Genomic DNA, 144,179 nt, shown 5'->3' with positions numbered 1-144,179 from the left:
GAACATTGTCATGCGATTGATGTGCATGTGTCATATTTGATTTAGTTTTTTCTGACATGTTTTTTTGTGCTCAATTTAGGTAACTATCAAAGGGGTTGTATTGCTAAATGTTAGCTTGTCAAGGGAAGTGGTTCCTTCCTTTGCAAGAATCCTCCTGCATACCTCACTTGGGAAGAAGCATATGGTTCGTCCTCTACTAAGAATGGAAATCACTCAAGTGGTGAATCGGCGTGCTTGGTATGATGCTACCAAATTGACTACAGAAGTTTTGAATCTCTATAAGGTATGTTTTTTTTTTCTGAACTTAGTTATATGTACACGGTTTAATTAGGAACTGCTCTGTCCTTTGCCAGTGTCAATATGTGAACGGTAGATGATAGACTGTATCATGTATGTAATGAATTCAGCAGAAAATGTTAATTTGGAAGTCATGGTGAATGATAGCTAACTTCCTAACCTAGAGATAGGGACCGAAATCCAAATAATGAGTTATCACAAATTCATAGTGCCTAACAAAGGTCCATGACTTTATGCTTTTCTTAGATAGTTAGGCATGGTTAATAAATGCATTAAGTTTTACGCATGTGTCTAGTACCTTTAACTTTTTTCCTTGAGTGTGCATGATTTCAGTTTTCAAATCATTTTTCTTGTTCAAACCATGCACTTTTTGTCTTACATAATTTGTTGAATGGCATATTTATTGACCCGTGTCATATGTGGCTGTTTTTTATGTGTTAAGGCTCCACTATCTGTTGAAGGATGGGATGAAGCTGTTCATGAGATCGGCAAATTGTCATCTGAAACCATCCTTTCAACAAAAAATGCAGAATCATTGCTACAAGCTGTGGAAGACATTCCCGTGTTAGTTATTGCAGGAGCTGAAGATTCCCTCGTCTCCTTAAAATCTTGTCAAGCTATGGCCTCAAAACTTGAAAATTCTGTAAGTATACTTCTTTTCACCGTATACATTCATACATTCTACACTAAACTTGTAATTCTGTAAGTATGCAAATGGATGAGGAAATCGGGATTATAATGGGACTTGTACTATTTCTAAATACAGAACCAAAATCCTCTCCAGCTCCACTCTATCTGTCTCCCCATTCCCCTCATTCCCCCCATATGTTCTCCTTCATTTCACATGCTTGTCATATGATTTTGCCTCATAAAGTTTCTAACGCTTAACCATTTTTCACATCAAATTTTTTCTGCTTGAGAGGATCCTTTCTCATATAAATACTTCCCCAATCACATTTATGTAGTTTTCTACTCCATTTGAATTTCCAAAACATTTCACTTGCGCTTGTTATATGATTTTGCTACATAAAGTTTCTAATGTTTCTCTTAACCATTTCACATGCAGAGACTAGTTGCAATATCTGGATGTGGTCATTTACCTCATGAAGAATGTCCAAACGCTTTGCTTGCAGCTATATCACCCTTCATTAGTAGACTCCTGTCAGCATCCGACTCTCAGAGCCAATAAGTTTATTTCTTTTAATGATTTTACATAGGATTTCGCAAGGGGTTTTTCTCTTTTTCTTTTAAACTTCGGGAGAAAGAGACTAAATGGTCATTTTTCTCTGGTAGTGTTTTTGAGGTGTTAGTTTTAGGAGTTTTGATCTGCGTATTTTCTCCGTCTTTTTTTGCTTTCCCTAGTTGTCAATATTATGCATGGGGAGACGGCTTGCATTTGTAAATTCATCATTAGATTTAGAAGGGCTTGGTTTGTTTCTTGATGCTTCTGTTCCTTTTCATGGTTGATTGAAGGGGCAAAACCCCACCAGAAGAACAACTACACATGCTGGGCAAAAGAGTCAGCATCCCCACTCGATAACAACAATGCTAGAAACCAAGTTAGAGCAAAATTTAGCCAAAAATCTCTTCGACCTTGCATAGTTTATTACTTAACATAAAATTTAACTTTACAAAAATAGTTTTTAAGGTGAATGAGATGATTGAGAGACGCTCCCAATTATAAACACTTTTATGCATACAACACTTTATTTATGCTCAGTAAAATTTTGAATCCTAATAAATTGTTTAATAATAAGTGTGTCTTTGAATCCTAATAAATTGTTTAATAATAAGTGTGTTTGGGGAAGTTTCTTTTACTATTGAACTGTGACTAATTTTTTTTTAGAGAACATCTTTGTAAAGACATATCATTTAATTTTAAGATGATATATGAATGTGTTCTCTTAATTATAAGACTCATTTAATGTAGATTTTAACCCTTTATTTATGCTCAAGAAAATTTTGAATAGTAACATTGGGCAGATAATATATGATCTAACAAATTTTAGATAGGACATTTATAAACATCTTTATGACTCATATAATGTAGGTTTTCAAGATTTTATTTATGCTCAATAAAATTTTGAATCCTAACAATAATAGGTGGTTTAATGCATTTAAGATAGGTCACTTATAAACACTTTTATGCATAAGATTAATTTAACTCGGTAAAATATTGAATCGTACTCCCTCTGTCTCATGAAAAATATTTTATTTATACTTTTTTTTTTCTCACTATAGTTATTAATTTATAATATTAATATATTATTTATTATTCTTTTTACACTATTATATCCTTTTTTATTAATATTCACTTTTTAAAACTATTTTATTAATTATAATTAATAGGGATATTCTAATATATAATATTAATTTTATCATAAAAATTAACACATCTAATCAAATATAATACTTTTATGCACAAGACTAACTTAATGTAAGTTTTCAACACTATTTATGCTCAATAAAATTTTGAATCCTAATAGGTTGTTTAATAATAGGTGATTTAATGAATTTTAGATAGATCACTTATGAACACTTGTATGCATAAGACTCATTTAATATAGGTTTTCAATACTATTTATACTCAGTAAAATATTGAATCGTAATAAATTGTTTAATAATAGGTGAATTAACGAATTTTAGATAGGTCACTTATAAACACTTTTATGTCATTTAATGTACGTTTTCAACACTTTATTTATGCTCAATAAAATTCTGAATCCTAACAAGTTTAATAATAAATGGATCAACGAATTTTAGATAGATGATTTATAAAGACTTTTATATGCATAACACAAATTTTGAATCCTAACAAATTACTTAATAATAAGTGGGTCAACAAATTTTAGATAGGTCATCTATTAACAGTTTTATGCATAAAATTCATTTAATGTAGGTTTTCAACACTTTATTTATACTTTAACTAGAGCATTCCATTTTAGCAATGAAGATTGTGCTATCAATGAAACATTGATTGCGCGACGCCAAGAACCAAAACTATCACTGGCGAGGGAGGCTAGAGGGCTACGAATTGATTCGTCTTCTATAGATGTAAAAATCATTATGAATGATTAAAGAAACAAAGCTTTTCAGCGCGAAAAAGTGGTGGTTGCTTTTAGGATCCATAACATACACAAGTGTATTAACAATTATAAACTTATAAATTTCCCCCAATCCCTCACTTTAATAGGTGGTGTTCAATACACGCATCCATCTAATGTCCATTAACATATACAAACCTTAAAATATCATGTTGCGTCGTCACAGGATTAAAATCCAAATGTATCAATTATATAGTAAATCTCTTTATTAAAAAGGCACCTCATGCAAGTAAAAAATATGTTGGGATTTTAATCTTCATACAAACCTCTAGGAACAATATTTTCTACATGAATTGTTTGTGTGTGGTAACTAATGAGGTGACTCCAGATTTTAATATTATGAAAAATCCTTGGAATAAATATTATTGCTCTTTCCGGTATTAGTCTGTGTTCATTTTTCAACTCTATTTTCATCAGTTGCGTTTTTTTTTTTTACTATTTTGTGATAATTGTTTTCATTAGGTATGATGCACCCCAATATTTTCCCCCAACAAGTTGTGTCTCCGAATGTTCAAGGTGATGTTGTGAAGGCGTTAGATATTGGTAACCAATTTAAAAATGAGCAATAGATTCGTATGGAGGCCTCCAAACAGGGATTCAGTGTGGTTATCAGAAGGTCTGATAATGGTTCGGATAGAAGATGTGCTTTTGTGAGCGGGAAATATAGAACTCCACTTCAGAATTTTAAAAGAGACGACACTAGTTCAAGAAAATGTAAATGCCCCTTTAAGGTCCGTGGTTACATGTTGGCAAGCAAAAACAGGAGATTTAATGTCATATGTGGTTTTCGTAACAATGATTTGTGTGAAAAGTTAGTCGGTCATCCAATTGTGTGTCGGCTCATGTCAGAAGAGAAGAAATGTGTTGCTGACATGAGTTTGAAGATGAAAAAATGGTGAAGACAGGTGTGGTTGTGGAAAAAAAGAATGGATGCATGGAGTCGTATAATAAATTCTTCCACAAAAGAATTATATGCCGTTTTCGTTATGCATTTCAAGAAAGTGTATGAAAAATATCATGATTTGTTGAAATATGTTGAAAGCACAATTCTTGACTAGGTGAATGAGAAGATTATTTGTGTTTGGACTGATAAGGTTAGACACCTTAGAAATACAACAAATAATCGAATGAGAAATGATACAAGAGAAATTTTTGAAAGCCGATAACAACATGAAACTCCACATCAAAGAATAATTGAGGAAGATTTCTTATCCGGAAACCACCAACTTGAAACCACCCTTTCAATCGATAAAAATAAAAGGTGTTCCGAAGAAGCTCAAGCCTACATCGAGTGACAACTCAATGGTGCAGTCTCCTTCATATTTTGAACATGTTGAGAAAGTTTTTCTGGAATCACCAACTCCAAAATCTCTAAAAAGTGTTTCCAAAGGAGCTCGTATTAGCAAACCACCTCCTATGCCACCCCCACCAAAGATTACATCCATTGATGAGATGCCAATTTTTATGCACAAATACATTGAGAAAATCGTCAATGTTGATGGGGATGGTAATTATGGATATCGAGCTATTTCGGCTTTACTCGGTAAAGAAGAAGATAATCATACACTTGTCCGTCATCAACTTATCCAAGAGTTGATGAGTCATAAAAAATCATACACACGACTCACGGAAAGAAAGAGCACTTCGATGAAGTTTATGAGTCTCTTGTTCCAACCTTAGTGGATCGACATCAGAGGAAAAATGGACGCGCTTCCCTGAAATGGGTCACCTCATCATCTTGTCTTCGATGAAGTTTATTTCATAACAATGGGGTGAATCCAAATTTCAAAATTCAGACATACCTATGAAACAAATATCCGTGTTGGTTATTTCATAACAATGAGGGTGAATCTGGACAAACCTTTGGAAAATATTTTAAACCTCTTGACAGTAACTAGGAAGAAATTTTCATATAATTTAAAAACCATACATTATTCACACAATAATCACCACATTAAGGTTTCATAAGTATTTTATCAAACACTAGGCTCACGTCCTAAGGGTATTTACACAATCATTCATCATTCCCAACTTAATTCACAACAAGTGTCTTATAAATTTTTTGGACTCTTGTCCTAAAATATTACACAATATTACAAAATTATTCGTTATTTACAGAATTATTAATATATATATATATATATATATATATATATATATATATATATATTATATATATATATATATATATATATATATATATATATATATATATATATTATATATATATATATATATATATATATATATATATATATATATATATATAAGCATCATGAAATATTTACCATGAGATAGGTTTATGCATTAGCTTTCTAACGCATCTGATCGCGTTTCAATCCGAGTTACAAAAACAAGGAAACAACTATGGTTGGCCATAGCAAGGTAAAACACATGTCCATACACAAAAATAGACAATAGTTACAGCTGGACGTAACAAGTGCTACAAGCCAAAGCTAAAACCCATAATTATGCGTTTTTGTTCTTTTTTTCAATCTAGACGCTTCCCCAACATGTTTACACAACCCATCTCATGATAAATAGTGGTGACGTTTTTAGCATATTGCATATGAAAGTACACCATAAAACTTATAACTGATTTACAAAGTGTGATTTTTTCCCAATCTCAAGGACTAATGATTCCAACTGCTCATCAGTTGTTGCATCTATTCAGTACTATGTCAAAATTTGTTCCTATAGCTTATACCATGGGTAATGTTTTCCCAAGCTCTAGGCTTCTCTGAAGCCTATGTGTTGGATAATCTTATGTCGGAGATAGGAATCTATAGTTGTTGAGAAATAAATTTGAGTTTTCTCTAAATTAATCTTTTGGCCCAAGGCTTGAAAGAATTGATCCAAACAATGCTTGATGCAATAAGCTGACTCAATTGTGGCTTATGCAAACAAAAGAATGCCATCTAAAAAGAGGAGGTGAAAAACCTGAGGTATTTATCACCCTGCATGAATAAGCTTCCAATATCCTACAACAACGTGTCACCAATAATATGCGACAAGCGATACATACAAAAACAAAAAATAAAGAGAGAGGAGATCACCTTGGCAAATACTGAGAGAGAGAGAGAGAGAGAGAGAGAGAGAGAGAGAGAGAGAAAGAGAGAGAGAGTCTATCAAGCTTGTCCCTATTCCACAAAAGTTTGAAGGAAGAAGAAGAAATACAATGATAAATTAAATTAATTAATTATGTGATAAACTTACAATCCTAAATACGTTGAGTGTCAAACTTCCAATTCAATTTCTCATAGGCTTTCTCCAAATCAATCTTTATAAACACCTTTTGTATTTTCATTCTCTTCACCGCATGGACCCTTTTCTCGATTATAACAATCTTATGACGAATATTCTTCCCTTGGATAAAGCTAGACAAGTGCGGCGAAATGATATTATTTAGCAGAGGCTTCACATGATTCACCATAATTTTTGTAGTGTTATATTTGCAAAAGGAACCGGATAAGGCGATGCCTTTCGTTCGCCCCAGAAGAGGCGAAGGGGGAGCGTCGCCCTAAAAATAGGTATCTCCCTACCCCGTGATTGAATCTAATTCATAAACATTCTCTACAACATAAAGAGCATTGCGTCCATCACATTCTTAACACCTGATTGCCATAACCGTACGCTTGCTGCCAAGCATCACCGGTCACCTATATGACCTCTCACCTCACGTGAGAGGGTCTCTTAAGCTACCTCAAAACACCACCGTACATGACTTCTCACCTTCGTAGACAATACCTAAGCTCCTAACATCTTATACACCTACTAAAACCTCCGAGTCTCCATGCTTTTGCAGGGAGAATATGTATACCTGTACTTTTTGACAAGTATAATTTAATAAAAGATCTATATATTATATTGAAAAAGGTAATAGAACAAAAATAAGTAAGAAACTTTGGTTGGTAGATTTTTTGAATGAGAACAAAAAAAGTATTGTTTGCAGAGCCAATCAAAGAGGGGTCACTCCAAACCCTAATAACAAAATGATGTAAGAACGACGACACAATATTCCTACAATGCTTGTAAAAAAGAGTCAGGAAACCATATTCTCCCCGAGCTTTGTGAGGACGCATATCAAAAATAACTTTCTTGATCTCTAGTCTGGATGGAATAATGCATAAACTTACCTAATGATTCTCCAAATAAGTAGGATAAGAGAAAAAGGAAACTATGGGTTCCCTTATCTCTTGGTCCTTCATAAAAAGCTCAAAAAAAATGCCTCTTCACCATCTCTTTCATCTTCCTCGAGTCAAATTCCTAATCTTTATTATCTCATATAATATCCACGATTTTATTCCACCTTCTACGCATAATGGTCTTCAAATGGTAATACTTAATGTTCCTAACTCCATCAGTAATCCACTTACCTCTCAACTTTTGAAACCAAAGACACTCTTCTTGGTAAAGAGTTTGAGCTAATTGGTCTTGAAGATCACCTTCCAACACTTTAAGATATCTACCATAGCCATACTAAGCACTATTTTGTATGTCATTCAACCTATCTATGATCTCTTTCTTACGCTTGATGATATTTCCAAATATGTTATTGTGTTTAGTGTTTAATAAGAGTAGTCATACCATCTAACAAAGACACTACCCTTAGATCCATTTTTCACGTATCCAAGGCCCAAAGTTCTCATTCATAAGCTAAGTTGCCTCAAATATAAAGGGAAAATTGGGAGGTCTAGAAGGTTTCCCCTGTAATATAACAATGATATGATGATGGCCCGACTAGATACAAGGCAAGGCTCTAACAAAACCTTCTAGAAAATTGAGTCTTCACTCAACATTGCAAAGGGCCTGATCAAGCATTTTAAAAATACGATATCTTCCCTCCCACCGAGGTCCTTTCCAAGTGAACTTAGAACTCACATGCGACTGACATTAATCTAATTGTCAAACTCTTCATCCAGAATTTGAGGAACAAAGCTCTTCTTGAAGAAGCCTTTTAGAGACCCAACTGAAACAACCATACATATGGTAAAAGAGATCAAGATTGGTAGTCGTGTGTAGAATAATGTTAGGTTTCCAAAGCCAAATTTTAAACATGTTCAATGGCATCACCCACAAGGAAATTGGATTACGCTCAATTGTGATGGTGTTTACAAAAAATCTACTTCCACTACCGAATCTCGTCCTTTGATTATGGTCTTACTTTATACAATAGTGAACTCCTCATTCTTCTGAATCTCACGTCGAATGTGTTGAAAGTATTTTTGTTGATAAAATTTTGAGGCCTCATTCCCTAAATGTGTTAGACTGTAATGCTAGTCTTTTACCATTTTTTATTCCATCTTTTGCAAAAAAAAAAACAATTAAGGCAAAGGTCTATTGAATTTGGTGTCAATTTGCAATTACTTCTTCATTTCTTTTCTTTTATATCTTTTAAACTGAAATTACTTATTACTTCCTTTTATTTGGATATCTAAATAACCTTTGAGGGATATCTCAATTTGCAATGACTTATTCATTCCTTTTCTCATCCAACTAATCAAAGGCTTCCTTAATTAGTGTCTCCATTTGAGGGATGCTTTGGCTATTTGTAGTATGGTTGAATGCAATTACCAAAGACAACATATCATAGAGGGAGAAGTTTTCACATGAGACAAAGAAATGTCTTTGATCCATTCAATTTGGCCTTGTGAAGTTAGCAAAGTGGAAAGAACAATAAATCATTGGTTTCTCAATTGTTGGGCTAGTTTTACTAGTGAAACTAGATGACACGAGCTTGCACTTTTGTGTTGAAACTCTATCCTACTATTTTTATCTAATATTTATTCAAAGGTTCATTATATTTGACCCAATTAGTCATGAATAGCATACAATCATCTCAAAGAAGTAGAACTTCATAAAAAAAAATACTGATATTACTACATTGGTTATGAATTTGTTTGAATTTGTATACTAATTCACCCATAGACTCATTTGTTGAACTTAAAAATTAAATTTGGATGACATTTGAGGAGCTTCTTAACCCTATCCAAGAGGGACAATAGGTCAATTGTTCCATCCTGAACTCTTTCATGTCTGGTAGAAAAGCATAACAATATATTTTACTTCAATTAATGCCCTTAGAAATCCATATCACCTCGTCCGCGTCCTTGAGAAAATGATTGAAAATATTCTATTTAGTTTAATTAATTACAAACCAAAACAAAATTAAAAAAAAAGAATAGGCACATACCATTGGTTCAGAACGAGGGAATAAACTCATATCTAAAAGCAATTCAAGACAAATATGAGACCATTGATTATACATTATGAGACCATTTATTAGGACACGAGAGACATGTTTTAATAAGGTTTAAATATTCTTTTGATTCTTATAAGTTAGCAGATTTTTTTAGAGATTAAAACCAACATAAAAAGTGAGATATAGAGATCCAGACAACAACAAAAAATTACAGGGATCAAAATAAAAAACTCACTAACTGCCACAGATCAATAGACTATTTTAGCCTTCTTATAATCGTAAAGCCAAAAATATTTACTAACCAAAACCAATGTTCTCTGGTGGAAATTTGACATGATAGCCTACACACAAAAAATTGGTTACACCTACCGAGACAAAATCCAAAGGTTAGTCTAACAGGTGGATGTATCGATCCTAAATAAGATCTCAAATTGATATCTTGATAAACTAATTTACCATAATAATAAATATAGTCAATGGTGATTTCGCCGTGGGAATAACCGCTTCTTTCTTGCTTGATAGAGGGGCTTCAACTCAACAGCCTGACAAAAAGTGCTCTCCGAACCGTGTTGGATAGTCACCCATCACATGGCTCTCGAACCCAACCTGTGATGAATGCCAGGAGAAAAAGTCAAAGTTCTGAATGCCATTGACCTAGTACCTAGTGCTAGTTTCTGAAACCTGCTTATTTATCAAATGCTACCTGCCTTTTAATTTAAGTCTCTTGCGCTAACATCGTTCAGTTCCCGGGTCCCTATCATCTAGGGATTCTATTTTCATACGTAGTCTTTTAACACTTGATTCAATAGTGTCAAACTCCTTCTCCTTTGATGCTTCATTTAGAGCTCCTACTTCTATGATATTGATTTATTAAGTGGCTGCAGATAAAAGATAACACGAAAAAGAAGTATTTTTTCACTAACTATTTAAAACTCTCCCCTTATTCTTTTGACTTAAAAGTACATAATTTATTTTTTACTTTCATCTTCACATTATATTTTTGTAAATGATCTTATATTTAGATAGAAAATTTGATTCAAGAGTTGAAATACAACATCATAAAATTTTTAAAGTGCAAAAATATCTATAAAAAAATCACTTATGCCTTAAGAAAGTGCTTAGAGAATTACGAAAAATGTTCTTAAATGTCGACAAATTTGGAATATACACTTCATCGGTATTGCATTTAATTTAATGGGGTGAGAAGAACACCAACTAACCTAAATATGATGTAAAGATGTAGGCTTGTATTTAAGATTCAGGTGTTCCCAATGAGATTTGAGCGGTTTTACGTTAAAAATCATCCGAATTACAAAAGAAAAAACGTGTGATTTGATTTGATTCAGTAGACTTTTAAAAATAAAATTGAACCAAATCAAACTAAATCAACGCGGTTTGGATTGACTCGGTTGGTTCAATGTTTTACAAGATTTTAGTGAGGTATACATACATATATAGAGAACAACATAACTTTATAAGTACTCATTCATAAATTACCAAATAACAACAAAACTCATCATATTTGAACAACAACTTCACTTTTAATATACAAAAATCAAATTAGATAATTGTGGAATAAAAAACATAAAATATTAGTATAAAATAATATAAAAAAATTATAGTGAAACGAAAAAAAAAGGAGATGAGATATTAGAAAAAATGAAAAAAGAAAGAACAAAAGTGATGCGAGACTAGAGAAAAAAGTGCGATAAAAATATAATTTGAAGAAAGAACAATAGCATAAAAAGGAGAGGATAAAAAAGAAAGAAGAGAAGAGAGATTAAAGTAGAAGAGAAGATATGTACATGACAAAGAAAATGAGAAGAAGACACGATAAACCCTAAGTGTGGATAAGAGAAAATGATTTGTAATCATAAAGTGTGTATTTGATTTGAGGTAGATGGAGGGAGATGCTTTTGTTCAATTTTTAGAATAGAAGAGGAGAGAGGAGCAAAATATTTTAAAATCACACTTTTTGCATACTCCAAATCAGAGAATTGGATGGGATGAAAGATAAAATGACTTTTGTTATTTAATAAATTATTATATTTATCAAAATATTTCTCAATTTTATTTTGGCTTAATGTGAGATTTTTTTAACTTTCATTAATATATTATAATTATTATTCACCTTTAAATTATTATTTTTTATATTTATATTTAATATAAATTATAATCACTACAAATTTTTGTTTTCTTTCATAATTTTTATTTTTAAGTTTATTTATATTTTTTTAAATAATTTTATTATAATTTTTTTATATCAAATTTTAAACCTTTTATATATCACCGGACCATTGAAAGGCTGCAAGTGAGTATTGAGGTTTTTTTACCGAGATAACCCAGTTTTTCGAAAAAATTCCCAAAATACCCAAGTTTTCAGCAAAATTTCCAATCTACCCCACTTTTAGGAGGAGGCGCCAATTGAATTGGCGACTCCTCTTTAAAATTGCAAGGAGGCGCCAATTGGATTGGCTAGGGCAGGTGCCCTAGCCAATCCAATTGGCGCCTATGTGTAATTTTTAAGAGGAGTCGCCAATTCAATTGACGACACCCTTAAAAAAGCCTCAAATGGCAAAACCTCCTACATGAAATTTGTATATCTTTTCAAGAAAATGAATTTGGACATAAATTTTGCATCATTTGGATTTTTTTTTAGAAAGTTATGGGCAGTTGAAGTTGAACTACTGAGTTTTTCAATTGTTATCTGACCTATAATGTTTTGTATTATCCCATGTGTTTCTTTTAGAATTATGAAATTTTGTCCAACATAACAATTGAAGTAGACATATCAAACTTTGCAATGCACTTGGTCCCACCTCAAAATAATTAAAAATGAGTGAGTTAGGCCCCTGCGAACTTGACCCAAAATTAGGGTTTCTGTCAAAATGACCTATAATGTTTTGAAATGAATGATGAGCTTCCAAGTAACAAATGGATTTTTGATGAACATGAAAGTTGTTCATATGGCGACTCTTCTTAAAACTTGAATGGAGGCGCCAACTCAATTGGCGACTCCCTCATAAAATGCCTTTTTTGTCTTATAAATAGATGCGTTGTGTGACCAATTGTTCCACAACTCATATAATCATTTGGCTATCATGTTTGGTGTTCGTCACCGATACGGTAAGGTGATTTATGCGAGAGACAAACCTCAATTGCTGATGCTGGTTTGGAACATCACCACGTTAGATCAACTGAAGAGGGAGCTGGTTCGATGGTTAGATGGGAAAATACCAGAAGGGGAAAAAATCAGAAGTATTGAGAGACTTGACAGTATCTTTGGTTGGGTGCGAATGAAGACTGATAAGGATGCTAGGGAAATGATGTTCGGTCGAGACGACATTAATTTGATTGTTGTAATCAGTTAGAATTATTTATGTTTTCAGATGTTTTGTACTGATGTTTGTTATGAAACTCGTTGTAACAAGAACTTAATTATATATAATGATTGATTGTTACAGAAATACAATATTACAAAAAGCTTAAGATCTAGATGATGCTCCTTGATTGGGACAGTTGTTTTTGTTGTGTCCTGGTTGACGACAGATACTACATAATCTTATCATTTTATCTGTGGAATCCATCTCTGTTCTGATACGTGTCTTGTTTGGTATTCCTTTCTTCTTTCTACGCATCTCTTCATTGTGCCAAATAATATCTCCCTCATATGGAGGCCAGTAATCCTCCATTGGTATTACTGAAAAGCTTTGACTATATACATTCATGATGGTGTTGGCCTTGTACACATCAGATAAATGGGTGTAAGCGTCTTGACGAGTATAAGCGCATGCTGCAATGACATGGGAGCAAGGTATGTGGAAGGCCTGAAATTTTCCACAATCGCACCAACTTTTGTGTAGTCTAACATCGTAGGCTAAATTTGGTCTCCCCTCGTTGTTGCCCATTGTTTCCTGGACGCTAAAATTTTGTCTATGACGGTCAAAGACTGTTACAGCATGTGTCGTAGCTTTGATGCTCTCCTCTTTCATGACCTTCATGCAACACTCACTGAATACTTGCCCGGACATTAACACTGCACTCCATCTTTCACCTCTGGTTGCGAACATAGAAGCCAACCTATAATAGGTTGATCTTACCAAGGCGGTTATCGGCAGATTTCGAATTCCTTTGAAAACCCCGTTCATGCATTCCACAATGTTTGTTGTCATGTGGCCCCATCGACAACCACCGTCAAATGCTCTTGTCCACTGCTCTACTGGTATGTTATTTATCCATCTCCCCGTGTCTTCATTAGACAGTCTAATTTCATCACGATAATATTGAAATGACGGTTGAGTTAAAGCATACCCATCATTCACAACCTTCTTGCGAAGATTCTTATCTTTTATAGCACGCATGAAGTTTTGTGCAATGTGTCTGATACAGTAGACATGTGTAGAAGGAGGATCATGCCATCCGTTGTCATGGTTGTTGTAGGCACTCTCAATGGCAGCATGTCTATCAGAAATCAAACATAGATTGGCTTGTGGAGCGACATGCGTTCTGAGATGTCGAAGAAAGAAACCCCATCCACCAGCCGTTTCACCTTCAACAAGAGCAAAGGCAATGGGAAAGACATTGTTGTTACCGTCTTGTGCAACCGCCATGAGAAAAGTACCCTTGTATTTTCCGTATAACCAAGTGCCAACAATTTGCAAGAGAGGTTTGCAGAAAGCGAAACCTTTGATGCACGGGTCAAATGCCCAAAAGAGACGGTGAAATATTCTATTACCTGTAGCACAGGTTCCATCTGGCATCATTGTTGGCACTGTCTCCATAATTGCCACAGTTCCTGGGACATAAGTTTTTAGTGCCCATAAAAACCGTGGCAATTCCTTGAATGAATCCTCCCAGTTGCCGAAAACCTGTTCAACAGCCTTTGTCCTTGCAATCCATGCTTTCTTGTAAGATGGAGTATAATTATATGTTGTTCGGATATGGGATATAATTATACTCACCTTCACTGATGGGTCTTTATTTACCAATGGCAGAATGTCTTGACATATCAAAGTTGTGCTCAGTTTACGGTGATATCTTGTTCAACGTTCGTTGCAACGCAACTGTGCGGTGGGTCTATTGAAGCGATCTCCCAAGAGTCATTTTTCTTCTTATAAGACGCAGCCAAACGAAACTTACAAAGCATGTTACGACATTCGATAACATACCTTCTAGAATCAGTGCGTTTCACTGTAAAGTCAGCAAAGTTGTTCATGTGGAATTTTTTAATTGCCAAGACACATTCTTCTTTGGTACGAAACATGTCTCCCACCTTTAATTCGCCTACTGGTCTCGGATACGGATTATAGAAGACACTGTCGGATGTTTCATCGTCGTGAAGATCCATATTTGTCATATGTGGAGGAGGATTGTAGGCATGACTAGGAGGTATTGGTGGTGGTTGAGCATCATCTTCATCGTCGTTGTTCAGCATGTGATCAACCTGTATCTCGGTCTCCTCTTCTTCTTCATCAACAACGTCGACTTCTACTTCTGCTTCTGGGTTGAGTTCATCTGACCATTGTGCATCATCTGCATCATCTTCACCAGCTTCATCCTGATCCGTTAGTTGAGACTGTTGAGACGGTATACATGGTTGTAGAGTAATGTACAACTCGATACAATCCATGCCTGAATGTTCATGAGTAACAAACATGTTTTCAACATCTTCATCGTCTCGTACCTTAAGGGGGAAAAACTTGCATTGACCATTCTCAAAAAATATTGGATTTTGATATGTGATCTTTGACACAATACCTGATCCTATAAAGGATTGTATTCTTTTTTTCAAATGCAAAAAGGTTGCATTTCTCTTGATCGTGATTCTAATGTTATCAGTGTTTCGAAAACAAAAACCATGAAGCTCAGACTCAAAATTTTCACCGTTGCAGTGAAGGTTGACACTGTATAATGATGAAGATGACATTGTGGAGATGAAAACTATTTTGCAAGTGCAGATGAATGTGAGTGAAGTGTCTTGGATGTTGATAGTAAGACACTTAAATAGATGGTATAAGTGTCTCACATGCTAGCTAGTTCTGAGATGATGTGTCGGACATTGAAGTTACTCTGAGATAATGTGTCAAGCATGCAATCTAGTTCTGAGATGATGTGTCTGTCATGAAAGCTACTCTGAGATGGTGTGTCAAGAATGCTAGCTAGTTCTGAGATGATGTGCCAGTCATGCAAGACAGTGTGAGTTGATGTGTCAACCATACAAGCTATCAAGAAGTGACTCTTCAGCATGCAGGAGACAGGACAGCCACGTGTCTGACATGTAAGCTAGTTCTGAGATGATGTGTCAGTCATGCAAGACAGTCTGAGATGATGTGTCAACCATGCAAGCTATCAAGAAGTTAGTCATCAGCATGCAGGAGACAAGACAGACACGTGTCAGACTTGTAAGATAGTCAGAGATGATGTGTCAATCATGCAAGCCATCCACAAGTGACTTGTTCAGCATGCAGGAGACAAGACTGCCACGTGTCAGACATGCAGATGGTGTCACCAAATGGTTTGGCGCCTCCACTTAATGCTTGTACATGGTCGCCAATTCAAGTGGCGACCCCAGGCAATCAGACCTCGAAACCAAGCATTCAGAACTAGCCTTGCATGCATGTACCTATGATGTCGCCAATTTGAATGGCGACCCCTCTTTAGGATTGTACATGGTCGCCAAATGAGGTGGAGACACCATGCAAACACAAATTTTTATGCTCTCTTCCATTAGCCTATAAATACATCCACTCCTTCAACAATTCTTCCACACCAACATTCTCACTACTTCCTCTACAATACTTCTTTTACAATTTCATCTTCAACAACATCTTCCAATTTCATCTACACCAATTCCCCAACAATATGTCTTTACTCACAATGGGCGAAGCACACAGAGGAACAGTTGCAAACATCGCGACATATGTAAGTTTTTTCTTTTGTTAACTTTTTATCTTTCATCTTCAACAACCCCATTTTATTTTGAAATACCAACTTAGTCAAGTGTTATATTATTTCTATTATAGGATGTATCAAGGTTTCGAACTCGAGTCCACGAATTTGTCCCAATGGACCCGATGATTCAACCTTATGTTGAACTCGCCGGTTTTGGTCATATTAGCAAGATTATGTCTTGGTCTATAGATAACAAGTTCATTCTAGCCTTATGCGAAAGATGGAGGCCAGAGACACACACATTTTGGTTTCCAGCCGGTGAATGTACCGTGATGTTGGAAGACGTATACATGCTTTTAGGACTACGAATTGAAGGCAAAGCTGTTAATGGTAAGACCAACTATGCAAATTCAATTTGCATGGAGCTTTTAGAAACTGATTTGTTAGATGATAATGCTAGAGGTCAAGGTATACTACTCTCACGCCTAAAGTCATATTATAATAGTTTATATTTAGATGAGCATTCTACCGAAGATGCTCGAATAATAAAAACTAGGTGTTAAATTATGCTGTTATTAGGATCCTTTTTATTTCCCGAATGTAGTGGTTCTAGCATGCATATTATGTACTTACCTCTACTTAGACATGTAGATAGAATAGGTAGTTACAGTTGGGGATCCGCTTGTCTAGCCTATCTCTATAGTTTTTTGTGCAAAAATTCCCACAAAGACACATCTACATTTTCTGGATGTGCTGTGTTGCTACAAGCATGGGGTTGGTCAAGACTACCGTCTCTAGCACCGGTCAATAACAACCCTTTCACTTTTCCATATGCAAAAAAGTAAGTTGTTTAAATTGCTATATCTTTACTTACTTCCTTAAAGTTTATTACCTCAAACTAATTTTGTTTAACTTTTTGGTGTAGATGGTCGGCACGTGGTATGAGTTATAGCAGATGTCCGAGACACTGTATTACTCAGTATCGCAACCTGTTGGATCACCTTCGACCGACAGACGTAAGCAAAATAACTTCATTATTTCGTCATATTATGTTAACTTTTTCTACATTCATTATAATCCTATATTCTTTAACATTTCAGTTCATTTGGCGTCCATACCTTAATCTGGATCATGAGCATGAGGTCAACGCAGAAGACGCAACCGTATGGACAGCATGCACACCGATAATACGGTTCACAACTGTGGAGATGCACAACACCGATCGTGTGAAGCTGCAGTTCGGTATGGTCCAGAATATCCCAGATCCCCTAGCTAGTCTAGGAGAATGGCATATGCGTAAAGTGAACAACCAATGGAACTTCAACCCTTGGCAAACCTTCGCAAGATCAGAGTGTCGCAAGTGGAAGCACCGTCATGACCATGTCTTAACTGACGCAGTCATGCCAAATGAGGTAAAACCAAGTCGTACTTATATGGCTTGGTACAGATCGGTTAGTTTTCAATTCATCGCCGATGATATGTACCTCTACGATCCACGCCAGACAAGTTACACACAAGAAGGATCAACATCTAACCCCCAACAACATTCTCAACCCAGTTTCTCACAACCACCTATCCGTCAAACTTTCCGTTCCACAAACACACAAACATTCAATCAAAATATGTCATTCACCCAACCCCAATACCAAGAACATACCCCATACCACCACCAACAAATGGACCATCAACCTCAGACCGAACATCGCTTCGCCCCCACACCATCACCCTACCAAAGTCGCCTTAGCCAAAACATTAACCGCCCCTCCTCCTACCGTAGCCAAGAAGCCCAAACATCACAAAACCAAAACATCCCACAACCCTATGTCTTCCAAACACCCCAACAATCTTTCCAACCTTTCCTAGACGCATCATTCACACCCATGTCTCCCTTCAACCGTCCCGGTCACCCATCCATGAGTCAACCACACCCCAACTTCTCTGGCATGGGTCATGAGCTCAGCTACGCCGGTACACCATAATTGAATACTGAAGACTATGCTGAGTTGGCTGAATACCTCAACGGATCTTCTCCTGTAGGAGGTAATGACGCTTCTGGAACCTCAGATGAACAAACACCGGTGCAGAATCGTCAACGTGGGTTAGGGCCAAGGGTTAGGGTAGCTAGGGGATGTGGGACCGGAGGTCGGTTAGGTGATCCCGGTCATCACCATTAGGATTCTTTGTGTAAACTCCAAATTTTATTAATATCAAGTCGTATTATATCAAATTTATCTTTGTGTAAACTCCAAACATTAAGTTTCTTTGTCTAAACTCCATTTTGGCAAAATTCACATACACATGTTTTGACTGAAACCCTAATTTTGGGTCAACTACCCAAGAACCTAACTCACTCATTTTTTATGATTTTGAGGTGGGACAAAGTGCATTGCAAAGTTTGAGATGTCTACTTAAATTGTTATGTTGGACAAAATTTCATAATTCAAAAATAAACACATATGATAATACAAAACATTATAGGCCGCATAACAATTGAAATGTCAAAGAGTCCAAGTTCAGGTGCCCATACCTTTCTCAACAAAAATGTAAATGATGCAAAATTTTAGTCCAAATTCATTGTCTTGAAAAGATCTACAACTTTTATGTTTAAGGTTTTGTAATTTGAGGCTTTTATCATTCAAACAAAAGGGCTTGAAGTTGGTCCCTTTTGGCAAAATTCACATACACATGTTTTAACAGAAACCCTAATTTTGGGTCAAGTTCGCAAGGACCTAACTCACTCATTTTTAATTATTTTGAGGTAGGACCAAGTGCATTGCAAAATTTGAGATGTCTACTTCAAATGTTATGTTGGACAAAATTTCATAATTCTAAAAGAAACACATGGGATAATGCAAAACATTATAGGTCAGATAACAGTTGAAAAACTCAGTAGTCCAACTTCAACTGCCCATAACTTTCTCAAAAAAATCCAAATGATGCAAAATTTATGTCCAAATTCATTGTCTTGAAAAGATCTACAACTTTCATGTTGGAGGTTTTGCCATTTGAAGCTTTTTTAAGGGTGTCGCCAAATGAATTGGCGACTCCTCTTAAAAATTACACATAGGCGCCAATTGGATTGGCTAAGGCATCTGCCCTAGCCAATCCAATTGGCGCCTCCCTTTAAGTTTTAAGAGGAGTCGCCAATCCAATTGGCGACACCTCCTAAAAGTGGGGTACTTTGGAATTTTTTTTGAAACGTGGGGTATTTTGAGAATTTTTTCAAAAAACTGGGTTATCTCGGTAAAAAAACCGAGTATTGAAGGAGTTGATAAGAGTAAAGTCTTGTACGCAGGAGTTAGAAGTGAGTTTTCATAAAAATTGTTACATACAATTTTTTGAAAAAAATTATAATTTTGACTATGTTTTAATTTTCAATAATGCACGTATACGTTATAGAATTTTAAAATTAATTTTTTAATCGAGAAAAAAAATTTAAAAAACAGTTTTAAAAAAAATAATTTGAAATGCATTTTTTTTAATTAAAACAAACAGCCATATTTTTAATGTTATAACTCATTTTAATATTTTTTGAAGGACCTGTTAAACCAAATAAGTAACTTATTCAATTTTAACTTTAATAGTACAACTTTAACGAATTATATAAGATTCCACAATTTTATTTTACATATCAATATATATCTTATTTTTATTTAATTTATTGTAATTTTAAATATTAATTTAAATCTTTTTAATTAATATTAATATGAAAATTTTAATAGTAATTTCAAAATATATCTCATTATATAATTATAATTATGAAAGTAATATTAAATCTACAACTAAGAGTAAAGATTTAAAATTATATTAAAAAAAATTAAATGTAAAAAAATATATTGTCACTGTTTATTTATTATATTTTAAAACAACTTATACAAATATTTTCTAAAGATTTTAATTAATATTAACACACAAACATTTATTGTTTAAAAAAAATAACTTTAATATAAATTAGTAGAAGTCCGCATGGATTAAGAATATTTGTAGGATTATATTTATGTTAAAAAATATAAATTAAAAATTAAAAAATTAAATGATATCCAATGTGTAAAACAGTTTTAATTAAAAAAAGTTAATCACTTTATCTTTTAAAGTACAATCAATCACAAGCAAACTTTATACGTATTTTTATAACTTTATCTTCCGTATTTATTTTATGCATTTCTTAATTTATTTTTCAAATATTTAAAAAGTTCAACAAGACAAGTGGACAACGAAAGATATATATTTTGTAAAGGCGAAACATAAAAACAAAATTATTTTATTATTAACACACAATGATGTATTCTTAATTATTAACTCTAAAATTAAATCATTTCAAACCGAATTAATATTAATAACATATACCTAATAACGTAATAAATAAGCTAATAATAAATATGAATGAATGACTTAGTTTGACCTAATGGCATGCTACACCATACAATAAAATCCAATTAGACGATTTTTGTAAATGATCTTCCTCCAATTTAAAGCTAAGAGGCTCACAAACAATCTTCATAGTACGAACTTTTTGAAAATTGAACACATCCTTAAACATGATAGTAGCAGACAACCCAACCTCAAAGTTCACAATTCCATTAGAGGAGGAGCTACTGCCAATGTCGGTAGCCACATCGTTCTTGACATCCATGTTCTGTTGAACTATGATACTATTTGTGAAACCGCTGCTTTGAGAAAAAGGTTTCAAAGGAATGGTGGAGACAAGACTTTGATACTGCTGGTTGTTGTAATTAATGTTAAAAGAAATGTCATCGTAAGAAATACTATGATAACCGTCGTGGTTTGTGACAAAGAGGGTAATGTTCCATTGCGCAGTGATTCTTGAACTTTTTATTTTGAGTGAGTTGATAGAAGCTGAGTTGATTCCAAACTCTGGCATGGTTGTGCGAAAACGGAAGATGAGAAGTAGCAATATAAAAAAGCCAGCAAGAAGGACCATTCCAGTAAAAGCTATAAGTGATTGTATCCAAAATGGCCTCTGAGGGATTGAGGAGGATGCAGATTCTATGATAATAGACAATAAAAATATTAACAGAAAAAATATATACATTTGATAGTAAAAAAGGGTAAACATACAAAAGTATGCATGGTATAGATTAGAAAATACCTGTATCCATATTGGTAATGATCAGAAAGCAAGAAAGCAGCAACTAAAAGAAAGTTAAAAGTGGCATGAGTTAGAATAATATGAAATAAAACTTTACTATATCACAAGAATTTTTACAAACTACACACATAAAACTTAAAGACATATGGGGAAAATTTACCGGTTTAACTTCTACTTCTCTTATTTTATTTGTTGTTTTTTCTATTCATGTAAAGTATTTATAGAGTTTTAAGATGCAACACATATGGAAGGAAAAAAAGAAAAAGATGTAAAATTGATTATGAAATCAATCAATAATTAAATTGATTACCATTATATCAATCTCTTTCTATTTAATTTATTTATGTTATTATAGTTTTAATTAGATTTAGGATTGATTGTGAAATCAATCGACTATTAAATTTAACTACCATTGCATTAATCAATTTCTTTTTATTCTATTTATCTTATTTAGTTTTATTTAGATTTAGGATTGATTATGAAATCAATCAACAATTAAATTGATTACTTAAAATATCAATCTCCTTCATTTTATTTTATTTTATTTTAATCTTATTAGAGTTTTAATTGAATTTAAGATTTTTTTTCTCAATGAAAATATGTAGACATGGTAAGAAAACTCTTTTTGTAAGTATTTGTTTGAAGTCACTCCACGTTTTACGGGAAAAATCCTCTTTTATTAATTTTTAATGTTTGTTAGAGTTTAGCACAAATTATACGAGTTTTTGAAAATATTGACTATTTTAATTTAAATATTTGAAAGATATGTTAGAAAATTTTCACAATTATTTATTTTCTAATTTTTAATATTTGTTAGAGTTTAAAATATGAGTTTGGAAAAATTGACTATTTTAATTTAAAAATTTAATTTCGAAGCGGAAATGGGATAGAGCGTAAATACTCGAATTTGTTTGAGACAAATTTTAAATTTAATTATATATCTTTGTTTTTTGTTTGGGACAATGAATAATTATCTAATTGGAATTCAAGTATGAGAATAGTGAAAACAAAGCTCGTCCTCGTCATGTGCCTTTGACACGCTTAATTAATAATTCGGATTTGGTGAGCCGTGTGATTTTACTATCACTTTTTTTTTATGTTTAGTATATATTTGTTAGAATTTATCACATGATTTTTTAAAAATAATTTTGGGGCTTGTAATTCTTAGAAAACTATTTTATTTTTATTTTTATTTTTGTGTTTATTTTCTTTATGATTGGGATGGAATTAGATAAAAAAATTGATAAAATAAAAATGTTCCAACAATTTAATATTTAGCGTATTTTATTTAGATATAAAAATAGATTTAAAAAATCAAATAGACAAATTAAAGTATCACTGATGAGATATTAAAAAACGTTTTTGATATATATATATATATATATATATATATATATATATATATATATATATATATATATATATATATATATATATATATATATATATATATATATATATATATATATATATATATATATATATATAATTTTACTTATATATTTCTAATCATTCATATAACTATATAAATACATCAAAGATATATTTGATTGATTAAATATTAGTAAAAGATAGTTATATTTGATTTTCAATTACACTTAATTGTACATTTATTTTTGCACTTGATTATAGTTATTTTGTCATGTATATACCACAATCAAATGATTTTAGTATGATCCCTTTTATAAGATATTTTAAAATAAAACAAATTATATTTTCCAAAATAGTTTTTATTATAAAAAAAAATATTAGGAATTATTTTAAACTTTTTAAAAAAATTAAAAGGCTAATTTTGACATATAGTAGCATAGATTTACATTATTTAAGAATAAATCATAATCAATATCAATTAAGTTTTCAAAAATAAAATAAAATCCATGTTTTCAAAAGAATATATTTATTAAAAAAATTATTTAAACTATTTTTTTATCCAAAATTATTTTTAAATAAAAGTAAATTATATTATACATATCATTTTAACCTAATGTTAGTAAGAAACGTCCTCCTATTAAAGTGTTATGGTACTTTCCAATAATTTTAAGGTTAAAGAGACTTTTTGCTAATATGAATGACGCAAAGAATATTAGATGACATGCAGATGAAAGAAATGTGATGGAAACATTCGCCATGTAGCTGATTCTTTGTAATGGAAGAAAATTGATTCATTGTTTCTAGATTTTGGCCTTGAGCCAAGAAACCTTAGGCTTGGGCTTTCCACATATGGAATGAACCCCAATTTGAGTACTAACCATTCTTTGTGGCTTGTTCTTCTCACGATTTACAATCTATCTCATTGGTTATGCATGAAGCGCAAGTATATGATGTTAAGTATGATGATTTATGGACCAAGACAACCAGGAAATGACATAGATGTTTATCTAAGTCCATTAATTGAGGATTTAAAACTTTTGTGGGATAAAGGTGTTGATGTTGATGATGCATATTCTGGTAAAAAGTTTAAGATGTGTGCAATGTTATTTTGCACAATTAATGACTTTCCTGTATATGGTAATTTGGCTGGATATAGTATCAAAGGACATAAAGGGTATCCTATGTGGAATCTAATACTTGTTTTCATCAGCTTGAGTTTGGAAAAAAGATCGTTTACCTTGGGCATCAGAAATTTCTAAAACCCACTCATCCTTATCGTAGATTGCAGAAGGATTTTAACGAAGAGCAGGAGCTTGAAAGCGCTCCTATACCTTTAACTGGCGATGAAGTTTATCAATGACAAGAACACCTTACTGTTGTCTTTGAAAAGAATAAAGATGGTCTCGTTGAGAGAAATATTTGGAAAAATAGACTGGTGTTCTTTGATCTTCCATATTGGTCTAGACTCGATGAAAGACATTGTTTTGATGTGATGTATGTGGAGAAAAATATGTGTCATAGTTTGATAGGAACACTTCTAAAAATTCTAGGCATGAATAAACATAATAAGAACTCTCGTTTAGATATGATGGATAGGGTATACGACAACAAATGGCTCCAGAAGATAGAGGAAAAATATCTTATATGCCTCCGGCATGTCACACTCTATCTAAAAAGGAAAAGAAAAGTTTTTGTAAGTGCTTGCATGATATCAAAGTTCCCCAATGTTACTCTTAAAACATAAAGAAACTTGTATCAATGAAAGATCTCAAGTTAATTGGCTTAAAATCTCATGATTGTCATGTCTTGATGCAACAACTTCTACCAGTGCCTACTTCATATGAAGAAGTTGATAGAGATGATGTACATATTATTCGTAACAATCATCAAGAAGAAATATGGTAAAATTAACAAGTAATAATTTCATATTCTTCATTCATAATTTATTGTATGTTATAATTTCTAATGATGTTATTTTCTAACAACTATTATTATTTGAAATTATAGGTGTTTAAAGTCAAGACACCAAGAGATAAGACACCAAGACAACAAGATAGTACTATTTTATGTAATGATGTGTATATTTTAGGTTGTTTTGTGCCATTTTGATTTTGATGTAATATATAATTTTTGGTTCCTAATGAAATTGTGTCATTGATATAATATAATTTTTAGTCTAATTCAATTCAAAAATGGATGTATTGATGTTTCTAGTCTGATACGATTCAGAAATATTCAGGTTAAAAATTTGAGAATACTATAAAATTGAAAAATATATATTAAAAAATAAACAATATCACAATGGTTTTTAATTTAAGTGTTATTATAAGTAGAATGCTATCTAGAATAATAAAGTGCAAGAATGGTATTGTTGGGATTCGAACCCAGGACATATAAATTATTTCACAATGGTTATTTTCTTTACCCATTGTTATAAGTAGTGTGCTACCTAACTTATAACCACAATCACTCTCCTATTATGGAAATTTGCATACATACAATCACATGCTACCTAACAACGGGCGTGAAACCGTCATTATATGTGTTTCACATCCGTCATTATATGTGTTTTCCGTAGTAGGGGGCAAACTCTCTGAATGAAGAAGAAATAGTAGAAGAGACTACTAATGATTTGAATGAGACTTTGGTGATTGAGAAAGAGCAGTCTGATGATAGAAAGGAGCAATTTGATCTTAATCATGTTATTATGGAAAATAGTGGTGAGAGATCCCTATGATGGTTTGCATTTTGATAAGAATAATAATATGTTAATGATTAAGATAATTCTCCTGAGCCACATCAAGTATAATATACTTTAGTAAAGAAAAAATATAAGGGAAGGCATAAACTTACTCATCCAAGAATAGAAAACATTGATACTAGGCTGACTATTAAAAATCTTTGTGGTTAAAAAACTTGATTTGATTTTGACTGTTGAACCAATGATTGCTTCTGCGCATTTCCTTGCCATGTTTCTTAAACAAATCAAACATAAATATTTTCATTATAATTTAGACAGAATCATGATTCAAACCTATAGATTTCTTGTGAAATAGATATGGATCCTTTTTGTGCAATAACAAAATCATATTGGTTGACTTTGCTTCTCTAACAAACTTCTTCTTTATTAAGATAAACACGACATAACTTTGATTCTCCATCAACCTTCTTCATTATCGAGAGTGGTAAGACCTTGATATTGTTAGCCTTGATTTGATCTTTGTCGTGGATTATCACTCCATTTGAAACTCTGGTAGTTTCTCAATGTAGGAGTGTGTGTGCTCGATAAATGGCTATTTCTTTGCAAATTTTTTATGACAATTGCTTCTTCTTCTTGGAATATTTATGATTTGCATTGGTTATTTTAATGACCGTAATCGCACATTAGAGCTTGTTGTACCTGTTTTACTTGATGATATCCCTTTTTGAGATATGTTAGTTATTTGACCATTGCGTCAAATTGATATTTCATTCGATTATGGATTTATAACAATGCATTTTAAGTATAAAATGACCCATTTTCATTTGTTTATAACTTTCCCATAGTCGTAGAGAGATTCAGTCTCTCATTTTTCTAATTCAGTGATGTCTGCCATCTTGTCTATATATTTGTTGGTTGAATATAATATTCTAGAAATATTGTTTTAATATCCTCTCAAATATTTATCATTCCACTTGGCAATGTCTTTATCCATTATTTTTCTCTATCCATAAGCGTTAATGCAAATAATAAAAGTATCTTTTGAATTTAAGTTATTTCAGTTAGGTTGCAAAACATACATGTCTCTTTGAAACTTTCTAGATAGTCGAAGGGATCTATCTGTCATACCCCAAAATTTGCCCATTAATATTTCAAGACATTTTTCAAGGCATTCCGAATCATTTTTATGACACTGATCTCAAAGGAACGAAGGCCCAGCTCACGAATGGCCCAATCCAGAAAATGGCCCAAATTGGCCTGTTCGCTACACGCTCGCCTAGCGAACGTTACGTTCGCTACACGCTCGCCTAGCGAACGTTCGCTACACGCTCGCCTAGCGAAGCAAACGTTCGCTACCAGCTCGCCTAGCGAGGCTGACAGACAACAAAAAATTTCGGGCTTCGTTCTGAGCCCATTAGGTCATGAAAAAGGGCATTATAAATACCAGCACTTCAGTAATGAAAAGGAGGACAAAAAAGGAGGAAAGGAGAAGCAAACCCTAGCGCTCACAGACGGAAAACCCTAAAGGAAACCCTGAAGGAAAAGCCGGCGGCAGCAAGGTCACTTCCGCTCAATTCGATCCGATCGGCCAACTCAAGGTTACAATTCGATTGCAAACAGGTTTGCATTACTATTATCGCTTTATTTTCTTAATTTGCATGTGATACCGCTTTATGTTCTTAACTTGCATGTGATATTATAATTAAATTCATAAACATATTTGAGGTTTTGCATGTGAATTTAAGTGTGCCTGAATATTGTGAATGCTGAACCATGTAATTATGTGTTGAATGCCATAAGCCATGCCGCAGGTTGAAGTCATACTGTTCTGAAATTCAAAACCCGCAGCCGCTCGCTAGCACATCGCTAAGCGAGCATGTAGCGAAGTGTTCGCTAGGCCTTCGCTAGGCGAGGCAGAGGCGAACGGGACAGCCATTGATATTTGTTATGTTCTATGCATAACCTGATCTATTCTATGTTAATTATGCACTGTTTTGCCTGACATTCATGCTGCTGTATTTTCTTTTGCGGTGTAATCTTCGATTACACCCCGATTTGGTATTCTAACCCGTTTGCTGAATTTTGCCAAGGTTCACAGGTCCCAGGAAAAGATTGCCGTTAGGTCTTCCACTTTATTTGTGGGATACCCTTGTGGAGACCCACCCTAAATGGCTTAATTAATTTTGATGTGTTAATTTTAATGTATTAATTTTTATGTATTGAGTTTGATGTGGAGATTCACCTTAAATCACCTAATTGACTTTAAAATATGGCCTTTAAATATGTGATCTTGGACCTCTCTTTGCTGCCCTACGATATTACGGTATTACGGTCATGTCCCGCGAATGTAGGGATACACTTAGCAAAGACCCTTCGATTAAATCATCATAAAATAAATCATGGTCCCTCGGATGTTGCCTTCGAAGATATGATTTTGTCCCTCGATGACCCTTCGGTGTAGCCTACGGTTAAATGATGATTGTCCCTTCGAATGCTAAGGTATCCTTACAACTGTTGCCTTCAATGACCTATCGATGACCCTACGATGACCCTTAAATATCCAAAGGGTAAAATTACTTACTTCTCAATAGTAAGGACAGTTTTACCCTCACAAGGATAGGAAATGCCCATAACGACCTTAGGAAGGTATAACTCTCAATTACTGGATCATAACCTAAAATACTTTTTACACCTCACACATTTCCAAACTATTTTTTTAAACAACTTTCAAAACTAAACGAGATAACCACTTTGTATACATTCATACAAGAATCATTACAAAGTTAAATTCTCTTTTCAAAACCTTTTCTAAACCGCTTTCAAAATCAAACGAGATAAATACTTTGTATACATTCATACGAGAATCATTACAAAGTTAAACTCTTTTTCAAACATTTTTAAGCAATTCACCAACACTTTTTCAGACAAAGATATAAGTGATCCAGCAATTAAGAGCCCATGGATAACCATGGATACAAAGGGTGCTAACACCTTCCCTTTGTATAATGTACCTCCCGAACCCAAAATCTATTGAGGTCTTTCCTGTTCTTTTCCACCTTTCCTTATTGGATAAAAGAAAAGTCGGTGGCGACTCTTGCTATCCGCGACATTGCGATAAAAAGCAAAATACCCCAAGTCAGTTCACCGTATGACAGAACTGGCGACTCTGCTGGGGACTTACAAAGAGAGGTTACCTTAAAAACAAGATCACTTATTTAAAATTGTCTGATTTACTTTTAAGGGATTGCTTGGGTATTCTTGAGTGAAAGATCCTACACCCGGATCTAGTGTACCTTAGGTAAGTAGCAATAGATCATCACGACTATCCGGCGTATACTGGAATGGTTAAAATGATGGCTACGGTTAATGTGACACTTTGGTTGTCCTGATGTTCCTCATGTTACTTGAGGAAAAATTTGGCTTCCGCGTGGTGTCGTCAAAGCATTAACCAGACCTTTAGAACCCTAATTGACTCATCCTAGCCATTAGAAAGTAGTGAGATAACTAGCTTCGGTTCCGACTGGGGTTGGTTGATACTCGATACTACACTCTTTGAGATTGGACTTTAGGGAAGCTTTGGTCAACCACTTGGTGTTGCACTGAAGTGGACTTAAGGAAAGGTCAATGATTTGAGATCCTTCTAGAACCCGGTTACTATTCTAGGACAGGTTGAACCAACCAAACTTCAGTGGGGAGGGTACTTACCTATGGAACTCATGCAAGCCTTAAAACCTAGGAATGATGGTTGTATGACTTGTTTGTGCTTGTTGTTTACTTAACATTATAACATCATGACACCATGACATCATAACATCATGCATTGTACTAACCACTTCGAGGACTTAGGGATTTAACTTTGCTCTGTTTTGTAAAAAAAAAAAAAAAAAAAAAAAAAAAAAAAAAAAGTTTCCTTTTTTTGTTGGTTCACGTAAAGTTAAATTCCAAAAGTCCTTGAAAACATTTCATACATTGCATAGCATAACATAACATTGCATAACAGGTACTCTAAAGGGATCAATGTTCTCACGGTTTTCCTCCAAGCAGAAAAATGGACCTCGAACAAATTGTCAAAGATCTCCATGCTCAGAATGCTCAACTCCAGAAGATGATCTTGAACTTATCCAAGGGGCAGGAAGAACTGAAGGCTCTCTTGCTCGAGAAGAAAAAGGACAAGAAACCTGTGAGTTACATCAACCCGGGAAAAAGGCTTAAAGGACAGGCCACAGGAGTCAAAATCAGAATTCTGAAGGATCAAGAAGAGGAAACAGAGACAGATTCAGAAGATGAGAATGTTCTCTTCAACCCTGAGGACGACAATGAAGATTATGAGAATGAACAGTGCTCTCCAAGAGATGGCAAGTACAAGTTGCTAGAAGAACGTATGCTAGCTATGGAAGGCCAGAAGGCGCCCGATTTGGATTTCGAAAGCTTGGGACTGGTCTCCGATGTGGTCATTCCTCGCAAATTCAAGATCCCCACTTTCACTATATACGATGGGGCATCTTGTCCTCAGATGCATCTGAGAGCTTATGTGAGAAAGATTCAGCCGTATACCACTGATAGGAAACTATGGATTCATTTCTTCCAAGAGAGTCTGTCTGGCACACAGTTGGAATGGTATTATCAGCTCGAGAGCTCTGACATCCGCACCTGGATTGATTTAGCGACAGCTTTCTACAAGCACTGCCAGTATAACTCTGAACTAGCGCCTACCCGGCTACAGGTGCAGAATATGACTATGGGATCTAAAGAAAGCTTCAAAGAATATGCTCAAAAATGGAGAGACTTGGCTGGCAGAGTCAAACCCCCTATGACTGATCGAGAATTAGTGGACATGTTCATGAGCACACTGACTGGCCCATTCTACAGCCATCTATTGAGAAGTTCCTCATTGGGTTTCACTGAAATTATATTAACAGGTGAACATGTTGAAAGCGGCATTCGAAGTGGAAAAATACAGGCGGCTACCTCTGATCCTCCGGAGACTCCTGATGTCATCACTGCTCCTCTGCCAAATCATGACGAGACTGTCAATGCTGTGGAAGATACTGATAACGATTATGACTCGGATAGCTGGATTTTCCCAACAATTGGTGACGGACTCAATAATTGGAAGGCTGAAGACACTATCCCGATTTCCTTTAGTCAGGAGTAATTGTTATTGCTATTTTAGTGTTTTAAAGCATTGTGTCTATACCTGGGGCACAGTAAGCTAATTTTTCAAAGGGTTTTGTCATTTTCATAAGCATATTCATATTCAATAAATCAATGGACCTTTTTTGCATTCAAATATTGCGCTCTTTATCTTTCCTGTAATCTTTCAAACAAGCTATGTTTTCTTGCACACACTCACGTAACAATTTGCCGATCCATATCCACTCTGGATCCTGTTGGTAATGACTCTGCTACTGTTCATTATGACTTTGAAAATCCGATCTACCAAGCCAAGGATGGAAGGGAGGAAGGTTGTGAAGTCCCTGGAGAACTTGCCCGACTACTGCAAGAAGAAAAGACCATACAGCCGCATGAGGAATCAATCGAAATTGTAAATCTGGGTACTGAAATAGACAAGAAAGAAGTCAGAGGTTTCTTGGGACACTCGAATTACATTGCCCGATTCATTCCACACTTGACTGCTACCTGCAAACCCATCTTCAAATTACTAAAAAGGAAAAATCAAGAGATGGTATGGAATGATGAATAACAAAATCAGGAAATATCTCCAAGAACCTCCAGTTCCGATGCCACCTGTTGAAGGAAGACCTTTAATCACGTATTTGACCGTGTTAGAAAATTCAATAGGGGGTGCTGGGGCAACATGACGAGTCTGGTCGAAAAGAGCATGTCATACACTGCCTTAGCAAAAGGTACCGACTGTGAAACAAGATACTCACAGCTCGAGAAAGCTTGTTGCGCTTTGGCTTGGGCTGCTCGCCGACTAAGACAGTATATGTTGAATCATACCACTTTATTGACTTCTAAGATGGATTCTATCAAATATCTATTTGAGAAACCTGCTGTCTCCTGAGAGAGTTATCACTGATAATGGTACTAAACTGAACTCTGCATACAGTTCAAAATAAAACACCCTAACTCTTCTCCGTACCGGCCAAAGACGAACGACGTCGTGGAGGCTGCTAACAATATCCAGAATATAACAGTAACATACAAAGACTGGCATGAGATGTTACCTTTTGCTCTTCATGGTTACCGCACTTCGACAGGGGCAACCCCTTTCTCTTTAGTCTATGGAATGGAAGCCGTTTTACCAGTGGAAGTTCAGATTCCCTCTCTAAGAATTGTGAAAGATGCGGGCTTAGATGAGGATGAATGGATTCAAACTCGACTCGATCAGATCAATCTGATTGATGAGAAGAGGCTCGCGGCTGTTTGTCATAGGTAGATATATCAGAAGCGCATGACCCAAGCATTTAACAAAAAGGTCAAGAGACAGGTGTACCAACTTGGCGACTTGGTGATCAAGCGTATCATTCTACCACAAGGTGATCCCAGGGGCAAATGGACTCCCACATACGAAGGGCCATTTGTAGTAAGAAGGTATTCTCTAGTGGAGCCATGATGCTTGCTACAATGGATGGCGAAGAGTTCCCGCATCCCGTGAACGCAGACATAGTCAAGAAAATACTACGCATAAAAGAGACCCGCTAGGTCGACGTACCTAGGCAAAAGTAAGGGCATCCCGGCGAACCAAAAGGGTTCGGGCAAAAATTAGGGATAAACATATAAAGACGTACACCCGGCAAGTCGAAAACCTGAAAAGGCGGCTTGAGCAAAAAAGGGTATCCCGGTGGACTGAAAACCTGAAAAGGCGGTCCAGGCAAAAATTAGGGATTAAAGTGTATGACTATGCCTCATTCTCTGTCTGCTTCAACCAAGTTCAAGGGACTGAACAAGCCAATCACTTCTATCCGACAGCAGGATATGAGATGCTTGAAGACATAATGACAGTAGTGGAGTTAAAATCAACAGGATTTTTCCTCATAGCTTCTCTTTGTTTGCCTGACAATTTCCTCTTACTAGGATTTTTGTCTCCTTGTACTCAAATTGCCTATTTATAGGCCCTCTTGCAAAATCAATACAATTTTATTTCCAAAAAGATGCTTTTGTTTTACTTTCTCTGTTTTGTTTGCGTAAACGTCCATTGACTTAACTTGAACTGATATATGCATTTGAATATGATCAATGTTTACCAAAAATACATGCCTAGAATAGTAATAGCAATTACTACAGGATTTCAGGATCGAGGAGAAGGTCTAACCAGGCTTTCCAATGAATCTGTTGCCAATTCTATTCCCCGGCTAAGCCAGTTATTCCCCAGAAGAAATGGGCATCACTAGACGAATTGGTCATCTCTTCTATCCCCAGCCAGGCTCTGTCGAATGTTTCTACCATCAGACAGAAATCAAATCCCCCAGCTGAGACAGGGTCATCAATACAAGTATCTCCGACCCGAAGACTGAGATTTGTTTCCCCAGTAGAGTCCCCTGGAAGAACGTTTCAGACACATAGTGCATTCATTACATCACTTCACATCACATACCTACATACAATGTTCATTCCGCATCATATACATTACATCATTTCATAACATATACATGCATACAATGTTCGCATTCATTCCAGACGCATAATTCGCTCATTACATCATTTCACAGCATACGCATGCATACAACATTTGCATCTCATGCATCATGACATGGCATGAAGCTAACTTTATTTTTCAGGTCAATTATCCTCCTGACATAGTCAAAACAAAGGTCCATTCAGACGGACATCCTTATCAATTACATTCAGGATTCAACTACATCTTTCAGATACACTCCATGACAACATTCATTCTGACATCCTCCTAACGATGGCATCTATAAGCCCATCCCAGACATTTATTGCAAATTCAGCATATACAAATACTATCAGATGCTACCTAGTGTACGGTACATTTCTGAAGTGTAGTCTAGTGTACGACTACCCCCTTTTATCATCAGATTTAGCCTAATGGACGGCTCATTCTGCTCAGAGATGGGTTTAATGTACGACCAAGTTAAACCTTCATCTTCTCAGATGCTACCTAGTGTACGGTACATTTCTGAAGTGTAGTCTAGTGTACGACTACCCCCTTTTACCATCAGATTCAGCCTAATGAACGGCTCATTCTGCTCTGATACGGTCTAATGTACGACCCAGTTAGACATTCGTCTCCTCAGATGCTACCTAGTGTACGGTACATTTCTGAAGTGTAGTCTAGTGTACGACTACCCCCCTTTTGTCATCAGATTTAGCCTAATGGACGGCTCATTCTGCTCAGAGATGGGTTTAATGTACGACCAAGTTAAACCTTCATCTTCTCAGATGCTACCTAGTGTACGGTACATTTCTGAAGTGTAGTCTAGTGTACGACTACCCCCTTTTACCATCAGATTCAGCCTAATGAACGGCTCATTCTGCTCTGATACGGTCTAATGTACGACCCAGTTAGACATTCGTCTCCTCAGATGCTACCTAGTGTACGGTACATTTCTGAAGTGTAGTCTAGTGTACGACTACCCCCTTTTATCATCAGATTTAGCCTAATGGACGGCTCATTCTGCTCAGATATGGTTTAATGTACAACCAAGTTAAACCTTCATCTTCTCAGATACTACCTAGTGTACGGTACATTTCTGAAGTGTAGTCTAGTGTACGACTACCCCCTTTTATCATCAGATTCAGCCTAATGGACGGCTCATCCTGCAACTCCAATACAGTCTATCATAAGACCCATTTGGATCTTTAACTCAAAGACAGTCTAATGTACGACCAAGTTAGACCTTCAAATCTTCAAATACCACTCAGATACAGTCTAATGTACGATCAAGTTAGACCAGATTCTGCTCAGTGACAGTCTAATGTACGACCAAGTTAGACCGTCAAATCCTCAGATGCTACCTTCGGACAGGTACATTTCTGAATGGTAGTCCAGTATACGGCTACTCCCTTGCTCAGATGCTACCTTCGGACAGGTACATTTCTGAATGGTAGTCCAGTATACGGCTACTCCCTTGCTCAGATGCTACCTTCGGACAGGTACATTTCTGAATGGTAGTCTAGTATACGACTACTCCCTTTCTCAGATGCTACCTTCGGACAGGTACATTTCTGAATGGTAGTCCAGTATACGGCTACTCCCTTACTCAGATGCTACCTTCGGACAGGTACATTTCTGAATGGTAGTCTAATATACGGCTACTCCCCTACTCAGATGCTACCTAGTGTACGGTACATTTCTGAATGGTAGTCCAGTATACGGCTACTCCCTTTCTCAGATGCTACCTTCGGACAGGTACATTTCTGAATGGTAGTCCAGTATACGGCTACTCCCTTACTCAGATGCTACCTTCGGACAGGTACATTTCTGAATGGTAGTCTAGTATACGGCTACTCCCCTACTCAGATGCTACCTTCGGACAGGTACATTTCTGAATGGTAGTCTAGTATACGACTACTCCCTTTTCAGCAGATTCAGCCCAACGGACGGCTCACTCTGCTCGGATATGGTTTAATGTACGACCAAGTTAGACCTTCATCCCCTCAGATGCTACCTTCGGACAGGTACATTTCTGAATAGTAGTCTAGTATACGACTACTCCCTTTTCAGCAGATTCAGCCTAACGTACGGCTCATTCTGCAACTCAGATACGATCTAGCGTACGATCCATTCTGATCTTTCATCCCCAACAAAGTCATCCGCCTAATGAATAACTCACTCTGGTATTCAGACACGGTCTAATATACGATCCATTCTGATCCCTTATCCCCAGCAGTATATAGCATACTCTGACTCCCCAGCGAAGTCAACAACATGATGGATGACTCACTATACGGTCTAGCATGACATTCATGTCTTCAGACATCGTCTAACGTACGACGCAATCGGAAGCTCGTCATCGAACTACCTGGATGGCATCTTTAAGCCCCTCCCCATCGAGACTAATGGACAAGCGCAAATTTTCGGGGCATTCTAGTGTTCAATAATCTTTCACCTCCAGACCGCGAACGACACATACCATTCTACTCTCTCGGTTCAAGAATATTGAACAGGGGCAGCTGTCATACCCCAAAATTTGCCCATTAATATTTCAAGACATTTTTCAAGGCATTCCGAATCATTTTTATGACACTGATCTCAAAGGAACGAAGGCCCAGCTCACGAATGGCCCAATCCAGAAAATGGCCCAAATTGGCCTGTTCGCTACACGCTCGCCTAGCGAACGTTACGTTCGCTACACGCTCGCCTAGCGAACGTTCGCTACACGCTCGCCTAGCGAAGCAAACGTTCGCTACCAGCTCGCCTAGCGAGGCTGACAGACAACAAAAAATTTCGGGCTTCGTTCTGAGCCCATTAGGTCATGAAAAAGGGCATTATAAATACCAGCACTTCAGTAATGAAAAGGAGGACAAAAAAGGAGGAAAGGAGAAGCAAACCCTAGCGCTCACAGACGGAAAACCCTAAAGGAAACCCTGAAGGAAAAGCCGGCGGCAGCAAGGTCACTTCCGCTCAATTCGATCCGATCGGCCAACTCAAGGTTACAATTCGATTGCAAACAGGTTTGCATTACTATTATCGCTTTATTTTCTTAATTTGCATGTGATACCGCTTTATGTTCTTAACTTGCATGTGATATTATAATTAAATTCATAAACATATTTGAGGTTTTGCATGTGAATTTAAGTGTGCCTGAATATTGTGAATGCTGAACCATGTAATTATGTGTTGAATGCCATAAGCCATGCCGCAGGTTGAAGTCATACTGTTCTGAAATTCAAAACCCGCAGCCGCTCGCTAGCACATCGCTAAGCGAGCATGTAGCGAAGTGTTCGCTAGGCCTTCGCTAGGCGAGGCAGAGGCGAACGAGACAGCCATTGATATTTGTTATGTTCTATGCATAACCTGATCTATTCTATGTTAATTATGCACTGTTTTGCCTGACATTCATGCTGCTGTATTTTCTTTTGCGGTGTAATCTTCGATTACACCCCGATTTGGTATTCTAACCCGTTTGCTGAATTTTGCCAAGGTTCACAGGTCCCAGGAAAAGATTGCCGTTAGGTCTTCCACTTTATTTGTGGGATACCCTTGTGGAGACCCACCCTAAATGGCTTAATTAATTTTGATGTGTTAATTTTAATGTATTAATTTTAATGTATTAATTTTTATGTATTGAGTTTGATGTGGAGATTCACCTTAAATCACCTAATTGACTTTAAAATATGACCTTTAAATATGTGATCTTGGACCTCTCTTTGCTGCCCTACGATATTACGGTATTACGGTCATGTCCCGCGAATGTAGGGATACACTTAGCAAAGACCCTTCGATTAAATCATCATAAAATAAATCATGGTCCCTCGGATGTTGCCTTCGAAGATATGATTTTGTCCCTCGATGACCCTTCGGTGTAGCCTACGGTTAAATGATGATTGTCCCTTCGAATGCTAAGGTATCCTTACAACTGTTGCCTTCAATGACCTATCGATGACCCTATGATGACCCTTAAATATCCAAAGGGTAAAATTACTTACTTCTCAATAGTAAGGACAGTTTTACCCTCACAAGGATAGGAAATGCCCATAACGACCTTAGGAAGGTATAACTCTCAATTACTGGATCATAACCTAAAATACTTTTTACACCTCACACATTTCCAAACTGTTTTTTTAAAACAACTTTCAAAACTAAACGAGATAACCACTTTGTATACATTCATACAAGAATCATTACAAAGTTAAATTCTCTTTTCAAAACCTTTTCTAAACCGCTTTCAAAATCAAACGAGATAAATACTTTGTATACATTCATACGAGAATCATTACAAAGTTAAACTCTTTTTCAAACATTTTTAAGCAATTCACCAACACTTTTTCAGACAAAGATATAAGTGATCCAGCAATTAAGAGCCCATGGATAACCATGGATACAAAGGGTGCTAACACCTTCCCTTTGTATAATGTACCTCCCGAACCCAAAATCTATTGAGGTCTTTCCTGTTCTTTTCCACCTTTCCTTATTGGATAAAAGAAAAGTCGGTGGCGACTCTTGCTATCCGCGACATTGCGATAAAAAGCAAAATACCCCAAGTCAGTTCACCGTATGACACTATCAAATCACGTTTTGAATTAAGTATTCCTCAAAACTATAAGCACAACAACTATACGAAAAAAATAGGGGTTCACCAATTGGAACCCGTAAGATGTCTCTTCTTCAAATGTTTGTCACCCAAAAGCTCCGAAAGGTCATCTAGATGGGTCGACCCTCGATGAGCCTGACGGAGAGTCACTAGAACTAGAATTATAATTTGAATTATATATTTTCATCTCTTCCTTTTTTTTAGCTGCACATTTAGCTCTTCGAATTTCGCTTGTGCTCCTATCTATTTTTTGATCAAATTGAAAATTCTCCAAACCAATACTTCACATAAACTAAACAAACCGACACCTTCAGTAGTATCAAGAATAATAAAAATTAAAAGTAAAACTAAAATAAAAATAGCATAAATTAGATAAGTCTGTACAATCTCCAGATTTTGCCATATTGAAAGGATCAACAATCTAAGACAACAATATGAGGGAACTATTAAACTAGATAAATAAACTAAGGCTTAAGAAATATTATGATGTAAACGCTCAAGTCCCCCCATCGAATATTTTTTCCTTTTCATATGATTAATCACTATTTGAACATATAACAATTTTCTTATATCACAATTATTTTACAAAACATGATTACCCAACAATTTTATTTCCATATAACCCACTTTGTTTGACTATGATCCCCCAATAATCATGGGATAAATTTGCAACTGACAAAGGTTTTATTACACGTAAAATACATTCGTCACGACCAATTATGCCTATGTTTAGAATTCATAAACAGACTCATAATGCTATTTATTTTCAATATACAAATCTACGGTTATATCTCATTGCTATCTAAATTGATTTTCCAATTTGTAGAAGGGAAAAAGTATTAAACACAAAATAATATTGAATAGTTATATGAATAGAATCATTGCAGAGAGAAAATCTAAACGAGTCACACAATTAACATTATTGAGAGAAAATTCATAAGGGGGCCTAATATGAGGGAGCTAACCACTAATCCTTAAGGGATTCATGAAAGTTACAATAGAAAGAGAAAGGTTATCACTTATGATGTTGTGCATTTTCTCTTCTCCATTTCTTCAGAATAATCCTTCCTTTTCATGAAAATTTGAAACTCTAATGACTAAACATATTTTACATTATATAGAAAAGTTTTGGAATCGCATAATCGTGTCATTCTTGTCCATAGGGGCGTCACAATTTTGTGACTTATCATACATGGTAGTATGTGATCGTAAATAATGCTAATTTTTTTACTCATCATACAATTAGCCAAATATAGTGTTGTTCTTGTCTTTTGAGTGTCGCTTTTACATTATAGCGGTCAAATATAATGTCGCTCTACTTTAGGCACGACATTATGTCTTGAAATGTTAATTTTTAATTTTTTATGCTCAAATAGTAAATTTATGATATATGGGTATATGATGGTTTGTTGCTTAGTTTTCAATTTATTCTCATTTTATTTTGATTTCTCACGTGTTAACCCTCTTCTGATTTTATCATCGTAATTTTCCCAATAAAACACCATAGAAGTTGTCAGGTTAGGACGATTTTGGCATGGATAGGTGTTTTTCACGATAATTCATAATCTAAAAATAGGATGTGAGAAAATGTCATCAATAGTTCTTTTGAAATTAGATTGTTAGTAAAAACAATTTGAAAATTCTTGAAGTGGTTTATCTTCAATTGAAGTATACTATTTATGATCGACTATGATATATCTTCGAATTACAATTGTTTACACAATCAATGAAAATGGATGTATTATTTTTAATTAAGGTGGACATTGTTGGTGTTGGTTAAAATAATTCATATTGAATAAGTCTTATATTGCTTAGTATTGCAAAGGAAGAGGAGAAATAAGAATACTCTAGTTCTACGTTATAAGACGTACTAGTCAAAAACACTTTAAGTTTGTATATGATTTTTTTATCTTATACTCTTGTGTTAAAGTATTATAAAATATATTTAAATATTTTTTGGAAAGTGTAGGTGTATTATGGTCGTCGGGTGTTTGATTGTAGTCAATGTGTTGTGATAATTTTTACATTGTGTTATTCTTTATTTGTCATTTAACAATGATTGTGACTTTTTCCTCATGTTTTAAAGTTTACCCATTATGTTCTTGTGTGCTAATTGTTTTTTACTTTCTCTTTACCTTAATTTGGCTTAGTAAAAGATTCTGAGTAAATCTTGGTATTGGATTTTATTATAAGATGTAGAAGGTTAAAGATTGTTGGGTTCAAGTGTAAGTAATTATGTTTCACATAAACTATAAATGAGATAAATGTTACGTATAACAAATGACGCATATAAAAAATATCTCATGGTTTTGTTAATGCTATAAACGCCATGGAAGTATTAGCTCAATGAAAAGAAAAGAATTATTACATTGAATACAGTCAGGACAAAATTGTATACAAAGTAGTGAATACTTCAAAATTCAGCTACTACAATTAAGGGCCTAGACCAACAAAATAACAAAATAGGCCCAATAAAAAAGGAGTAGGCCCAATATATTTGACACCCCCTCTCAAGTTAGACTATATATGATCGCGACTTTATGAGTCTATCGGGGTACTAACTGCAAGTGTACAGTCTAATCGCGTAGTTTTAAAAGATATCGATCCCACAGGGACTTAATGAATCGATCTACCGTTTTTCTAGGGTTACTGTGTAAAGCTAAGGCGTTTGATACTTTAATGATTAGGGGGAAAAGTACAACTAAATTTTGATCTAGCTAAAACATCAAATAATATGGATATCAGTAGGTAGCTCGTCGTAATTAGGGAATCAAATCTTCGTTGGTCTTTTTCTTAATTTTAAAATAAGTCTTTTCATTAGACACTATTAATTAAAAGTCTTTTCCTCAAACTCTCGCTCTGTTGAATTAGACTATGACATTATATTTTAACGTACGCTCTCACTATTTCGTTCAATCTAAAATCACTTTTGAAAATAATAGAATCTATGAAAACTCCTTTTGAGAAAATACTAACCGTTTAAACACCCTCGTCTCAAACTCTCGCTCTGTTGACTTAGATTATATGATTAAACTTAAATGCTTAACTCTCGTCCTCACATTTAACTTTTAAAAATGATTTTTGAAAATGATTAGAATTTAATTAACCTTAAAAATTGTTTTCGCCCTGATTTAAAGTTAATGTTCAATTTACACTGTCCAGTTAAAAGCTCAAACCGTCGTTCTATTGATTTTAACTTCTTTATGTCTTTTACTCTCGTACAAAAACCTTGGTATTAACTTTGTAAATTGAGACCAGAAAAAGAGTGACTATATTCTGAAATAAATTTAAACCAACTCAATTTTGATTCCTTTATTCCGCTTACTTTACATACCGATATCTAAATTAATTAGTCAGACATGATAAACATGCATAAACAATAATCATGCATAAATACGGCCATATCAAACAAACAATATATATAAACAGCGGAACAAAGCATATGTAAATTAAAATTATAAATCAATTAATTAATGAACCTGGAAAAATATTAGAAATATGTGGTTCTATCTCCTACGCTTCGGTGCTCAAACACTCCACCACAAGTCGGTTGGATTTGTTCTTCACAATTCTCGATCAGATAGGAAAGTAAAAACAAGGAAATAAAATACTATGATCTAACGTAAGGTTAGATCCAGTAAAAATTACACAATAATTTCCGGTGTAGAAACTATCGTGAGAAAATAAATTGTATGCTTCGGAAATTAAACTAGAAAAGAAAAGAAGAAATAAATTGCTTGAAAAATTAGAATGCTGGAAAAATTGTACGGAGAAGAGAGCTTCCATTGGCTTTTATGAGGTTTATTTATATCCACCTCCCAAAAATAACCGTTTCCTAGAATGGGTCTTCAGTGTGGTTCAAAACGTCTACGAGTGCATGAGAGAATTTAGGGGCAACCGTCCACTCCGTTACGCACGTAAAGCCTAAAATATAGGATGGAATGTGTGACGTCCGTCACACTATGTGTTACGGTCGTAACACTAGGTTTTAGGACGTGGCGATCGGCACGTGCTTGTTGCGGTCGTGACAACAATCTTTTTTTTTGTTCCAAGCGTGGGTTGGGCTTTGGTGCTTCAGCTTGCTGCTTTTCCTAGAAAATCTTCTTTTTGCACCCCTTTTCTTTCTTTTTCACACGTGATTTAAATAATGATACCTGAAATAAATAATAAGAAAATACCGAGTAATATCGAATAATATGAAATAAATTGAATCAAATAACGATATAATTTAATTAAATCAAGTCTAAAAATGTGATATAGTTTCATGTTATCAATATACAATATGAATTCGCAACTTAGATATAATAGAGATTAGTGCAGGCTGGTGAAGGGGCTTGGTAAACATGTATGCCAATTGGTTGCTATTAGAAATAGGGAGAAGATGAATGAGCTTGGAGTTGATTTTCTCGCGAATCACATGGAAATAAAGCTCAATGTGTTTAGTCCTTTCATGGGAAGTGGGATTGTGTTCCAAATAGATGGATGATTTATTATCATAATAAATCGAAGCAGGTTTGGAGAAGTTGATGTTTAGATCTTTGAATAAGTTGTGTAGCCATTGTAGTTCACAAGTAAGAGAAGCTAAAGACATGTACTCTGCCTCAATAGATGATCAAGAAACAATCCGTTGCTTCTTTAATTTCCAACAAATCAATAAAGAACCAAGAAGAACACAACAACTTGTAATAGATATCCCTTTATCAGGGAATCTAGCCCAGTAAGAATCAGCAAAAGTGTGAAGTTTAAGGGCATTATCAGCATGAAAAAATATGCCAGTAGCATGAGAAGAATTTAGGTATATTAGAGACGAATGTCAGCCTGATAGTGAGGTTACAAAGGGTCAGAAATAAACTGGATGAGATGTTGAACAACATAGGATATTTCAGGTCTGGTGCTAGTCAAGTAAGAAAACCTACCAATTAAACTACAATAGGTTTTAGGATCAGGGATAAGTGTACCTTCTGAGATAGAAAGTTTAGTGGAAGGGTCAAAGGGAGTGCATGTTGGTTTAAAGGAAAAATGTCATGTGTGTTCAAGGAGCTCAAGAGTCTAGTGTCTTTAATTTCCTGCATTGGTTCTGGTAGCCTCAAAACCTAATAAATATCTTAGGTGTCCCAGGTATTTGATTTTAAATTTGGTATCTAAAGCTTGTTTGATAAGGTTGATATCAGTGATGGAGTTTCCAACTAAAACAACATCATCCACATAAACCAGTCAAACATTAAAGCTAGTGGTAGTGTGTTTAGTGTATAGTGAGTGATCAAAAATTCAGAAAATTCAAAACCAAGAGAAAGAAGAAAGGAAGATAGTTTGGAATACCATTGTCGACTTTCTTGTTTTACACCACATATGGACTTGTGCAACTTACAAACTTGGGAAGAAGATGAGGTGGAGTGACTTAGGGGAAGTGTCATATATACTTCTTCAATGAGGTCACCATGGAGAAATACATTGTTGACATCTAACTTAGTTGGATACCAGCCTTTTATTGCAGTTAGAGAAAGAAGTACTCTGATGGTGGTAATTTTTGCCACAGGGGAGAAGGTATCAAAATAATCAAGTTGTGTATAGCCTTTAGCAACTTAACGTGATTTTTACCTGTCAATACAACCATTGGAATTATATTTGATTTTATATACCCATATACACCCAATAGGGACTTTACCAGGAGGAAGGCCAACAAGAGATCAAATGTTGTTATTAACAAGAGCCTGTAACTCATCATTCATGGCTTGTTTCCAACAGTCAAGTTTATTGGCTTGGAGGAAAATTTTAGGCTCGTGGTTAGAGGAAATGGGGCAGCATAAATATTTATATGAGGTGGAGCAGTTGTTATAGGATTGGATAGAAGAAAGAGGGTAAGTAATGATGGGAGAGGAAGAAGGATGTGAAAATGTTGAAGTTTGCATATAATGATAGTCAACCAGGTAAGAGGGAGGGTGTGACGGTCTTGTGGATTTTTTGTTGGGTAAGAACTGGATAGATGTAGAGGGTTCAGGAACATGGTTGAAATTAGATGAGGCATGCACATTATGTGGGGAAATGTTGAAGTCAGAAGAGGAAGGTACAGGATGGGCACTAGGTGCAACAGAAGTAACTTTTGGGATGAATTGGTCATTAGTACTAATGATAATATGTGGGTTATTAGATGGGGTAGGGGCAAGTACAATGTTATCAAAAGGAGGGATAATAGAAGAGGGGTTAGATGGGAGTGATGTAGACATTGTAGGTTTATTAGATTACTTAAAGGGAAAATATGACTCCTAGAAAATGGCATTTCTAGATATGAAACAACTATGAGTAGACAAGCCATAAAGTATAAAACCTTTGGTGACATCTTGATATCCTATGAACACATATTTTCTTGCCCTATAGTCAAATTTAGTTATATGGGCTTGCATAACATAAACAACCAAAAACTTATAAATGCATATAGGAAGGAGGGGTGTGAAAGAGGAGTTCATATAGGCTTTTGGATTTGAGGAGAAGTGCATGAAGTCTATTAATGACGTGGATGGCATGTTGCACACAAAAGTTCCACATGGATAAGGGTATATTGGAATGAAAATGAAGGGCTCTAGCTACATTAAGAATATGTTGGTGTTTTCTCTCCACCACACCATTTTGTTGGGGGGTTTTACAACATGATTTGTGATGTAGAATGCCCTTGGTAATAAGGAAGGGTGTCAGGGTGAGGAACTCAGTCCCATTGTCAGACCTTAAAGACTTAAGGTTGGTTTTGAATTGATTCTCAATGTAGGCTATAAAATTGATGATGCTAGTTTTGGTTTGGTCTTTTGTCTTAAGGAAAATAACCTAAGGGTATCGAGTAAAATCATCAACTAAGGTTAAAAAATATGTATGCCCTAGTAAATAAATAGTAGAGTAAGGGCCCCATAAGTCAGCATGAAGTAATTCAAAAGGCGCAATAGTATGAATTTGATTAGAAGGAAAAGATAATTTTTTGTTTGTTTTGCATTATGACAAGAATCACAAGGTGCCAAAGTTAGATTACAAGAAATAAAAAGGAAAAATTATAGCAATAACCTTTAAACCTACATTAGATACATGGCCTAACCTTGAGTGCCAAATTTCATGAGAATTGATCTTAGCAGAATTACAAAGTCTTGGATAGCTAGGTGGTTCTAAGATGTATAGGCCTCTTTGAAGGTTAGCTATACCAACCATCCTCTTGGAAGGATTCTGCATGATATGGCAAGCATTGGCTAAAAAAACAAGTAACAATTAAGTTCAGTAGTAAGTTTGGCTACATAGATTAGATTAACACTAAAGGTTGGTATGTATAAGACATTGTGTAGGGTAATATGTGAAGGAAGACTAACACTACCAGATATGAAAGCATCAATTTGGGATCCATATGGTAAGGTAACAGAAATAGGATTAATGTTATGATAAGTTAAAAATGACGTGAGAGTGGAAGTGATGTGTTCAGTAGCACCGGTGTCAAGAATCCAAAGGATGAGGGACTTACCATTTTGAGAAGAGGAATGTGTGTTCATGATCAATGGTGCATTGGTAATAGAATTGGTCATAGGAGTATGTTGGGTTCTTGACTATTGAAGCAAGTCCATGATGTTGTTGTACTGCTCTTGTATGAATCCAAAACTTGAGCTTCCTGAAGGTGTGAGAGATTGATTGAAGACATTGTTGCCCGAAGAATTGAGCTTTGGCTTGTTCTTGAACCTAGGTGGATATCCATGTTTGACAAAGCAAGTCTCAGTTGTGTGGTTAGTGTGGCCACAATGAGTACATACTCGATTAGGTTTTGCATATATAATTTTGCCCTTGAAATTAGGGTTCCAACTTTTGTTACCGCCATTAGATGAGTTTGAATTCACCTACAAAGCAGAGGCGGGGATAGTTGTATCAAGGGCAGAAATATCCTCAGAAGAAGGAGAAATCATCTCGCATTCTTGTTGAATAACCAAAGAGAAGGCGTGATCAATGTGCGGCAAGAGTTGCATCATCATGATTTGCGATTTAGAGGAAGATAATTCTTCATTGAGACCTTTGAGGAAACCAATTACATAATCTTGATTGCGGTAGTGCTTGACAGATGTGGTGGCGCTGCAAGAACATGGAATTGCACAAGAATAAGAGGGAACAAGGCGATATGTTTCCGATTCATCCAAAAACACTTTGAGCTGAGTGAAATAATCAGAAACGATGAGAGTACCTTGTCATAATTGATAAAGGTCTTCTTGGATATCAAATATACGAAAAACATCACTTTGAGAAAAACGTGTATGTAGATTCGCCCAACCCCCCGCAGCGGTGTTGATTTAGAGATCGATCGAAAAAGCCATGCAAGGACCATGGTGTTGCATCTTGTCCATGGCGCATGAAGGGGGTCAATTGGTAGAGGTTTGGTAAGGGTTCAATCAATGAAGTGATGTTTGTTCTTCAAAATTAGGGCAAAATCCATAGATCTTGACCATGTATGATAATTCTTGGCATCAAGAGGAGGAGAAACGAGAATAATTGCAGGATTTTCGTTGGGATGAAGATAGTAGAGGTTAGCTGAATTAGTGGCGAAATCAGAGTAGCTCACAATAGCCATGGTAGAAAAAAAGAAATAAGAAAGGGAAAAAGATAGAACAATGACTACCGGAGGAGATTTGCTCCTCATACCATATTAATGCTATAAACATAGTGGAAGCATTATTTCAATAAAGAAGAAAAAAATTATTACATTGAATACAAACAGTACAAAACTATATACAAAATAGTTAATACTTCAAATTTTAGCTACTATACTTAGAAAATTTTACCTCATATCCCTACATTTGTTCATATACCCCTACATTTTATAAAAAATACTAATTTTATCCTTATATATTTTAACTAATTTATATTTTAATTTTAAATATTTTTAAAATTTTATTTTGCGTACTAGAAGATTTTGGAAAAGAGTTCCGATAGTTGTTTTTCAAGTATTTTTTAACAATTTTTTGTGTATCGGAAGACTTTCCAAAAGAGTTATGGTAGTCAATTTTTGTGTAACGAAAGACTTTGGAAAAGAGTTCCGGTACTTATTTTTTAAGTATTTTTTAAATTTTTTTTGTGTGTACCAGAAGACTTTGCAAAAGAGTTTCGGTTGGCAATTCTTGTGTACCAAAAGACTTTGCAAAAGAATTCCGGTAGTCACTTTTCGAGTATTTTTCTAACTTTTTTGTGTGTACCGGAAGACTTTGCAAATGAGTTCCGATAGTCAATTATTATGTACCGGAAGACTTTGCAAAAGAGTTCCGATAGTCATTTTTCGAGTATTTTTTAACTTTTTTTTTGTGTACCGGAAGATTTTGTAAAAAAGTTCTGGTAGTCAATTTTTATGTAGCGGAAGACTTTGCAAAAGAGTTTCGGTAGTCATTTTCGAGTATATTTTAAACTTTTTTGTGTGTACCGGAAGACTTTGCGAAAGAGTTTCGATAATCATTTTTCAATTTTTTTCTGATTTTTTTAATTTTTAATTTTTAATAAATTATTTATATAAGAATATTTTGGTCAAAATAAATTTATTATAAGGATGCCGGAATAGATGATGAGGTATGGAATATTCCTTAAATCAACAAAATAGAATACATACCCATTAGACCTAATATATTTGATAGATTTTGAATGAAATGTGACATAATTCTCTCTTATAGTCTTAGAAATAGAATATTGACAAATTATTACTCTCAAAATTTTATGATACTCCTTAACAAATACAGTATCAACGACCATTTATCAATGGTCATGAAAGCTTTTATAAAAGTGCAATTTCATCTATTTATTAATGATAGCATTGGAAGTTGATTTTTGACGAAGTTAATGTTAGCATTGAAGATTCTATTTTATGGCATGAACGATAATATTGGAAGTTGGTTTTAAGGAATTATACTTCTTTATTTATTTTTAACATACATTATGCATTTATTTCTCTTTTTATGTTTGTATAGTTCGTGATTAATTTTAAATTACTTTTTGTATAGATGTGAGTTTGATGTTAGTTTTTTATACAAAAAGATAAATTGATAGTATTAATAATTAATATATTTTATAAAATAATAATAAGCATATTAAAAATTGAGTTTAATTGAAATTTCAAAGAACAAACAAATATTTTAAAGAAGTTTTATAATTAGAGAATAAGGTAGTTATATAGGAAAGAGAGGAAGATTGGTCAAATACCTCTTATACTTCGATTTTCCTAAAAACATTTATTATTCAAACTTTGGTGGCAAAACTAAGTAGATGTTTCCTAATTTTTTTATTGATCTGCATTCACACTTTACACTATTTTACTATATAGATATTTGTGATGTCTTAGAAAGTAATATTACGTAATGACTTAATAGTAAAATATCATTATAAAGTAATCCCTTACAATTTTTAGTAAAATATCACTTCACTTTTTTTACATGATTCATTACCTAATAACTCTATTTTAAAATCCAAAAATATTATATATATATATATATATATATATATATATATATATATATATATATATATATATATATATATATATATATATAAAGGAAATAAAAACATAAAAACTAGTCATATTTGCATGGACCATCTATATATTTATGCCTTTCATAATTCATATACTGTGAGACAGATGCAATATATTAAATAGAAAGAGAGTGACCATCCATATATTTATGGCTTTCACAAACCTTAAAATAAGACAATTGTTTTTTTCAATGAAAATGACATATGTTGTGAGACTTATGAAATATATTTAAATAGATAGAGTCACCTCCAACTGCTCAAGATTCTTGACTAGAACAACTATTCAGCCTTTGCGTGGATTAATTAAGACTTAAGGTATTGTAATATTTGAAAATAAGTACTAATGTTTTAGATTTTTTTTACTCTCTTCGTATTGTGAAGTTGATCAATTTTGATGTTATAGTTTCAATTCAGGTGCTTAAATGGAGCGGTTAAAGTGTAGTTGTGAATGATATAAGAGGAAGATCACAATCTTATAAAGATGATTGGATTTGTTCTTTCCATTCAGGTATTGGGTAAGTTTCTATCAATCTTAACTGCAATTGCTTTAATATTGTTGTCAATGTTAGAAATTTTAGAAAGATTAAAGGGATCCAGGCTTGAATCGTGAATGCAACACTTTCCTTATAGTATTTCAAGCACTCTCGATTGTCTTAGAGTTCTGATGTAGGAATATCCAGGATAATTCAGTCTTATCGAGTTTGTGCAAGACCGGCGAAAACCCGAATGCAGCGAAGAGCGTCTGGAATTATTTAGAGGATTTTCGGATTTTGTGTGTTTTTTATTCTGAATCTGGATTTATACTTTTATAGGCCATGTTGATATTGTTTCACAAGGTAGCGACCCTTGGTGAAGCAATGTCTTTTTTCCAATAATCATAATGGTTGGTATGCAACATGTTTCACCAACAGTTGCATGGTTTCGCCTTTGCAACATCTCATGAAGAGTTACAATCTCCGAATTCAAAATTTAAAATTTAAAATTCAAAATTCAAAATTCAAAATTCATGAAGAGTTATCTCATGCATTTATTAACATTAACTCACTTCCACCATTTGTCATTTTGGAACACACTTGTATTTAATAAATTACAACAATCCCCCACTTGTTCTAATAATGACAAATCCAATTCCAGAATATAGAAAGCAAAAAGTGTTAATACAGTTAGGTATCTTTCGATTTGAACTTAACCTTAGTAAAGACAACGCAAAGCCTAATCGGAACGTTAGGTAGTTATGCTTTGAACCATTATCCCATGTAATCAGACTGGCGTTGCTATACACACACTTTTAGAGGTTCTTCGCCTACATATCTCGCCTAGCACTATTTAGGGTCATGTGTTTTTCCTATTTTCATGAACTTTTCATGAGAGAAACTCCAACTCTCACCTTAAGACGACACCATCTTGAAGTTCATATAGGTGAAGTTCAATTCGTATCTATTTCTTGAGATACGTATCCTCCTTGATATAGAACTTCATTAAGAGTTTCTTTGAAAACTCAACCCTCAATTTGTAATCGTCAACATTATCGCGGAATGTTGCATATCCTTCCGAATCAACGACTTGTTGTTACCCATTGAATCTTAGGTTAAGATGTGTTAACTTCAGATTGGGTTGCTATCATTGTCGGAACCCTTATTCAAGGAGTTTTAATCCCATACCTTTCGAGGTAGTCTTTACTAAATCTCTGCCCAGTGGTTTAGTAAATGGATCAGCCAAATTATAACTTGTTTGTATATATGTTAGTGAAATGATCCCATCCTTTATCATTTTTCTCACGAGAGAGTGTCTAAGACCTATGTGTCTAGACTTTCCATTGTACACTTCACTAAACGCTCTAGCCAGGGTGGCTTGACTATCACAATGTATCAATACTTTTGAAACATTGTCTTTAGCTAACGGAACCTCCAATAAGAGGTCCCTCAACCATTCTGCTTCTTGTCCAGCAGACGCAAGAGCCACAAACTCTGATTCCATGGTTGAGAGAGTAATGCATGTTTGTTTCTTGCTTTTCCAAGAAATCGCACCTCCAGCTAATGTGAATATCCACCCAGTTGTAGATTTATAATCTCCAACACTTGATATCCAACTTGCGTCGGTATATCCTTCTAGTACGGCAGGAAACTTACCATAATGAAGGCCAAGATTTTTGGTCTTTAACAAATATCCGAAAATCCTAGTTATGGCCTTCCAATGTTCATCATTTGGATTGCTAGTAAATCTACTCATCTTACTAACTGCAAAAGCCATGTCAGGTATGGTGCATTGCATTAAGTACATTAGACATCCAATTGCACTTGCATATTCCAGTTGTGCCACGGTTCTCCCATTGTTCTTTTGAAGTTTGACACTAGGATCGAATGGAGTGTTCACTTCCTTAAAGTTTAGGTGTTTGAACTTTTCCAACATTTTCTTAATATAATGTGTTTGATTAAGTTCATAACCCCCACTATTTCATTTTACTTTGATCCCTAAAAGTGTGTCAACTAGTCCAAGATCATTCATCTTGAATATGAAAGTTTGAAACCTCTTTGTTTCTAAAATTCCATTCATCTTGTTGCTAATGATCAATCATATAATCAATATGAATACGAGTGAATATCACAATATTCTCACACAACTTTGTGTACAAACACTTGTAACAAGAATTAAATGAATAATGTTTTTAGATAATCATGCATGATGATGTAAGAAGGTTTTTAGATGAAGTGAGAAATGGAATTATGAGCAATTTAAATTAGTATAATATAAATTTCAACGAGTACCTTAGTTATGTTCACTTGTCTCAAATCTTCACTTGAATTTCTATGTTCAACCTTCTTAATCAACTTCATCATTGATGTGCATGAACCTTTTGAACCTTTTCTCCTTTGATAATCTTTGTCTTCATCAAAATTGAACTAGATATAAGATTTATTCCTCACAATCTCCCCCTTTTTGATGATGACAATCTCCTCCTAAGTTGTGTGTCTCCCCTTTTATTCATAACCTTATGGTTGATTCATGTAAATCTCGTCATCGAGATCTCCATATTGAAATTTCATTTTGACATCCATTTGATGAACTATAAAGTCATGCAAAGAAGCTAATGCAAACAATGCTCTAATTTTATTGTGCTTGCTATTAGTGCATATGTATCAAATGATAAACACATTTTTTGTTTAAAACACCATTGGTCATTAATCTAGACTTATAGGTGTTTAGTGTACCATCACACTATGATACTTCCTTCTAAATAAGATGAGTCCCTTGAAGTTGTTGATTTCTTCCTTATAAGTCATATGATCATCTTCTACTTGAAGAATAATAAGAATCTTAAGAACAAAATTCTTACTATTTCCTTCCATTAGATAAAAGAAATAAATTGATTATCAATTTTGTTTTATCCTAGATCCTTAGCCTTTCAGACTCTCTTTCTTATTCTAATTCAGGATTATGTTTCAGCAATCCATGAAGAAATTCTGGTTTGTGTTTCAACAATATGTGGAGAACCCTCCTCACAAGGGTCTTCATTGTAGGAATATCAAATTCCTTATTCTTTGTGATAAGGTTCTCAAAAATTTCATATCTTAGAATTCAATAGTCACATTAGACTTCAAATTCAAAAATTTATATAAGTCATGATTCATCTTTGAATGATCTTTAGATACCTTATTGAATCATAAATTATCCTTTATACAAATTAATTTTAAAATAAACAAAGGAACATCCCGTATTTTAAAAAAAATAATTTCATACCAACTTGAATTGTTATGCAACATACGTATAATATACATACAATAAGTAGTATTTATATGTCACCAAAATAAGGCACCGTATGGCAATCAATATGCCGGAAGAAGACAACATAGAACCCGTTATATGTTTATATTGTAAAACTTTTTAAAACTGTATATATAATTCAATTTCCTTCAAAGGGCATAACATGTTTCTCTTTTTCTTAAAGTAAAACAACATATTGTCATGCACTTCTATCATGGAACAAATTTACATATCATGAATGCACTGAAGGAGAATTGCGGTTCAAAACGCAGCGGAAATTAAAATTTTCTCCTTTAGAGATCCTTACGAATGGTCATGATCAGTGATAGAATATTTACCTCTTGTGACGATTGAAACCTTTGGTGCAGATCTCTTGTGACGATCAAAACCTTTGATGCAGATCCACGGAGCGATCACGAACGTTGAACGATGACAACGTCTCTACTCAATCCACACGAACGGATTCCTTCAATCTCAGTGCTAGCTGGTACGAATGAAGGCTTTGAGAGAGAGAGAGAGAGAGAGAGAGAAAACAAAAATAATGCAACCGCAATGAATGCTTCTGCACAAGGGTTCTATTTATAGAACCACTTGTGTGGGCTTCAAGCTAAAAGGCCCACTTAAGTGTATTTTGGCTCATATCTTATAATATGCCCAAAATCACTTAAGCCCATGGTACCTTACCATATTTCGTATTCTACTCAAGTACACCGTACCTTACGATGTTCTATAATTCACTTAAGGGCACCGTACCTTACGGTATTCCTTAGTTACTCTATCTCTCATCAATCCGTCCTTTATGTGTGACCCTGTAGGTTTTCGCGGCATTGGCAATTATATTAAATCATGTATTTAACATAATAAACAGTGAGCGGTATCTAGAAACACATCACTGCTACCCAAGACACGAAAATGTCAAGTGATCTGACAATTCCTTCTGTGATAATACTTATGTGTATAATTACCCTTTTGCCCTTATGTCTATATTGAACACAAGGCATAGACCGTGTCATCCTTGTCTAGTTCAATATTGGGCCCATAGACATTTATCCTGTTATGCAGGATGGGCAAATTCCATCTAGGTCACTCATGTCCCTCAGCATGCTTCGTGGAGTACCCATCAACTGTCTTTATGGTTATCCAGTTACGGACAACGTTTGATCAGCAATAAAGCACTCGACTCTACATCTAGGGTCCATAGTGGTTTCAGGTCGAAGAGTGGTATACACCATTATCACCATGAGAATAACTTATGACACTTTGCATAACTTTCTATATAGTATTCTCATCGCGGGTCAATCCGGTATAAATATTACTCTTAATATTCATACCTATGTTTAAGACCTGATAACTCCTTATCCATGATCCATGAGATGTGATCATCAGTCTATATACATAATAGTCTTAATGCTTTAATGTCATCCCACTTCACAATAAAGCTCGACTACGGATACTTTAAGAATAGTGTCCTTATGTTTAATGTGATCTCATGATTAAGTCATACTTGATACATTAAACAGACTAGCTATTCTAGGGGCTTTATTAAACAAACGTAATAAAGAAAAAACCTTTTATTATTAATAAATAATTCGATACAAGTACCAAAAGTATTGGCCTCTAGGGCTTACACCAACATGCACAATATGTATATTTACATATCATGAATTCCATATCCCATACTGGAATGAAAACTTTTCTATTCTGTACAATGCCAATGTGGAAATGTACATATTTCTTCCTATTACGTCCAAGACCCTTCAATTTCTATTCATATAGAAAATAGGTTACAAAATCAAGTATAATATAATTGCGTAATCATGATTTATTCATGTATTGTCATATGCATATCATTCAACCATCAATATCTAATAATTTGTCCAACAAATGGAAAATCATGTTACGGATATTGCCTTTTCTATTAAAATCATGAAAACCATTAAATTAAGTAATACTATAGTTATTAAATTTCTTTCTAATTCAAAATCATATATTATCAAAAAATCACAATACCAATAATCTGACTCTGATCCTAATTGATAGAAAACTTTTATATTTAGATCTTGATATCATGATTTTCACGGTGCTCTAATTAATATGAAGAATAATAAAATCATACCAGATTTCGTAATACCGATTCTTCTTGTGTTCTTTCTTGAGTTTTTCTTTTTGATGCTTGAAACTAAAGTCTTGATAACCATTATTTGAAACTACTATAAGACTGTTAGAAATTTCGGAAAGATTAAAGGGATCCAAGCTTGAATCATGAACGCAACACTTTCCTTATAGTATTTCAAGCACTCTCGATTGTCTTAGAGTTCTGATGCAGGAATACCCAGGATAATTCAGCCTTATCGAGATTGCACAAGACCGGCGAAAACCCGAATGCGGCGAAGAGCGTCTGGAATTATTTAGAGGATTTTCGGATTTTGTGTGTTTTTTATTCTGAATCCGGATTTATGCTTTTATAGGCCATGTTGATATTGTTTCACAAGGTAGCGACCCTTGGTGAAGCAATGTCTTTTTTCCAATAATCATAATGGTTGGCCTGCAGCATGTTTCACCAACAATTATATGGTTTCGCCTTTGCAACATCTCATGAAGAGTTACAATCTCCCAATTCAAAATTCAAAATTCAAAATTCATGAAGAGTTATCTCATGCATTTATTAGCATTAACTCGCTTCCACCATTTGTCATTTTGGAACACACTTGTATTTAATAAATTACAACATTGATGTTTATGTTACTCAAGAAAAATATGACAAAAAAATACTTTTTAGAATGAAGCTATTTGTCAGTAGTTGATATAAGATAATTTTAGAAAATTGTTTAGAAAAAAAAGATATGACATGATTTTTTGTATTATCTACAAAGTACCAATTGCCTATTTATAGGATCAAGTCACCAACTTTTCAATAGTAGTGAGTGTTTCTACATTATTTTAGTTCTTTCTAGATGTTTTATGATAGATTAATATCATGATAGTTTTAAATTCTTTTATCATTTTCATACACATTATAATTATAGACTATTCTACCATTTTCATACATATTATAGTTCTAGGCTCTTCTACCATTTTCGTACACATTATATTTAAGAATATTCTAAAATTATAACAATTTCAACACTCCTAATTGCAAATTTCTGTTACTCCAAGTGTAGCTAATAGTTCTTCAAATCTTGGTGGAGGAGCTTTATTGCGGACTATGGTGTGCCTTTGTTGGTGGTAGTATGGACAGTTGTGTCATTCTCAGGGCCAAGAGAAATACCTTCTAAAATTCCAAGAAGACTAGTTGCTCCTCTTGGTTGGGAATCTACATCTTTACACCATTGGACAGTTATCAAAGTAATTTGAGCGTGTTCAAATAAAGCCTAGTTTGGTTTTTCTTGCAAAATGTTAATCAGCTAATAATAATAGATTTTAACATATGACACAGGACATGGGGAAGGTTTCTCCAACATATATCTTTGTTGCTTTGATTCCTGCATTGATGGTAGCAGGACTTTACTTCTTTGATCATAATGTTGCTTCTGGGCTGGCACAACAGAAGGAATTCAATCTCAAGAAACCTTCTGCATATCATTACGACATTTTCTTACTCGGATTCATGGTATCTATCTATATACATATGTTCCTTTCTCGCTATAGCTCAATTCTGAAACTCATCACTAATATAATCATTTCAGACTTTGCTTTGTGGACTACTTGGCTTACCACCTTCAAGGGTATGATGATTAAAAGAAAGATGGTTGAAAGTGCGAACTTAAAGTAATAAAATAGCAAACTTAAGTGCTTGTCATTGTAATTTCACGGGTTTATATAGATAGATAGATAGAGATAGATAGATAGATAGATAGATAGATAGAGAGAGAGAGAGAGAGAGTATTCTTAATAGAAAATAGGGTTAAATATACTAGGGGTCCTCATAAATATGCCAACATTCAATTTTATTCTCTATAAAAAATTTCTTCAAACAATAATCCTCACAAACTTTTTTGTCCCTAAAGTTGGTCTCTCCCGTTAGTTTCCACTAATAGAGGCTTATGTGGCATGCCAACTGTGTATTTTTTAATTGACACGTCATATTTTTATTAAATTAAATATTTTTGTTTTATATTAAAGTGAAATGCAGAAACCCTAATGTGGTCACTACTTGGTTTTCTCCACTTCGGGTTTTTCAGATCCCTTTCTTCTTCTTCTTCGTTGATCGCATTCATCTTCTTCGCTTAGAGTTGTCTTCTTCTTCATTAACCTTATTATGTCATCTTCATCAAGGCGAAGCAAATCAGTATCGTATCATTCGACAAGTGTGTGCAACCGTCCAATGAGAAGGTGTGAGTGTAATGGTCGTATGATATCATACATGTGGAAGAACGGACGGGATAAAGGGAGAATGTTCTAGAGATGTCCATTTTGGAAAAATTAGAAAACTTGCAATTTATTCATTCGGGATGATGATATTTCATAAGGAAATGATGATTATGAATGTGTAGATGAAGAATGGAGTAAAGATGAGAGCAAGGTGAGGGAGATGCAAGATGTTGAAACTTTGAAGGAGCTGTATGAATCTTCAATGAAGAAGAACAAGAGGTTGCAAATCAATATTAAGTCATAGGCATTTTGGAAAAAGCTGAAGTTAATTTGTGTTGTGTTTTCATTTTTGGTCAACATGTACTTGTTAATGAGGTGTAAATGTTGAAATGATATATTATCGTTCTTCTAAGTTTGTAATGTTTAATTGATTTTGTAATGTTCACTTGGGATGAACTATAATTTGGTGTAATTGATTTTGTAATGTTCACTTGGCATGACCTATAATTTGGTGTAAATGAATTTGTATGTTTCACTTTGTAATTTGAAATGACCTATAATTTAGGTCAGTTATGCATTGTACTATAATTTTGACATAACGTGACCTATAAATTTGACTTGGTATGACCTATAATTTTGACACAATTTGACCTATAATTTTGACATAATGTGATCTATAATTTTGACACAGTGTGATTTAGAATTTTGATATAGAAATGCAAAAGATTTCACCAAAGTGTTACATTACATATTCATTACATATCAAAATAGTTGTTGATCCATATCAAAGTAGTAATTGATTCATTCATTACATTACAAAACAAAAACATAAACAAAACATAAAATCTAAGCATCAACTGAAACTTCACTGGGTTAGCCCCTTACAAATTTTTGCCCAAATTTTTGATATCCTACCACCACCAACAAATTCTTCTGTGGTATCCTCTTCAGTTACCACCAAAGGATCATCAGGTTTTTTACCATGCCCAGATACATCCTTTGTTTTCAGGGTCCTCATCTTTTAACTCTGTCTTTTTTCACCTGCCACATCTACATTCTTGTACATGTCATTGGTTTTAATACTCACTGGTTCACTGCAAGTTGACTTTGGTGAAGATAATCATGGGGCTTTGAAAGGTTTTTTGTGTGCAGACTTTTGGTTGTTTTCCAAAGAAAACCTTGACACCACTTAGCTTTGATTCAGTTGGCTTGATAGGTGATTTGTCAAAACCCAATGGCTGAATGTCCAAAACATCATCATCCCCCAGTAATGCAGCCAAAGTCTCAACATCCCAAGCACACAACTTATCCAAACTTGGAGATTTTGTAGGTGGTTCCTTGATAGTTGATTGATTGACAACTGGCTTATTGACAGTTGGCTCATTGGCAGATGGCTCATTGACAGTTGGCTCATTGACATTAGGTCCCTCATTGACTTTTGTCTTCTTTGGGTGAGTTTTTTTAAACTTTGTTCCAGTCTTACTTGTACCATTGTTGATAGACCCCTTAGGCCTCCCCTGCATGAAAGGTTAACATTGTTATACAATCTTAATATTAACTACACACAAACACAAACACAATACTAAGGTAGTACATTACCCTTTTTTTGTGCCAAATGGACTTGGCTAGTCTGACTCACCTGGGTAGCCAACTCCTGACTGGCCTGTGCAGTATTTCCAGATGGAACAAGCACAATTTGCTTATTTTTATTGCAAGTTATTTTGTTGTGGCCTAGTTCAAAACAATTTTGCGCCTATGGCTTGTATTTGTTCTTTGCCATTTTGTTTGATTCACCTCACCAGGCTTTCTCCTTCGTAGTTTCTTAGGCCTCTTTGGGCCACATTTGAACAAAGAGGGAAACATAATAGGATTAGATGTTGTAGGCCATTTGTTTTGGCCATTTAATGGGGTGATCACTTCACTATAGCATTTTTCATATGTACTTCTGTGATAGCATTTATGCACATATTTGATGGGGTCTTATATTTTCCCATGCATTGCAACCACACCATGTCTACAGTTGGATACATCTTTATGTTCGGAGGAACACCAATATCATGTTGTTTGAAGAACGAACGAGTAGTAAAACTCTCGTCTTATAAGGCCAAGTACATTGTCTCTTCATTATGTGTGTGTCGGGACATGTAGCTAATGAATCTATTGAAGGAGATGAACACCAATGAGGGTGATAATATAGTTACACTCCTTGTTGATAACGTTTCCACGATTAATCTTGCTAAGAATCCAATTGGACATGAGGAGCAGGCACATTGAGATGAAGTTTCACTACTTTAGGGAACTTGTTAGTAAAGGAAGGTTGAGATTAGGATATTGTCAAGTTGAACACTAAGTGGCTGATTTGTTGACCAAGGGAGTCACAATTGAAGTGTTCAAAAGGTTGAAGATGAACATGAGCATGGAAGACTTGGAGTACTTGAATTAAGTCAGTGTGTTAAGTGAAAATTGATAATTCAAATGCTGCAACCGGTAACCACGGAGATGTAATCGGTTACTGCTGGGCAAAATTCACTTATGGGTTGAAAAATAGAAAGTTCATTATGGGCATAACCGGTTACCATAACTGGTTGCTTCAACCGATTACCACTGTATTGAATTTAATTTTGTAAAAGTTGTAATCGATTACAAGTTTAGTGTAATCAATTACATGTATGAGATTTTCTATTTTTTATTATTTTTGTTTGATTACTTGTATCTCAATCCACTTGTAAACATATAAATACCTTGGAGATATTGTTGTCAATGTTAGTGAAAATTTCCACGCTCAATTACTCTCTCTAATTACAATTCTCTCTCTCTTACTCTCTCCTTCTCCACACTAAACTTTTTCATTATTCACCAATATTGTGATTTCAATTTCTAATATTTCTTTGAAGATCTACTCTTTTTAAATATTCATGACTTAAATTTCTGAGATGTTCTAATTTGTTTGGATACAATTCGACTATTTTTGTCATATTTAATTTTGATGAAATTATTTAAAAAATACTTAAAATATAATAAATTAAAATTCTATTTATTGTCAAAATATTTTTAATTTTAATTTTAAAAATATGTGTTCATTTTAATTATTACATAAAATGGGGTGAAACTTTTCAAATAAACAATTGTGGTGAAAAAAATATTAAATGATAGAATATTTTTTGGAAATAATAATAGAATAATACTTTTTCTTTTTTGGTGGTTTTTTTAATACACACGATTATTTATTTCAAGAGTTTAATATTATCTTTTTGTTAACAACTGAAATTATCACAGATTTAAAAAAATAAAAATAGAAATGTTTCACAAAATATTCAAAGTTTAAAATGTTTTATTTACTATTATACTTCATCAAACTTATAATATAAAATTTATTAAGATTAATAAAAGTTAATATACATAATCAAGATTTAAAAATACATAAAATTTTGTTGATTCAAGTGTCTCTCTTATTAAATTTTAGTTAAAAATACAAAATTATTTCTTTTCACTTACTTTGTGATTCAATGTAAGGACAATTGTGTAAAACTAAGATATATATATTTTATAAATATATAGTTGTGACCACTTTCTTCAACATCCGTGAAACTTTTGAGAGTATTAAAATAAACCATGAAGAATATATGTGAAAAATTAATTTTCAAATTTTAAGTTATAGGTAGTACTTTTCAAGCTGTCAAAGGAAAAAAAGAAAAAGCCATACTTAACAAGATTGAACCTAGGACAAACATAAGCACACGCTTCCTAGATTTTATGTTCCTGAATTGACTTTTTAGACCGATGGAAAAAGACATTATGAGAATGAATTATTTCTCACGTCATTATTCAATTCACATGTTAATGCTCATCGGACATATTATAGATTAAAAGATTGTAATGTAGGAAAGTTTATTTTGTCTTTTTTTTTAAATGATTTTTATTTTGTAAAATAAATTTATAGAAATCTTTTTTATAAAACTTTAAATATAAATTTGATTTGAATAGTTATATTATGTTTGATAAAAATTACGGTTGGTTGATAATTAGCTGATAGCTTATAATTTATGATTAATGATTGATAATAAATAGTTTATAATTTTTAGTTGATGGCTGATGATTTGATAATTTATAATAACTGATAAGCTAATTGAAGTGTCTGATACAATTAACGGTTCAATTAATTGATAAGTTAAAATGAAATGAAAGAAATTTAATATATAATTATTTTATTTTAGATTAAAATGGGTTTTAATTATAATAATAAGGGTCAAAGTGGAAGAAAAAATGATAAGTTATAAGCTATGAGGCAAATTGCTATTTAAAATAGCGTTTGAAAATAAACTATGGGTTAGTCAAATAAGTTATAAGCTCATGAAAATATTATTACCAAATAAATTTTTTATTGTCATATGAACTTATAAGTTATTAATTATAACTTATAAACTCAAAGATGTCTTGTCAAATTGAGTCTTATTTTTAAAATGTTATTTTAGATATTTTATTGAACAAATATTTGAATATCAAAATTTTAAAAGATCATTTAATTTTGAAACTATTTTATATAGTTTTTCATAAAAATTATTTTTAAAATACAATTTTTAAAAAAAAATACAATTTTCATTATGTTTTGATCTTTAATAATGTATGTTTATGCTATAGGATGCCAAAATTAGTCTTTCAATTTAGAAAAAATAAATATAAAAAAATTGTATTATTTTGAAAAATAATTTTATAAAATTTATTTTTGAAAATACAAAGAAAAAATTCATTTGTTAAAGCTAAAACAAACAGTCCATATACTCTTATTTAAAAACAATTTTACAATTTCAATTCTATTGACTTGTAGTATGATTTTATTAGACATTTGATTCAATATGCATTTTATGTTGCCTAGTAAGATAATTTGCATTGGATATTTAATTTAATATGTTAATTTTGTGGTTGTTTATTTTGACTTCATTAGATATCTAATTCAATCCTCCTATTACGTAGACTTTACCATATATTAAGTGACTCTAATGATCATTTGATTCTACTATCAGAGTCACTTTTTGAGCACATATCTTATATCATCAACAAACCTCCTCGTTTTTTAATTGGCGGAGGATCACTCAGTAAGGAAGAGTTGGACGAGAAACATTCAGTCGAAAATTCTTCAAACTCCCAAATAGCATAAAGAAAGAATCACCCTAGAGCTCCGAGACAATGAGAAGTCAGAAGGTATCCCTAATGTGATAGTTACGTTAGTAGTGGCCTCCGTCGTGGACAATCGCGTATACACCAACTTATTTTTAGGACTCAGCTAAGAAAAGAAGAATTCACGTTGTATAAAAGTCGGAGTCTCCATGCATTCAATGACTTTGTCACCCATCCTTGTGGCACTACAAAATTGTCGAAAATTTTGAGATAATACAGCTTGACAAAAATCATACAAGATCGGTCTAGATAGTAGCCGACTTGCCGACACCTGTAAGGATAGGCCTCATAGGGTGCTTAAGAGCTAATGTCAATCTTTTTGCAATATCCCCCGATGAAATGTCCAACATCAACCCCAACGTAGCATGCCACCAGCTGAATATCGACCCTTCCATCTGATACGTAGCCCTGAGAAGGAGATGACAATCCCCTGAGAAAGTCGAAGCCACCTGCATAACTTTAGGTTAATTATTGAGTTTAAGTTGCTGAACCGTGGACATGTTGATGTGACTTTAATGATTTTTTATTTTAAAAGAAAAACAAAATCATAATATGATTACAAACCATTTGGCTTCTCCAATTTTTCTTTCGCAGCCAATAATGCCACTAAACAAATATTGGACCAACAAATTTATGTAATTTTAAGACCAAATGTTGTTACTTATTTGGTTTTGTATCATTTCCAAATTAAGGTCTACTTATAAATAAATAATACTTACAAGGCTACAAACATGGTTGTAGACTATTAGTGTTATAATTCAGTTTTACTTGTTGATATTAGGTAGAGTTTGAAGGTGTTGCAAGTGTGACTAGCAACACAACCAAATCGTCATACCTTTTTTACTTTGGTTAGTTAGTTTGTTGCAACCTTTCCAGCTATAAATACCTCATTTGCCTTATCAATGTATCTCTTAATTAATTCAGCAAAGTCTAAATTTCTAACAATAAAACGAGTTTAATCTAGTGCTCTGAGAGAGAAAAATAGTGGTTAGGATGCCACTGTCCTCTCAACTCCCGTGTATTCTGATTATTAGTCGTACTTAGCTAAAGGTTATATATTTGTCTCCCTCTAAGTACCAATGAATAAACTCAATAAATCCTTTCACAAATTAAAATTCCTTTGGGTGAAAAAGAATGGTTAGGATGCAATTGTCCTCTCAACTCCCAAGTATTCAGATTGTTTGTCGTACTTAGCCAAGGGTTAGATGCATGTCTCCAAGTCTAAAATCAACCTCAACCAATCAAATCAATTTCCTGCCTTAGGGCATATTTCAAAACTTTCCTTTTCAGAAACGGTGTGTTACTTTTGTTCTATCGTAAATGAAGCTTAAGCCTCCATGTGTGAGCATACAAGTAATGTTTAACTGCTAGAGTGTGATCCAATCACATCCATTCCATCGCAAATAAACAAACGCTTAAAGCTCTCATGCTCGAGCATACAAGCAAGTTGACTGTAGAACGCGAACATCAACATTGTTCATTAAAAATAACCAAACAAATGTTTCATTTTGTGATTGGAACTACGGAGCTCTGACTTTCTTATTGCACGAATGAGGATATGCAGACACAATAGTTTGAATCCTTGACGAGCACACTAATTTAAAACTTATTTTCTTTTCTTATCTTATTCTCTCATCTCATTTTCCGATAACACGTAACATTCAGATAAACAATATCCATACACATTGATACAATTATAGTGGTTTTTATCGAGTACGATGAATATGAAGGATGTTAATATTTTTTCCTTGTATAATCGACTTCCAAATCTACTTTTGATTGCGAAGACCATTCTCTTTAAGGTTTTATCACTATTTTTCATTTTCTTTAGAATTAATAAATTTGATGGCGACTCTATATTTTTTACTTGGCAATATTTACTATTAATTAAGATTTATACTGTCATTTAAAAGAGAGTTATATATAAGTGAACTCTTGAACTTAATTGAATACTATCCCTTCAACTAATTAAATGGTATAATTTCACACCACATTACTTTTTTATTTTAATTTATATTAAAATAAATTAAAATTTTATAATAGTTTTTTAGTATGTGTAACTAAAATAATTTGGTGGTAGTTAATTTTCTCTTAGAACAAATTTTTTATGATGCTCAGATTGACCTGCAAACGTGTTTGAAGGACAGGTTGAATTTCATCAATCAAGACATGAATCATCATGTTAGAAATTCAAATTTCATAACACCATAATCAAATTTTCAATTATATATAACCCCAAACTTACTTAATAGAAAATATTCACATAGAAAACATTATTAAAAAATAAATAAAACAGTAAAACAAAATAAAATCTACAATGTTAAATGCAAAAAATTTCAAAACCTGTAAAAAAAATTGATTAAGAATTTTTTTTGATATAATTGAATTCAATAAAAATCAATTTTAAAATTGAATCAAATAAAAAGTCGGTTTTTAGTAGAAACCAATTTTGAATCAAAGTAATCTAAATATAAACCAATTTTATAAACTAATTAAGATTTTTTTTAAGTATCATATAACTCCTAATTACTATAAAAAAAAATTAACACTTGCATAATAATTAATCTCTTGAGTTATTATCCAAAATAAAAATGTTTCAATTCAATTATAATTTTCTTATTTTCTAAAATAAATAACTTTGATTTAATTTTTGAAAAAACTAATAATTTTTATTTTATTTTAAGAAAAAAATTCCATATTTTCTTTTCAATTTTTTTTATTTATATTGAAAACAAAAAGTTTAATTTTATGAAGAAAAAATTAAATTTTTAAATTTTTTTTGAAAAATAAAATATTTTTTTGATAAAAACAAAGTTTTTTAAAAGATTAAATTATATTTTTTTAAAAATTAAATTATATTTTTTTAAAAATTAAATTAAATTTTTCAAAAAAAACATTTCCAACCTTTTTTTTATTTTCTGAATTTAACTATTTTTTTCCGAAATATATATATTTTTTAAATTTTGACTTTTTTTTTCTTAAAAAAAGTCCAGAATTTTTTTCAGAAAAATATTTCTCCAAATTAAATAAAAATATTTGAATAAAAATATATTTTTTATTTTCGAAAATAACAAAAAATAAATTGGAAAATAAATTCCCGATTCTTTTTCAAAAAAAAATATTTTTTTATTTTTCCAAATAAATTGTTTTTTATTTTAATTTTCTAACAAAAAGTTCTTTGGAAAATTTAATAATATTTTTGCAAATTTATAAAAAATATAATATTTTTAAATAAATAGTAATAACAAAATAACAGAATTTTAAATAAAAAATAATTTATTTTTAATCATTTTTAAAATGTTTTTTAAATTTTATAGAAAAATCATTTAAAATCTTTTTTAAAAGAAAATGGTTATATAATTATAACAAATTTATAATCAGTTTGATTGAGATGTGATTATGATTATGAATTTAAACCATTTAAATGATTTAAAATTGATTATGATTTAGTTTTAAAAAATAACCATGCACACCCCCTATTAGAAACAATACAATAGCTAGTTCATCAAACTTGATGAATCAATGAGAAGAACCATTAGGTGTGCAAACAACAACATAATCAAAAGGAATGGGAAACCAATAAATATTAAGTAGAAAAAAGTCATTTACAACCAAATAAATAAATAAATATATATATATATATATATATATATATATATATATATATATATATATATATTTATATTTATATATATATATATATATATATATATATATATATATATATATATATATATATATATATATATATATATATATATATATCTTAGAAATTATGGCTATTGATGAGGCTTATACTAAATACTAGTAAGTCATTGACTTTGCCACTACTAAATGACAATAGCCATCTTTAATGAACAATATTTTAAACTGATGTCAGCTTCATCAAAGCATTATATAACACTACGTAAATTTAAAAAATGTGTAATTAATGATCTTCGTTGAACTATTTCTGAAAAGTCTATATATTAATGAAACCTTTTCTTCTTCTTTACACTCACCTCACCAACAACTGTTCCGGTCAAATCTCCACCTCCACCAAATCCTTGCCCGAAAAGATTCCTGACTAGAACAATTGTTCAGGTGTTGCAATTTTTTATAATATGTACTATTGTTGAAGATACTATATTGTTCTTAAATGTAAAGTTATTTAATTTTCATCAAGTTATAGTTTCAGTTTCAGGTGCTTATAGTTTTTGGCTTAAATGGAGTGTTTAAAGGCACCTTGTAAGGGAATTGTGAATGATATAAGAGGAAGATCACAATGTTATAAGGATGATTGGACTTGTGCTTTCCGTTCTGGTATTGGGTAAGTTTTCTACGTTGCAACTCTTGTATACGTTCAGTTGCAGACCACAGTTTAAAACTAAGTTAGACTCTTTTGTTTGAATAATGATAGGATATTGGCTCCAACTACCTATATTTTCTTTGCTTCTGCTTTACCTGTTATTGCCTTTGGTGAACAGCTGAGTAGAGACACAGGTTCTTCTTCTGCTTCTTCTGCATCTTTATTCATTATTATTACTCAAAAGATGCTTCTTAGAATGACGCTATTATTGTTTATTTTGTTGGTAGATGGAAGATTGAGCACAGTAGAAACACTAGCTTCAACAGCCATATGTGGAATCATACATTCAATCATTGGAGGCCAACCACTGCTTATTGTAGGAGTCGCAGAACCAACCATCATCATGTATACCTATTTGTATAACTTTGCCAAAAATAGAGATGGCTTGGGACAAGAACTCTTTTTGGCTTGGGCTGGATGGTAACAAAAACTAAAGCCCTTGTTTTAAGTTGTTTAGCACAAACAATGCAAATGAAACAATAGTCTAAAATGTAATTAGTATTGTTAATATGTCAGGGTTTGTGTATGGACTTCACTCTTGCTTTTTCTCCTAGCAATATTCAATGCTGGTAATATCATCAACAGATTTACAAGGGTTGCTGAAGAGCTTTTTGGCATGTTGATTTCAGTCTTGTTCATTCAAGAGGCTATTAAGGCCAGTGACTGATATGTGATTGAAATATCAAAAGACAAAAATAAAATATAATTTTGCGTGATAAAGAGTCTAATACAAGTTTACTGAAATAAATAATGCAGGGAATGATGAAGGAGTTTAGTGTTCCTAAAAGTGAAAACTCAAAATTAGAGCACTACCAATTTCACTGGCTTTATGTGAATGGCTTATTAGGTGTTATATTCACATTTGGTCTTCTCTATACAGCATTGAAGAGTAGAAGAGCAAGATCATGGTTATATGGGACAGGTTTGTCATTACAAAAGATTTTAGCACCGACACCAGAAGGTGTATCTGGTGTCATGTGACAGTGTTAGTATCAGTATCGTGTCAGTATCAATATTTCTGGTGTCACGTGACAATGTTAGTATCAATATCGTGTCAGTATCAATATTTCATAGTAAGTATATATGACATGGATCTTGTTTATTGGATAGGGTGGTTGAGAAGCTTTATTGCAGACTATGGTGTGCCTTTCTTGGTTGTAGTATGGACAGTTGTGTCATTCTCAGGGCCAAGAGAAATACCTTCTGAAATTCCAAGAAGACTAGTTGCTCCTCTTGCTTGGGAATCTACATCTTTACACCATTGGACAGTTAGCAAAGTAATTCGAGCGTGTTCAAATAAAGCCTAGTTTGGTTTTTCTTGCAAAATGTTAATCAGCTAATAATAATAGATTTTAACATATGACACAGGACATGGGGAAGGTTTCTCCAACATATATCTTTGCTGCTTTGATTCCTGCATTGATGGTAGCAGGACTTTACTTCTTTGATCATAGTGTTGCTTCTGGGCTGGCACAACAGAAGGAATTCAATCTCAAGAAACCTTCTGCATATCATTACGACATTTTCTTACTCGGATTCATGGTATCTATCTATATACATACGTTCCTTTCTCGATATAGCTCAATTCTGAAACTCATCACTAATATAATCATTTCAGACTTTGCTTTGTGGACTACTTGGCTTACCACCTTCAAATGGTGTTCTTCCTCAATCCCCTATGCACACCAAAAGCCTTGCAGTTCTCAAGGGTCGGATGATCAGAAGAAAGATGGTTGAAAGTGCGAAAGAAAGCATAAGAAAGAAAGCTAGTAACACCGAAATATACGGAAAGATGCAAGCAGTGTTTGTAGAAATGGACAGCAGCAGCCATGCTACTTCTGTGGAAAGAGAACTAGAGAACTTAAAAGAGGTTGTTCTAAAAGGCGAAGATAAAGGAGACAACAAAAAGGATACATTTGACCCTGACAAGCATATTGATGCATATTTGCCTGTTAGAGTAAATGAGCAGAGGATCAGCAATCTTTTACAATCACTCTTTGTTGGAGCATCAGTTTTTGCCATGCCTGTCATAAAAAAGATTCCAACTTCGGTTTTATGGGGATACTTTGCATACATGGCCATTGATAGTCTTCCTGGTAACCAATTCTGGGAAAGGATACTACTTCTCTTCGTAACACCTAGTAGATGGTTCAAGTAAGTACAAGTTACTCTTAACTGTTATCACAATCACAAATAAAATGCTAATATATCAAGTAAACGTATTATGACAGGTTATTGGAGGGCCATCATGCTTCCTTTGTGGAATCAGTACCAATTAGAAGCATAGTCTTCTTCACAATATTGCAATGTGTGTATTTCTTGGTTTGTTTTGGAGTGACATGGATTCCAGTAGCTGGAATATTGTTCCCTTTGCCTTTCTTTTTACTGATCTTGGTGAGGCAATATATTCTCCCCAAGCTGTTTAGCCTTCATCACCTAAGAGAACTTGATGCAGCTGAATATGAGGAAATTGTTGGTGCTCCGAGACTCTCGGTAAGTGTATGTAATATTTAAGTCTCGATTCTATTTTTTAACTTTTATGTCTGTGAATCGTATACACGGGTGCAGAAATCTGACACGACCCTATCACTAAGACATAGATATTGGTAATGATGTTGATTGTAAAAGTGCTTCTTTACTTTCTTTTTCCAGATGGATTCACCTAGTGTTGGATCAAGGGAATTGTCTGATAGTGAAATATTAGATGAATTGACTACTAGAAGAGGAGAGTTGAAGGTCAGAACTCTAAGCTTTAGAGAGGAAAGACATGGTCAAGTAAGTTGTGAATACAATTATATTGTCTTTTTCTTGATTTGTATGAAAACAAGTTGATTTGCTGTTATCTTTTTGTTATAGAATCATTTAAATGTTGCTTAAGATAGTTATTTACAAGCTTGTTTTGATTAGTTATTTTAATTAGGATCAACATATAAAGTGTATCTTACATTCATTGTAATCAAGTCTTTTCATATTCTATTCTAATATGAACATTTATATGATAATTTATTTTGTTATAAACTTTTAATTCTCTTGAAAAGGGTTGGTCCAATTTGTTTGAATCTCAATGGTTGTATTGCATGCAGGTGATCTATCCTGATGAAATAGCATGTGAAAATGAATCATCAAAGAGTTAAAGACTTATGGAGAAAGTATAGTTAGTGGTCACTATTCACTATCTATAGAAGAAAAGAGAAGATATCAATAAATGTCAATTGGTAGAATATTTGTATTTTTCTTTATGTGGATTGAATTTGCTACCTAGATATAGTAAAGATGACTTAAATATTTAAAGTGTATTGTGTAATATTGGATTGAAGTATTTGGATAAAACTCTAGTTTCGATAGAGACTGTTTTATGGTTTGACTGGAATGTGTATGTGTAGTCGAAGTCCGGATGATCCCTTAAAGGAGAAGGAGAAAACGACGATGATCGACAAAGCCCACAGTGTTGTCATGTTGAGCCTTGATGATAAGGTTCTCCGGCAGGTCTCTAAGGAGAAAACGATGGCGGATATGTGGAACAAACTTGAAGGTTTGAACGTGACCAAGTCGTTGGTAAATCGCCTCTACCCCAAGAAAGCTTTGTATTCATTCAAGATGAGTGAAGACAAAGTCTTGGTTGAGCAGTTGGATATGTTCAATAAGTTGATTCTTGATCTGAAGAATATTGATGTCAAGATCGATGATGAAGATCACGCATTGCTACTGTTGTGTGCTTTACCAAGATCTCATGTTCACTTCAAAGAAACTCTTTTGTGTAAGAGAGTCTTTGGCCTTTGAAGAAGTTTAGTCGACCTTGTAATCAAAGGACTTGGATGAAAGAAATGAGCATAAAGCATCATCTTTTGGTGAAGGGTTGTTCATAAAAGGAAAGTTCTCGAAGAAGGATGGTAAGTTTGAGAAAAAGAATGTAAATGTATCACAAGTCTTATGGTGGTAATGTTCCTGCTATTAGGTGTTATTACTACAAGAAGGAATGTCATAAAAGAAAAGTGTGCCCTGATAGGTTGAAGAGTAATGACGATGGAAAGGCCTCGAATCATCTGATGTCCTGGTAGTTTCGAGAAATAATTCTAGCAAAGAATGGATCATGGATTCTAGTTGCATCTGGCACATGACTCCCAACAAAGGTGTGTTTGAGGAATTATGTGATCAAGATGGTGGATCAATGTTTTGGGGAAACAATAAAGCCAACAAAATTGCAGGAATTGGATATGTGAGATTCAAGCTCCAAGGTGAGCCAATAAAGTTCTTGACTGGTGTCAGGTATGTACCTGCGCTTAAGAGAAATTTGATTTCTCTTGGTGAATTCGACAAGAAATGATATGTATTCAAGGGAGAGTAAGGTATCCTTGGAGTCATGAAGGGGTCAAAGGAAGTCTTGAGAGGAAGAAAAAAGTAAGGCTTGTATACATTTGATATGGAGGTTGTAAGTGGTTCAACATATATTTCATCCATAAAACCTATGTCGAAGACAGAGCTATGGCACATGAGATTGGGCTATGTTAGTGAAAGGGGCCAGGTCAAATTAAGGAAATAAAATATGCTAGATGGTGGCAAGTTCGAAAAGTTGGAGTTTTGTGAACCTTGTGTATTTGGTAAAACCTATAAAGTGAAGTTCAATAAAGGCAAACAAAGAATACACGAATCCCTTAATTACATTCATGCTGATCTTTGAGGGTCTACAAGAAACCCTCACGCTCATGTGCAAGGTATTTCTATCCATAGTTGATGATTATTCTAGAAAGTTAGGGATATTCACTTAGAAGACTAAGGATGAAACTTTTGAGAATTTTAAAAGTTGGAAGACTCTGGTCGAAAATCAGACTAGCAGGAAGGTCAAGAGATTGAGGATCGATAATGGCCTTTAGTTTTGCAATGAAGCTTTCAACAACTATCGTGCTATGTTTGGCATTGCTAGGCACAAGACTATAACAAGTACTCCTCAGCAAAGTGGTTTGGATGAAAGATTGAATTGAATATCCTGGAAAGGGTTAAATGCATGTTTGTTAGTGCCGAATTGAAGAAGGTGTTTTAGGCTGAGGTTCTTGTGATTGTAGCATGCCTGATAAATAGGTGTCCCTTGAGTGCTTTGGGGATGAAGGAACCTGAAGAAGTTTGGTAGAGTAATCTACCAAATCTCTACAAAGTTAGAGTATTTGGTTGTATAGCCTATGCTCACATTAGGCAAGACAAAGTCGAACCTAGAGCTTTAAGATGCATGTTCCTTGGGTATCCTGGGGGAGTTAAAGTCTATAGGTTGTGGTACCTAGAACCAGAACACATAAGGTGTATCACAAGTCGTGATGTGGTTTTCAATGAAGCAGAAATGGCTTTCAAGAAAGCTAATGATGCTGGTCAAAATGAAAAGATCTCTGAAGACGAGGTGGAACATGAAAAGTTTCATGTTGAGGTGAAGCATATTTGTGTTGAATTGCATAATGAAGATGAAGTCAAAGAATAGGAACAAGGTGATGATGAAGATGAGGAGACTGATAATGATTACTTATTGGCAAGGGACAGGGAGAGAAGAGTCATCAAGCTACCTCAGAGACTTGGTTATGAAGATCTCATAACATTTCCCTTAATCTCTGCAAGTGAGATTCTTTATGAAGAACCCATAAACTACAAGAAATCTATGAGGAGTGAAAATAAGACTAAATGGATGAAAGCCATGGATGATGAGATGAATTATCTTCATGATAATAACACTTGTGAGCTGATCGAGAAACTTGCAGAGGCCATGTTAGTCAGTTGTAAATGGATTTTCAAGATTAAGGAAGGAAATGAGTGATGTTGAAAAGATTATTTTTCAGAAAGAAAGACTTAACTTCAATGATGTGTTCTCACCTGTTGTAAAGCATATATCCATTAGAATGTTGTTAGCCATGATGGCATAGTTCGACCTAGAACTTGAACAGATGTATGCGAATACCGCTTTCCTGTATGGTGATTTAGATGAAACAATCTTGATGAGGCAACTTGAAGAGTATGCAGAAAGAGGCAAGGATGATTATATGTGCAAACTGAATAGGTCGTTATATGGCCTGAAACAATCTCCTCGACAATGGAATAAGAGATTTGATAAGTTCATGGCACACATAAGTTTCACTAGAAACCAGCTCGACCATTGTGTTTACTCAAGATATCGACCTAGATGTTCACTTATTATTTTGTTGCTTTATGTGGATGACATCCTTATAGCAAGCAATAATGTCGAGGATGTAATATATGAAGGTGGATGTTGAACTTGACAAGGAGTTCAAAATGAAGGATCTGGGAGCTTCCACCATGATTCTTGGGATTCACATCTGGACAGATAGAAAGTAGTCAAGATTATGTTAATCTTAAGAGACATACCTAGGGAAGATTCTCGACAAATTTGGTTTGTCGAATTCAAAGCATGTGGTAACACCAACAAATCTTCAAATCAAGCTGAGTACGATTCAAACTCCAAGTACTGAAGTCGAAAGAGCGTATATGAATAACATTCCTTATTCTAGTATAATAAGTTCTTTTATGTATGTTATGGTCTCTACGAGGCCAGACATAGCGTACAAAATTAGCCTTGTAAATAGGTATAGGGCCAATCCTGTGAAGGCACATTGGCAAGCTTTAAAGTGGACTCTGAGGTACATAAAAGGATTTTGGAGTTGGGTCCTGGTTTATGATGGAGCCTCGAGTGATGACAAATTCAAAATCGAGAGACTTGTCAGCTCTGACTATGCAGGATGTATGGATTCTAGAAAATTTCTTTCTAATTATGTTTTCACTATGCCTGGTACAACAATTAGTTAGAAAGCTTCACTTTAGAAGGTTGTAGCCTTATCAACCCCTGAAGATGAATACACTGCCCTTATTGAAACTGTGAAATAAGCATTGTGGCTTGAAGGGTTTTCTAAGGTACTAAAACTTCAAGGCCAAGTTATCACTGTTAAATGTGATAGTCAAAGTGTCATACATCTGTCGAAGAATTCAACCTATCATGAGAGAACCAATCACATTGACGTTAGGTTGCATTTCATCAGGTAGAAACTTGAGAAAAGAGAAGTGAAAATGCTGAAGGTTTCGACTAAAAGTGATGTTGATGATATAATCACCAAGTCATTGTCGAGTAGCAAGTTCTTTCACTATATACAATTGATAAAGTTGCATGATGATAGCTAGCTTGTTTCGTTGATGTAGTGGAGTTTTTTCCAAGGTGGAGATTTGTAGTATTTGGATCGAACTCTAGTCTCGACAATGGTAGCTTCATGGTTCAACTGAGTTGTGCATGTTGTAGTCGAAGTCTGTTCTAGCATGTAGTAGTCGAAATTGTTTTATGTAATTTGTTATGTAGTAGTTGTGTATGCCATGTGTGAGAGTTATCATCATACATAACAGACATATGCACGTCGTCTATAAATAGGTTGCTCTCTCAGGTTGTTGATAGAGGGTGTTGGTTATTATTCACTTGTAATCTGTTAACCCTAACTGAAAAAGTGAATAGAAAAATCGTTATAACCAACTATCTCTTCTTCTTCTCTCTTTTCGTGAATTGAACCGTTTTCTTGATTATTCAAGAACTCCCTCTTTCTCATATATTTACTATGTTTGGCATCGTTTGTCATGACACGGATAATATGAAAAACATAATTCCAATTTTTTAAAATTTTATTTTCTACCTAATTTTTCTAGTTTAATCCTAAATTCGTCTTAATATAATTCTAGAATCCACCGTTAATGTATATTTATTTCCTTACTCAATGCCTCATAAATCTATCTACATTTTCTTTAGATGATTTGATCGTGTATTTTCATCTCCTTACTCAATACCTCTTCAATCCACCAACCAATGCTTGGATGAGTTGATTCACAACAACAACTGAATATTAGAAACAAATCATTATAACCACCAACCAACACGTGAATAAGATGTAGGTTCAGATGAACACCAAGAATAATCTGCTACGATCATACTTGTGATATATTGTTTTAGTTTTCTCTGATGATAATGTAATCTACATCTGTTATTTGTTGTTTCACTAATCATCTACATTATTTACAATTGATTTTAAATTACTTGTTTCAAACTATTTTGTTGCAAAATTATCTAAGTGCATTTTTGCATTTATTAATGTTGATTATTAAAACGGTGTTATTTTAATTAATGATATTGCCTTTGATCTTGATAAGATTAAAGAAATAATAGATTGATTAGTTCTACATTTACTCTCGACTTTAAAGGATTTTTAGGCATCGCCTAATTCTACACCCATCACTACGCCTCTCTTGCACCTTCACTCACAAATCTATTGTGTTCCACGAAAGTATCATGAGGTATCGAGGAAGATTCAACATTTATAATATTAATGAAAAAATGAGAGGAATTTTGATCTTCACGCTGTCAAATTCTAAAATCTCTATTGTTGAGACTAATGCCTCTAATGTTGTAATAAATGTTGTGTTGTTAGAAGGGGCACTTTTTGGATTTCTTTTGTAAGAGTCTGTGAGGTGTGCAATGTCACTTAATTTGTAAAGAAATGACATCAACGTCTTATTGGGGACACTTCCTCATATTTACTGATAAGAAACATTTTAAATTTTGTTGATACAAATCATTCCAAACACCAAAACAACATGAATGGGCCTCAAATTTACAAGGATTTAATTTTGAATTGTTCTACAAATCAAGAAAAACATACCAAGTGGCAGATGCTCTCAAACGCATGCACTTGGAGGAGGATGTCATTTGTTGTCTTTTTCATCACAAGTCCCAACACTTACTACAAGGCTCAAGTAATGTTACAACAAAGATAAATAAGGTCAAGATACATTATCAAAATGCAAAGTAGACCCCCACATGTAACATATTTTTTATTTACATAAGGTTTATTGTATTTCAAAAACACGATTTAATTGCCAAATATTTTTTAGTTACATCATGTCATTCTTAATGAGTATCATTACACACCCATTGTCGTCTCTTTGGTGTTCACCCAACATTAACCATAACTTTGTCTCGTTTCTCTAGCTTGATATTTAGATGGATGTGAAAAATTTGGTTCAAACTTATTCAGTTCGTCAACAAAAATAATACATGTTAAGCAAACAAGGGTATTACAACCTCTTGAAATTCAAACACATGTATGTGAAGATTTATCAATGGATTTCATAACATATTTACCCTTTTTTCAAGTACACTATTACTTAGGTGATATGTGACCGCATCACAAAGTTTATGCACTTTATTGCTTTACCAATAAAGGTTTCCTCTTTTGATTTGGATTCTAGATTCTCGGTTGAGTTACGCCTTCTAAGTTGAATTCCAAAGTACTTCATCTCAGACTAAAATCCTTTCTTCCTCAGTTCTTTTTAGAGGGAATTTTTTTTAACGAAAAGAACAACCTTGAAGTACAACATAACATATCATCCTTAGAATGATGGGTAGACTGAGATAGTTAACCAAAGCTTGGAATCCTATCTTTGGTGTTTCACCAACGATCATCCTTATCAAAGGTGTAGACCATTTTACCATTCTCCTTATTGAAACTAAACTATACAATAGATAATAATTTCTTAACACATTGAAAGATAATTTAAAAACAAAAAATGAAAGGAAATGGAAGACTAAACTAACAAAAAATAAAATAAAAGATTGTATAGTGATATATTGGTAAGAGCACCCAAATAGGGTAGTTTATGTCCTTCGTTTGGCGCCCTCCTCATGAGATATCATCAATGGCATAGTGTTTACGTGACTCGGGGGTTCGCCCTAAGGGGAAGATGTGGATAATACCGTTTATCTATCCCCTAGATGTGTGTGCGAGGTCAAACCATGACTCCGTAAGAAATAGATAGTCAACAACCTCCCTCAATCAAGGGGAAATAGTTACCACTTCTTCGGAGTTTATGAATTCTAGGCCCACACATCTTTATAAATAGCTTAACCTTAGGGTTTGGGGAGAGATCATAACTTACCCAGAATAACGTATAAACACATAGTTTCTCACCTCACATGAGCTGACTTTATCATCACCATAAACACCACAAAACAGAGTCTCTGTTGTGGACAAGCTCCCACCACCAGAAAACTATTAAGACCTATGCTCATCCCTACTAGCTTAGAGGTATCATGCACTCTTGTACTTTTTGACAAGTACATTAATGCCTACCATGAGACCTTAGTAAAACTAACCTAGGTCACACCCTTCGTTACTATAATCACTTTGATACTTAAACCTCCACTCCTAGACCTAAATTTGCATCGCCCATGCTAGAAGACACAAAGGTAGTAATGATGTCGACGCTCTGACGAAGATGCGTGTTGTCATCGACACACTACATCGCCAGAATCAAAGCCTGAAGAAAAACACCCTTAGCATCCAACAATTCCAACAAAAGACTAACCTCCACTACTTAGATGTTGTAGGTTTGGACAATTAATCCACTGATATTTCCGAGAATATGATCAAATGACCCTTTCTTTATTGTTATAGGATGGAGATATGTCATTTCGCCACTTCTCCATATCAAACAACCATTCTCAAAGGAAGACGACATGTTTAATGAAAAGGGTGACACATCTAATAAACAGACACCCAAGTTAGAAACACAGGCGATCAAAGAGGCGTTATGGGCTCAACTCAGGTCCCTTGTCTCTGTCTCGTCCCTTACAAATCCTTTTAAAATATACCAATACATCTATTTTTATAAAAATATATTCATTATTTAATATGAAATAACACAATCATATGGAGACCAATCTATAAATTGTATTACTTAACGACCTTTCGATTCATTTACCAAATAGTGCTATGTTGTGATAAAAAAAATTAAGACTAAATCTTCTTAAATTTTTTTAAAGGGACTAAAAACAAAATTTAAAATATTTATAGATATCAAAAACATATTTAATTAAAAAATATTATCTATCCATATCAATTTTTTTAAAAAATAAATAGACATGACAATGTCTGGGTGAATGTTTACTTAAAATGATGTAAAAAATATGTAGGAGATCAAAATTTGCCAAATTTAAAAATAAATAAATAATTAAAACCCATATTTATGGAGATTAGCTATTTAATAACCCTTTAATTTGTAATTGAAAGTAAAGTTTCACAGATTTTATTTATCTTTAACGGAAAAAGTTGCTCCCAATTAATTGAATTGAGTTCAACTCAACACATAACACTAACACCGTGTGTGTGGCGCAAATACACTACTACGTGGCAACATTGTTACCGTTACATTTCCCTCCATTCCAAAAACATCTACCTTACGCCGTAAGCGCAAATCAAATCAATTCACACTTCCCACCACCTAATAAAACAACGTACAACTCCCAGCGCACGTTAGACACAACCCCAACTCATATGAAAAATACAACACTAAAAGCGCGCTCAGTACTCTTCTTCCAATCCAATGCGATTAACTTCTTCAATGGGATTCGGGTCGGGTTCTCTAATGTGGTTCCGAAAGGGTATTCGGATCCACGATAACCCGGCACTCGATTATGCTTCCCGAGGATCTTCTCATCTTTATCCTCTTTTCATTATTGACCCGCATTACATGAAACCCGACCCGAATGCTTTCTCGCCCGGTTCTTCTCTAGCGGGTCTCAACCGTATCAATTTCTTGCTTCAAAGCCTTACCGACCTTGATCTTAACCTCAAGAAGCTTGGTTCTCGATTGTTGATACTTAAGGGTGATCCTCACGAGGTTCTCATTCGATGCTTGAAAGAGGTAATGAAAAAAATTCAAATGTCGATGTTATCATAACTTTTTGTTGTTGTTGTTGTTGCTGCATTGTGGAAGTTAATTCAGAGATTATTCGTGTGAAAAATCACTTTTTTAAACTAAAACTCGGTTTTAGTGGTTTTAACTGAGCGTTTGTGCTTTTGAACTTAATTAGAATGTAAAGTTAATGATTTTTGTTTTGATTAAGATCAAAAGCTGTTTTTTAGTTGCTTTTGGAAGAAAAAAAAACTTTAATGAGTATGGTATATAAGTGAGGGAAAAAAAGTGATTTTTATTATTATAGACAAACATGATTTTGAATGAAGTTGTTCTTAAGTTCAGTTCATATTAAAGTAATTTGTATTTGGACATCTAACATCTCTAGAGTAATCACAGAGCAAATTTGACATGAAACTTAGTTTATATTTGGTTTAGCTCTTGAAATAGTCAATAGCATTTTGAAATGATTTTGAGGCGTCTGGTTCATTTAAAATAGAATTGATTTTGCCTCCAAAATTAATTATACTTTAAACTTTTTACAATTTATTGTTCAACTCAACTTTGCTTAAAAATTCACTCAAAATAATATAAAAAAAATATATCAGAAAAAAAATTGATTTTGACATGTTTGTTTTCTCAATAAAAAAATTGATTTTGCTTATTCTAACTGAAGTTAGGATTTGTAGCTTTTGACTTAACGTCATTTTTACACTGAATTTTTTGTTCAAATCACTTTACATTCAACTCACTTTTAATCCGAATCAATTCTACATAATAAATTCACTCTGAATCAATTCTCGTCACCGCGGAACCCGACACGCATAGAAGTGCAATTTGTTTTATATCAATTCTAAACCATGACAAAATCACTTTTATCCCGAGTAAAAAGAAAACAGAAAGTTTACTCTCTCAAACAGCCATTAATGTAGTACTTTTTTGGAATATATACAAAAGTTGTGGTAGTTAATTCTGTTAGTTATTTTGGTTGATACAGTGGAACATTGGAAAATTATGCTTTGAGTATGACACTGATCCATATTATCAAGCTCTGGATATTAAAATCAAGGTAATTAGTTGTTGATGGTTACTTTAAATTCACTATATGATGTGGGTATGATGGGAGTTTTATGAGTTGAAGGCATTTTAAATTTTGTTTTGTTATTACAGGACTATGCCCTTAAGGCAGGGATTGAGGTTTTCTCTCCTGTAAGCCACACACTTTTTGATCCATCAGATATTATACAGAAGGTGAGTTTGAAGCTTGAAGAGATTAATCTTCAATTTAACTATTAATGAGTTTTTGTCATTTATATTTGTTTGTACCAATTAATTGTGTACCGCTGATTTTCATAGGTCTTGTTTTGTTGTTATTTTTGTTCTGATTCCATTAAATGATCAAATTTTGATATTCTTGTGCAAATGCCAAACAGAATGGAGGGAAGCCGCCGCTTAGTTATCAATCATTTGTCAAGCTTGCGGGGGAGCCGCCATCTCCACTCTCGACCAAGTATTCTTCACTTCCTCCGGTTGGCCATCTTGGAAGTTGCGAGATTTCTGAAGTTCCATCTGTCAAAGATCTTGGATACGAAGATGCTAAACTGGTGTGCATATTGCATATTATATTTTAATATTATAACTAATGAGAGATGTTCAAATAGGCTTCTAAAAAGCCTCGACCTTGTCTATTTAAATAGTAGTCTGGTGTGACCTGAGCCGGACGTAGCGTAGTCCTTAGGTCTCTGTCGGTCAGTCTGACCCATTCTCATTTCTAATTTTAATAATTCTTTAGGAGCACCTAATGAGAGAAGTTAATTTCAGGGGGAGTTCTCTCCTTTCATAGGAGGTGAATCGGAAGCGTTGAAGAGATTGGAAAAATGCATGAAAGACAAGGTAATTTAAACATTCTAGTATCAAAATATGAAAGGTTGTAAGCTCCATTTTCACAGCTCACAATTTAAATTCATTAGTGTATACACATAAAATTGATGTTTCTTGCTGAAAGATCAACAACTGCATGTAATATAAGATACTGTTTTAGCTTTTCTTTCTTTTGTATATTTTGTAACATGCCTTATTTCTTATTTATGATTTCAGAAATGGGTGGCAAATTTTGAGAAACCTAAGGGCAATCCATCTGCATTTCTTAAGCCAGAAACCACTATTTTATCACCTTACTTGAAAGTAACTCCAAAACCGTATTCAAACATTTTGCACAACATGTCCCTTTTGCTTGATTGAACTACTAACCCTAATCGAACTTGGGGTCTTTTCTATATTTCTTACTTGTTGTCGATCTCCTTGGCAGTTTGGTTGTCTCTCTTCCAGATATTTCTACCAATGCATTCAAGATGTATATAAAAGTTTGCCAAAACATACGTCACCTCCTGTTTCTCTTCTAGGACAGGTCAGGTTATCTCCAAAAATTAGTGCAGTATTATTTTTTGAGTCCTTTTAGGAAACTAAAAATGTTGTTTTGTTGACATTCGCAGTTGTTGTGGCGAGAGTTCTTTTACACAGCAGCTTTCGGGACTCCAAATTTTGATAGGATGAAAGGCAATAGGATATGCAAGCAGGTGAGACAACAATCAACGGTTACTAATATAGTATATTAATAACCTATTTTAAGTTTTGATTCAAAGAAGGAATCGCAAAGCTTAGTAAAGAAATAGACGTTGTGCGTGTTTGCAAAAATACAGAAGCCACGTTCACACTGTACTTTGTTCAAACTCTGTTTCTAGCATTGGGATGCATGATTGTCATTCCTTTTTGCGAAACCAAACATGCTTGTTATCTTTTGGAATTAGGAGCATTCAGCCTACACTACTTATTGACTAAACTTTTTAATAGTACATTAGCACAAATACTTTGGCATCCAAACATTTAATATCACTACTAGCTAGCTATGTGGTTAATCATTATCAATGTTGTTTTGAAGTTTGTTATTGTATTTTATAGATTCCTTGGAAGGATGATGATAAACTTCTGGAGGCTTGGAGAGATTCTAAGACAGGGTTTCCATGGATTGATGCTATCATGGTCCAGGTTTGGGTTTTGACATCCTTTTCCAAATAAAGCAATTATAAATGGGGTTATTGATTTGAAAATTTCATGCCTCAAATCAAATACACTATGATGCTTTTATCAGCTTTCTCGTTTTGAAAAAACATTTGAAACAATTTTTCTGTTGTAGCTACGCCAATGGGGCTGGATGCATCATTTGGCACGACATTCTGTTGCTTGTTTTCTAACTCGAGGGGATCTGGTATATGATATTGATACTTTCGAGCATACATCCAACTTTTTATTTACTCCGTTTTCTATAACAATGTTTTTTGTTTTGATTATGACAGTTTGTTCATTGGGAAAAAGGACGTGATGTCTTTGAGAGGCTTCTGATTGATTCAGATTGGGCCATTAATAACGGAAACTGGATGTGGCTCTCATGTTCATCTTTCTTCTATCAGGTAAGAACTAGTTCTGAGTTTTCAGTACAAAGTGATCAATTATTTTGTTTCAGAGGTTGAATCCTGAATTTTCCACTGACACTTATCACATGTTTTGTCTATGTTGATCAGTATAATCGTATTTATTCCCCGACCACATTTGGTAAGAAGTATGACCCTAATGGTGACTTTATTAGGCATTTTCTCCCAGTCTTAAAAGGTAATTTTAATTTTAAGTTCATTTTATCATCTTCTATTATCTAGTAAATTCTCTATGACAAGATGTTAGAACTTAGAATTGAATGTGTGTGAGCAGATATGCCGAAGGCGTACATCTATGAACCATGGACTGCTCCTCCAAGCATCCAGACCAAAGCAAATTGCATAATTGGAAAAGATTACCCAATGCCAGGTCAGTTCTGTCATTTAGTGTTAGAATAGTATACTCTGTAGCAGACACCTCCGAACAAAGGCATGTCCGGTAATCTACATGTGTTAGTATCCGACACGACAAATGTGATTGATTATGTTCAATTTATTCATTTTTTTCAAATTATTATTGGTGTGGATGTGTCAGTGTTGGATGTGTGTCTAGTGTCCGTGTTGTGTTAGTGCTTACTAAATTCGCCTCTAAATTAAAAAGACAATCTTAAAAGAACTCAATGATTGATCACGAAGTTCAGTCAATTGTGTCTGCATTTCCGACAACAAAGATGTTGATGTACTTTTCTATTATGCAATAAATTTTGTTAAAATACTACTAGTCAATGTTCAAAGGGCAGATGCTTTCTGCTTCAGTCACACTGCTACGCCGAGCATCTATTCACTTATCAGCAAATATGAACCATATTCAACATCTAGTTTAACTATATTTCTCATTGGTTTTCAAAAGCGTCATGTATAATCTGCTTTGTTGCATCATATCTCATCCATTACTGTTGACTACAGTTTGTATTTCTGGTGGAAAGTCAGTTACCGTATGGAGCTTCGTGTATTTGAAGATTTATTTATTTGGATTAAGTGCTGCATGGGAGGAGCATTAGGTTCTCTTGAGAGAGTTGTATTTCTCTGATTTATCTATTGCTAAGATTTCTTTCTTCTTGGCTGTTTCTTATCCTTGTTTCAGTTGTTTCTCACGACTCTGCAAGTAAAGAGTGCAAAAGGAAAATGGGCGAGACATATGCATTGAATAAAGCACTGAATGGTTTGGTTAGTGAAGATGATCTGAAAACCTTGAGGAGGAAATTGGACGAAGGTGAAGAACCAGAAACAAAAGCTAAAAGATCCAGGCAACTGCTAATTGGCTGAGGGAAAGTTTTACTGACTTTTTCATCTATCATACTTTAAGGTGTAGTTTATGCAAGTTTGCAACATTGCTTTACATTTTCATGACATTTTGTATATCAGGCATGTACATAATGTAGTGCATATTAATATTACTAGCAGCTCTTGTCATCTAAGGTAAGTCTTATATCATGAAAATATTTTCTCAATCTTGTAATGTAGTGCATTCCTTATTCAAGATAACTATACCTTAGAAAATTATGCTTTTTTTCATTCATTGTTATATCATTAATGATGAAGTACTGGACATTTTGGTAGTAGAAATATACATTAATTAAAATTTGTTTTAAATTGTGTTTTTAGTGGTAGTTCATAATCTCGAGAGGCGATTAACTCTTTGGTAATTCATACAATAGAAAAGAATGCTTATTAGTGAAAAATAATATTTTTTTTTCGGAGTAATTTGTTAGAAATGAAATACTCGTGGATAAGTGGAGTTTGTGTTGATCTTGTAGGGCGCTAAGTACATACAATAATAAGAAGGAATACAAATATATTAACAATGTAGAATTTTATAGGCCACAATATTTTGATTAATAGAACTACTTTTTGTCTAAACCATTAGAATATGAGATTTCTTAATGCATTTTATATATTTCTGTTAAAAAATTAATTAAAATTTTATATAAATCGAGATTAGAATCGTGAACGAATTATTATTTTTTTATAATATTTTAAGCACTCTCAAATCGTCTTAGAGTTTTTACGTATGAATATCCAAGATAATTCAACTTATACTCGAATTTGTATAAGACTGATGAAAACTCGAATGTATGAAAGAAGAAATTCAAAAAGATTTGTGAAAAGAAAAACTTTTCTAATGTATTTTTCTAAACCCGGAATGCTTAACTTATATGCCAAAGTGATGTTGTTTCACAAGGTTGCGGTCCTTAATGAAACACACACTTTCAATAATATTTTTGCTAAACTTTGTACTATTTCGCTTACAACAACACTTTTTAAAAATTGTATTGTTTTGCCTACAACAATAATTTTTAAAAAATATACTGTTTCACATTCTACAACACTTCACAAAATATTAGTTATTTTTTAATTCAAAATAAGTACTTCCTACTAAAACACTTCTTAAGTGTTTCCCATTTATACATTAAAAAAATTAACATTTACTTTCATATTTATTTGTCATTTTGAAACACACTCAGAACTATTAAGGTTTTAATGGTGATGCACTGACAATGTAAAATAGTTTTACACTGTCATCCAATAAGAATATATCATTTTGTCATGTCATAGCAGTATTTTAAGATTTTCAGTCTGACTTGGCGGGATGCATGGTCGTTATTGGTTGATAGTGTAAAATAAATTTACAGTGCATCACCCCTTTTCTAATTATTAATTGTTTATAATTTAGAACAATTCTCCACTTGTTCTAATAATGATAAAACCAATTTTAAAAAAAAAAGAAGATAAATAAAGAATGTTAATATAGCTAAAGTTGAAACTTGATAGTCCATTGTCTCCTATCACTAACCCTTAGAGACAAAATTGTACTGGAGATGCAAAAGTATGTCACATATGTAGGATGAATTAGACACCGGGAAGATAAAGTTAGAAAGTCATCCTAATTTATTTTGTAATCTTGTATGCATCACAATTTATATATATATATATATATATATATATATATATATATATATATATATATATATATATATATATATATATATATATATATATATATATATATATATATATATATATATATATATATATATATATATATATACGTGGAGGTTCTTTTATCGTAACAATTATGCAGGTTTATGTGGAAAATACCGAAAATATAATATTTATTTAAAAAAAAAATTGACTCATACCAAAAATTTAAAAATTTCCGAAAATTTAAAAATTCCCGAAATGCGGTAGCACTTCAGACCTCTACCGAAAATTTGTAAAATTTCTGATATATTTTTTTCGGAAATTCTAAATTCACAGTAATTGTGTCTTTGTTGCGGTAAAAAAAAATCAAAAATTTTCAATAAAAATTTGTAAATTTTCAATTTTTTTGGAATTTATAGAAAGTAATAACAGTAAAATTGTTCTAAATTGGGGTGTCAGGTATAAGTGTGGGGGTGACAAGTTGAAATCTCGACTAGTCCCTTCGTCCCAAAATAATTGTCGCATTTGAAGAAAATGTTTATTCTAAAATATTTGTCATTTTAGCTTTCCAATACAATTTTAACTTTTATCCTCCAATTATACTCTCTAACTAATATTTTTAATTTATTATTTTATAAACTTTCAAATATATAGTTGATAAAGATAGTTTGGTAAAATCATTATTTTCTCTTTTATTTATTAAATATTTTAAATATGTGTGAAAGTGGATTTTTTTAAATAACAACATTTCAATTAAATTTCTAAAATAACCATTATTTAAAAATATTTATTAAAATAACCACTTTTCCAAAATCATCTAACATATGCGCTAGGTGCATTGGCGCATCCAATAAAAATATTATTCATTGGCGTCACTTCATGTGTAGGCGCCATATGCAATGACGCGTGCATAGTCCACTCTATGTGTGCGCCAATGCATGTGCCTATTGCTCCACCACTCCTATAAATACACAGTATTAGCCTCCCATAATTTTTTACACGTCTTTTTACTATCTCATTTCATTTTCTTTCATTCTCCTTCTATTTTCTTTAAAATGTCTTCATATTCATATATGCGTCTTTATATTCACAAGAGAAATATCGATTTAATTTTTTCAGCAGTGCAACCTCCGATGAAGATCCGACTTTGGAATGTAGATGCGTTCGAACATCTGAACATGACCTTGAACAGTTGGTTAGATGGAGGAATTACAGATGATGAAAGGATCAGAAGAATTCAATGACTTGATACGACGTTCCACCAAGGTATTAATTTAAAATATCTTAAACAATATTATTCAAGTATAACATTAAACGAAAAATCTACCAAGTATGAAAAGATAATTAAAGTTCGTTGTTATATTATTATTTTATTTGGTAATTTTTTATTTCTTGAAAGTACTGGTAATATGGTAAATATTATGTATTTGCCGTTGTTACGAAACATAAATAAAGTAGGCATATATAACGGGGGTTCAACTGATTTGTCCAATCTATATAGTTCGTTGTGTAAAAATGCAACAAAAAAAATACTTGTACATCTTATTCTTACGCTTATTTGCTATAAGCATGAGGTTGGTCAAGAGTGTCGTCACTCGCCCCGGTCAACGAGAAGGCGCAACAAAGTAAGTCTATCTTAAATCTTCTAATTTGTTAGACTTTATACTACAATCGACTATAACTAATATATTTTCAATATTTTTGATCTAGGTGGTCAATTAAGGGGATGAACTATAACAGGTGTCCCAACACACACTGTAATAGTCTATAACAATCTTTTATACCATATTGGACTAGACGATGTATTACCACTAAACAACTCTACTTTTGATTTTAAAAAATTATCTCATTAGATATCCTCTAATCATGTCAAATTCTTATAGAGTTTATCTAGAGGTCGTATCTGGGTCTTGACCATCAGGTTAACCATGATGATACTGTAGTTTGGACAACAAAAACATCAATCATCCGGTTCACTACCGTGGAGATGCACCAGAGTGACTGTGTGAAGCTGCAGTTCGACATTCAACAACAAATTCCAGAACCTCCGACGTGTTTGAGAGATTGACATCAACAAAGAGTCGATGTGCAATTGGATTATTCCGATTGGAGAGACTTCGCAAAAGAGATGTGTCGTCATTGGAGGAATCGACGACAACACATTTTAAATGAACCAATGATACATGATGCTAGACCAACTCAACATTATATGACATGGTTTATGTTGGTTACAACACCACAATTTGTAACTGAGCCAAGGTATTTGATTGATCCACGCAAACGAGCTTCATCATCATACGCCAAACAACAAATCCCCGCCCAAGAACAATGTCAACCCACCCAAACCCAACGACCAACCTCACACCATCACCCTACCGTACACACCCAACCATCAAACACCCAACCTCACAACCAATTCGTGCCACACATCCAAACTCAAAACCAGGAACCAAACCCTAACCACCAACAACCATACACAACCACCACATTTGTCTATAGCCCAGATGATTCATATGATTCAATCTCATGCCATCATAGCCCCCCACTTATGAACATCCAAACATCTCATCGCCACAACACATAACCAAAGTATGTGTCAATTACATTGACTTTGACTTTACCTGCATGCATACGCCAATGATATTGACACCTATATTCAATGATACCATGCGCCAGTTAGACTGACGCATATTTTAGAGATGTGCATGAAACATGAAAATTATATTGTAGATAATTTGAAATAATGAGTATTTTGAAAATTAAATTGAAAATTTTAGTTATTTAAAAAAAATCGTAAAAGTGTAAATATGACATTTATTTTGAGACAACTCGAGTAAAATTGTGAAAAAATTAAAATAGAGTGGCACGAGCGAGTCTCTGTCACGTGTGAAGTCAATTCCCTTGTTGCCACTACCGAGTGACCCATTTCCATTTCCATTTTCGCTGAGTTCATTCAGTTTTCCGTTAAATCATCAAAATCGAGAGAAAGAAACAGAAACCTAACGGGGCGTGACCTGAGATCATACTAAAACACATCAATCACCATGTTACGGAGACTCATCTCTTCACAACTCAAAACCCTAACTTCTTCTTCGTCTCCTCTCCGATCTCCTTCTCCCGCCGTCGCCGTTTCTTTGCTCTCCTGCCACTTCTCCACCCAATCCGGTACTCTCTCGCTCCGCATTTCGTTTCTCATTAGCTGATTCGTAATTTTGATTGTTACGATTTCTTTTTTCTTGCAGATGACAGTACTGTTGTTAAAAAGAAGGTTGAGGATATAGTGCCGATTGCTACTGGTCATGAACGTGAGGAGCTTCAGGCTCAGATTGAGGTATTCATCTCTCTTAATGTGTGTTTGGTTTTACTGTAACAATAATTGATTTTAGTTAAAAGGAGTTTTGTTTGGTTTCACGATTCAACTATTCAGAATTGATTATGGATGTGTAGAATTGATTTTGACATTTTGGTTGCTTTCCAGTAAAATTGATTATGCTTTTCAGAATTGATTCTACTTGAAGATAGGATTTGTAGCTTTTCAGTCTAAATTGGGATTTTTACACTGAAATTTATAGTTCAACTCAATTTTGCAAGAATTTATCCAAACATAAATCACTTTACCTTCAATTCACTTTTAGCCGAAACCAATTTTATATAATCAATTCACTCAAAATCTATTTTCTTTCCCGCATAACCAAACACACTCAAATGCTAGTTTGATTTAGCGTTTGCAATTGAATCCTCGCATCTAGATGTCACTTCAACTTGACTTTTAGGAAGCTACATAGTCAGGTGTACAGCTGCAATTCGTAACACTGGCTAAGTGCATGTTTGGTCTTACAATGGATTTGTCAAAATCACGGTTTGCCACCATGGTTTTGCAGAAGCAAAAAGCTTAGTGTATGTCTGGTTTCATGTTTGGAGCACTCAAAATTGATTATGGACGTGTAAAATTGCTTTTAACATGTTTGGTTGTTCTTGAGTAGAATTGATTATGCTTTCAAGAATTGATTCTACTTGAAGTTAAAATTTGTAGCTTTTAAGTCTAAACATGATTTTTATACTGAAATTTATTGTTCAACTCACTTTTGCAGCAATTTATCCAAACATAAATAACTTTACTTTCAACTCACTTTTAACCAGAATCATTTTTACATAATCAATTCACTTAAAATCAATTTTTTTCACCGTAGAACTAAACATAAGCTTATGTAAAATCACGGCTGTTCACCGTAATTCTGGCAAACCCACCATAACTCCACCATAACTCCAAACATGCACAAAGTTTCAAGTTAAAATCAATTCTTGAGGCAAAGTAAATTCTAATCAAGATTCTCAAAACATACCAACAAAATGATTTTTAAGTTTTTTAGAATCACTTTTGATTCTCTCAAAAGTGAATCCAAACATGTATTTAGTATTTTTTAGGGTAAAGTATGAAATCTCTGTTTTTTTTAACTGTTAGCTTATCATGTGTTCATAGCCTAAAATCAAAATACTGAAGAAAGAGCTATTGAATCTTGATTGAAGTTTTATTCTTTGTACGTAGGCTTAGAAACGTAATATATAGTTGGTGCTTTCTGCATTTGAAGGATGATTATGCTTTTGTTTTTCATATGTATTTTTGTTTTTGTTAGGGTAGGGATATTCTTGAAATCGACCACCCTGAAGGTCCTTTCGGCACCAAGGTTAGTGTAACTCTGTTATTGCTTATCGTTTCTGCTTGTATCTATTGTAATGTGGAATTTCCTATGAAGCAAAACACTGACTCTACAGACTAGTAATAATTTGAGAAAATGGAAGTAATTGAATGAAACCGAATGTGTCAGTGTCTGACACCGACCCATGTCACACACCATACACGCCTTCAATCTACAACATCGGTGCTATACAAATCATTTTTGTTCAGTGAGAGGAAAACTTAGAGAATCACATAGCATTGGTTAGAACTCTTTTTCTCATTAAATGTATTTTTGGTTTTATGAATGATGTTCTATACTTTATTATTTTTAAAACAGTGAGAAGTGCTACCAAGTACCAACATTCTCTTTGACACTTTCTTTTCAACACCCTTTCTGTTATTGGTTTAAATTTATGTGAACCACACATAAATTCATAGAACCCTCGGTGGATTTCAGTCAATAGTGAAGAGAGTGTTGGTAGAACTCCTCTTTTTTTATTGCATATCCTGTTCTGGTTTTGTCCATGTGCCATAATTATTATTTTTATGAATTTGAAAGTAAGGAAAACTTGCAATGTGTTGTTTTGTGTTATAATTCTTCTGGTTAATGTGTTTCTTTCTCTGCACTACCAGAGCAAGCTTGTTGTAACTGCTGCTGGTATTTAAAGTTATTTATCCGAAAATGTTTAGATGTTAGTATGACCAGGCTTTTTATTGTATGAAACTGATGTATGAAACTGATGTATGAAAGTCATAAACATGATCATTAAAGGCAGAGTGTGGTTCTGCTGCTTTAAGTGTAAATTACATATTGGAAGCCACCTCATTTTTAAGCTAGTTATATAAATCATTTAGTTCACTAAATGATAATCCTTAGTTTTCACATGATTTTAGGCTATATTAACTTATTAAATCATGGTTTCTTTTAATTCTCCTGCAGTATTTTCACTCATTTGGGTTTTGTTCTTACCATTAAATTATTAGCTTCTACGTTTTTCCCTTATTTAAATTTAGTCCCTAGACTCTATTTGTTAAAGTTTGGTCTCAAATGTCCACTAAAATTTGGTCCCTGTTTTTACATATTGAGGTGATGGTACTAGGTAATCTTTTCAATCACTTCATCAAGATATTGTTGATTTGTTGGTCCCTATTTTCCATTAAGAATTGGTTTCTGTAATTTTCACATATTGAGGTATTAGTCCCTATTTTCAATTAAGAATTAGTCCTTGTAGCCTTCCCTTTTTACTTACTAAGATATTGGTCCCTTGGTAACCAAAACCCAAGTTAATCAAATTTGATTAGCTGTAGTTTTTAAGTGTTCGTCAAGATGTTCATACATTTCTATTTTGATACACTCGTAATTGAATTTCAAAATGTTATATATATTTATAAGAGCAACCTATCTATTTAAGTTTTATTTAATTTATATGCTTTATGAACTAAATAACAGCTAGGAAGCTTGAAAGCAATGATGCATATATTTCATCATTTACATTTTGAGTCCAATGATTCTTTGTAAATTCAGTTAGCTATTTTCTTACAACCGTTAACTATTAAATCACTAACACCTTTACTTGTTTCTATGCTAGTCCTAGTGTTTATTGTTCTTTCTCTCCCCCCAAATGGTTCATTCAGATTTTCATTTCCGTAATATTAGAAGATAAAGATAATGGTTCTGAATATATTTCTTCTATCTAATTTAGTTGTTTATTTTGTTTAATAGGAAGCACCGGCTGTTGTGAAATCTTACTACGATAAAAGGATAGTTGGATGTCCAGGTGGTGAAGGCGGTGAGTTCCAGAGTATTCTTTGTTTTTCTTAATGTATATTGTGTGCTAACTTCTTTTGGAGGTTATGAAAAATGATAGAATTTTGGTTATAGCGTTGAGGAGGTGAACAAACTGTTTTGATTGCAGAGGATGAGCATGATGTTGTCTGGTTTTGGCTGGAGAAAGACAAACCTCATGAATGTCCTGTGTGTGCACAGTATTTTGTGGTGAGTTGAAAATCTTTTACTCTTATTGCATTATTTTCTGGTAAGTTTAGTTAGATAGGTGTGGAGTTGAATTCCAAGATATGCACCTACATAGTTTAAAATTGCCTCTTTGTGCTTGCACGTGCACACATTAGTTGTCAAGGACTATTGTTTGTTATTGATCACAATAATGAGGCTTCTCATACAAGATGTTTTTAGTTCCTTTAGCTTTAAATGTTTCCAAATCTCGATGCCTTAGTTTTAAATATGATTATATGGTGTTGTTGCATGTTCTGGTGTTCTTAGCTGTTTCAGTTTGCTGTAGGATAATTCCTATTTTTGCAAGAAAGCGAAATTAGTTAGCATGGAAGTTAGAGCCTCTCAATCTTTTCAAAACACTGTTTGACCTAGGTCACCATTCAGAATCCAGATATTGGTTTAAATTCTCTTGAACCCATGTTTCATCTTCATGACAGCAAATGAAAAGTGAAACAGCAAAGGGTTGTTGTCAGCGTCAATTTTTTATTAGCTGCAGGTCATCTTTGGGCCAAATCATTTTATTTTAGTTCTCAACAAGTTCCTGAATCATCAATTAACATCCTATGGAGTAGTTCAAAACTACTGGAATTTGAGTTTTTATTATTTTTGTTTTTGATTTTTGTCATCAATGCTTGAATGCACCTACAAGCTGGTGGCTGGTTTGAAACACCATATAGCATATGCCTACATTTAAGGTACTCTATGTTGCCAATTTTTATTGAAATGGCTGCAAAGAAATTGATTGAGTCTAAATAGTAGGAGTGCATAGGTTTGTTTAAAACTGTCGCGCATGTGTCCAGTTTTTCATGAATGAATTATGATAGTTAGAACAAACTAAAACTAAATTCTGGTAAACTATTTGGAGTATTTTTGGATAATCAAATTTACAGAATGAAGCTAACTATGAATCTCTATATTTACTTGACAGCTCGAAGTGGTAGGACCTGGTGGACCGCCTTATGGACACGGTGATGATCATCATCACTAATTGCATCCTTCAATTATCCTGGAATAAATTCTGGAAAGATGAAGACATTGTTTTATTTAGCATACACTCTGGCCTTTCTAAATCCTGAGGCCAATGTCTAGTTTTGATGTTGTTACTTTCTGTGTTGTTGCAACTTTTGACATAAAAAGTTGTGGTGTTGCAACTTTTGATATTAAAAGCTTCTTTTGATTATTTTATAACAGGATGTTCATTCTCCTGAACCATTAGTTCTGTCAAATTATGTGTTGTGCGGCATGAAACAATTGATCTAAACTATTAGGCTTTGTTTTGAAAGTGTGGAGGGGAAGCGAGGGGGAGAACTTCGGAAAAAAAAAGGAATGATAGACTGAAAAGAATAGAATTTAACTAGGCGAGTTTGGGGGATTTATAAATCTCTCTAATTTTGGAGAATTAAAAAATTGTATTGGTCAAAGGATTTTTGAAGATTTAGATAAATTCTTCAAATATAATTTATGTTATAGTATTTTAAAAATTAAAAATATGTTAATTATAATTTTTTTTTTATCATTCTATATAATTAAAAAAAAAATCTATATATTTTTAAAATATCGGTTTTTGAAGTCCTTTTTTTTCTTCTCTTTTTCAAGTTCGTAAATAAATCTTAATAAAGCCTTAAAGTTTTACTGATGAAATACTATTTTATTTAAAGAATATTAATGATGTTTATGAAACAAACAATAATGTCCTACACATATGCATTATTTCCTTAAAACATAAAGAGAATTTCTTAATGCATCATAGATATTTCTTCGTCATCATGCAAAATTATTTAAATGTTTTTAGTTTTTGGATATGCATTTTTGGACACATTTATTTTTAAATAAATGTTAAAATATTTCAGAGATGTATTTTTGGAACAATTCCTATATTCAATACAACTAATTCAGAAACCATTTATATTTGAATTACACCGGAGATACATATTCGTGGATATTTTGGAGATATATTTTTGAAATAAAAAAAATTATTAATCTGTGTTTAATGCTATGTGTTTAGACGAAATATAACGTACGATCAAAAATAAATAAAAATAAGAGACTACTACTGTGTGTGTGTCGAAAATAAAATAGCTATACATGTCGAAAATATCGTACAATCGAGATCTAAAATATAGTAAGACTGTCAAAATAAAGTACAAACTATAATACTACAACAAAATAATAAGAGGCTACTACTGCGTGTCTGACAACTTCTCATCTACACTTAGGAAAGACATCTTCAATATGATCTAATTGAGTTTGCTTCTCTTCTAGTATCGGCTTGACCATAGGTACCTGGAGCATCTAAAACCTGTTGGCTTTGCTCCCACCAAACGAATTCGTGCTGAGCAACCATGCCATGCCTCAGTCTGTCATGTCTATCAACCATTATGCCTGTAAGATAAAGCAAGGCATACCATTAGTGCAGACGCAAAAGCAAGAAAATAAAAAAATATATACTGCAGGAAATTCCGGAGATGCATCTCCAAAAACATTCAGGTAACTAAAACATTGAAATATTCCGAAGATGCATCTCCGAAAGCACTAGAGAACTAATACATTTAAATATTTCAGAGATGCATCTCCGGAATTTTCTGCAGTATATGAAACGCTGAACAATTCTGGAGATGCATCTCCAAAATGTTCTGCAACTCATAAGTTGCGTCAATAGCGAATGTACCACATGCAATTGAAAAAAATATATTTTGATCATCATTTTCAGCCAACAAACAATTTATACACTATGTCTAAACTATGTTACACATGATTTGTACACATTTCTACCCCTAATAATTGATTTCTACTAATTTATATTAAAACTCAAATATTTATCGAAAACTCGAAAAACTTACATGAAATTGATGGTTTTGATTAAGTTGAATAATGTTACAGATGAAGTTTGATGTTCCCTTGAGTTTCCTTGAATCTTGTTTGATGAAATTTGATTTGGTGTATAGTAGTGTATGGAGAGAGTTTGAAGTTGTGGTTGAAGAAATGTGAAATGAGAGAAGAGTCTGACGCGACTCTTATGCTCAAAAATATTCGGAAGATATATTATGGAGATGCATCTCCGAAATATTTTGATGTTACCTTACATTTGAGTGCGTCCGGAGATATATCTCCAAAAACAGGAGGCATTTGTGAAAATTTTACATGATACGGTAGAAATAGTTAGGATGTCATAAGAAACTCTCAGACTAAATGTCATGTCACATTCAAGCCTCTCGTGTGAATATCTTTGTAATATTTAGCAATACTCTTTTTTTTATATGTGGAACATTCATTTGCCTATTCAACGTGTAACTTTAGAAAATATGATGATTTTGAGTTGAATTTATATGAAAATTATATATATATATATATATATATATATATATATATATATATATATATATATATATATATATATATATATATATATATATATATATATATATATATTATAGTGTATTATATTTTTCTTATTTATCAGTGTATCTTTTGAATATAATTTGAATTCTATTTATAGGACATATGTAATGAATGAGAAATCAATATGGAATTCACTCATTTATGAACATCTACAATTATGTCATTTATAACACTTCCCCTTCGATGTCCATCAACAATATGTATCATTAAAATCTTACTAGTAAAAACTCAGTGAAAAAATCATAGGAAAGGAAAAAGAGTACAACATTCTTGGTAAGAGAACTGTCTTGATACTAATCAAAACAAATTATTACAAATAAGGAAGGAAATTATTTGAGATGTTCGTTTAAGATATGTCTCGTTAAAATCTTACTTGAAAAAACCCAGTGAAAAAAAATCTAGTGAAGGAAAACGAGTACAATATCCTTTTATGATAAATTCATTTCTCCCCCACAGCTGAACGATCGTTTCTTCGATGACGAAGACCAATCTTTTATACTAGTTGGCTTAAAGTTCTATTTGCGAGAGACTTTGAGAAAATGTCTAGAAGGATATCACATGAAGTAAGTCGTTGTATGCTTATATCACCACTTTTCTGAAGATCATGAGTGAAAAAAAACTTTGCAGAAATATATTTTGTTTGGTCTCTTTTAATGTAACTATTTTTTAACAGAGTGATGCATGCAGTATTATATTCGTATATGATTGTTGTAAATATTTTTCCAAAAGCCAAACCACGAACTTTTTGTGTCTGTTGAATTAGGGATCTCAACCAAATGCATTCTCAACTTGCCTCATGTTGTGCGTAAAATTTCTTCATGATTAAACGAAGTTGTTGCTATGGTCTGTTTCACATGTCTCCATGAAGTAGTTGTACCATCATAAATAAATAAACAAATGATTTGTTTGTGATCTATCATTATGAAGGCCTAACAAGTAAGATGCATCTGCATGACGTGTTAATTCTAATTTGGGTACTTTGGGATAAAACAAACTCATGCCTATTTATCCATAAGATAACGAAGTATATGTTTAACTTCGTTCTAATGTCTCAGTGTAGGTGAAGAACTATATATTGCTAATCGAGTAATAGAAAATGATATATCGTAGTCTGTATAATTAGCAAGATAGACCAATGCTTAAATTACACTTAGATATGATACTCCAGGATCAATTATATTTTCATCATCTTCTTGAGGTCTAAAAGAATATCCTACACATCCAATGATCTAACATCACCGGGGTACACGACATACAGGATTTGTCCATATACGAACGTTTTAAAACATTTTCTATATAATGTTCTTAATGTAGAAATATTCTACTGTCCAAATACTCAATTTATAAACTTAGACATAACTTTGTCTTTTCTATGTCCTTATCTCAGACTATTTCTTTAAGAGATTTATAGTTTTTGGAATCTCTTCAGGAGTTCCAAAATTTTATGACATCCACATAGACAACTATTATAGAAAACTATTTTATGGATCTTTTCATCAAAATACAAGGACATGCGAATTTATTTGTATATCTCTCCTTTATCAAATATTCATTGAGAGAATTATACCACATGTGTCAATATTGTTTTAACCCATAAAGAGACTTGTTCAATTTTTTTGGAGTAGTTTTCTCGAGATACAAAATTATGTATCTCTAATATATTAAACCCTTTAGGGAGTTTTAGTAAATATCACTATCAAGTGAGCCCTATGAATAAGATTTCACAACATCCATCATGTTCAAATTAAGCCCTTTCATGTGTTATAAGGTTAATTAAAGATTGAAAATTAATTGAATCCACTACATATGGATATGTTTCATAAAAATCAATCTTAGGTCTATATGAAAATCCTTGAGTAAAAAATCAAGCTTTATACCATTCTTATTTTCCCTTTTCACAAAAACTCATTTATATCCAATTGACTTCACACCTTGAGGTGTTCGGACTCCATGTCCAAATGTATTCATTTTGGCCAATTTTCACTTTGTCTAATCTTGGATAGACTTTGACTCACGATCCTCGTTATCATTTATCATCTCTAGCGCTATATTTTATACAAAGACATTGTCAATTTATTTTGGTTCCATCATATTCCATTCATGATATAATTTATCGAGATCTCTTAACTTTCATAAGTTTTAGGTACTTGGTTAGTTCTTTTGAAACTCAAAAATAAATTATATCAAAGTGCTCTTATAGTTTTCATATCCTCACTTGAGTCATCTTTAACTTTAGTTTCTTTTCTTGGTAGAGAACTTTTAACATTGTAACTGGCTTTTCTACCACGCTTCAGGTGTGGCTATAACTTATTTGTAATATTAGATTGTCTAATAGGAAAATCCACTTTGAGTGGAGTATTTGTAATTAAATTATTTTGAACTTTGAGGATCAAAGTGATATAATAATATTTTATTTCAAATTGTCCATTTGAATTTCTGGTTCACAATTTCAGTTGCTTACTCTCTTCCCCTAATATTGAGAAAATTGATTTTTCAATTGATAATCAGTCTACTGGACTTCAAATTCGAAATTATGGTGGAGCTTGTGGTGATGATAACAAAGTCAAAATTGAAGGATTTGTCGACTCTGATTATGCAGGTTGTATGGATTCCAGAAAATCTATTTCTGGACATGTGTTTACTATGTTTGGCACAACAATCAGTTGGGAAATAACACTTAAGAAGGTTGTTGCTTTATCAACCACTAAAGTGGAGTATATTGCTCTCACTGAAGCTGTGAAAGAAGCATTGTGGCTTGAAGGTTTTTCTAAGGAGGTGAAACTTCAAGGTCAATTTATCATTGTTAAATGTGATAGCCAAAGTGGCATACATATGTCAATGAATTCGGCCTATAATGAGCGAATGAGGCACATCGATGTAAGGCTGCATTTCGCCAAAGAGATAATCAAGTGTGGAGAAGTCCAATTGCTGAAGATTTCGACTGGTGACAATGCTGCTGATAAGATCACCAAGACATTGCCGAGTAACAAGTTCATCTACTGTATGCAGTTGATAAAGTTGCATAAAGAAAACTAGTTTGTTCCCTTGATAGTGTAAAGTTGCATGATCGAACTCTAATCTCGACAAGGTTAGTTTCATAGTTCGACGAGTAGTTGAAGATGTGCATGCCCTAGTTGAAGTCTGTTTTTGCATGTAATTGTATATGTTAACTTGTTGTTTACGTTAGCATGTCTAATTGGGATAGATTGTAGGGTCAATTGTTTAGTATGCTAGTTGAAAGTTAGAGTTTAGTTTTCTTATAAATAACATACTAGTTCTAACTTTTCTATCAATCCTTGATAATCCTATTAAGGTGGAGAAAGTTGCATGGTTGAGATTTAATTGTAAATATTGTACCATAATGTGTAATTGAATCAAAAAGTCAATTTTAACTATTTTGATTGTTCTTTCTCTTGTCTTTTCTCTTTTCTTTTTCTTTATGTCTTTCTTGTTAATCAAGAAATCAACCATACTCTATTTCCTGAACATCGCTTTCACAACAGATTTAAGTATGAAAAAATGACGTCGTCATTTGTGTGAACAAAGATCCAATATTTGCCTGTATACGTCGTCATTTGTGTGAACAAAGATCCAATAGTTGACTGATTTTACCATCAAAGTTAGCTTGTTGTCGTTATTGGTATAGAGTTTGCAAAACACTTCAGATCTCATCTTAGTCCTATTGAAGGTCTAGTTGTAAGTCCATTAACTTGGCACAACCCTTTAGATTGCAGCAGTAAAATCTTATATGATGTAATTGATTCTTTTTTTAAAGATTTCTCTCTTCTTATACCTATGTATGCATAAGTATTAATGTTCTCAAAATCTCCTTGTTGTAGTTGTTATCAACCATGACTTATTTAAGCTATGCAGGTTAGTATTGATGGCCTGCTTTGGTGTACAATATCAAATGACCGTTCTGGTGCCATTGAATGGGTTTATAATCAAGGAGATGTCAAAGCTAGTTTTAAGAAAAACACAATCAACATGTTTTAAGAAAAACACAAACCTACAACATAGTGGCTGAAACAGAATATCCAATTCCCTGAAGAATAGGTCTTGTTATAAGAAACTAACTTAAAAAGAGTTAACGCAAAACAAACTATAGCAAACAAAACAATGGTAACCAATTAAAGTAGCATACATAATTTTATTTCATTTTCCATTTTAGTAGCTATCCAAAAGATATCAACCCTTCTGAATCTTGAAAATGTGAAACACATGGTACAAAAAGTTGCATTGCATAATGCATGGTCCATACAGATCAAGCTTTTATTTCGCTCCATTCTTGTAATGTTGGTGTTGCAACTCCAATATTTTTCATGTCAATCACATTGGCTGAAACCATCCAAATATCAGTCAACTTTGATGGTAAAATCAGTTACAAAAAACAACAAATTCGATCTGTCTTGAGGGACAGAGAGTCATTTTTAAATGATTATCCAAATAAAGTTCCACCAAATTGATAAAAAAAACATACCAAGATGAATATCAGGTGTGGCTGCTGCAGTAGCATCAACAAGAACAGTCACATGTTGATAGTCCAATGCTACCGCATCAAATACAGTTTGCCGTATACAGTTTGGAGTTTGAACGCCTACAAGTAAAGTTATATATTGTTTCCATAAACAACTTAACTAAGCACTTATAACTTTACCTTGAAAAGTTTACAGAAATAAGCTGTAATTTGAATTATTTACTCACCAGTGACAACCAATGTATTGATCCCTGCTCCTTGAAGGACTGAATGAAGGTGCGTAGCAAAGAATGCGCTAAACCTTGTCTTCACAAGTTTATAGTCTCCTTCTCTAAAGACCAGTCCATCAACTAACTCTGCACCTTTGCTTCCTATAGAGGAAGGACCAACATTCTCTGCAGTATATAGATGTCGGCGAAAGAGTTCAACGTCTCTTCCTAAGGGATCGTGTTCCCGTACTGCCTGAAACAAATTGAGAAACACATCAGACACAGACACATGTCAGACATCAGACACATATCTACGATATTACCCAAACAATGAGAATTCCACGCTGTCTAGCAACTTCAACAGCCTTAATCACGTTTGGAACAATATCTTTCCCTCCTTTTGTTCTTACAGGACTCTCTTCATCAATAAAATCTTTCTGCAAACAAACCAAGATACATATTAATCCTTAGTTTCTCCAAAAAAATCCTAAGAGACATATCATGATAACTACTACCTGCATGTCAATTACAAGTAGAGCTGCGTGATTCCAACTCTCTGTCATTCCTAAAGAGTTAACTTTACTAAGCTTGGATTTTGAATGCACTTGCAAAGATTTTAGCCAATTGCGTCATTTATTAGGCGCTTCAAAGAGACAAGGTACGCACGTACGGTCCCATTGGGTAGTACGGACACGTGAAATAGGAATCTTTTGCGACAAAGTACATGACAATAATTGTTTAGTGGTTAAATGTCAAGTCACGTTGATGGTGATTTTGGTGACTTTCTTTCTATTTTTTTCTAAATCAAACATCATCTCTCATCAAAATAATTTATTTTAATTACTCATACATTTTTCATTTATATTAAAGTTACCGAAATTACCAAATAATAAATAGTAAAGTTACTCAATCCATTTCCTTAGTAGCACATTGGTTTCTTACGATTTAGACGTGGCTCATTTTATGCCACAAATATAGGTGGAAATAGGGCTGGACAAAAAACCGTGACCCAGCCCAAACCGCAATAAACCGAAAAAAATTAAGATTTTGGGCGGGTTTAGTTGGGCCGACGGTTTAGCGGGTCAAAAACTTGGGTTGGTTTGGTTTGGTATGGGCGGGTCCGGGTTAGGAAATGTGAACCGCAGGAACCCTAACCCGCCCACTAGTAATAACAAAACGTTTCATATTAGGTTTCTAAAAGTTGCTGTGCATTTTCCTTCTTTCATTTTCATTACCATCCAAATCCCTAACAAGTCACCGCCGCTGCCGGATACACACCTTCATCCATCCCCTCAACCCACACCACCACCAACCTTCAAAACTACCCACCACCACCATATTCAAATTGTTTTACAGTATTTACAGTAGATTCTCCATACCCTAAACTTCTCGGTTGTGCGATTCTCACAGGTTTGCCATCTTCGTCTTTACTTGCGCAATTGCTTTTGATTTTCTGGATTTTGCATCGGTTAGGTTTAGTTTGTATTCTCGGTTTTTCAGATTTGATTTTATTGTGATAGTTTGAAACTTTGTTTTTGGGTTCTAGAAAAAGAGCGATGGTGTTCAAAAACAGGTACATGGTGATGGAGGTTTTTATGAATCCTAATAGAGAACAAGCATCGGGTGATTCTATTATAATTACTCAGTTTAATATCTCTAATGCTATAAAAGATAGCATCATGGTGAATTTTGGGGAGTGTGGTTTGGCGGCATCACTAGGATCATTTCAGGGTGAGTAACAAACCTGTTGCTGATAATTCTTGTTCTAATGTGATCGAGTTAAATTCTAATTTTTGTATTTGATAGTTTTCACTTTTGGATCTGTGTGCAGTTAAGTATGTGAATCCAATCACTAATGTGTGCATTATTAGAGCTTCAAGAGAGGAGCATGAAAAAGTATGGGCTTCTATTACTATGGTTAGAAGTATTGGAAATTTTCCAGTGGTGTTTAATTTACTTGATTTATCTGGTAAGAACAAATACTACATGATGGACTGTGTTTTGTAACATTTAGATACAGATTGCATTGCTTTTCTTTATTTTTCAATTAACAAGAATTCATGATGCATCACGCTATCATGTTCTGCATATTAGTTTGATTCAGGAACGTATAAATCTAATGAAATTGTAACTTTGGTTCAGGAAATTTACAGGCTTCTAAAACCGCCGCATTGAAGTGCGAAAAAGCAAAATTTGAACAGTACAAACTTATGGTTGGTGATCGATTGTCAGCTGACGATACTCATCGTATGAATAATCATCTTGCAAAGATTGAACTTTTGGAGCACTGAATACTTGGCCATCATCAAGGGCGTCAGTAAGCTTTCTCAGTTTCACATGATTCGTCTGTATTCAGTCACAAATTGCTGCATTAAACATCATGTGATTCGTGAAGTTTAAATCTCAAATTATAATCATAACATTAATTTTATCTATGCTAGTTCTGTACTCTCTCACAGAAGATAAATGCATTGTGGTTTTACTAGCATACAGTATAGTTACAGCTTTAACCATGAGTGAAGAGGCTTGTGAAATGTGGAAATTTGCACCCTTGTATGGTTTTAAAATTGCAAATCTATTGTAGTTCATTTTTTTACTTTTGAGTGTGCAGGTAGTTTCTTTTGGTCTTCACTTCAATTTTCTAGAATTCTAGGAAGTGATACAACGTATTTTTAGCATTTATACTCATTTCAAATAGTGTTTGTTATTCTTATATGTCACTCATCAAATGAAACTTTTCTTTTTCTCTTACTGCTGAGAGTATCAGAGTTACTTCAGAAAACTTAAAAGTTAACACTCATAAAACACGGCTTTTGCTTACGCAGAGGAAAAGGGGCTAACTAACCTGGAGCTGCATACCCAAAGGTGCCTGCAAATGTGGTCCAGCTGCTTGAATCAGGCTTTAGAAACTTGGCTGTTCCAAAATCTGAAAGTTGAGCTTCATAGGATGAATCCAAAAGAACATTCTTGCTTGATATGTCACGATGAACTATCGGAGGTATGCAGTCGTGATGCATATAGGACAAAGCATTAGCCACGCCTCGAACAACATTCACCCTCTTTTCCCAATCAAATGCAGTGGCTTTTGTGTCATTGTTTAGCATTTGAGTCAAAGTTCCACCTTCCAAGAACTTATAAACCAAAAATGAGAATCTTGAATGTTGACAATATCCGTAGAGCTTTATGATGTTACGATGCCTGATTTCTGTCAAAGCTTGAATTTCATTTTCGAAGCCTTGGAACTGATTGGGACAAAGTTGTTTTCACCAATGGTTATGACAAAGAAGGTCATCCGGTTTACTACAATGTTTTTGGCGAGTTTGAGAACAAGGAATTGTATCAAAAAAGTTTCTCTGACGACGAGAAGAGAAACAAGTTTATCCGTTGGAGGATTCAGTCATTGGAGAAAAGTGTTAGAAAACTCGACTTTGCTCCATCTGGAATCGCTACTATTGTTCAAATTAATGATCTTAAAAATTCTCCTGGATTTGTTAAGAAGGAGCTTAGACAAGCTACTAATCAGGCACTTCAATTGCTTCAGGATAACTACCCCGAATTTGTTGCCAAACAGGTTATTAACAGTTATCTTGATTTTTTTAAATATGTTGGAGTTTTTCATGTTTAGTGACTAATATCGTTGCTTAATTTGGTGCCTTTTTTTGTTTGTTTCTGTTTGTGTAGATTTTTATCAATGTTCCTTGGTGGTACCTTGCCTTTTCTAGGATGATTAGTCCTTTCCTGACACAGAGGACCAAGAGCAAATTTGTATTTGCTGGCTCCTCCAAATCTTCTGATACCCTTTTCAAGTAAGTCTTTCCTTCTCCTTTTTTTAGTGTTTCATCGTAAATATGAGTCATGTTTTTTAGCCCATAAGAAGAAAGTTATTGGTTTTATTATCACCCTATAAGGTTATAAATCTGGCTATAAAGTAGTTTTTTGCTGCCATGCTTGATATTGTGAAAACTATGTCAAATACCACTTATTCCAACCAACAAGGTTTTAAATTGCCTACAAAGTAGTTTTACGTTGCTATTCTTGATATTGTGAAAAATTGATGTCAAACACCACTCATGCCAAGGAGTTAAGTCATAATTCAATCCCTGGTGGTATTGCTAGAGTTTGATCAAATACAGTTGGTGTAGCCTCAACTATAGTTGCGTTATGGTTGCAGAGACCTAGAAAACCTCGACTTTGTAGTTCAGATTCCAGTCCTAGATGCGGCTGCAGTTATAGTTGCTGATAAATTTTGGATCCTTTGGGAACATACCTTATTAATATATCATTATTGATGTTGTTATTTAGTAAGCTCTTATTGATAAATATTTGACTGGAACAGATATATAGCTCCTGAGCAAGTGCCAGTTCAATATGGAGGACTTAGCAGAGAAGGCAACAGGAATTCACCACGGCTGACCCTGCTACAGAGGTTATTATCAAACCAGCAACAAAACATGCTGTTGAGTTCCCAATTTCTGAGGTGAGAATAAAAACTTGTTTGATAATCAATCTTATCATAGTTTTAAATTGCGGTTACGCTTACACTGTGAACCTTTAAATTGTATAATATTAAGGCCTTTTGAATCTGATGATTTTGTGTTCTTTTGGAATTGTATGGTGCTGTTATGCAGATGTGGATCTCAGATTTTGGGGTATATTAGTATTAATTATAGTTCTCCAACACTTGTTAAGGATGGAAAAGTTAGCTATAAAGAGTAAAGTAGCAATGCTAAGGTAATGGGAAGCAAATAGGATTAAAGGATTGAGCATTGCATTTGAAACTGCTCTTTACTGCAAACAAGTTCTTTAGCTTGATCTTTTTGTTTAACTTATATTTATATGTATTTTTTTAGATTGAAGAAAAAGAGTCTCCATTGGTTCTATATTGATGAGTAATTCAATTGTAAATTAATTAATTCCCATTAATTTTTTTTTTGCTTTTGATTTGTATTAGCCAATTAATATTATTAGTTATTGTATAATTTAATATTTATAAATTGTATAGTATTTAATATTCAGCATGTGGGTACAATTAAAAATAATTGACATAAATTGTGTTATTGAATTTGAAAATTTTATAATGTCATAAAAATTTCTTTTTTTTCGTTTTTTATTATATTCAGCCCTAGGTGGAATGTCTAAAAATTTCTTTTTTTTTTCGTTTTTTATTATAAATCATATTATAAATATTTGCATAAAACTATAAGTTATTTTATAATATGAATAAATAAATAATTATTTTTTCATAATATATTTTTAATTATTTATCATTTTTCTTTTATTTTTTTAAAAAACATGAAGGACGCGTACTTGACCACAAGCTACTTTTTCCTTAATAAAATGAATGTTCATGTTATAAAAATGGATTGATAACAAATTTTATATTTATGTTATAAAAATAATTTTAAAAATAAAAATATTTTTTATAAATATTATTTTTTTATTTATAAAAAAATAAAAAGCACAATTCAAAAAGTGTTCTAGTATTTGTAAGAATAACATAAAATATCGTAATGTGTAAAGTTTAGTGAATTATTTAATAATGATACAAGATAATTTCTTGACTGCTAGGTAATTATTGCGTTGAAATTTCTGTTGGGTACATCAGTTGTTTGTGTTTGCCTACAATTTGAATTGTTTCCTGCTTTTTTAAAAAGAAAAAATAATTGCTAATACATCTATTAAAACACAAAGGACCCTCTTTTTACAAAAGACATTATTGATAGTGAACAATAAATTATTGATCATCTCAAAATTATCATTTTCAACACTTACACTAAACTTTAAAGCAACATACTCATTCTATTTAGACTTATATTCGTTTTGTGAAAACAGCATAATCATCAATGCCGATATGATAGATGTTGAAGTTGCATAATGCATGGTCCATACAGATCAAGCTTTGGATTCACTCCATTCTTGTAATGTTGGTGTTGCAACTCCAATGTTTTTCATGTCATACACATTGGCTGAAACCATCCCAAAAAATCACTCATCATTACAATCTAAAGAAAGTTCCGGAAAATTGCAAGACTTTCAAGAAATCGATAATACATACCGAGATGAATATCGGGCGTGGCTGCTGCTGTGGCGTCAAAAAGAACAGTCACAGGTTGATAGTCTAACGCGACAGCATCAAAAACAGTTTGCCGAATACAGTTTGGAGTTTGAACACCTATACAAAGTTGTTGTCGAAAAGTCATTTCTCAATAGTAAAATTGTAAGCTCATACTATGCATTTTGACTGTTTACTCACCTGTGATCACGAGACTATTGATTCCTTCTCGTTGAAGGACTGAATGAAGATGTGTAGAAAAGAATGCACTAAACCTCGTCTTCACAAGTTTAAAATCCCCTTCTCTAACGACGAGCCCGTCAACTAATTCTGCACCTTCACTTCCTTTAGCGGTCGGACCAACTTTTCCTGTCGTATATAGATGTCGGCGAAAGAGTTCAACGTCTCTCCCCAAGGGATCATGTTCGCGTACTACCTAAAACAATTTGAGATAGTCATAATTCAGAAATTGAAGAACTATTTTGTTGAATATATGCAGCTAATGAGGTCTAGTGGTCTACAGTCATGTCCTGATATTGTTGCAGAATCAATCGATGCAGCCAACGACAACCAAACTTTCTAAAGAAATCTCAAGTGTTTATATTGCTTGACTTCTTGAAATTTGAACACCCACACAACACAACTATCATACCATTAACATTGGATTTGGTTCTTCTAAATTGAGGCGAGTAAAGTGAGAAATTCAAAGTTAATATTTCAACTGATTCATGATAAGTCATGCATTGCATATCATATATATTCTTGGTTAACCAATGATTGATAGCACCTATAAAACACATATTCTAGACACACTAACACTAACACGCTCACACGTTGGTACTAAACTTGAGAAAGTTGAATTGGTTGTATGAAGCTATAGCCCACAAGACACCGACACATGTCCGACACTAAACATGTCTTCGATCTGAAATACCGGTACTACATAGTATTATACTCATTTTATACTCTATAGTGATCTATACTTAATCAATGATTGATAGCACCTATAAAACACCGATACTAGACACAACACTAACATAATTTTGTGTCTTATGCTTTAGTATTAAATTATCCACCATTACTGAGCCTAGCTGCCACACTAAGGCCATCACTGACCCGAATTGGTAAGCCAAGTTATCCATCAATGGAACTCTAAACTTACCAATACTCTTATTGAATTAGTATATCATTAATCTAAGGCTGACTATTCTCTTTTCATAAAGAATAATCATAATTCTTTTACTGTCATATTATTCTATGGTGATGATCTTCTGATTGCAGGTGACACCATTATAGAAATTAAACACATTAAACTTGTCTTACACATCAAGTTTAGTATCAAAGACTTAGGTACCATTAAATATTTTTTGGGCTTTGAAATCGATCGCTCTGCAAAAGGCATATTCATTTCCTAAAGAAAATACAGTCTGGATCTTCTCCAAACTGCAGGGTTGCTTAGAGCCAAATCGGCAAGCACCCCATGGATCCTAAACATAAATATCTCTGAAAATGATCCTCATTTCTCTAACCCTATCTCTTTTCGAAGTATTATTGGTAAGTTTTCATGTCAAATGTTTCATTATAAATTTTTAATATTCAAAATGTATTTATATAACGAGGATTTTAGGTTTTACAAGAATCACTAATGGTAGTGTCTTGAGCGTTAATACTCATTAAATGGAGGATAAATATTTGTTTAAAGACGGTGAAGAAACTGAATAAACACACTTATATTTCATGTCAGTTATTTTTCAAAACTAAGGTAAATGTGTTTCTTTTTAAATTAAAAAAAAAACAATAAAATATATTTCAACTCAAGCGTCACATACCTCTCGTTTATGTAAAAAACCGAGAGAAAAAAAACTATTTTTTTATATTTATATTGTTTATACAAAATATTAAAATAAATTATTTAAACAAATTAAGAGTTTGACAATGAATTTTTTGAGAACAACCTATCTTTTCAAATTTTTGATAAGTATTCTGTTCCAACTAAGAGAATTTTTTTTCTGTACTTGCAATCAATCGCAGAGAGATTTCATTATCTTGAACAAATATTTTCGTGACAAATGTTTTCACATAAAAAACAACATGAAAGAGAAATAAATGATTGTGTTTAGGAATAAATTTTTTAATATTGTCAACTAAGAAAAACAAAAAAATTCTCAATGTTTTCTTTGATTCACAACATAGGAATGTTATTACAAAAATATAACAACAATATCAATATCATTATGTGAGATAGATTGCAAGGGCATAAAACATGTTTTGTCCAACATTGAAGAACATTTAAGGTTTTTTTTGATTTTATAGCGGCTACATATAAGTTAGGTTTAGGGTAAAATCTGATTAACAAGTGTTTTTATAGTAAAATATAATAATTTAATCTCCCGATTATTAAATATAATCGAAGGAATATATCATTTAAAAAAAATAAAAACATAAATTATTGATGTTGTGATTCAAAGCATGTACAGTATTATTTTTCCCATCGATTATATTTAGAAACCGATGGAATATGTTGTGTTTATTAAAAAATAAAACAAAATATGATGCATCTTGACTTTTTACCTTGGTTTTTTGTTGGGTGAGATGAATTTTTTGTAGTATGAGATTTTCTATTATTTAGGGAAAGTTTGGTGTAACCATTGATAAGAAAACTGATGTATATATATATTTCTTTATTGGGTGTATGTAGAGTCCAATTAGAAATTAATTGTAATCCACTTCAATAATTAATAATTAATGTATTTTTTTTTCAATGTCCATTGGATAAATGTTAACAACTCCAGTAGTTTTTTCTCTTCTAAGTGATTCCAACTATTTCTTAATTGCATAAATCCATTTGGAATTAATTTTTCATAGTAATTTATGATAGTTAGGAGGGTGTATGGTTCATAAATCAAACTAAATAGAATCAAATATATAGTTCAGTTTGGTTCTTAAAACCACTTTAATGAAACCAATTTATTTTTTAAAATTGATTTATATTTGGATTGGTTTGGTTCAAAACTGGTTTATACCAAAAACCGGTTTTTTGTTGGACTAGTTTTAAAATCAAAATTTTCTCAAACTTATTTTGATTAAGACTCACTTTTCAACTCAAACAACTTTTTCCTAATGCCATCCAATCGTTTTAAATCCATTTTTGAAATCAATAACGTCTCGGTGACAATGTATCTTAAATCTCAATTATGATATTTGCGAAATCCGATCAACAATAATTTAATTTTTGAAAAAATGTAGATTCAATAGAAATAATAAAAAAAAGGCAAAATCATAATAACAAATCATAACAAATAAGAAATGCATTGAGATTTTGAAAATCTAAATGTTTTACTGAAGGATTTTTTTTTAAATGCATAGAATAAGATAGTAATAAAACTACATAGTTTAACAAAATACTAAATTGAATTAATAACTAACAATTATGAATCAGATATGATTTATTGCATAATAAATTTGTTTTACTTTATTCCGGTGCTTATTATTTTGGCTATTTTTAAAAAAATTGCATGTCAGAAATTGAGAGTCATGATAAAAAATATTATATTATAAAGGATGTTTTTTGTTGAAAATTCACTACAATCTATGGAGAATTTCTATCAATCTTGACGAACAAGATTGTTATCACCCACACAATAACAATGAAAAAGAGAAGAAGAACAATTGAGAAAGAAAAGAAAGAACGAAGAAGAAGAAGTGTATTTTCTGCAGAGTTTCTCTCTACCCACAATCTGTGGAAAACTTCTTTATTCACTTTGCAACTGCAAAATTCTGTGAATACAATGTTATGAATACAACATTACAAGAATAAGAGTTACTCCCTCTATTTATAGATTTAGGTTAGCTTGCTCACTAAGTCAAAACTCAAAACTATAAAAGGTCAAAATAGTTAACACTACTAAAATATGTCTAAGTCGAAATCCTGTGTGAAGCAACATGCTTCGACACTTCGACACACTAATACAACTCAAGATACTAGGTGATTCGATACTTCCTTGTTTTGTCAAACAATCTGCTTCAACACAAGGAATAACAATTTAACACACCACCTAATTCATTATGTCTAAACTATCTACATTCATCATAGCTATTAGTCTTCTGAACACTTCGACCTCCACTTCTTTCGTAATGATGTGTGCAATCTGATGCATGCAATATTTTTAAAATAGTCAAAATAATAAGCAGACTTGCACTCCCGCACTAGCTGCAACCTCCGGCTATTAATTTTTGAATATTATCCTCCTAGTATTTTTTGCTGCAAAATCACCAATAATATGATCAAAAACAATATTATTTAGAAAATCATCTTCAATTGAAATCAAAGCAAAACTATTTAATCTAATCTGCGACATTATCGATCGCAAATAAGATTTTAGCAATTTTATTTTTGAAAAACTCCTCTCAGCTGATGCAACATGTCATACGGTGAACTGGACTTTTTTTGTGGTTTTAATCGCAATGTCGCGGTTAGCAAGAGTCGCCACCGACTTTTCTTTTATCCAATAAGGAAAGGTGGAAAAGAACAGGAAAGACCTCAATAGATTTTGGGTTCGGGAGGTACATTATACAAAGGGAAGGTATTAGCACCCTTTGTATCCATGGTTATCCATGGGCTCTTAATTACTGGATCACTTATATTTTTGTCTGAAAAAAGCGCTTGTGAACGGCTTAGAAAATGTTTTGAAAAGAGAGTTTAACTTTGTAATGATTCTCGTATGAATGTATACAAAGTGGTTATCTCGTTTAATTTTGAAAGTTGTTTGAAAATATAATTCGGTAATGATTCTAGTATGAATGTATACCAAGTGGTGATTCTCCAAAAGAGATTTTGAAAGGTGTGAGGTGTTGAAAATATTTTAGGTTATGATCCAGTAATTGAGAGTTATACCTTCCTAAGGTCGTTATGAACGTTTCCTATCCTTATGAGGGTAGAACTGTCCTTACTATTGAGAAGTAAGTAGTTTTATCCTTTGGATGTTTAAGGGTCATCGTAGGGTCATCGATAGGTCATTGAAGGCAACAGTTGTAAGGATACCTTAGCATTCGAAGGGACGATCATCATTTAACCGTAGGCTACACCGAAGGGTCATCGAGGGACAAAATCGTATTTTCGAAGGCAACATCCGAGGGACCATGATTTATTTTATGATGATTTAACCGAAGGGTCTTTGCTAAGTATATCCCTACATTCGCGGGACATGACCGTTATACCGTAATGTCGTAAGGCAAAAGAGAGGTCCAAGATCGCATATTTAAATGCCATATTTTAAAATTAAGTAGGTAATTGGGATGAGCCTCCACATTAAAATCAATACATTAAAATTACATTAATTATTAAAATTAACACATTAAAATTAATTATTAAAATTAACACATTAAAATTAATTAGGCACTTTAGGGTGAGCCCCCACAATGGTATCCCACACATAAAGTGGAAGACCTAACGGCAATCTTTTCCTGGGCCATATGAACCTTTGCAAAATTCAACAAACGGGTTAGCATACCAAAGCAGGGTGTAATCGAGGAGTTGCACCAAAGCAGTAATAGTATCAGGCAAACAAAGCATGGTTATAATAAAACAGGTCAGAAGGGCAAAGATCAAAACAGAACGAAAAAACAGCGGCATCCATTACAACAATTCAAGGTATCCAGGCATACTTAAGTCTACATACAGAACCTCAAATATATTTATGAATTCAATTATAATATCACATGGGAATTCGGAACGTAAAGCGGCGATAGTAACGCAAACCTGTTTGCAATTGAATTGTAATCTTGAATTGGCACTCTTAGGGTTGATGCCGGATTGAGTTGAGCGGTGCCGCCGGCTTTTCCTTCAGGGTTTCCTTTAAACAACAAATTAGAACGAAGGAAATAAACTAGATCCTAACGTAAGGTTAGATTCGGTAAAAAGGTGCACAATAGTTTCCGTTGCAGAAACTATTGTGCGAAAAGAATTAAAAAAAGGAAATGGGAAATTGCAAGGGGAGCAGTGTAGAACTCGTAATAAACAATGACTAAGCTACTGGAAAAGAAACTATGCAAAAGCAAAAACGGCAAAAGGGAAAAAAATGTGGAAAAGCCTCCCCTTTTAGGTTTTCAAGGTGGCTATTTATATTGGTGTCGTTAGGTCATGCCTGCTGCCCAAAAAAAAAAGTCTTCAACGCGCGTGGATATAAGGCCCAACATCCCTCAACGTATCTTCAAGTCTCCGAAGCATTACCTGCGCCCACAAAGTAGGGGAATGGTGTGACGTTCGTCACACCATGTGTGACGTCCGTCACAAGGTTGTTTTGCGTGACGCTCGTCACGCCCTCTATGACGTCCGTCACAGGCACAACATTTGTGTCTTGCGCTTTGGGCTGGACTTTGCTATTTGATTCTTTTTCTCTTTGCACCTCCTTTTCTTCCATTTTACTTGTGCTTCAAAATAAGCCACCTGAGACAAATAGGAAGAACATACCGCGTAATACCTAACAACATAAAGTGAACTGAAATAAATGATGATAAAATTTAGTTGAATTAAGTCTTATAATATAAGTTCATGTTATCACTAGGCGAGTGTGTAGCGAACAGGCCAGTTTGGGTCATTCGTGAGCTGAGCCTTCGTTCCTTTAAGATCAGTGCCGTAAAAATGGGTCGGAGTGCCCTGAAAAACGTCTTGAAATATTAATGGGCAAATTTTGGGGTATGACAGCTGCCCCTGTTCAATATTCTTGAACCGAGAGAGTTAGAATGGTATGTGTCGTTCGTGGTCTGGAGGTGAAAGATTATTGAACACTAGAATGCCCCAAAAATTTGCGCTTGTCCATCAGTCTTGACGGAGATGGGCTTAAAGATGCCATCTAGGAAGTTGATGATGAGAGTTTCCAGATTGTGTCGTACGTTAGACGATGTCTGAAGACATGGATGTCATACCGGGTCATACGCTAGACCGTATAGTGAATCATCCATCATGCTGTTGACTTCGCTGGGGAGTCAGAGTATGCTATATACTGCTGGGGATAAGGGATCAGAATGGATCATATACTGGACCATCTGAGTACCAGAGTGAGCTGTTCGTTAGACGGATGACTTTGATGGGGATGAAAGATCAGAACGGATCGTACGCTAGATCGTTTCTGAGTTGCAGAATGAGCCGTCCGTTAGGCTGAATCTGCTTGAAGAGGGAGTAGTCGTATACTAGACTACCATTCAGAAATGTACCTGTCCGAAGGTAGCATCTGAGTAAGGGAGGAGCCATATACTAGACTACCATTCAGAAATGTACCTGTCCGAAGGTAGCATCTGAGCAAGGGAGTAGTCGTATACTAGACTACCATTCAGAAATGTACCTGTCCGAAGGTAGCATCTGAGCAAGGGAGTAGTCGTATACTAGACTACCATTCAGAAATGTACCTGTCCGAAGGTAGCATCTGAGCAAGGGAGTAGTCGTATACTAGACTACCATTCAGAAATGTACCTGTCCGAAGGTAGCATCTGAGCAAGGGAGTAGTCGTATACTAGACTACCATTCAGGAATGTACCTGTCCGAAGGTAGCATCTGAGCAAGGGAGTAGTCGTATACTAGACTACCATTCAGGAATGTACCTGTCCGAAGGTAGCACCTGAGCAAGGGAAGTAGCCGTATACTAGACTACCATTCAGGAATGTACCTGTCCGAAGGTAGCACCTGAGCCAGGGAGTAGTCGTATACTAGACTACCATTCAGAAATGTACCTGTCCGAAGGTAGCATCTGAGCAAGGGAGTAGTCGTATACTAGACTACCATTCAGAAATGTACCTGTCCGAAGGTAGCATCTGAGCAAGGGAGTAGTCGTATACTAGACTACCATTCAGAAATGTACCTGTCCGTAGGTAGCATCTGAGCAAGGGAGTAGTCGTATACTAGACTACCATTCAGGAATGTACCTGTCCGAAGGTAGCATCTGAGCAAGGGAGTAGTCGTATACTAGACTACCATTCAGGAATGTACCTGTCCGAAGGTAGCACCTGAGCAAGGGAAGTAGCCGTATACTAGACTACCATTCAGGAATGTACCTGTCCGAAGGTAGCACCTGAGCAAGGGAAGTAGCCGTATACTAGACTACCATTCAGGAATGTACCTGTCCGAAGGTAGCACCTGAGCCAGGGAGTAGTCGTATACTAGACTACCATTCAGAAATGTACCTGTCCGAAGGTAGCATCTGAGCAAGGGAGTAGTCGTATACTAGACTACCATTCAGAAATGTACCTGTCCGAAGGTAGCATCTGAGCAAGGGAGTAGTCGTATACTAGACTACCATTCAGAAATGTACCTGTCCGAAGGTAGCATCTGAGCAAGGGAGTAGTCGTATACTAGACTACCATTCAGGAATGTACCTGTCCGAAGGTAGCACCTGAGCAAGGGAAGTAGCCGTATACTAGACTACCATTCAGGAATGTACCTGTCCGAAGGTAGCATCTGAGCAAGGGAGTAGTCGTATACTAGACTACCATCCAAAAATGTACCTGTCCGAAGGTAGCATCTGAGGAGATGAAGGTCTAACTTGGTCGTACATTAGACTGTATTTGAGCAGCATCTGGTCTAACTTGGTCGTACATTAGACTGTATTCGAGTTGAAGAAGGTCAGAATGGATCGTACGCTAGATCGTATCTGAGTTGTTGAAGGTCATAGGTTGAGCTGAATCAGAGTGAACCGTACGCTAGGCTGTATCTGATAGTATTTGCAATAATTTACTGGGGATGGGCTTATAGATGCCATCGTTAGGAGGATGTCAGAATGAATGGTGACATGGAGTATATCCGAAAGATGTAGTTGAATCCTGAATGTAATTGATAAGGATGTCCGTCTGAATGGACCTTTGTTCTGATTGTATCAAGAGGATAATTAACCTGAAAAATAAAAAGTTAGCTTCATGCTATGTCATGATGCATGAGAAGTTTCGTGTTATGCTAAAATAAAGGTGAATGTTGTATGCATGCGTATGCTGTGAAAGGATGTAATGAATGAGTTATGCGTATGAGAAGTTCTGCTTGGGGACTCTACTGGGGAAAATAAATCCCCATCTACTGATTTGAGACATTTGTGTCGATGACCCTTTCTCGGCTGGGGATGCTTGATTTCTGTCTGATGGTGGAAATATTCAGCAGAGTCGGGCTGGAGATGGATGAGATGATCAGCCTGTCTGGCGATGCCGACCTCTGTTGGGGAATAGCTGACTGTGCCGGGGAATACTGCCAATTTCTTCTGGGAAAAATAGGCTTGCTGGGGAAGAGAATTGGTAGCGGATTCATTGGAAGCAGGGTTAGACCTTATCCTCGATCCTGAAGTCTTGTAGTAATTGCTATTGCTATTCTATGCATGTATTTTTGGTAAACATCAGTCACATTCAAATGCACATATTAATTCAAATTAAATCAATGGACCTTTACGCAACCAAAACAGAAAAGTAAAAACAAAAGCATCTTTTTTTTGAAAGAGGGTTGTATTGATTTTGAAAGGAGGCCTATAAACAGGCAATTTGTGTACAAGGAGACAGAAATCCTAGTAAGAGGAAATTGTCGAAAACAAAGAGAAAGCTATGTGGAAGAAGTCCTATTGATTTTAAGCCTACTACTGTCATTATGTCTTCGAGCATCTCATCCCTTGCTGTCGGATAGAAGTGATTGGCTTGGTCAGTCCCTCGAACTTGGATGAAAGTTGACTGAGAACGGGACATAGTCATACGCTTTAATCCCTAATTTTTGCCTGGACCGCCTTTTCAGGTTTTCAGTCCACCGGGATACCCTTTTTTGCTCAAGCCGCCTTTTCAGGTTTTCGACTTGCCGGGTGCACATTTTTTATGTTTATCCCTAATTTTTGCCCGAACCCTTTTGGTTCGCCGGGATGCCCTAACTTTTGCCTAGGTACGTCGACCTAGCGGGTCTCTTTTATGCGTAGTATTTTTTTTTAACTATGTCAGCGTTCACAGGATGCGGGAACTCTTCGCCATCCATTGTAGCAAGTATCATGGCTCCACCAGAGAATACCTTCTTAACTACAAATGGCCCTTCGTGTGTGGGAGTCCATTTGCCCCTGGGATCACCTTGTGGTAGAATGATACGCTTGATAACTAAGTCGCCGATTTGGTACACTCGTCTCTTGACCTTTTTGTTAAACGCCTGGGTCATGCGCTTCTGATATATCTGCCCATGACAAACAGCCGCAAGTCTCTTCTCATCCATCAAATTTATCTGATCGAGTCGAGTCTGAATCCATTCGTCCTCGTCTAAGCCCGCCTCTTTCATGATCCTTAGAGAGGGAATCTGAACTTCCACTGGTAAAACGGCTTCCATTCCGTAGACTAAAGAGAAAGGGGTTACCCCTGTCGAAGTGCGGTAACCATGAAGAGCAAAAGGTAACATCTCATACCAGTCTTTGTATGTTACTGTTATATTCTTGATATTGTTAGCAGCCTCCACGGCGTCGTTCGTCTTTGGCCGGTACGGAGAAGAGTTATGGTGTTTTATTTTGAACTGCATGCAGAGTTCAGTTTAGTACCATTATCAGTGATAACTCTTTCAGGAGACAACAGGTTTCTCGAATGTATATTTGATAAGATCCATCTTAGAAATCAATAAAGTGGTATGATTCAACAGATACTGTCTTAGTCGGCGAGCAGCCCAAGCCAAAGCGCAGCAAGCTTTCTCGAGCTGTGAGTATCTTGCTTCACAGTCGGTACCTTTTGCTAAGGCAGTGTATGACATGCTCTTTTCGACCAGACTCGTCATGTTGCCCCAGCCCACCTTATTGAATTTTCTAACACGGCCAAATACATGATAAGAGGTCTTCCTTCAACTGGTAGCATTAGAATTGGAGGTTCTTGGAGATATTTCTTGATTTTGCCATTCATCACTCCATACCATCTCTTGATTTTTTTTTAGCAATTTGAAGAGGGGTTTGCAAGTAGCAGTCAAGTGCGGGATGAATCGGGCAATGTAATTCGAGTGCCCCAAGAAACCTCTGACTTCTTTCTTGTCTATTTCAGTACCCAGATTTACAATTTCAATTGATTCCTCATGCGGCTGTGTGGTCTTTTCTTCTTGTAGTACCAGTCTGGCAAGTTCTCCAGGGACTTCACAATCTTCCTCACTTCCATCCTCGGCTTGGTAGATCGGATTTTCAAAGTCATAATGAACAGTAACAGAACTATTATCAACAGGATCCAGAGTGAATATGGATACGCGATTTGTTACGTGAGTGTGTGCAAGAAAACATAGCTTGTTTGAAAAAAAATGACAGGAAAGATAAAGAGCGCAATATTTGAATGCAAAAAGTCCATTGATTTATTGAATATGAATATGCTTATGAAAATGACAAACCCTTAAAATTAGCTATTATGCCCCGGGTATAGACACAATGCTTTGAACCACAAAAATAGCAATAACAATTACTCCTGACTAAAGGAAATCGGGATAATGTCTTCAGCCTTCCGATTATTGAGTCCGTCACCGAGTGTTGGGAAAATCCAGCTATCCATGTCGTAACCGCTATCAGTATCCTCCACAGCATTGACAGTCTTGTCATGATTAGGCAGAGGGGCAGTGATGACATTAGGAGTCTCCGGAGGCTCGAACTCAATTTCCCCAGCGTCGATCATATCCTGAATTTTGTTCTTCAACAACCAACAATCGTTTGTATCGTGCCCGGGGCTATCGGAGTGATATGCACACCTGGCATTGGGATTATAACGAGGCGAGGCAGTGTTGACATTTGCAGGAGGACCTCTGAGAGTGATTAAGTTTACCTTTAGCATACTTTGCAGTGCTTGTGCTAAAGTCATATTGAGCTTGGTAAACTGCCTTCTTGGTCTGTCTGGTCTTTGCTGGAAGTTTTGAGCTGGCGGGGCGGCGATTGTCACTGCTCCAACGGCATCGTCACCATTTTTCTTGTTATGATTCTTTTGACCATACACAGCATTCGATTCATTCTTCCCATGGTAGGACTTTTTACTGCTTGTAGAAGTAGCTGCCTGTAACTTTCCACTTCGAATGCCGCTCTCTACCCGTTCACCTGTCAGTATAAGTTCAGTGAAACCTGATGAAGAACTCCCCAGTAGGTGGCTGTAGAATGGGCCAGTCAGGGTACCCATGAACAGGTCTACTAATTCTCGGTCAGTCATAGGGGGTTTGACCCTGCCGGCCAGATCTCTCCATTTCTGAGCATACTCTTTGAAGCTTTCTTTAGATCCCATAGTCATATTCTGCAACTGTAGCCGAGTAGGCGCTAATTCAGAATTGTACTGGTACTGCTTATAGAAAGCTGTTGCTAAATCAGTCCAGGTGCGGATGTCAGAGCTCTCGAGCTGATAATACCATTCCAACTGAGTGCCAGACAGACTTTCTTGGAAGAAATGGATCCACAGTTTCTTATCAGTGGTGTGCGGCTGAATCTTTCTCACATAAGCCCTTAAATGCATCTGAGGACAGGATGCACCATCGTACTTAGTGAAAGTGGGGATTTTGAATTTGCGGGGAATGGTCACATCGGAGACCAGACCCAAACTTTCGAAATCTAGACCAGGCGCCTTCTGACCCTCCATGGCTAGCATGCGTTCTTCCAGCAATTTGTACTTATCATCTCTTGGAGAGTACTGTTCATTTTCATAGTCCTCATCGTCATCCTCAGGGTTGGAGAAATCAGCATTCTCTTCCTCTGAGTCATTCTCCGCCCCCTCTTCTGGACCATTCGGGATTCCAAATTTGATTCCCGTAGCCTGTCCTTTACGCCTTCTTCCCGGGTTAATGAAACTCACAGCTTTCTTGTCTTTCTTCTTCTCGACCAAAAGAGCCTTCAGTTCCTCCTGCCCCTTGGATAAGCTTAGCATCATCTCCTTGAATTGAGCATTCTGAGTCTGGAGATCTTTGACAGTTTGTTCGAGATCCATTTTTCTGTTTAAGAGGCAGACCGTGAGAATATGGTCCTTTGGAACACCTGTTATGCAATGTTATGTTATGCTATGCAATGTATGAAATGTTTTCAAGGACTTTTGGAATTTAACTTTACGTAAGCCAACAAAAAGGAAACTCTTTTTTTTTTTTTTTTTTTTTTTTTTTTTACAAAACAGAGCAAAGTTAAATCCCTAAGTCCTCGAAATGGTTAGTACAATGCCATGATGTTATGATGTTATGATGTTATGATGTTAAGTAAACAACAAGCACAAACAAGTCACACAACCATCATTCCTAGGTTTAAAGGCTTGCATGAGTTCCATAGGTAAGTACCCTCCCCACTGAAGTTTGGTTGGTTCAACCTGTCCTAGAATAGTAACCGGGTTCTAGAAGGATCTCCAATCATTGACCTTCCTTTAAGTCCACTTCAGTGCAACACCAAGTGGTTGACCGAAGCTTCCCTAAAGTCCAATCTCAAGGAGTGTAGTATCGAGTCTCAACCAAGCCCCAGTCGGAACCGAAGTCAGTTAGCTCACTACTTTCTAATGGCCAGGATGAGTCAATTAGGGTTCTAAAGGTCTGGTTAATGCTTTGATGACACCACGCGGAAGCCAAATTTTTCCTCAAATAACATGAGGACCATCAGGACAACCAAAGTGTCACATTAACAGTAGCCATCATTTTAACCATTCCAGTATACGCCGGATAGTCGCGATGATCTATTGCTACTTACCTAAGGTACACTAGATCCGGGTGTAGGATCTTTCACTCAAGCATAGGATACCCAAGCAATCCCTTAAAAGTAAATCAAACAATTCAAATAAGTGATCTTGTTTTAAGGTAACCTCTCTTTTTAAAGATTCCCCAGCAGAGTCGCCAGTTCTGTCATACGGTGAACTGGACTTTTTTTGTGGTTTTAATCGCAATGTCGCGGTTAGCAAGAGTCGCCACCGACTTTTCTTTTATCCAATAAGGAAAGGTGGAAAAGAACAGGAAAGAACTCAATAGATTTTGGGTTCGGGAGGTACATTATACAAAGGGAAGGTATTAGCACCCTTTGTATCCATGGTTATCCATGGGCTCTTAATTACTGGATCACTTATATTTTTGTCTGAAAAAAGCGCTTGTGAACGGCTTAGAAAATGTTTTGAAAAGAGAGTTTAACTTTGTAATGATTCTCGTATGAATGTATACAAAGTGGTTATCTCGTTTAGTTTTGAAAGTTGTTTGAAAACATAATTCGGTAATGATTCTAGTATGAATGTATACCAAGTGGTGATTCTCCAAAAGAGATTTTGAAAGGTGTGAGGTGTTGAAAATATTTTAGGTTATGATCCAGTAATTGAGAGTTATACCTTCCTAAGGTCGTTATGAACGTTTCCTATCCTTATGAGGGTAGAACTGTCCTTACTATTGAGAAGTAAGTAGTTTTATCCTTTGGATGTTTAAGGGTCATCGTAGGGTCATCGATAGGTCATTGAAGGCAACAGTTGTAAGGATACCTTAGCATTCGAAGGGACGATCATCATTTAACCGTAGGCTACACCGAAGGGTCATCGAGGGACAAAATCGTATTTTCGAAGGCAACATCCGAGGGACCATGATTTATTTTATGATGATTTAACCGAAGGGTCTTTGCTAAGTATATCCCTACATTCGCGGGACATGACCGTTATACCGTAATGTCGTAAGGCAAAAGAGAGGTCCAAGATCGCATATTTAAAGGCCATATTTTAAAATTAAGTAGGTAATTGGGATGAGCCTCCACATTAAAATCAATACATTAAAATTACATTAATTATTAAAATTAACACATTAAAATTAATTATTAAAATTAACACATTAAAATTAATTAGGCACTTTAGGGTGAGCCCCCACAATGGTATCCCACACATAAAGTGGAAGACCTAACGGCAATCTTTTCCTGGGCCATATGAACCTTTGCAAAATTCAACAAACGGGTTAGCATACCAAAGCAGGGTGTAATCGAGGAGTTGCACCAAAGCAGTAATAGTATCAGGCAAACAAAGCATGGTTATAATAAAACAGGTCAGAAGGGCAAAGATCAAAACAGAACGAAAAAACAGCGGCATCCATTACAACAATTCAAGGTATCCAGGCATACTTAAGTCTACATACAGAACCTCAAATATATTTATGAATTCAATTATAATATCACATGGGAATTCGGAACGTAAAGCGGCGATAGTAACGCAAACCTGTTTGCAATTGAATTGTAATCTTGAATTGGCACTCTTAGGGTTGATGCCGGATTGAGTTGAGCGGTGCCGCCGGCTTTTCCTTCAGGGTTTCCTTTAAACAACAAATTAGAACGAAGGAAATAAACTAGATCCTAACGTAAGGTTAGATTCGGTAAAAAGGTGCACAATAGTTTCCGTTGCAGAAACTATTGTGCGAAAAGAATTAAAAAAAGGAAATGGGAAATTGCAAGGGGAGCAGTGTAGAACTCGTAATAAACAATGACTAAGCTACTGGAAAAGAAACTATGCAAAAGCAAAAACGGCAAAAGGGAAAAAAAATGTGGAAAAGCCTCCCCTTTTAGGTTTTCAAGGTGGCTATTTATATTGGTGTCGTTAGGTCATGCCTGCTGCCCAAAAAAAAAAAGTCTTCAACGCGCGTGGATATAAGGCCCAACATCCCTCAACGTATCTTCAAGTCTCCGAAGCATTACCTGCGCCCACAAAGTAGGGGAATGGTGTGACGTTCGTCACACCATGTGTGACGTCCGTCACAAGGTTGTTTTGCGTGACGCTCGTCACGCCCTCTATGACGTCCGTCACAGGCACAGCATTTGTGTCTTGCGCTTTGGGCTGGACTTTGCTATTTGATTCTTTTTCTCTTTGCACCTCCTTTTCTTCCATTTTACTTGTGCTTCAAAATAAGCCACCTGAGACAAATAGGAAGAACATACCGCGTAATACCTAACAACATAAAGTGAACTGAAATAAATGATGATAAAATTTAGTTGAATTAAGTCTTATAATATAAGTTCATGTTATCACTAGGCGAGTGTGTAGCGAACAGGCCAGTTTGGGTCATTCGTGAGCTGAGCCTTCGTTCCTTTAAGATCAGTGCCGTAAAAATGGGTCGGAGTGCCCTGAAAAACGTCTTGAAATATTAATGGGCAAATTTTGGGGTATGACACAACAGTAACATGAATAGTTAATATTATTCTATAAGTTATGCATGCATTAGGAAAATAATTGAATGTCTTAAGAGAACTCAATATCATAAAACTATATTTGATTCAACTGTTAAAATCTCTCTAATGACTTTTAATTCTTCATATAAAATTTCACAATCAAGATCATAATAATTGTCATGTTTCAAATAAGTTTCAAGATTTATGCAAGATAATTTCATTCTCTCATCAGAAAATGACTTAAGTATTTCAATATTAAACAAAATTTCAAAATATGCTCATATGTGCTATATTGCTCAAATCTTCTATTAAGTGAGTCAATTACTTGATCTACAATGTATAAAAAAATGAATCATAAAAGACTCCTTATCAGACTCAAGATTTTATTGTGTGCATTCATATGAATTTTCATCATAGTTTTTCTTTCTACAAATTTAATATTTTTCAGGAAACATACATTCAATATCCATTTCATTTGCAATTATTTCAGCACTAACAATAGCCTTTACAAAACTCAATTCTCTATATTTTTTCAAGTGAGTAATCAAACTGTTTACTAACTTTATAGTCACATCAACTCGCATGTCTTTTTTTTTATTTTTATAATTTTTTGCTAATTTCACTAACAACAAATAACAACTCAAACTAGATAGTCATAGCTAGTAAAAACTTAAAGTTCCCAATTTTATGATGTGCTAAAGCTTTAGCTTCGTTCTTAATCTTTGGATCATTATCTTGTTCAACTAGTTGAAGTAAAGTTTCTCTTATGTATAAAGCTTGAGTTTTAATTGCATTTACACTATTCATGTGACTTTTCCAACGTGTTTGTGAAAATGGTCTGAGAGTTAAACCTTTCACATTATCTCTTAACATTTTCCAATGCTTCGTGGAATGAGAGAATATAGTGTTAATACGTTGTAGTACCCTAAAAAAATCTCTAGCTTTAAAATAAGAATTTACAATGTCACATAGTCTCAAGTTAAGCCTATGACAACCACATGGTATGCACAATGCTCTAGAATATATATATATATATATATATATATATATATATATATATATATATATATATATATATATATATATATATATATATATATATATATATATATATATATATATATATATATATATATATATATATATATATATATATAATATTAAAAAAAACTGGTACTCCTAAAAAGTTGGTGTCATGTGTCACCACTCCTCTCGAATATCCTTCGGGACCCCGAGTCAGAGACAAAGGTGAAGAGCACATTGGTTAATCATTTATATATTGGTTTTTAAAAAGTGAGTATTGATTTTTTTTGGTTTAAATGAAATAAATCTGGACCAATTTTTAACAAAAATAATATGAACTTTTAAAATAGATGCACCATATTTTTTAAATTAGTTCTTGTGAACCGGTTTTTTACACCCCTAATGACAATGTTAAAAACATTGAGCAATTATGACTTTCTTGTGTAATCGAGATGCAACTTAAGAAACAAGTAACTAACTACTTAATTCCTATCAAGATAACATCTAAAAAATCATATATTTTTTAATTAAAAAAATGTAGTTAGCTATCTTGATTAAACTGCATACTAATATTAAAATAATTTAAAATAGGCTAAATTTGATTTATGAGAGAAAAGAATTCTAAGAATTTAGACTTCTATTAAAAAATAACTAAAATTTGATCAATTATTATATTCGAGTTAAGATTCAAAATTCCATTCTTAACTTTTTTTTATTTTTAATTTATTAATTATTTGAACTCGTTAAACATGTTCTTCATGCTAAATGAACATACACCTCTAAAAAATACTAAACATTCGAAGAAAAACATAAGGATCAAAAATTAAAAATTAGCAAAATGACAACTAAATATTCCAAATTGAAAAATAGCAAAATGACAACGAAATATTCTAAATTTTTAAATTTATTTATGTATGCTTTTAGATATTTTTATGCCCTTATAAAAACCCCTAGCAAAAGAAATAATGAAATCCAAATTAAATAATTGGCATAAGAACAGGTTCAAAGGGTCACACATCACCTTTTATTAATAATGAGAAAAGAACTATTCGTTTTCTTTCAATTTAGAGGTGATTTGATTTTAGGTATAAAATCATATCTTTATGAATCATATTTGTAAGAATGATTTTTTTGACAAGATTGGTATAAAAAAAATAAAAGGAATGTTGTTATTTTAAGTAATATTGAAAAAGTGATTTTTATTAAATAGTATAGACTATTTAAATAAATTTATTATTGCAAATAAACATAAATTAGCCTCTACTTCACTTAAAAAATATCTAACAAATAGTTTCTAAATTATTTGAGATGAAAAACCATTTTTAATCTTAAACAAATGTCACAATTAATTTTCTTTTGAAAAATTTGTGAGAAAAGTATCCGTATAAAATAAAAATAATTTAAAATGAGAGTTTTTAAAGAGTTTAATCAAAATTGAAATTTTAAAATGGTTAAAACATGAACTAATTTAAAAATTATGAAAACTTATAAAGATCAATTAAAAAAATCTGAAGAAAAAAAATGAATTATTGTCTAAAATTTTAAAACAGAAATGAACCAATTTGTAAAAAATCTTTTTTAAAAAATTATATAAATTTATTTTAAATTTACCCTATTGTGCTTTTTTTCTTTTGTAATATAGCATTTATTTTTTAAAAACAAAAATTTATATTTACATTTTTAAAGATAAAATAATATATAATAAAAAAAAACAAAGAGTCCAAACAAAATACAAATGTATAGGATGGTACAAGATGTATCAAAATTTAGAATAAAAACCCAAACAAATACAAATAAAAGAATAAAAAGTTATAAGGTCAAAAACAAACGAATCACCACAAGTCAACTCTAAAATAAAATGTATTTTAAAAACTGCATTCTATTGAAAGATCTAGTTAGAGATTAAACCTGCTAGACCACAAACATCCGATCAAAGATCATTAAAAGAAGAATGAATACAGACTTTCGATCTTTCGATTTGATCATAATATCGATCTATTATTGATTGATAAAAAAATAAAAAAAATAAAAAAATAAAAAAATCATTCTATAAAAGTGCGCGAGTTATTTATTGAATTAACCAAAATTTATTTCCAAACCAAAAACATAATACTCTCTTCCACATCTTTCAAATTTGTTTGTTGAATAATCATAAAACACAATTTTATTTTAAATTCATTTAATAAATATAAGGAAGACTTTGAAATTGTTAGTTTTTATATGGTATTTAAATGATTAGGGAACTTGGATACCATTCACTTTAAGAATCAAGAAGTGGGAGAAATTGGATATAAAAAACAAAAACCCATAGATACTAATTCAACTCTTTGTTTTATCACAAGTTTAATGTTTAAAAAAATATGCGATCACCAATTGTTCTCAAAAGAGAAGGAATATTTTTCTAGATTGCTTGTCAGCTTAATGCAAATGAGAGCTGTAAAATATTAGAAAATGGTAATACTCTAGTTGCACTAGTTTAATAAAAATTTAAAATTCCAAGTACGTATCTTTAATTATTCTTTAATAAAAAGATAGTGCATATGGTATTTATGTCTTGTCTGCTTATTAAAAAATAAAGCTCAACTGATTTTATTAATGCAATTGGTTATTACTAATATTATATTGTTAGTATTATCGTGTGAAATAAAGTTCAACTAATCTTCACTTTTAGAGTTTTTATTCATTGGGAGGTAGGTGGGGGTGTTCTATGATGCCTTGGTTTTAATTATTTTGAAGGTTCAAAATAAAATTGTGTTTTGTGTCTCTACAACAAATATAAAAGAAATGGAGGAGGGAGTATCTATAGGAGTTTTTGGTGTTTTTTTTGTGTGTTAGTTGGTGTTTGTAGTGTCGCTTTGTTTTTGTTTTTATGTCTTTTTCTTTTTAGATTTGAATACTTCTTTTACCAATTGTTTCTTTTTGGATTCTATTTAAGATCTTTCCTTTCTAATAAACATTAACTAACAATCTATAATTTGTAACTAATTCCCTTATGTGTAAAGCTCCTCTACGTATGGTGTACACTTAGCAATCGTGGATTGCATGATGAAGATAATTGTTAGCTTGTAGTGCAAGTTTTATATCTTCATATACTTTAACACCCTCCCTCAAGCTTAGCATGATACATATCAAACATGTTAAGCTTGGATATAAATGAGTGAAAGCTTTTAGGTGGGAAAGGCTTGATAAAAATATCCCCAAGTTAGCCTTGAGATTTGACAATAAGGAGTTTGAATAAGCCTTGTAGTTTCTTCTCTCTCACGAAATGGTAATCGATTTTTAAGTGTTTTGTGTGTTCATGAAAATTGGATTTTTAGCAATGTGTATAACATTTTGATTATCACAGTAAAGCACATGTTGTTTGTTGCATTGCACTCATAAATCTTGCATCAAATAAAAAAGACATTGTAGTTCACAGCTAGCAAAAGACAATGATCGATATACTCAGCCTCAGAAGAGCTCCTAGAAAATGTTTGTTGTTTCTTGACTCTCCAGGAAATCAATGATGAACCAATGAAGAAGCAATAGCCTGAAGTTGATCTTCTAGTGTCCAAACATCATGCCTAGTCAGTATTTGTGAATCCAAGTAGCTATAAATTTGAATCTCTTCTGAATAGTAACCCTCTACCAGGTGAGCCTTTGAGGTATTTCACCACCCTGCATGTTGTGTCATAGTGATTTGTAGTATGTGATGAAAGAAATTTATTCAATTATTGAGTGACAAATGCAATATCGAGTCTGGTAGTCGTGAGGTAAAGCATATTCCCAACTAATCTTCTATAGTTGAGGAAGTCTTCAAATGGTTTGCTTGAATCCTGATGTAATTTGACAGATGGACCAAGAGGAGTTTTCACAGGTTTTGAACCAAGTAAACATGTTTCCTTCAACAAATCTAAGTAGTACTTCCTTTGACAAATGCTAATTCCAGTCTTAGAATGACAACTTTTATGCCTAGGAAATACTTCAGCTTGCCAAGGTCTTTGATTTTAAATTCTACACCAAGTGTGGTTTTTACTCTATCAATCTCATCCATGGAGTTTCCATCTAGTATAATATCACCCACATACACTAGCAATATAGTGAAATGTGTATCGTCATAGAGTGTGGAGAGAGAGAGAGAGGGGGGGAGTGATATGAACCAGATTGCTTATATCCTTGATTGACCAAGAATCATGTTAGGTTTTCATACCATTTTCTGCTTGTCTACCTTAAACCATAGAGAGATTTCAACAACTTGCATACTTGGTTTGCTTTTGGACTAGTAACACATTGTAGCACTAACATTTACACATCTTCATGTAAATCTCTATGAAAAACTGCATTGTTTACATCTAATTGGTGCAAATTCCATGAGTTTATGGAAGTCAATGCAAGTAGTTTCCTCACAGTAGTTATATTCACCATAGGTAAAACAAGTATCAAATAAATCAAGCCCTTCTACTTGATTGCAACCTTTGGTTACTAGTCTAGCCTTGTACCTTTCTATAGTTCCATTTGCTTTGTGATTCACCTTGTAAACCCATTTGCTACCAATAGGTTTGATGTTATGTGGATGATCAACAAAATTCCAAGTTTTGTTATGTTTTAATCCATCCAGTTCAGAGTTTATTGCCTTGATCCAACAATCATATTTTATTGCTTCTTTATAGCTAGCTATCTGGCTCAAAAACATTAGTAATGGACAAAGAAAAATGTGGTTGTGAAGTAGAGAGATTATTTAATGAATGATAATGTTTAATAGGATAGAGTATACCTGAAGATTCATGATCAACTAATTTTTTTTTGAAAGATTACATATGAAATCTGGCAAGTGGTTCGAATTTTGTGTAGGTCTAGTGGATCTTCTCAACATTTGTGGTTCAAGTATATTATCATTTGGTAATTCAGTCTCATTTGTGTCAAATGTTAGAATATTTTCCTCATTGCTTTGGATGGAAATATTAGTGGCTTAGTTATGGTTTTGGTCATGATTAGCTATTATGACAGGTTCAGGTGTAACATCATGATCAAAGTGATATGTCCAAGGAAATGGATGATTTCAATTACAATATGGCAGAAAATGATTGTGATGAGTAACATTCCTAAAAATGAATATGGTTTTGATATTTAGGTCTAGAATCACAACACCTTTGACATTTTGCTTGTATCCCAAGAAAATCCCCTTTTTATCTATATAATCCAATTTGGTTCTATGATTTTGAAGAGTGGAAGCATATCATAATGATCCAAATAATTTTAATTCATTTATGTCTGGATCACTCCCAAAGTTATGAAAATATTGTGGCTTATTTTGAAGTAAAGGACTATGAACTCGATTAATGAGATAAGTGGCATGAAGGACTACATATGACCATAATTGTTTTGGTGATTTTGACTAGAAAATTAAAGTTCTCCCGACATTTACCATGTGTTGATTATTCCTTTATACTCTCCCATTTTGACGGGGAGTCTCAACACAACTAATTTGATGTTCTATGTTATTAGATGAATAAAAATCAGGCATAGAAAACTCGGGATTATTATTTGAGAATGTAGGTGGAACAATAGTAGACTTGTGGTATATGGACACCGGTTGCTCAAATCACCTAACTTGAAACGGACAATGGCTGATTAATTTAACTCTGGTAGAAAGACCAAGATCAGATGTGCTAATGATGAGTATTTGAATGCTGAAGGAATGAGAAATGTCAGAGTGAAACTAAACAATGAAAAACAGTAATGATTAAGGATGTATGATATGTTCTTGGCATGAATAACAATCTGATGAGTGTAGGTCAGCTGATTGAAAAGGTTTTCCATTAACCATGAAGGAAAATCTCGTGAAGTTGTATGACTGTAATCAAAAGTTGATTATGCAGTCTGAACTGGGAAGAAACAAGACATTCAAGGTGAATGTTACAATAGCAGACACTCAATGCCTTAGTGCTAGAAGTGTTGAAGGGAAAAATGAGTTATGGCACAAGAGATTGGGGTATCTGAACTACATAAACTTAGGGCATCTGAGTTCAAAGAATTTGGTACATGGAATACCAAAGATTGTGTCACCATAGGAATAATGTTATATATGCATGAGAGGCAAGAAACCAAGATTTACATTCTCATCAGAAATGCCTCTAAAAGCAACTCATGATTTTGGTGTGGTGCATTCTGATGTAATGTGGTCTATTTGAGGTACCTTCACTTGGATGAAACAAGTGTTTTATATCATTTATGGATGAGTTCATAAGAATGACATGGGCAGCACTCATAAAGTTTAAACACGAGGCATTTGCCGAGTTCAAGAAGTTCAAAGTGAAGGCTGAAAATCAAAGTGGACAAAGATTGAAGATCCTCATAACCAATGGTGGATGTGAGTTCAATTCAATAGAGGTCAAGAATTTCTGCGAGGAACATGGTATACACTCCATAACATAACGGTCTTGTTGAGAGGAGAAATAGAATTCTGCTTGACATGACAATGAGCATGCTGAAGGGGAAGAATTTACCTCACACATAGTGGGATGAAGCAATTGCCACGCCATTATATGTGTTCAATAGATGTCTAATAAAGAAGTTAAAGGAAGTAGTTACTATTGAGAAGTGGAGTGGAAGAAATAATATTTTTATCCATTTCAAGGTGTTTGGTTATGTATGTTACAAGCATATACCAGATGCTACTAGAAGAAAATTGGATGATAGAAGCATAGTCATGTTACTTATAGGTTACCACAATACATGTGGATGTAAGCTATATTGCACAGTCACCAACAAAGTTGAATTAAACAGAGATGTCATAGTGAAAGTATTAGAAACATGATATTGGAACAAGTCTTAATCCAACTTTAGTGTAGTGTCAACACTAGAGGTTGATTCCGCCTCTGAAGGACATTTTACCTCTGAAGGAGATCCTACCTCTGAAGGTGAGTCTGGCTCTAAAGATGACTTAGACTCTGAAGGTTAGTCTAACTTCGAAGGTGACTATTATGGTGGACCTGACTCTAAAGGTGATCCAACCTCCGAAGTTGATCCTAAATTTGAAAGTGGAGCTCTGAAGGTGAACTTCCGCAATTCCAGAGGCCATAGAGAGTTAGATAGATACCAAGGGGACTTGCAGACTTTGAGTTATTGCATGATACTGAGATTGACTCTGAAGGAGGACAGAGTTCCATGATGGTGGACTCTGAACCTGCCAGCATTAATGAGGCTCTCAAGAAGAAGGTGTGGGTTAACACCATGAAGGAAGAACTTGAGGCCATTGAAAGAAACAAGACATGAGAATTGATTATTCTACCTCAAAACAAGAAAGTTATTAGTGTGAGATGGGTTTTCAAGATAAATATGAAGCCAGGTAGTTCAGTTGCTAAGCATAGAGCAAGGCTAGTAGCTACAAGATTCCTGCAAAAATCTAGTTTAGACTACTTTGAAGTGTTTGCACCTGTAGTTGGATATGAAACCATAAGATTAGTTATTGTTATAACTGCAAATATGAATTGGTATCTGATACGTTTAGATGTAAAGTCAGATTTTTTGAATGGTCTGTTTTAAGAAGAAGTTTATGTGTTACAACCTCCTGGATTTATGAAAAGGAACAAATAAGAGGTGGTGTACAAGTTGCATAAAGCCTTGTACCGGCTGAAACAAGCTCAAAGAGCTTGGAACCTGAAAATTGATTCATTTTTCAAGAATCTCATATTTAAAAAATATGAAACGGAATATGGTGTGTATGTGTATCATACCTATGAAGGTTATGTGATTCTGGTGTGTCTTTATGTAGATGACATAACTTTGACAAGAAGTTGTACCTTTGAGATAAACAAGTTTAAAAAGGTGCCGATGAATTCATTTGATATTAATGACCTTGGAAATATGGTATATTTTCTAAGAATGAAGATTTTACACTCTATAAAAGGAATCATTGTGCACCAACTAAAGTATGAACTTGAGCTGCTAAAGAGATTTTAGATGATGAATTGTAAGTTAGTAGTCACACCTGATGAGACAAATCATAAGCTGGATTTTGATGATGATGGTGAGGATGTAGATGTTACATCCTTCAAACAGTTGGTTGCCTGAGATATCTTTGTAACACCAGACCTGACATATGTTATGTAGTTGGAATGGTAAGTAGGTTTATGAGTAAACCAAAGTGGTCACATTACCAAGTTGCAGTCAAGATTCTAAGGTATGTAAAAGGAACTCTGAGACATGGAATTTTATTTCCATCTAGAGTGTTAGATGATGTTGAGCTTATATGCTATTCAAATTTTGACTGGTGTGGGAACATAGTAGACAGAAGAAACACTACATGATACATGTTTATGTATCTAGGAGCTCTCATTTCTTGGTGTTCCAAGAAGCAACCAGTGGTTGCTCTGTCAACTTGTGAAGTTTAATACATAGTTGTTGCATTGTCAGCTTGTCAAGCTGTTTTGCTGATGAATTTATTGCAAGAACTAAAGTTCAAAGTGAGCAAACCTGTCAAGTTTATGATTGGCAACAAATAAATCATATGTCTTGCCAAGAATCCAATGGTGCATGGAAGAAACAAGTGTCTTGCCATAACTCAATAATGACATTTATTTATTGAATTATGTATGTGTGTGTGTGTATATATATATATATATATATATATTCCATTCGAGAATCAGAGAAATGAATGTTCTAACTATAATGTTTGAAGCATCCGTTAGTGTGTGTGTGTGTGTGTGTGTATATATATATATATACACACACACACAATAACGGATGCTTCAAACATTATAGATAGAACATTCATTTCTCTGATTCTCGAATGGAATATATATATATATATATATATATATATATATATATATATATATATATATATATATAATAACATCTCAAACAAAAGCATGAAAATATAAAAAAAACTTGAAAGAAAATGATCTAAAACGGAGAACAAAAGCAAACTAGCTAGATTGTAAAACAAGCATGGATGTAAACAAGTAACTTTTAAAACACCTAACATAAGACATAACACAAAAAGTAAATGATTAAAAAATAATAAAATAGCTTGATTTGACGAGATTTAGTCATTTCTCACTTCTCCCATATCTTCATCATCTACTTATTCTCCTTCCCCTTCTTCCATTCCTTCATAATCAACTCCTTATTGATATTGGAGATGAACCCTATATGGATAAAATAACCTGCCAATGGACTATGAACAATATGTTGCAAATGTCGCATGGTTGGGTACCTTATACGTATAAGGGCTAGGGAGTGTGGTACAGTTTCGTCTAGTGCACATACTCGTTCAAAAAAGTCATCTCCCTTTGTTAACCTTCTAGGATATCCCAAGTGTGAGTGATGCATGCCTTGGTATTTGAATCCATATTACTAAAATGCATGGTAGTGGGTACATCATTGGTGTGTCTCATTACGCCTGTGAATCTTCACCCAGTATAAGTCCATGAATATACCATTTATGTATGGTCCTTGCGAGAAGTTCAAAGATGTTGGAAAAGGGGCCTAGAAATGCTCACATAAGCACATGATGAGCCTCGGGAAGGCCAGAGATTGTGCTCTTTCTTAACTTATATCCCAAATCTAATGATAAATTAGTCAGATGATATTCATCTTGTTTAAAAAGTGACTGTAAACACAAGAATATGTGAATTATGATATTTGGATTTTTAAAAAAATACAAAAATGATTGATTGAAAATATTTATATTAAAAGTTGAGAATAAGAAGATAATAATCATAAAAAAAGATAAATGACAAAATTATAAAGAGATAGGATACGAAAGATCACACCATAAATTATTCTAGCTCGATCTTAAACCATGCAACCTACTCAAATTTCCAAGAGTTTTCTCTTGATATTTTCATTAAAACAATAACTTGAGCTTTTAAGCATGATCATCCCAAATACCTTAAACAACTTGAGCTTTTGCACAGGATCAACCGAACAACCTAACACAAACAACCTTAAACCAAGATTTTTATAAGTTTAGCTTGGAACCTTCAAATATATTACAAGATCACAAGAAAACTATGCTCTTGAAGAAACAAATTCAGCTTAGTAAAACACCACAACTCACAGATGAAGCTTTTCACTATCTCAATACTAAGGTAATGAATAGTAATAAAACTTATAAAATAAGGAGAATATGATAGATAAAAGAGATGATTATTTATAAAAAGGCAATAACCTATGAGCTTTGATATATCTTAATCAATAAGAACACCTACCTAATTGATTAGATTAACCCAAAAAAGGAAGCCTTAATCTGATATGTCACTTAACCGATTGACAATGCAATCTAGTTTATTAGGTGACTTTACTCTTGTTATAATATATTAGATTAAAGGTCTTAATCAATTAGACATCTTCCTAATAGATTAAGTACTTGCCATGATTGGTTTTAAGATGTTTTAACAAAAAAGATAGATATTTTCAAATGGTTTTAGTGTGTGCATTCATCATGTTAGCATTACAAGACTTATTCTTTATTTATTTATATTTAACTAATCAGACTACAATTAAGCGCAGGATCATGTGAGCTTTCACAACTTCACAATTGTATTTCCTTCTTGATTTAACTTTGATTAGTTCTTTCAAGTGGAACTTTAACACTTGGTCTTGTGCTTGCTTCTTGACCCATGATGCTTGATATTTATTCTTTCTTGTTTAGTTGACATCACCAAAACATTTATAAGGCATTTACCTGCACAACACATATAATTATGCATCTCCTTTTTTTATGATTTACTAAATAAGCTTGAAAACTTCCATAGTGATGCTGAATATGTGGCCTTTGGGATTATGTTGTGCAATATCAATACAACCCATTGTTGTGCTTCATTCGTTAAATCTTGACGTAGTAATTGCAAAAGATTGTTGTGTTTTCCTAATTTATATGTTTTCTCTCCTTGCATATATTTTTCAATTACATCAAAGTTCCAATATGGTGTGAATAACTAATAAGAAAATACATCTAACTCATCACCATTTGATGAGAATTGGTTACTAAGATATGTGTTGATGGTTTTCTCTTCAAATGGTACTTGGACTCCCCATACTATTAAGTAAAAGGAAATTGGTCTTCCTCCATTGGGATGGTGTTGATATGAAATTTTCTAATGATTTATATGTTAATATTCTCTGGTGATTGTGTCAATTGTCCCTAGAATTTTCCATCAATAGCGCAAATTAAAGCGGCATAATTTTCCTCCTCCTCTAAAAATATATTTTTAATTTCATTTGTATTTTGCCATTTTTTTTTATGTTTGATCATTTTTCAACTTGAAAAATAATTATGAAATGGGATAAGTGTTGACTCCAAATATGCAAGGGAAGAGCTATTACCTACCTCATGCATTGATCTTTTGTGAGGATCCACCTTTTAAGGGGGTTTCCATAGTTCCCATGTAAAATATAACAACAACATAAAGGTTAAATAAGTCAGCACTTATATCATGATAACATACACCAGTGGAACCCCTAATTTACTTAAAATTCACCCCAAGACTTGAAAATTTTCTACAAGAACTTGTGTCTCAAAATAGGATAACCACATAACATATCAATGTTTAATTGTTTACAAAATGATGTTTGTTTATCCCAATGAATTAATCTACAAGACTAGCACAATGTGTTATCTAGAAGAAAACATAGCACATCAAATGCATTATATAACACGTAAAGTATGGTGTAAAACTTAAGTTTTAATAGTACACTCATTAAACTTTCATACATATCACAATTTCTCAATCAATAAATAATAATAGCATTCACAAGCTCCAAATCAGTTACACTAGGCACAAAGTATAGCAAATAAATTGACCTAGTTGTCTAACATTGTATTTGTTGAACAAAATATGTTTTGAAGAATGATAACAAAATAATTAATAAAAATTGGTATTATAGTGTATTTGTTTCCATTTGGAGAATAATTTTATATCATATATAGGAAATAGATTCACAATCATTTGTGCTAGAGCCAACGAGTTTGACCACATGATCATATGCACCCAAATAAAAGACATAATCATCCGACTTAGGATAAAAGGAATGATCATGAATGCCCAAATAGAAGAAATAATCATCTTCCCTCGTAAAAATAAATGATCATTTGTGCCATAGTTAACAAATTTGACCACCTAAATCTCAAGTCTTAAATGATTACATGTGGAGTCAACAAGGTTGACCATATATACCCAAGGAAAAAATGATCATTTTTACCCAGATAAACATGATAATTTGTAACCAACGCTTGTTACCACCTATTCTCAAATGAAGAACTGATCACATATGCCCAAATAACGTAAGACCTATTATGTTGTGTCACTACATTGTCTTAATTGTCATATCATGATAGTTATGTCAGTACAAGAAATGAAATAATAAGATTTCATACAAATGGTAAAATTCTAACCTCCGTATTTCCAACCGATAAATGATTGAAAAATAAAATATTTGAGGTCTATTTAAATGACAAATTCAAATGTTGATGACTATTGATGTGTGATTGAAATTTTGTTCTTCGGATGAGAAGATGTCAAACAGAATGTCTGGGATAATGTGTATGACAAGTTAATTGTATAGCATATAGAATGAAAACAAAATAAAAATAACACAAGAATTGGTAAGCCAGTTTGGTGCAAAATCACCTACGTCTGGAGGGCATTAACCCAGTGAAAGGAAATTCACTCTTAATAGTCAGAAGTACAAATTGGTCTGATTTGAACTCTCCTAGTTCAATACCTATTTTTTTCATAATGATGATTGTCAATGTCGATTGATCATCTTGAGTAAACCTGAATCTCTTGATTATAGTAACTTTAATATTTTTGCATTTGATTTATATCATATCTTCTAAGAACGAACATAATCAATCAAATCTTCATTATGAATATTGTAATCCTTGATTTATACAAATATTAAACAAATTAGAACTCCAAAAGCAATTTTGCTAAAAACTTATCTTTTCCAAAACTATACACATGCTAACACACTTATATCTCTGATAGAACATAAAAAGAAACAAATATTGAAAGGAAGATATATACTTCAATTTAGAATGCAAACTCTTCCAAAAATTGAACCACACTTTAAATCATCTTTAATAGAGATTCGAAATTTTCTCATTAAGTGTAAATCCAAATCTTGTAATTAAAACAAGTCCAATTAAATCTCTTCATGGAATATTTGTTTAATTAAATCTTCAATCGATATATTTGCACATCATTTTCAATACAATCTTGGATAAAATAAACCTGAACAAAATCTGCCTTCAAAGCGTTTTCAAGTAAATTTTTTATTTAATACAAATCAAATCAAATCTTCTTTGACAAAATCAAATCCAAATCTCTTAATTAATTCATATCCACTTAAATCTTCTTCAACCAATATGGATTATAATTTAATAAAATCTTTTCCTAACTGATTTGGATTAACAAACTTCTTCCAAAAGTAATCTTCTGATCATACTATAATTGAAACATATTTTCTAAACAAAAGCTAAAGCGATCATGTAATGCAATTTTAGCAGTACATGCTGTAAGACCCCAATTTTGTCCCTAAGATCCCTCATGGCATCATAAGCATTGCATTGCATAGCCTCAAGGATCTTTGAGCATCTTGGCTTCCTTTCCCTTTGGGTGGGGATCTCTTGTGAGTGGTTTGAGATCACCAGGCATGCTTGCATTGTATATCTTTTCTTTTCTTATTCTATTCACTAACCAAAAGCACAAAAATATGTCTTTAACATTTTCTTTTGCAGTTTAAGCAATCATCAGGTCAAGCAATTCAAGAACATCCTTTGTACAAGAGCTGATGGTATTTTCCTTGAGATGAGACCACATGATATTATGTTGAACTTATATGAGCTATGGTTCCATTTTGGAGCATTTTCCCCAAGTGGTGGAGGCTCAAATTCATCAAAACATGTCAAGGTCATCTGAGGACCAAATAATCAACTGTGCAATCAATTGAGGGTTTTGAGGTGGGGAAATGATTTGAGACATCCCATTCATGTTCAAACAAGGCCTATTCATCATTTTAAACATCTATCTTGAAGATTTTGAAGTCATGGCAAAAGTTTCCAAAAATGGAAAGTGACCTGTAATGTCAAGTTTCCAAAAATGGCAAGTTTCTAGTCCATATTCAACTAGACTTTACAACATCAAAGAATCTTCAAATGGATTTTTGGTGAACATGAAAGTTGAAGATCTTTCTCTCCCCTTTTCAAAAAGTCCTATTTCATGATCATCTGATGATTGGTTGAGAAGTTATGGCCAAATGATCACAAAGTATGCATGGAAGTTCAACATGGCCTAACTTTTGCTACAAAACTCCAATTTGGTCCACTCTTTTTGCAAAATGCTTGTCATGACCAAGAGATTCCAAATCAACCTTTGCCATGCATGGAAGAAGCTCATATGACCACTTGTTCATACATGTGCATTTTGGAGGGAATTTTGATAATTCAAATTTGGTTGATCATGCAAGCCAAATACCAATTCCATGATGATTATTGAATGATTTTAAGTGAATTTGAACCTTGCATGGGTACTGTTCACGTGTAGCATGTCCATGCTAAGCTCATTTTGGCAATTTTGCAAAATACCTCACATTTCACTAATTAAGATTAACCAATGCTTAATTGTAATTTTAGTGTGATTAGTGGACCATATATAAGCTAAACCCTAACTATTTTGCAGAGGAGAATAACATATTTCAGATCAAAATTTTCATTTCCCTCAAATTTTCTCTCTCTTCGAAATTCAAAATTCTTCACACAATTCCTCAAAACTCTTGCATAATCATGATCATGGAGTATCACTGAGCAAGATTCAACCACTGGTTTGAAGAATTCTGTCCAGAATCGTGCAGATCCAAAGCTTCAACATGTCAATGAATTTCTGAAATTGAGCTTAATTCAGGTTGTTTCAAATGCTGTTTCTTGCATAAAGCTTCTAGTCAAGCATAGAGGAGTAGATCTGGAGAGTTTGGAAGCCTGAGGACACGATTTCAGTGAACTTCATCTCAAGTAAGTTGAAAATCGATTCTCATATTTTACTATTTCATGTACATGATTATGTAGATCTTGCATTGCTGAGCACACTGATATGATTAGTTTTGAAATTGGCTAAGAAATGAGGTCGTATGATGAACTGGAAGTTTTGATGATGATTATGTTTTTGCTCGATCCAGAAAATATATGATGAATTAGGTTAAATGAATATGATATTCGAGTTGTATGTGGCAAGACCTTTCGAATGGTGTATCACTTGTCCAATTCTGGAAAAAAAATTGTTGCATCTCCGCCGGAGCTAGCCGGGGAAGATGACCGGAGCTTAGCTCCGGCGTGTCTGCGTGTCCTAGGGCTTTTGTCCAGCTGTTTGTGATGTGGCGCTCGCGTGTGCAATTGATTGGAGCGTGTTCCTTTGACTGATCCGTGTGTGTATGCTGACTGATGATGTGTATTGCCATGCAATAAATGGAACGCCGCGTTTTGGTGTGTGGATGTGGTCCGTTGATGTGCCAGGCGTGTGTTCGATCCTATGGTTGTGCATATTCTGAATATTATTTGAATAATGTTTTTTTCCCTCCATTTCATTTTTTACATTTCATTTTATTTGCTCATCTTCAAAAAATCATAAAAAATAGTAGAATAGTCCAAATCGACTCCAATTTTTTTTTCATAATCTTGTTTTGATCTCTAGTTTTTTATAGCATTTATTTCATGATTTGTTTGTTTCTGGATTTTTATTTTGGATTTTTTTGATTGAACCTTATGTCAATTTGATATGTCATGATAAATGCTTTGTGAAATGCTCATCTTTAATCCAACTGATCTGAATTTTTGTGTGCTTAATCTTCACATGTGATATGATTTTTGAGAATTGGTTTGGAATTTTTATCATATGATATCACTGTTTTGGACACATGAAGATATGTTGTGACAATTTGTGTCACATTTTTTGCCTTGCATTTGTGCATTTTTGTTCACCTATCATTTGAGCTCTTCTGGATCTAATATTTTGCATGATGTTTGTTCATGACATGATGAGTTCACATAAAAAATCTCAAGGCCATTTGATACATTTATGTTTTGATTTGGATTTTCTAATTTGGATGTCCATTTTGTGCACCTTTGCTTGCCTTTGCTTTACATTGATCATTTGAGCTACTTGCTTTGTGCATTGATGTTGGTCCTTTTGAGGACATTTTCTTAATTGTTTGAATGTACAATATGCAAAAGATTGGATTCTGTTTTGATCATTTTGGTTTGGTTTTGAACCTAGTCTTTGTACTAGTGTTTTGTACATGAACTAACCTTGACTTGTGTTTCAGGTTTTGACACTTAGCATTAATCGTTGAGTTGCTCACCTTTTGACATGCAAATTGGATTGTGTTCTGACTTCTTTGTGTTTTGTAGGATCTTAAATTGATGTGTTGAGCTCATAGCTTCACTTGATTGCTTGGCCATTGCTCATTGAGTTGTGTAACAGTTGGGCTGTTTGTCTGTTTGTTTTCTGTGAGATATTAACTGTTTAGCTTTTGTACAGGTACATTAGTTGCTTGCTTTTAGCTCTTGCTTGAGCTTTGGATTATGGTTGATACACCACTTAGGTAGTTACTCTCTTACTCCATGTAGTCTGGAAGTCCTGTGACCTTTTTGGTAGGCATTTTGGCTGAAGTCCTCCTTAAGAGGCTCTGTGTATGATTGTTTACATTTGTGCCAAAGACCTCCAAGTGAGGCATGTTACTTGATAAGTCCTCCTAAGTGAAGAGGCAATTGACGGATAAAAGGGATTAGAAATCAATCCCCCGTTATTCAGTGAGTCGTTCATTATGCTCGCACCACGTGCTGATGCTCTTGAACAAATACCCAAGATCTTTGTCTAGTGTCTGTCAAGTGGAATAGGATCCCTCTTTCTGGATCCCCACGCTTTCTTTATCATTGAGCTCACCCAGGCCAGGGTTAAGAGCATGAGGTCTCATCCTCATTTCCATCTTTGATCAGCTTCACCCTAACTCTCAATGTTAGTGGTTAAGAGCTACAAATCACCCTTGTACAGTTTGGCTTGTTTGTCGAGGTTGATATGACCCCTCTCGACTAAAGCCTACCCTTGGTTTGAAGCCTCTTGTTTGTATATAGTGTGTGATGATTATTTGCATTGTTTGCTTTTTCATATTTGCTTTTGACATTTGTTTGCTATGTTTGGAGTCGGATCTAAGTCCATATATTGGCATTCTGTTTCCGTTTTGTTGTTTGGAGTCGGATATAAGTCCATATATTGGCATTCTGTTTCCGTTTTGCTTTCAGGAGTTGGGTGTAAGTCCATATATTGGCAGCTTGTTTCCTTTCATTTGAGGTTCTCTTTTGAGATTTGTTTATTTGCTTTCGCCTTGTGCTTGCTCATTCCAAAGGAACTTACTTGGATCATCTCTATGATCTCGAGAAAGGAACTCCTATTGTTGGTTTTATCCCTTAACCATCACCCTTAACCTTTTCACTCCATCCTAACCCAAACCAAAACTATTTGTGCGAACATTTGACTTGTTTTCAACATTAGAAACCTAAGCCTTAGGCTTTTGATTTTCAAACTTTCTTTTCATAACACTCATTGTGAATTGAATCTTTAAGTCAACTTTGACCATTTTGTACATACTTCTAATTGGTTAATGTAACCCACTCAAATGTGTTTCTTTTGTGGTTCTCATATGTCCACTTCTTAATCAAATTTTTCATAACCTTTTGCTATTAGGTTTGAGTTATCTTTGTGGTAGATGTAATACTCACCTATGTCCTTAGTGAGTGGACAATAAGTCTTCCATGCTTATTATAGGGCTAACCCCTCACTAGCATGTCGAAGTGATCCTAACATGGTGGACTTGTGGTTTTTCAGGTCGAGTTTTCTCCCTTTGATAACAAAAGACCTTAAGGCTTTTGGACCAATCAATCCACTCATTTGTTTTGAAATCTTTTACCCGAACTACGAGGTTTTGATCCTAATCTTTTCATAAGAGGGTACGTAGGCAATGGGTTCATCCATCCAAACACAAAATGTAAATAAACTTGTATATTCTTTTCTCATCTCTTCAATCATGTTTGCACAAATAAAATTTCATAAACAATAACCTTTGCAACAAGCGTGAAAAGGGCTCCCTAGGAGTACCTAGGATGCATTGGGTGCCTAACACCTTCCCATTGCATAACCAACCCCCTTACCCAGATCTCTGACCTTCTTTTACTAGTTTTGTTTGTAAAACTTTATAGGTTTTTGTTCGCTTTCTAACCATTCCTTTGGATAAATAGAAGTGCGGTGGCGACTCGACTTTGTATGATTTACCTTGGATTTAGTCAATATCTCCAATGGTAACGAATACACCGCTACACACGCGTCGGGATGTCACAGAACATGTTCAAGATATCTTTCTTAACTAGTTGCCTACAAACATTAGCCAATCAATTGTAATAACAATCAACCTCTTTGGCTATTTTCTAGGCAAATCACAGAAATGCACCATAGATAGTGCACAAGCAAAGATTTAAACAATATCCTCAAAGATAAATGTGCCTTTTTCCTTTTTCTCTCCTATTTGCCTAAAAAAAGACATAGGACAGATAACCACCATCAAACAACCAGCGGAGAAACAATCAACATGATCTACAATATAAAAACCTCACAAAAACCAATAAACCAACAACAGATCAAACAAACGGGATGATATCCATGTTCTTTCCCTTATTCTTCCAGATTAGATTATCAGGATGTGGTAGAATCAAAACATATTAGCCGGATCCTAAACATAAGCATGGGCTTACAGATAATAGAGACATACAACTTCTTATGAACATCAGATAGAAGTAATGTCCTTTCTTGCATATCAACATATCATCATCTCCCCCTAATTGTCTCAAAATGGGCAAGGGCTCAAAATGGGCAAGGGGTAATAGAAATATTCCGCCTAGAATGCACATAAGTACCAAAGAACAAGAACACAAGAACAAATACCAAAAAGGAGCACCAAAATTGCAGTAGTAGGAATAATGTTGTGATGAAGAAGCTAGTAGATTTGGGAGACCACATAATTTTTTTATAAGACGAGAATATTTTATCTCACAAATAAAATCCTTTGGGAATATGACTTCTCATAGGCCCATACAACATTTGTTCATCAGAAACTAGACCAGTTTCATCAATAAGAGCAATAATATGTATCACAATGTCAGCAAGATGTGTCCTAACAATCAATATGTAGCTCAAAGTCAAAAAAACTGGGGTGGCACCAATCTCATCATCACAACTAACAATGTGTTTCTTTTGAACACTATTAATACAACAGATTAAAGAAGGAACACAAATAGGTGGTTTGATGCCATGAGACTCAACATGTTTAGCAAACTGATAAAGACAACATTCTCCGTATTCCAAGGCAGCATGAGTTCCTACCTGGTACAGAAAACCAGTGATACAGTAGCAAATTGCATATGATTGTAGACTTAGCATTTTAATAAGACCTTTACAAACACCTTTTTCTTGCAGTGGATATGAAAATGATTTCCTACATAACATTGGCTTCGTGGATAAATTCCTTGAGAATGTGACTTTTCACCGGCCTAAACATAGGTGCCATATTATGCATATCTTCATTACCAACTAAACCAGATTCATCAATAACAGGAACATTGGGACGACTAATGTCAGAGACATGTTTCCTAGCAAACAATTTGTAACTGATTCAACAACCTATGAGCAATATCATCATTCTTTACACCATAAATTAAAGAGAGGAAACCAACTGTAGGTTTAACCATACATTCCTTCACCAAATTAAGATGACAAGATCCAACATTCAGCACTCTCTTTAATGATTGAGTACCACTAAGAGGCTTCATATTTCATTACACTTTAATGCTTCAACATAGAGTTTATCAAGAGCCATCCTCCGATTGTAAACAAAATTCCATTTGATTGTACTTTCTTTAGAATGAAAAGGAACATATGGAGAGTGTTTGGAAATCTTCTTTCCTTCGATAGACATTTTAAAATTTATAACACCCTTTACACCATGCTCATTAATATTCACACCGTCATCAATGTCATGCAATATATGTGTGACAAGTTCCTTGGCATCATGCCCTGAAATGGTAGGAGTAGATTCTTTCCTTTTCTAGGGAATTTTCTAACAACTAAAATTTCATCAGCAAAGTCGTCATTGATAACCTCATTGTCATTAACATCTTCACTTACAAATTCATCCTCATTAACATCTTCACTAACTTCTTTAGTAACCTTTTTACATACATTAATGTTATAACCAACCTATTTAGGTTCAAAGTCAGTGGGGATATTATGCATAAGGTTATCAGGACCAATTTTAGAGGCAAGAACCTCAACATTTAGAATAACATCAATCACATTCTTAGGACGAGAATTATCACATTCATTAAACACATATATTGCATTAATAACAATTTGATTGTTGTAAATAGTAACAAGAATGTCACACAAGATAAATCTTTCAGAGGTTACACCTTGTGCGCCCTTAGGCTTGATAAGAGAAGAAACACCTCCAGACTTACCATCGACTTTTCCTCTAATCGATATGCCTTTCATACGAACTCCATGAGTTTTAGTAACTACAACATATTTTTCATGCCTTTTCTTTGATATCTTATTTGGAATGACATCCTTCATTTTCTTCATTGACATCCTTCGAAAGATAATGTTATCAACATAGATCAGAACTATCACAATAATTATAGTGTATTTCCCAATGACACCCTTCATGTTGTTGACATCATTGCTAACATCCTGACTGACTTTCACATCCAAGTACCTATTTAGGATGGAACTTTTCACAACCATTTGGTAGAGTTTGAACTGAAGGAGACAAAATAATCCTAGTAACAATCTACTAACTTTAAGATGGGTAATAGAAGCATAAGCTTCATCAAAGTCAACCCCTTTAAATTTGATCATAGTATTGAGCTACAAATCGTGCCTTCTTTCTAGTAACAATCTTATTATTTTTCTTGTTCAATGGCACCTTTACGTGAGTCAAGTTGTTGTTAACATCTTCCTCCACATCTTCTACTACATGATCCTTCTTTCTTTTTGGTGCAGATTCTCTTTTAGCCACCGACTTTTCAACAACAACTTTTTTTACTTCAGCTAACTCTAAATTGTTCCTTATACTATCAATAATAACCTACTCAACATTATAACCAGTGAGATTAGAATCTTCATCTTCATGGGGAGTCATTCAATTTGAAAATCATTAACAAAGACTTTTACGAATTCCATCATAGATTTGTATGCTCGTTAAACATTGTATACGCTCTGCTATTAATGGAACACCTCAGAAATACGCCTTCATCACTACTTTCCATGTCTTCACCCAATGTATCAACATCTTTCCTAGCATCTCTAACACCAACTTGAGAAGATGATACACCAACAACCTTTGGATTCAACATTTGATTAAGGCTTTCAATCACACACTCTCTGGTAGTGGATGCATCGATTATTTCATGTAAGGCCTCAAATTCCCGCATAAGAACTTTAATGAGGTGCCTTCTTTGATCAGCTTCACCCTAACTCTCAATGTTAGTGGTTAAGAGCTACAAATCACCCTTGTACAGTTTGGCTTGTTTGTCGAGGTTGATATGACCCCTCTCGACTAAAGCCTACCCTTGGTTTGAAGCCTCTTGTTTGTATATAGTGTGTGATGATTATTTGCATTGTTTGCTTTTTCATATTTGCTTTTGACATTTGTTTGCTATGTTTGGAGTCGGATCTAAGTCCATATATTGGCATTCTGTTTCCGTTTTGTTGTTTGGAGTCGGATATAAGTCCATATATTGGCATTCTGTTTCCGTTTTGCTTTCAGGAGTTGGGTGTAAGTCCATATATTGGCAGCTTGTTTCCTTTCATTTGAGGTTCTCTTTTGAGATTTGTTTATTTGCTTTCGCCTTGTGCTTGCTCATTCCAAAGGAACTTACTTGGATCATCTCTATGATCTCGAGAAAGGAACTCCTATTGTTGGTTTTATCCCTTAACCATCACCCTTAACCTTTTCACTCCATCCTAACCCAAACCAAAACTATTTGTGCGAACATTTGACTTGTTTTCAACATTAGAAACCTAAGCCTTAGGCTTTTGATTTTCAAACTT

The 144,179-nt window shown here is 33.9% G+C and overlaps 8 protein-coding genes across 15 annotated transcripts in view; 5 read left to right on the top strand and 3 right to left on the bottom strand.

Annotated features, from left to right (window-relative positions):
• The window catches only part of LOC127107620 (uncharacterized), a 4,915-nt gene extending 3,176 nt beyond the window's left edge, over positions 1-1,739 (top strand). The window contains exons 5-7 of the mRNA XM_051044920.1: positions 80-283; positions 740-940; positions 1,364-1,739. Of these exons, the coding sequence (XP_050900877.1) occupies positions 80-283; positions 740-940; positions 1,364-1,486 (528 nt within the window). The 3' untranslated portion in view covers positions 1,487-1,739. The remainder of the gene's footprint in view (positions 1-79; positions 284-739; positions 941-1,363) is intronic.
• Positions 1,740-20,896: 19,157 nt separating this feature from the next.
• Positions 20,897-21,614, bottom strand: LOC127104937 (uncharacterized). The gene is made up of 2 exons (XM_051042076.1): positions 21,605-21,614; positions 20,897-21,501 (listed from the first exon to the last, which is right to left on the bottom strand). Exons 1-2 carry the CDS (start codon positions 21,612-21,614, stop codon positions 20,897-20,899), a joined length of 615 nt encoding a protein of 204 aa, XP_050898033.1.
• Positions 21,615-65,557: 43,943 nt separating this feature from the next.
• On the top strand, positions 65,558-69,322 carry LOC127107619 (boron transporter 4). Of its 4 annotated transcripts, XM_051044919.1 has the most exons (12): positions 65,558-65,713; positions 65,808-65,939; positions 66,030-66,112; positions 66,206-66,398; positions 66,495-66,633; positions 66,735-66,900; positions 67,089-67,255; positions 67,347-67,520; positions 67,597-68,132; positions 68,210-68,471; positions 68,631-68,753; positions 69,062-69,322. In XM_051044919.1, the coding sequence occupies exons 2-12, from the start codon at positions 65,836-65,838 to the stop codon at positions 69,110-69,112; spliced, it is 1,998 nt and encodes a 665-aa protein (XP_050900876.1). In that variant the 5' UTR covers positions 65,558-65,713; positions 65,808-65,835; the 3' UTR covers positions 69,113-69,322. The 4 variants fall into 4 exon arrangements, with proteins under 4 accessions (XP_050900876.1, XP_050900873.1, XP_050900872.1 ...); XM_051044916.1 differs by having other exon boundaries at positions 65,814-65,939; positions 66,030-66,398; XM_051044915.1 differs by having other exon boundaries at positions 66,030-66,398.
• A 7,972-nt stretch (positions 69,323-77,294) lies between these two features.
• LOC127107617 ((6-4)DNA photolyase) lies at positions 77,295-82,703 on the top strand. Of its 3 annotated transcripts, XM_051044912.1 has the most exons (14): positions 77,296-77,705; positions 78,694-78,765; positions 78,867-78,947; positions 79,130-79,300; positions 79,518-79,589; positions 79,794-79,880; positions 80,005-80,103; positions 80,189-80,272; positions 80,655-80,741; positions 80,890-80,961; positions 81,050-81,163; positions 81,275-81,362; positions 81,459-81,554; positions 82,269-82,703. In XM_051044912.1, the coding sequence occupies exons 1-14, from the start codon at positions 77,385-77,387 to the stop codon at positions 82,448-82,450; spliced, it is 1,626 nt and encodes a 541-aa protein (XP_050900869.1). In that variant the 5' UTR covers positions 77,296-77,384; the 3' UTR covers positions 82,451-82,703. The 3 variants fall into 3 exon arrangements, with proteins under 3 accessions (XP_050900870.1, XP_050900871.1, XP_050900869.1); XM_051044913.1 differs by lacking the exon at positions 79,794-79,880 and having other exon boundaries at positions 77,295-77,705; XM_051044914.1 differs by lacking the exon at positions 80,005-80,103 and having other exon boundaries at positions 77,295-77,705.
• A 4,266-nt stretch (positions 82,704-86,969) lies between these two features.
• On the top strand, positions 86,970-92,007 carry LOC127107616 (cytochrome c oxidase subunit 5b-2, mitochondrial). The gene is made up of 6 exons (XM_051044911.1): positions 86,970-87,271; positions 87,349-87,437; positions 88,741-88,791; positions 90,508-90,574; positions 90,701-90,780; positions 91,727-92,007. The coding sequence occupies exons 1-6, from the start codon at positions 87,151-87,153 to the stop codon at positions 91,784-91,786; spliced, it is 468 nt and encodes a 155-aa protein (XP_050900868.1). The 5' UTR covers positions 86,970-87,150; the 3' UTR covers positions 91,787-92,007.
• Positions 92,008-98,217: 6,210 nt separating this feature from the next.
• Positions 98,218-99,585, bottom strand: LOC127107614 (probable inactive nicotinamidase At3g16190). The gene is made up of 5 exons (XM_051044907.1): positions 99,399-99,585; positions 99,207-99,320; positions 98,902-99,136; positions 98,678-98,794; positions 98,218-98,535 (listed from the first exon to the last, which is right to left on the bottom strand). Exons 1-5 carry the CDS (start codon positions 99,444-99,446, stop codon positions 98,462-98,464), a joined length of 588 nt encoding a protein of 195 aa, XP_050900864.1. The 5' UTR covers positions 99,447-99,585; the 3' UTR covers positions 98,218-98,461.
• Positions 99,586-100,041: 456 nt separating this feature from the next.
• On the top strand, positions 100,042-103,894 carry LOC127107615 (probable ribonuclease P/MRP protein subunit POP5). Of its 3 annotated transcripts, XM_051044909.1 has the most exons (8): positions 100,042-100,293; positions 100,430-100,614; positions 100,715-100,852; positions 101,026-101,200; positions 101,709-102,454; positions 102,565-102,689; positions 103,220-103,360; positions 103,512-103,894. In XM_051044909.1, exons 2-4 carry the CDS (start codon positions 100,440-100,442, stop codon positions 101,172-101,174), a joined length of 462 nt encoding a protein of 153 aa, XP_050900866.1. In that variant the 5' UTR covers positions 100,042-100,293; positions 100,430-100,439; the 3' UTR covers positions 101,175-101,200; positions 101,709-102,454; positions 102,565-102,689; positions 103,220-103,360; positions 103,512-103,894. The 3 variants fall into 3 exon arrangements, with proteins under 3 accessions (XP_050900866.1, XP_050900867.1, XP_050900865.1); XM_051044910.1 differs by lacking the exon at positions 100,042-100,293 and having other exon boundaries at positions 100,319-100,614; positions 101,026-101,196; XM_051044908.1 differs by lacking the exon at positions 100,042-100,293 and having other exon boundaries at positions 100,323-100,614.
• A 717-nt stretch (positions 103,895-104,611) lies between these two features.
• On the bottom strand, positions 104,612-105,611 carry LOC127107613 (probable inactive nicotinamidase At3g16190). Its single transcript, XM_051044906.1, has 4 exons — positions 105,588-105,611; positions 105,137-105,371; positions 104,939-105,055; positions 104,612-104,849 (listed from the first exon to the last, which is right to left on the bottom strand). The coding sequence occupies exons 1-4, from the start codon at positions 105,594-105,596 to the stop codon at positions 104,776-104,778; spliced, it is 435 nt and encodes a 144-aa protein (XP_050900863.1). The 5' UTR covers positions 105,597-105,611; the 3' UTR covers positions 104,612-104,775.
• Between the last annotated feature and the right edge of the window lie 38,568 nt (positions 105,612-144,179).

This window comes from Lathyrus oleraceus, chromosome 7, assembly GCF_024323335.1.
Source record: "Lathyrus oleraceus cultivar Zhongwan6 chromosome 7, CAAS_Psat_ZW6_1.0, whole genome shotgun sequence".
NCBI classification, from domain to species: domain Eukaryota; kingdom Viridiplantae; phylum Streptophyta; class Magnoliopsida; order Fabales; family Fabaceae; genus Lathyrus; species Lathyrus oleraceus.
This window is presented reverse-complemented; position numbering and strand designations above follow the sequence as displayed.

Excerpts from the sequence above, each read along its gene's own strand:
- LOC127107619 (XM_051044916.1), top strand. The coding sequence starts at position 65,836 with ATGGAGTGTTTAAAGGCACCTTGTAAGGGAATTGTGAATGATATAAGA. Across the intron at positions 67,521-67,596 it reads TTTTCTTACTCGGATTCATG|ACTTTGCTTTGTGGACTACT; the intron begins GTATCTATCTAT and ends TAATCATTTCAG. Across the intron at positions 68,133-68,209 it reads ACACCTAGTAGATGGTTCAA|GTTATTGGAGGGCCATCATG; the intron begins GTAAGTACAAGT and ends GTATTATGACAG.
- LOC127107617 (XM_051044912.1), top strand. The coding sequence starts at position 77,385 with ATGCGATTAACTTCTTCAATGGGATTCGGGTCGGGTTCTCTAATGTGG. Across the intron at positions 79,301-79,517 it reads GATACGAAGATGCTAAACTG|GGGGAGTTCTCTCCTTTCAT; the intron begins GTGTGCATATTG and ends AGTTAATTTCAG. Across the intron at positions 80,742-80,889 it reads TTGATGCTATCATGGTCCAG|CTACGCCAATGGGGCTGGAT; the intron begins GTTTGGGTTTTG and ends TTTCTGTTGTAG.
- LOC127107616 (XM_051044911.1), top strand. The coding sequence starts at position 87,151 with ATGTTACGGAGACTCATCTCTTCACAACTCAAAACCCTAACTTCTTCT. Across the intron at positions 88,792-90,507 it reads AAGGTCCTTTCGGCACCAAG|GAAGCACCGGCTGTTGTGAA; the intron begins GTTAGTGTAACT and ends TTTGTTTAATAG. Across the intron at positions 90,575-90,700 it reads ATGTCCAGGTGGTGAAGGCG|AGGATGAGCATGATGTTGTC; the intron begins GTGAGTTCCAGA and ends TTTTGATTGCAG.
- LOC127107614 (XM_051044907.1), bottom strand. The coding sequence starts at position 99,446 with ATGACAGAGAGTTGGAATCACGCAGCTCTACTTGTAATTGACATGCAG. Across the intron at positions 99,321-99,398 it reads TACTTGTAATTGACATGCAG|AAAGATTTTATTGATGAAGA; the intron begins GTAGTAGTTATC and ends GTTTGTTTGCAG. Across the intron at positions 98,536-98,677 it reads CACACCTGATATTCATCTTG|CCAATGTGATTGACATGAAA; the intron begins GTATGTTTTTTT and ends GGATGGTTTCAG.
- LOC127107615 (XM_051044909.1), top strand. The coding sequence starts at position 100,440 with ATGGTGTTCAAAAACAGGTACATGGTGATGGAGGTTTTTATGAATCCT. Across the intron at positions 100,615-100,714 it reads ATCACTAGGATCATTTCAGG|TTAAGTATGTGAATCCAATC; the intron begins GTGAGTAACAAA and ends ATCTGTGTGCAG. Across the intron at positions 100,853-101,025 it reads TAATTTACTTGATTTATCTG|GAAATTTACAGGCTTCTAAA; the intron begins GTAAGAACAAAT and ends ACTTTGGTTCAG.
- LOC127107613 (XM_051044906.1), bottom strand. Across the intron at positions 105,056-105,136 it reads CAATAGTCTCGTGATCACAG|GTGTTCAAACTCCAAACTGT; the intron begins GTGAGTAAACAG and ends AACTTTGTATAG. Across the intron at positions 104,850-104,938 it reads CACGCCCGATATTCATCTCG|CCAATGTGTATGACATGAAA; the intron begins GTATGTATTATC and ends GGATGGTTTCAG.